We start from the raw sequence: 144179 nt of genomic DNA, 5'->3' as shown, positions 1-144179 counted from the left end.
AGAGGCCTCTTATGAGGGTTTAATGAGATCCTATCCAGAGATCTCAGTGGTTGGTGTCTAATACATGCTCTAGAAATGGACCTGTTGCTGTGATTAAGCAAAAGAGGCTATGCCTGCGTTACTCAGTCATCTTCAACATTCAGTTTGACTCAGAATATTCTGGGCACCTCCTTTAAAATCTAGGTTTCTAGACTGTACTCCCAGATATTCTAACTTGGTTGAAGTCCAGAAGATGCACTATAAACAAGCACCTGGGTGATTCTGGTACACATTCTAATAAGTAATACTACACTTTCTAACCTCCAACACACACCTAAACAAGGAAAGATAAAAGGCAGTAACTCTTGGAGGACAATTTTTTTTCATTATTCATATTACTTAAGAACTTAAAGACTGTGAATAAATAAATTTCTGGAATAACAGTAATAATTTAAAAATAAAAGTAGTAATAATAATAACCAACATGCGCTAGCACTTATTACGTACCAAGATTGGTCAATGAGCTCTCAAAACAATAGCCCTTTAATCTTCACAACAGTCTTTGAGATAGGTATTCTGGTTGTCACCATTTTACAGAAGAGGAAACCTAGGCACCATCTAGTCATCTATCTAGTAAGGGACAGAGCCAGGAGCCAGAATCTAAACCAAGAAAGTCTGGGTCAGAGCCTATGTTCTTAAACACAATCCACCCTTTATAAAAATATAGCACTATTCACGACCGAACCAAATCACAGGGACTAAACAGCTATTAGTCAAATAAGGGACCAAATTTCCTGTAGAGTTTTTCTATTTAATAGAAATCCCAGGGGAACAGGTAACTAATAGTATAGTCACAGGCCACCTTTTAATGCATTCCACCTTCCCTTGTTTGATTAAAAAAATTTTTTTTAATTGATTTAAAAAATTCTTTTGGTCTTCACTTTACAATACTTATACTTTACAATATCCCAATGTTGAATTCCCATGGTTAATAACATTCTTTAGTCTGGTGTTCATGGATAGACTTGCAACTTTATACTTGTTTGCAGTTTTAATTTTAAAAAATGAACTGTCTAATAAAACCAATACATCCTCAATAGAAGTCAAGGTTCAGAAAGACTGAAGGGATAGAAAAGTCCTAGCAACCTCTGTGAAAGGCTGGTTTTGAGGGAAACAGCTAATGTGTACCTAAAAGCCTAAAGGTTATACTTAGTTTTTACTATCTACAGTAAGAAGCATAATTTAAAGGGTAACGTCTCCCAGGCTATGTTCTCAAGAGATTCTATGGCTGACAATAAAATTCATGCCTGAGGCTCACCTTTGCAACAAATTTTAAGGAAAAACTTGCCACTTCTTCCATCCAAAATCCTGAGAGAGAAGAAAAAAGTACGTAAGAGAATGACAGGGCTCAGAACTCATAGTCATCCTTAAGGGGAAATTCGTGGAAATTAAACGGTGATTTGTTTCCTTTCTCATTTCTAATCCCTCGCACTCTGTGCATAGACTTTTGGATAAAAGAATATGTGTATAGATGGAGCATTCCTGTGTTCACAGTCTTTCACAGTCATTCATTTGATATGAGTGAAGCAAATCATTTCAGGCTGAGTCCAGTGAGGAGCTTTTTAAAGACAATATTGGCAGCCCAGGATCATAGCCATCTTGTCACTGACTTGACGTGAACTCAGAGCACCTAAGGGCAAGCCAGGACGTGCGTCTTTGCATCACAGAGAACTAGTGCAATGCCTGCCACCAAGGATGCACTTCATAAATGTTTAATTAAACGAATAAACAAAGCATCTTACCCAACCCACTCCATTTATAGATGAAAAACTCAAACCTCATAGGACTGGAAAGTTTCATGAAGCAGAAGTTAAGACATAAAGAGAGGCAAAAGAGCCAGGCATATAAAAGAGAACATCCTTCTGCCAATTATCTTCCTTTTTCCCAGCTCTACCTCTTCTCTCCGGTTCCTTGTTCACTAAATTAATTGACATTAATATGTAACTAAAATATATGGTTAATGTATTGAATTAAGAAAACTTGAAATATTTAAACAGACTTCTTAAAAATGAGCTGACCTCAGATAGGTTTGGGTTGCTGTGTACATCTCTATGATATGTACCCTCTGCATTTATTTGTCTCTCTTTGGGTTAGTAGCCCTCAGGCGTAAAGAGGTTTATCGTACCAGCAGCTTATGTTTCTAGTTAACTCATGTAGTTCCATGCTCTCATTTTATTTTCAAGGCTAAAGAGGGGAATAAACTTGTCATAATGTATATAAGTAACTCACAGAAATAATAGAATTACCACTGAGACTCCTGCCTCTTGGTCATAGAATCAAAGATGCTCAGGGATGAAGGGATCTTTGAGTTGAATCTATGACTCCAACTGTTCAATAGTTGAATCCCTTCCACAACACCCATTCCAGGCACTTGACTATTCTCTTTCCGAATATCGTTAAATAATGGAGAATTCAGCCGTGCTTGAACTGCTCTGAGTTCTGAAAACTTATCCCTGTGTGGAGGTGAACTTTCATGCCCTAAAGCTTTCACACATCATTTGTGCTTGATTGAACCCTCTGGAACCACCCAGAACAAGTCTAGTCTCTCTTCTACCTGACACTCTTCAGATATTTGAAGACAGCTTTCATGCCCACCTCCATCACCCAAGTCTTCCCTTTTCTGGAATAAACTTCTCTGGTTCATCATATAACATTGTATTGAGTAGCTTTACACTATCAAACGTTCTTACCTGAACATACTGTCATACGCTGTGTACAGGGCTGACAGGGATCAGATACATACTAACATAGATACACTGTGTATTAAAATAGTTTCCTTATAATTGATAAAAAGTCATGGTTCTAAATCTCTCCCTGAGTGTCCACCACTGCCTTTGCCCATCACCTGGCACCCTCCTGACATCGGCATGACCAATAATCAAGGGTTGTTCCTAGACCAATGTGTTGATTAGTAAATGACTAAATCATATTAGTTGCTAGATGTTCTAAATATGACCTATTCCTAACTATATTTTTCAAGGTAATGGCCAGAAATTTAAAAAAAAAAAAAACTTGAAGGAAACTTTCAACATTTACTCAGAGCTTCTTATGTGCCCAGCAATATGACAAGCGTTTTCAAACATTATTCTCATCTAACTGTCATAGAGAGACTGTGAAGTAATCATTATTATTCCTATTCTAGAAAAGAGAACACTAAGATCCTTGGAGGTCACATATTTTACCCAGTGTTTCACAACTATTAAATGTCAGAGCCAGAATTCAAAAACAGATCAATGGTCAAATAAATTTGGCAAAAGCTACAGGTTCTTTATCCTCATGGAAAATCCTGATGAACTTGAGCACATTAAAGATTCTAAAAAGCTCTTTAATAAAGAAAGTAGTTTAACCCAATGCATTTGAGGTTTTACTCTTATTTAATACCCATAAGCACTTAGCCGAACCAATGCTTTAATTACTTTGGAAGCTGATCCCCACTATTGATTCATGGCAATCTAAATGATGACTAAAGCCCCAGATCTTTTTCCTGGATGTCATTGTTAAAGATCAGCTATCCTTTCCTATCCCTGAAAAATGTGTTTTGAACTCAAGGGCAGAAACTTAAGTCTATCTCTTTTATATTACCTTTGGTTAAATTCATGTTTTTTCCAGCTTGTCAATATCACAACTCTGCCATCTTATGTAGTCACTGTTCCTTTTGTTTTCATTCATCCTCACACTGACCACATTCTCTACATCTTCACTTAGACTGGGAATTATAAATGTTAAACATAGAAGAATTGAGGACTTTCAGTTTCAGATCTAACATGTAATGAGGTCGGAAGTCATCACCTCCATCCTTATAATTAAAAATCTGGATAAACTAAAAATCACTGACCTTTCTTGGACCTATCAGAGAATTGAGGTTTCAGGGCAAAACATTACCTCCAAATCTGAAGGGTTCATCCAGACAGACACAGTTGATACCTGCTTACTTAGGGCAGAAGGTAATGGAGCCATAAACTGTTAGAAACACTCACACAATAACTTTGACAATTTGCTATAAGCTGAGGGAAGACTAGTGTGAGAGGAGAAATTCCTGGGGGTCACACTTCTCAGGGGTTCCCTCACATATTTATGGGCTTTATGTCCAGAAACCCAACCACGTTCTCATGATGAAGATCTGAGAAAGATCTTCTACTGGCTCTGGCAGAAAAAAAAGGAAGAATAATAATTGTGAAATATACCCAAGGGTCTTCTTCATAACAAAGGTCTAATTTCCCTGGGGAAAGACTTTCCCTGAGCATTAGTCCAGCTGGAGGAGGGCATTCCTCCCTCTCCAGCCCCGTCTAGTCTCCCTGTCTCACCTAAGGGAGAAATTAAAAAACTATGTTAGTGCAGAAATACTTGTGAAGGTGACAGCTCAGAGACACGGCCCCAAAAAGGACTGAGATTTAATCATAAAATTATTGAATGTTTCTGCTCCCCCTACCTTTCCACCACAGCAATGGGGCTCCAGTATAATAGTGGGTTGCCTATGAAGGAGCTTCAAGACATAGATTCTTTCTGAGGAAAAGTAAACAGGGAAGCCCAAAGGCAAGAGGAGAGACAAAATTAAGGAAGAATTTGAAATCTCTGATGCCTAACACTATAGTGAACCCTAAACACAGCTCAACTACTAGCCAGATTAACATAAATCCTCACACTGAAATCCTATTACCTATTTACCTGTCTCACCTTCAACCAAAAATTACTAGGCATGCCAAAAGGAAAAACAAAAAACAAAAAAACACACTCTAAAGAGAAAATCAGTCATCAGAACTCAGATATGCCAGATCAGTCTGGTAATTTATAATATAATAACTATGATTAATGTGTTAATAGCTTTAACAAATAAAGTAGGCAACATGCAAGAACAGATAAGTGATGCAAGCAGAGAGATGAAAACTCTAAAAAAGAATCAAAAGAAAATATTCCAAGTAAAAAACATTCATTTATGGAGAACTATATGGAGGTAACTTTAAAAAACTAAAAATAGAGCTACCATATGATCCTGCAATCCTATTCTTGGGCATATATCTGGAGAAAACAATAATTCAAAAAGTTACATGCACCCCAATGTTCATTGCAGCACTATTTTCAATAGCCAAGACATGGAAGAAACCTAAATATCCGCTGACAGATGAACAGATAAAGAAGATGTGGTATATATATACAATGGAATATTACTCAGCCATAAAAAAGAAGGAAATAATGCCATGTGCAGCAAAATGGATGGACCTACAAATTATCATAATAAGTAAAGTAAGCCAGACAGAGAAAGAAAAATGTCATATGATATCGCTTATATATAGAATCTAAAAAAAAAAAAAGACACAAATGAACTTATATACAAAACAAAAATAGGCCCACAGACATAGAAAACAAACTTATGGTTACCAAAAGGGAAAGAAGGGGGAGGGATATATTAAGTGTTTGAGATTAACATTTACATACTACTATACATAAAATAGATAACCAACAGGGTCCTACTGTGTAGCACAGGGAGCTATAGTCAATATCTTGTAATAACCTAAAAGGGAAAAGGTTGTCTTTTTCAGATTGAAAAAAACACAGATAAATAAATCAATATATATATATATACACACACACACACACACACACACACACACACACATATATATATAAAACTGAATCACTTTGCTGTACACCTGAAATTAACACAAAATGTAAATCAACTATACTTCAGTTAAAAATCAATAGGTCAATAGCGACTTCCAAAAACTGAAATGCAAAGAGAAAAATAATGAGAAAAAAATAAACAGAACATCAAAGACACATGGGGCAATTTCAAAAGATATGACATATAACTGGAATACCAGGATAAAAAAGAGAGAATGAAACAGAAGAAATATTTGAAGTATAAAGACCAAGAACTTTACAAAATTAATGTCAGACACCAAACCACAGATCCGGGAAGATCAGAGAATACCAAGCAGGTTAAATAAGAAACACAAAACAAAAAACTAACCATATCATATTCCAACTGCAGAAAACCAAACACAAAAAAGAAAAATCATGAAAGAAGCCAGAAGGAAAAAATCATTTTACCTATAGAGGACCAAGAATAAGAATCACCACAGACTTCTCATCAGAAACCATGCAAGCAAGAAGAGAGTAGAGTGAAATAGAGTGTTCAAAGAAAAAAGTCCACTCACCTAGAATTCTATATCCTGTGAAATTATCCTTCAAAAATGAAAGAGAAATACTTTTCTCAGACAAAAACTGAGGGAATTCATCACCAACAGACCTATCCTGCAAGAAATGTTAAACGTGGAAGAATCCTGGGAAGCAGCATTTAGAACTTCCTCTTTGGATAACATCATTCTGTTAAGCAGCCCTTGTTCAGACACATGTGAACCATTTCCCAACAGGATATTTATAATTGCATTAAAGCTTTCCTTCATCCTTTCTCCAGAAACTTTATGAAGGAACTTCCAATATGCCTGTGGAAGATCAAATACACTCATACGACAGGCAATATTTCTTGCTAAAAGATGAAATGAAGTTATTCTGTCATGAAGTGATCTTAGTGAGCTCTTGTTGGATTTTCTTCTCGGTTTTTCTGAATCCTCTCTTTAATAATTCATTCTGGAACCTTGCCCAATATTAATTTAAATCTCACTAATCTGGAATGTCAGAATATACTCTTTTTTGTTCCTCTTTTTAAAATGTGAATCTAAACTTGCATTATCGTATCTTCAACTTTTCCTTCTAATTTCTTTACACGTCACTGTCCTCATTTGCACCCTGGGAAACTGTACTCCTGATTTGCCACAGCAGGAAACTTGAACACATTTTTAGTAGCAGGATTATCTCTTAGACTATTTTATTCCATCTTTATCTTCCATTCTGCCTAACCAATGTTTATTCTGTACAATTTAATATAGAAGTCAGTCTATCTCAGTATGCTAACACATATATATGGAATCTAAAAATAAATGGTTGTGATGAACCTAGGGGAAGGACGGGAATAAAGACACAGAAGTAGAGAATGGACTTGAAGACAGGGAGGGGGAAGGGTAAGTGAGAGAGTGGCATGGACATATATACACTACCAAATGTAAAATAGATAACTAGTGGGAAGCAGCAGCATAGCACAGGGAGATGAGCTCGGTGCTTTGTGACCACCTAGAGGGGTGGGATAGGGAGGGTGGGAGGGAGACGCGAGAGGGAGGGGATATGGGGATATATGTATATGTATATGTATAGCTGATTCACTTTGCTATACAGCAGAAACTAACACAACATTGTAATTATACTCCAATAAAGACGTTAAAAAAAAAGAATGTATCTGTACAATATGAACTACTTGCTTTTTTCTTAAAAAAAGAATAAAATATTAATATGTTTTTGGAAAAAAAAAAGGGGTCTACTCTCTGGCGTCGGCAAGCAACTTTATATCCTAATTGTGATATACCTGCTGTCCCTGAGCCTAATCTCTTGATGATCTTATTCTTGTCCTAAATGTAACTAAGATCGTTTGGTCATCCTTGACTTTCTCATAAGTTACAAACCACTTTGTATCTTAGCCTTTCTAAAGCTGATCTTCAGATCTTTGCTTCCGCCTCTGCTGTGACTTTAAATTTTTCAGTATCAGGAGCCCTTATTTTTACTGCTCTAAACCTAAGGTCATTGAAGAGTCTCATACATTTCCTATACTGCCACTCAGGCCAAATCTCTTCCTTCTCCATACATCTATTACACTATATATGAAAGCAGACGAATGAAATTTCCTAACCAACCTAGATCCCTCTTGAAATAAATCACAAGCAGAGGCTGAATGTCAGTTAATAAAATGTCTACCCTCAGGGCATTGAAATAAGAAAAATCAGTTTCCTGTATCTTAATAAATTTTTTTTGATAATTTTTTGTTACTTACTTATTTGAGATATTTAATAATAAAAGAGCTTAGTGAAATAAGTCAGACAGAGACAACAAACACTGTATGACCTTTCTTATATGCAGAATTTTAAAAAATTGAACTCAGAAACAGAGAGTAGAATGGTGGTTACAAGGGGCTGGGGTATGGAAGAATAGAGGAGATGTTGGTCAAGGGATACAAATTCCAGTTGTAAGATGAGCAAATTCTGGGGATACAGAATAATAATGATAATCACCATACAACATGGTGATTATCGTTAATAATATTGTATTATATACCTGAAAGTTGTTAAGAGACTACCTCCTAAATGCTTTTATCACAAAAACAAAATGGTAATTTGTGTGATGTGATGTGATGCAGGTGTTAGCTAACACTATGGTGGTAATCATTTGGTAATATATGTGTATCATCAACACATTGTATACCTTAAACTTATACAGTGTTATATGTCAATTATATCTCAATAAAGCTGGGGAGAAAAAAGGAATAAAAAGAGCTTGAAATAGTCATTGTATAACGTATAACACAATAATAGTGTGAAACATAATAATATAATACAATGATTGTATAATTGGAAAGTGCTTTGTTTCTCAAAAATCTGGGCTCCTGGGGAGCAGTGGTCTTTTAACCTCCTTAGTCTTTCTTTCCTCATCTCTAAAACTGGTCTAATAAATGAACAAGCTGTTAATGCCAACCTCATAAAGTTCTTGTAAGGGTAAATGAAATAAAGTATATGATCTTGACCTTGAAAGCCTCAAGGCAGTGAATTCAAAGTATGGGACATGATGTTTTGTTTTGTTTTGTCTTGTTTTGTTTTGTTTTATGGCTGTTGGACATGTATCAATACTAAGTGACATTAAATCACATAGTAAGAATATGATTTCAATATTTTTAATTATGTAAAGAAGAAAGTCTCTTTTTGGTGCTGGTATGGTTTCACACCTTTCTAGCCCTAGTTAATCGCCTTTTTAAACAAAGGGAATGTAGGTCACAGGCCTCCCTTCAGCAGGCAACAGCATTTATCTAGAATTTAATTACATTATTTTGTTTTAATTGTACTTTTTTTTTAGAACTATACTTACTTTAATTTTTTTAAATTTTTGTTTATTTATTTATGGCTGCATGGGTCTTCATTGCTGCGCACAGTCTTCCTCTAGTTGCGGCGAGCGGGGGCTACTCTTCATTGCGGTGCGCAGGCTTCCCATTGCAGTGGCTTCTCTTGTTGTGGAGCACGGGCGCTAGGTGCATGGGCCTCAGCAGTTGCAGCACACAGGCCCTAGAGCGCAGGCTCAGTAGTTGTGGCGCACGGTCTTAGTTGCTCCGCGGCATGTGGGATCTTCCCGGACCAGGGCTCAAACCTGTGTCCCGGATTCGTAACCACTGCATCACCAGGGAAGTCCCAATTGTACTTATTTTTATAATTACTTTCTATTTAAACTATATTTGTTTCTGAATTTCCGTTTCCTTTTCAAATAAGCAAATTGAAATAAAAAGAAAATTGACTTAATAAAAAAGAAAATTGACTTTTTAAATGAGTAAAAACTAGTACAGATGGTTTAAGGTTTGGCATAAATCATGAAGTTAATATAAAAAGGACTGAGGATGTATCCTATACTGAAATGTACTCATTTTACTGTATTATACTGGTATTATCAATGAAATTATATTCTTATTATTTGTTACTAAAAACAAATAATTATTTGAAAAATTGATGTTTGGTACAATTTCCTACACCTGATTCCCAACGCTTCTTACACAGAATTTTAAAAGAATTCATCCATAAAAAATAAAAATGCAACTTGCATTTGATGTCTGACTTTTATCTCCTTTAAGTTAGGGATAATATCCTACCTCCTTTGTTTGTCCTACGGTTAACTCTCAGAGTGCTGAGTGCATAAGTGTTGCTAAGTAAATATTCAAATGTGTTAAACTGACATTTAGGAATATCAAGAAAGTTTATGTTTAAGATATCAGTGCCTCCCCAACTCTTCTCAAAGTATCACTGGATGTTAACTAGCAGGATAATTTCCTCACCTAACTCCCATTCTCAGCTATGAAGTTATAGCTAGATAACGTAGAGACCAGTCTGGCTCATAGAATCTTTAGCTGTTTAGCATAATGTCTGCCAGTACCCTTAAGCAGGCTGAGTCTAGGTCAAGGAAGTGTACTTTTCTCCATAGTTTATATATGCTATAATTATAATTACATGTCATTAAGTGTAATTATATATGTCTTCTCTAATCCTTTCCCAATTCAGTCCCTGTTCCCCATCACCATGACAATGCAAATCTTACGAAGAGAGCCTTTATCAACAGTCAAAAGGTGAGACCTTTTGACTTTTCTCTTCAGGGATCTCATCCATATCCATATTCTCTGCTTGTGGGCTCCTAACATTTTAATGTTTGAAATACCTAAATCCTTTATAACCAATAGGAAAAAACAAAACGAAACAAGCAAAAAAACACAATGTCTCTACATTCTAATCACAAAAATGGTTGTTCGAAGTCTTAAGCCAAAAAGGAATAAAAAACATTTCCAGGAACCTCATCTTGGAAGATATTTCAATATTCATGAGAAGCATTATTTACCATTAAAATATCTAAAAAGGAAAACCAAAGCCTGCAGAGGAAAGCCAGCTAAAGGCAGATTTTAAATTCTCTGCCCTTGAAGCTGGGTTAGTAGAGCTCATACCAATTGCATTTGACTAGGTTCTGCTTTAAGCCTGTGGAATCCTCTCAACTAGTACTATGCTTTTCCTTTATTTCTGACTCTTACTCTTTTTTTTTTTTTTTTTTTTTTTTTATGCCGTACGCGGGCCTCTCACTGTCGCGACCTCTCCCGTTGCAGAGCACAGGCTCCGGACGCGCAGGCTCAGTGGCCACGGCTTCCGGGCCCAGCCGCTCTGCGGCACGTGGGATCCTCGCGGACCGGGGCACGAACCCGTGTCCCCTGCATCGGCAGGCGGACTCTCAACCACTGCGCCACCAGGGAAGCCCTCTGACTCTTATTCTTAAGGTCTTTAATCAAAAAAGTGACTTGGCTGACCGCCCAAATAACATAGTTGGCTAAAATCCCAAAGCTCTGACATTTGTCTGGCATGCTAGGTTGTTCATCAGAGCCTAGATTTCTGAAACTTCTGAACGCTGGGCAGGCTGACTGCTGGCTGATAACAAGCGTCTGCCCAGTCTTCCGCCTGCCCTCAAGAAGGACTCTAGTGTAACGACTTTGTGAAAGATCAAGCTCTATTTTGCCCTTTATATGTGATATTTCCTGTCTTCCTCCCAACAACTCCATGAGAAAGTCTTGCTATGTGCATTACAGGGAGAAGGAAACCTGAGCTTAGAAAGTTGTTACTCAAGGTTATGGAACTTGTGAAGGGCAGGGCAAGTTAAAATCCAGGTCTGTCTGACTACAAAAGCCATTCTCTTTCTATTACACCAGCGAACTCCAAAACAGTGTTATAATGGTAATCTTAAGAGTGTTTTAGAATATTAAAAGAAGTATTTCACTTGACTTGCATCCAATATTAGCTTATCACTTGCCTTAAGAAGCAACTATTTCTCCCATCTGTTCAATCAGAAAATCAAATCTCAACAGATATTTAGTACCCTCTCTGGCAACTTGTGATGGTGAAACAGCTCCTCTGTTCAAATGCTGTTACACTTACTTCATGTATATGTGACCATAGTCATCCTTTCTGCAGAAAATACAGAAAATAAATGGACTACCACATCTTGCTAATGCTTATAATTAGTCTGTTGTTCAAACTCCTAAGCTTCTGTTTCAATTCTGGTTTTTTATTTACATTCTTGCTTTTTTTTTTTTTACCGCTAATAATTTCTACTGTTGCTGTTTTATCAAATTCAGGAAAGTCAGGCCTTCTGTGCCTCATTAATAGCATTTCCTGCAGACCAGCAGCACTTGTGAATCTAATAAGCCTGAGCAATCTGCAAACAATACTCCTCCCATGTATGTAGAACCAAACCTTGGGGAAATAGTCTACGACCCTTTCAGCTTTCGCGAAGAAGACATGCTTTCATCTAGAGAAAAACAAAGCTCGGGACAATTGGCTGCCTGATGAATGCTTCCATATGGAAGTCTGTGATTCCCAAATTTTCTGACTAGTAAAGCATGTTGGCATCTGCTTATTGCATCTGGAGGCAGCCTGGGGCATATGAATTTTATATCCATATATATTTCTTCATGTTCCTAAACAGTGTTTTCACTATATCTTTTGGTTAAAACTCTTCCTGTTTACTCTTTCCAAAATATTCTCTGCTTCTACGTTTTGGCCACCCCTCCCGGAATTATTCCAATAAAACGATTTTTAGAAGAGACCCCAACAGGATTCCTACACTAAGAATGCTTCTAGGAAGTTTTAGAAGCCCTTGGATCACAGTTTTCTGAAATACAAACAAAATCATAATAAGAAGAACGCCTACTCTTATTATCATTTAGTGGAACAGCTTATCACCACCACTCTTCAGTTCCATAGAGAACAGACTTCCACATCTCTCTGAAGAGTGAGCAGTGAGCTCTAAGTCATAGGCAGCCCACTATGTCGCCCACAGTGGTTTCTATTTTCCCAGTTGAGCTCTGACTGAGACAATCATATCAATTAATAAGAAATGAGATTGAGAACATAGTCTATCTTGCTGTGAGTCCCATGCTCTTTCTACAAAGAAATAAATGGCACACTTGTGGAGGTAAGGGAATTTCCACCACCTTGGATACCTATACCACCCATGGCTAACTAAAGTTTAGCTTAGTACTGAGTGGCACCTTAGAAGCCATCCTAGTCCGGTGCCCTCATTTTACAGAAGAGAAAACTGAAGTCCAGAATTATTGAGACTTGCCAGAATCACCCAGATAGAATGTGGCAGAGTGATAACATGAACACAAATCTTTTGAGTCACATACAAAAAAATTTTTTTTGATTAACCCATTAACTTTCACATTACCACAAAGGAAGAAAGAATCTGGGGACTAGATACAAGAGAGGAACAAGTTTGGTCTTGCTAAGAAAGGGAGGACAAATCTGAATGATTCTGCCCTTTATGAAGGAAATTAAGAGTGGAAGGGTGTGTTAAAGATTAATGCCATCTCTTCCAAATTGTGCCAACATAATTCACACACACACACACACACACTCACACATCAGTTATTTATCAAAACCATGTCTATTTGTGGGAATGAAATTATGGGTCTAACACAACTTCCTTCTTTAGGATTGAGGAAACAAGTCTGCTTTGAAATGGTAAAGGAAACTGTGAGGCTTGAAAAGGTGGGGATGCTGATTTCCCATCTGTGCCTGAGTAGGACCCGGATCACCTGCATCCACTACCTGGCAGGTGAAGGACTGGCAGGTGACATGCACACGTAAATTCTCCAGAGCAGTGCTATCCAGGCTGGGGACTACAGGTTCCCAAAGGAGAGGAAAGGGTGGACTCAGAATGATTTCAAGAGTTCTGTCAATACACATAGTTTCCTTTCATAGAATTTTCTGTTGACTAATATTTTTTTGCCTCCCTGCATTGGAAGCATGGAGTCTTAATCACTGGACTGCCAGGGAAGTCCCTGTGGACTAATTATTATCCCAAAGCACTCAGAAAACAAATGGTTTCTAATATTCCCAAATGATTAGGAGTTGTTATTTTAAAGCAAATGTGCTGGCTCAGCCACATCTTTTCTTCCCACTGGCTCCCTTCCCTTCACTACCTTGCCCTTTTCTGGGTCACTGCACATCACAGCTGAAAGAGGCAGCTGGGACATTCTCTGTGACAGCCCCAGACACCTAGGTGGGGAGACACGGGGGAGGTACTGCTATTTCTGCATGAAGAGAAGAACCACCAAAACAGAGAAGTTGCAAGTATGGTCCTAATCCCTGTCTCATTTTTGTGTGCTTCTTTAATTCTTTCCATTTTTACCACAGGTAAAATTTTAAAAGATGAAAAAAACCCAAAAAGAACCCTGAAAAGTCTTTGCAGGTATCAGCCAAGATCACTTTGAGATTGAGTTCTCAATTAAAATAATTACTTTATTGCAAACAGCTATTCATCTCAGTAGACAAGAGCTGAATGTCTGAATTAGAGGTTAGGTTGAGACAGTCAAAGAAAGTTTGAAAAGCCCTAAACTCAATGTGATTGCACCCTAAGAAGTGGGAAAAGGGATAGAGAGGAGGAATGAGGACTTATGATGCATGGCTAAGAAGGCCAGGGTCAACATGCTTGGCAAGAAAGCTCAGGAAACAGTGTTGAATTGAACTTAACTGAAACTAGCCAACAAAGTGGAATTTCAATGTGATATTTGAATAGAAGACTAAAATAATTCTAGAATAGAAGAATGGAGAAAGAATATAGAGGAGTCTGTTAATTCCATTGAAAAATTAAAGACAAATATAACCATTTTGGTGGACTTAGATGACTAAATATAGTAATATGTCAGGAAAAATCATAAACAGTGAACTAAAAATCTTAACAAAAGAGAACGAAAAAAAGGGAAACATTGGGCTCTTTCTCCAGGTCAAATATATCACTTCCTTTAATATTAATAATAACCTTATAAGACAAATATTATTTCTACTTTATGGATTAGGAGGCCATGATTCTGGAAGGTACATAATGTGCTTGAAGTCATAAAGATACTTTGGTTTCTGCAAGTGTCGGTAGGTATTCTACAAAAAAGAATTTCACAGTAAATAATTTTTGAAAAACAACAGCTAATGCCATTTCTCTCTTCTAGAGATTAGGCTCTGAGAGGTTGTACAGAGATAAGTATTTTTAACCTCTCTTTAACCCAGAACTTCTCAAACTTATAACATGATGGGAAATGTGTGTGTGTACGTTTGTACTCTCTTACTACCTTTGTGAGCACGTGAATGTTCTGTAGGAAGTATTTTGCAAGAGACAGCTAAAAGCTATAATAGAGCTAAACCAATAAGACTAAATTTAATAGAGAGCAATTTTAATCTGGCATTGGATATTTTTAAAGTCTGATGGTGCAAGAACAAATTCCAGGCCAAAAATGTCATTTAAAATGCCCAGAAGCAGGGCTATCATGAGTCAAAAGATGATGACAGAGCTAAAAGTTAATGAAATATTAGACTATGTTAATAGAAGTATACTGCCAATATTAAGGGAGGTTAGGGTGTATGTCTGGCCTTGGATGAAACCTTGAAATAGAATGTTTACAAATTAAAGAAGACATTGAGGGGCTTCCCTGGTGGCGCAGTGGTTGAGAGTCCGCCTGCCGATGCGGGGGACACGGGTTCGTGCCCCGGTCCGGGAAGATCCCACATGCCGCGGAGCGGCTGGGCCCGTGAGCCATGGCCGCTGAGCCTGCGCATCCGGAGCCTGTGCTCCGCAACGGGAGAGGCCACAACAGTGAGAGGCCCGAGTACCGCGGAAAAAAAAAAAGAATTCCCAGGAAATAAAAATAGAATTCGGGGGCTTCCCTGATGGCGCAGTGGTTGAGAGTCCACCTGCCGATGCAGGGGACATGGGTTCATGCCCCGGTCCGGGAAGATCCCACATGCCGCGGAGCGGCTGGGCCCGTGAGCCATGGCCGCTGAGCCTGCGCGTCCGGAGCCTGTGCTCCGCAACGGGAGAGGCCACAACAGTGAGAGGCCCGCGTACCGCAACAAACAAACAAACAAACAAGCAAAAGAAGAAGACATTGACATTAAAGTTGAAAGTTCTGGGAATTATGTCACATGACATTACTGGTTAATTTGAGAATATTTTAACTGATATAAATATTTGGTTGGAGGCTTGGGGTCGCTAAGGAGAGGTAGTTATCTTGCCATAGTTAACAGATTGTCATAAGGATAATGGTGTAGACCTTGATGTTTTTCTAGAATGCTGAACTAGGACTAACAAATTATAGTTATAAGGGATTAAATTTAGGTGTAACATAATAAAATGATTCAATAAGGTATCTAAGAAGAAAACAGGCTGATGAAAGATTAGACTTGTTAGATAGTCTCTTAGAAGTTACCAAGGAACAGAGGCATTTTCTGGTTACTTCACTTAATAAAGTTTCACTCTGAAAATTCATTAGTGAAAATGGCAGTCTCAGAAATCTCGTAGCTGTGTTTAAAGAAGAAATAGAATATTATGTACTGATGTCCAGAATTCAGACACCTTTAGTTGTCAAAGAACTGTTCTGTTGACCCAACACAGGCAACTCCAATTATTGGCTATGCTTGTGACTGAGCTTCTCCTCTTTGCTGCTCCAACTGCTTTGACCTGTCCCACAATTGACTAACTTCTTTCCATCTCATGGCTTCTCCTATTCATGACTTCTTATGCTTCAGGGCAGGAGAACCTGCCGCATGGTTTGTACTCACTAGTTTCTTTCTCTGTTGTTTGGCTTCTGACAGCTCTGTTATCTGATGATTTTCTCCATGACTTACTTTAAAACTTTGTAGGAGATCATCTTATTGTATTGGCCTGTCAACATCCAGTTTAGTGCATCACTATTAGATTTCTCTCATGAGGCTGTCTTTCTTACTATTTTCTCCAGATAGCTGCCTTGGGGAGAGCTATCCAGCATAATCCACTCAGCAGTGACCAGGATGTTGCTCCCACATGATAGCAAACATTTTGCAACCTATATGAAGGAAGTTCTTAAGCAGGGATATGAATGGCAGACACTTTCAATGACCTATCCAATATCACCATCTCTTAGGAATGTTTCAGAAGGAGCTTTTGCTCTTTATGAAGGTTAAATAAGATCTCCTCCAAAGTCTTTTCCAACAATAATATTCTATTACATTAAAGAATAACTATGAACTTATTTTACCATATTGATAAACTAGATTTTAGGTCTTCTGGAAATATTAGACTTACTGGCATCACATTTACTACAAAGCATTAATTGAACATAATATTACTTCTTCCCACAGAAGCCTCTAATCCAGACCATTAGTTAACAAGTGAGACAAAAGAGAGAAATGAGAATAAGTTATAAGTATACAGACACAAGCATATATTTTACATGTTCCATCCTGCCTTTTACTTGATGAATTTAAGCAAATCTCTTAATCTCTCTGAGACTCTGTTTCCTCATTTGAAACATGTGGAGACTATCACCTGGCTTCCAGGATGTAGGAATCAAATGATCTAAGTATAATTCTTTATAAATAACAAAAATTTCTATAATACCCTTGATCAATAATCCAGAAATGATTAAAATCACGGGGTTTTGTTTCCCTCCGTATCTCCAGTTATCAAAGTACATTCTTTCAAGCAACTGTAGAGTACCTGTTTGGTGCTCAGAAGAAAACTGAGCATTTGGAATTTCAGGCACCTTTCTAGATGACAAACTCACGGCTAGCCAATTGTTCTGCCTTGATTTTCACCATTCCCTTCTCCATATTTTTCCCATTTGATTGCCCTTAATGATTCTTATGTATACAACCACTAATTATTCTATAGTTCTTATTAGTCTTTGCAAATCACAGGGAGTTATAACTTAGACAATAAATCTTAGGGGAAAAACCCAAGAGTCTGTTATGACACATTTCTTGTTCTCTGGAATAAGCAGGGATAATAATTAAGAATCACATGAAATATCACTAAAAATAGATTTCCTCTGTTTTTTTGTCATACACACCTCTAAACTTTTTTTAATGTTTATTTTAATGCGATACATATTTAGTGTCTGAGAATCATTTCACTGAGTAGCCAGGAAGCTACAGTAAGTTCTTAGTTACTAAAATGACAAGCAGATGAATTATTTAAATATCCTTATGTGCATAACAATAGCGTGTTTGAGACCAATATTCCTGTTGTGGCTAACTCATAAAGAACTCATAATCTAAATAGGAGGTATCATGCATCTTTTTTTTTCTCAATGCATGAATCTGTTTAGATAGTCATTCCTTCAACATTTATTGAGTGTCCCAAGGCTAAGGATACTGCAGTCAACAAGACAGATGAATATACTTCTCTCATAAATTCACAATTCTATTTTAGGAAGGCAGACATTGAACAATGAAATAAATAAATAAATATATAATTCCACATGGAGATAAGTGTTATAAAAAAAGAAACTGGGTAACAGAATCAGGAAGAGCTACAGAGATGGGGACAAAGAAGAGCTTATTTCTACTGGATTCTTATGGAAGACCCTGAGAAGGACTGAGTGATGAGAAACCTGTCACTTGAACACTGGGAGGAAGGATGGTTAAAGTAGAGGGAAACACAATGGTAAGCATGACATATTAGGGAAGGGAGGCCACTGTGGCAGAAGCATGGAAATCAGAATGTGTTTGGAGATGTGGTCAGTGTGACAAATGAGAGCCAGATTCTGCAAGGACGTGGGAACCTTGATGATGAGTTTATATTTAATCTAAGTTCCATGGGAAGGAGCAATTGAAGAGTTTTTAGCAATGGACCAATAGGACCTAATTTACATTTTCAAGAGCTTACTCTGGTTATTTGGCAGATAGGAATGGAAGTAGGGAAGTCATTTAGGATTTTGAAACACTCAGTAATACAGACAAAAATAGTGATGGCTTGGACTACCATTGAAGGTGGGTGCAGAGAAGAAATGGTGACTTTGAGAGGTGGTCAGATTCAGGATGTATTTTGGAAGTAAAGCCAATGGGTTTTATGATTGATGTGACATGTGAAATTAAAATGAGGAAATGAGGCAGCAATTTTTGTACTTTATTCTTCAGTCCATTTTATACCAACCTCTGTGTTGCATGGTAGGAGTTCATAGTTGATAATAAAAATAAAGAGTATCTACATAACGGAAGGGTTTTTTTCGGTTTTTTGGTGGTACGTGGGCCTCTCACTGCCGTGGTCACTCCCGTTGCGGAGCACAGGCTCCGGACACGCAGGCCCAGCGGCCACGGCCCACGGGCCCAGCCGCTCCGCGGCACGCAGGATCCTGCCGGACCGGGGCACGAACCCGCGCCCCCCGCGTCGGCAGGCGGACCCCCAAACACTGCGCCACCAGGGAAGCCCCAGAAGGTTTGAGAATGAGGAAGGGTCTACTAGATATTAGAGAATTGCAGAACAATGCATTGTGAGACCCCCGTAGAAACAAAAGTAAGTAAATGCTGTCTCTAATTCTGTGATCATTGTAGGAAGACCAGGGCTTCTGGATTTGTGGAATTTTCCATGTCCTTCCTTTATTATAACACATTATTCTACTTCTGTCTTTATGTTTTACATTAGACTATAAATTTTTCACAATGTTTAATGAAGTGCCACAACCCTATTACATAATTTCAATAAAATTTGGCCAGCATAGATATGGACAAAGAAAAGAAAAAAACAAAATGAAAGTGAAAAAAAAATATGTAAAGACAAAGAGGATGAAAGAAACAGAGGGGGAAAGCCTGAAACATGCCTGGAAAATACAAAGCAAATTCATTTCTAAACATCAGCTCCTGTGTGCTTTTGAACTGAGGAAGTTTTGAACTGAGTGAGTTCAAAAGGTGGCCAAGACTGATAACGTGTCTCTGTTAATAGAAAAATTTAAAACAAGTCTACTTGAGGGAGGCATACTTAGAAATCCTCTAATGAATTTCTCAGTGGGAAAAAAAAAATCTGAACCTAACCTTTGGTTTAGTAAGTTAGTTCTCTTAGTGAAAGAGAAGTCTAGTGAAACAAATTTTATGAAATGCTGAAAGAAAAACTCTGCAGAGAATTGGGGCTCCAAACTACTGTATTTCAGGCCTCTCTTCTCTATTTTTTTTTCCATCCTCTTTGTTGGCTACTCTAGAAACCATGTATCAGGCTTCTAGGCAAGGCAAAAGTGACAGGCATTTGAAAAAAATCACATTATGTCTATCAAAACTTTGTATTTGTGGAGGTGAACAGTAAAAACCAAGAGAACAAGTCTGCAATCTGTATTACTATTACAAGGATAATGCCCAGAACCCTTTATACTTAGAGGAAGAATAGCATAGGATCTCAGGCTATGTCCTTGAAGTACAAATATTATTATACAAGGAAAGATCTGCCTTGAACTGCATGGCCCTTGGTATTTTGGTAAACCTAGTTTCATAACCTTATAAACGATGCAAGGAAATTTCAATAAGAATCTCATGAAAGTAGACTTGGGTTGTAGAAGATATTATAAAGCTTTACTTCTGTAAGTCTCGAGGTAATTGCGAGCATCCAGTTTTACCAGCTCATTACATGATGGTCAGCTCCTTTTAGCCATGGATAAAAGGAGCAGAAATGTAAAGATTCAAAGCTCTAAACTGTTTTAACTAACTTCTTTTGTGTGTGTGTGATACGCGGGCCTCTCCCGTTGCGGAGCACAGGCTCCGGACGCGCAGGCTCAGCGGCCATGGCTCACGGGCCCAGCCGCTCCGCGCGGCATGTGGGATCTTCCCGGACTGGGGCACGAACCTGTGTCCCCGGCATCGGCAGGCGGACTCTCAACCACTGCGCCACCAGGGAAGCCCTTAACTAACTTTTATAACAGTTACAGAAGACATTTTGTCAACATGAGTAAATAAAACAAAGTGGTACTTGAGTTAAAATTGGAATATTTCTATAGAACTTTTCATGGTAAAACGGCCAAGGTGAATTGGATAATGGGGCTGGAGGGAGGGACACATTATTTTTATATAAAATATAAAAGTAGTGATACAAAAGTAGAGAACAAGTTTTCCTTTTTATTGGTAATCAGCAAGTACCAGTGTGCCCCTCTAGAAACAATATTTTCCATCAATGGAAAAAAAATAACTAGTATATATAGATGGTTAAGGTAAACCTGGGAAAAAATGTCAAAAGGAAGATTATGCATTACAGTTTAATTCACGTGTTTAAGCTACTTTATTGGGAAGCCATGTGGTATTGCAAAAAGAGCACAAAGCATCTAGTAAGAAAGACATGTTTGCATTCATGCTCCATCACTCACCAGCCAGGTCATCTCAGGCTAATTACTTTACCTTTCTGAGCCTCAATGTCCTTAACTGTAAAATTTAGATTCAAAAATTAATCTCATGGAGTTGCTCAAAGACATAAATGAGAGATTACCTTGGAAATATTTGACCCATGGTATGTAATACCTAAAACACCTTCACATCTAATTCACAGTGTTATCACTAGCATAGGTGGCAAAACTATATCAATTTGTATTTAAAGGAAAACAGCATCTATTCAAGAAATAAGAACATTCAATGAGTTCTATAATTCTATTTTCCCTTAAAATACTGCATCCTCCTCTGTAATTACACTGAGACATTTTATTATTGACAATGAGTTAAGCATCTCTTTACACAAATACACTTCTTGTTAACTTAGAAGCTCAGGACAAAGGATAATGAGAAACACCTTTTTTACAGGCTTAGGGATAAAGGGAATAAGTGAAAGTAAGAGGCTAACAAGATAGGCAATTTCTTCTCTCTCAAAGGTGTTTTAAGAGAAAGGATCAGAGTATCTGGAGAAGAACACCGAGTGTGGATTTATTTAAGGTGAACTGAGTTGGAACGGAATGGTCTAAGTTATAAGAACTCAAGCAGGATTATCTATAAGTAAAGAGGAATTCTAGAACCAATGGAAGAATTTCCCAACTTTCACCCTTCTAAAAGAGTTGCGGAGATAAACGCCAAAGTGTGGCAGTTTTTAAACATAATTAACGTTTGTCGAATCTTTATTATGGACCAGGCACTGTACTGAGAGCTTACATTAACAATCTCATTTAATCACCCAACAACTTTATGAGATATAAAATATTTTGATCTCCATTTTAAAGATTAAAATAATAGGGCAAGATCATATAATTAGTAGACAGAAACACCAGCATCTGATTCCAAAATCCAAGCTCTCAACCCTTTCACTGTACCCTTTAACAGCACCGGTAGATCTCGTAAGCTTCTGCTCAAACATTTCCACTTATCAATAACAGCCTCCTGGTGTTTAACCATAACTTATGGGATCAAATTCTTCAAAACAAGCAGCCTGATATCGGGCACAGTCTGACAATTTGTGATCATTTTCTTATGGAGCCTATGAAAATCTCTATATTGGGTTTCTTTTTTTTTTCCAAGTAAACTTATTAAAAGAACTATTCCATTTTCTTTTCCTCTTGCAAGTATCACTAGGTATGAATTTCAGAAAACTCTGATTACCAGATTGATTTGCAGGAATTCCCTCCTCTTCTGTAACCTCTTGCTCTCAATGAAGATATGAATTATTTATATTTTATAGCTAGCATTTATTGAGTCTTAGTATGTGCCAGGCTTGGTCTTAAGCTCTATGCATAACATATTCTATTTGATCCTCACAAATCTCTATAGGTAGATGCTGCTATTATCTCCATGTTATGTCTGAGGAAACCGAGGCTCAGAGAAGTTGTGTCTTGTCCAACATTAAAAAGCTTGCTAAAAGCAGGGACAGGATTTGATTCCAGAGCTATGCGACTACAAACTCAAACTCTTAGGCATTATAAAACTGGATTAATGTCACTTTTTATTAGCTATGGGTACCTTGGGCAAGACATAAAACCTTAATGACCCACAATCTCCTCATATGAAAAATGGGAATAATAATATAACTGGCTCTCAATTATGATCAGTAAATATGAGATAATGTATGTGTAGAGTTTAAAGAGTGCTATAGCATACATAGTAAGCATTAAATAAATACTAACTAAAATTTTAATTCTACCCAACAGTATTTTTGAATAGAAATGATAAACTCTATGCAAATATGCTTGGGTGTATCTCAGGTCCTATGAACACCAAGTTGCAATAATAGCAGGACAGAGAAGCTTCCTGGAAAGACTTCTTCCTGATTATGTGCTGTTAAAATGCTACAGTTGGGGATGGTTAATTTTGCTTGGATTTGTCCTTTGGCTCAAACCCCAGTCTCCATGTGAGCTACTGTCCAAGTTCTAAGGAGAGGAGAGGCTATAAGTAAAAGTTCCCACAGTATTTTTGTGACCCAAAATATCTGTAAGACTCTGGTGGATAGAAACAGAAATGCCAGGTGTCACTCTTTATAATCGAAGTAACATGGAGGAAAGAGAGTCTCCTAAAAATGTTTTCTGGGAAGAAGTTCATAGTGTTTAAACCTTTCTCTTGCTTTGCTGTTCGAGTTGGCCTCCTGAAATGGTATCTCATATCAAACCACATCAAAGGACCATCCTGCAGGCTTGTATTGAAAAAGAAGCAGGCCTTGCATTTAGCCCCATTCTTCTAAAATTGTTTGGTTTGGAATTTCAAGAAAATATGTCAAATTAAAGTTATATCTATTCTATACTTTTCCTTGAAATCTACCAAAAGTACCAAAAAAGTTTTATATGGGGAGTAACATTACATTCATAAGTTCAGAAAAGTGCTACCATACAACCAAACAAACAAACATAATAAAGAAAAAAATCAAGGGGAATGATCAGGCAAAATCTACTGAGTTTAGTAAAATATGGGCCAAAATGAGGGAGGCAGCTATAAACTTAAGCATCTTAAAGTAAGCCAGAGAGAGGATCACTCAAAGACTCTTCTGGTGGCATTTTATATAACATAAGGAGGATTAAGGGCATGGCTTCTGCAGAAGACTCATGGTAGAGCCCTAAGAATGTCAAAGCCAACATCATGCAAATAGCACAGGAGAAACTATCACCGAGGCTGGGATATTTGACCTCAAACCACCATCTGGAGGTAACCTGAGGAGGAGGAGAATAAAAGGGAAACAAAAACCAGACTCGCAATTAAGTATGAATGTAACTGAGCAGAAGTAAATCCAGAATGATCACTTTCAAGACCATGGTAAGCCAAGATGCTCTACTGAAACCCAATATGACCTCTGACTAGGTCACCTGCTCACCCTGAAGGGAAAAGTGCTACAAGGTCAGAAAACTTTGTTGAATTGATGCAGACTTGTGAGGCAACATTCCTGAACTGAAGCTGTCCATGGCTCAGGAAGAAAATGATCTCAGGACTGTCTGAGAAACAAGAAGGAATAGTAAGAATTAATCATGATAAGGGTCATAAATATTGTCTTTATAAAATAATAGTTATTATATTTAATTTGTATAGTTAGAATTCAAATACTGGAAAATAATAGCATGCAAGTGAAAAGAAGGATGATCAGAGTTAATGAATAATATTCTTGCTTTCTTCAAAAGAGGAGGTTAAGTGTTTTTATTAACTTCAGGCCTTGCTAGGTTATTAAGTGCACAAGGTACAAGTTCAAGGGTGCCCATTAAGAGTATAGAAATAGGAGGTATAATCTCAAACCCAACCCAATAGAGGGAAAAACAAAATCCACTCATTTAAAAAAAGAGCATTTTAGGAAGCACAGAAAAAGCAAATCAATAGCACAATATAAAATACTAGGACAAAAAATTCATTTATCAAAATAAATAAAATGAAACTAAATATTCCAACTAAAAAATAGACTTTTAAGGATAAGCTTTTTTAAATTGAGCTATATTCTGTTCAAAAGAGACATTTAAAAAATAAAGATCTAAGCCCTTTGGAACTCAGGGAAGGTCTAGGAAGCTGAATGAAGCCTATTTCCTACAAACAAGAAATGAGGGACACAGGGAAGGATTTGTACTTGAGAGGGCCCCACAGGGTCCTGCTAAGTTTCATGCCTGCTTGAACTAATATGACTAAGCAAAAGCAAACAAATACAAAGGTTAAAGTAAAAGTAAAAGAAACTGACCCAGTATGGAGTCAGATTTGTTCTTCCCGATTACACATTGAGTTTCTGTGATGGACCAGGCATTGTAATACGCACTAGAGAAACAAGGATATTCCCTGTCCAGAAGGATTTCCCCTTCCAAATTGTGAGGAAATATATAAACTCCATGAAGCCAGCCATTTTTGACTGCTTTTTACTGAAATCCACAGACCTGGATTAGTTCCTGGTTCATACTGGGTGGCTGACAGGGTCTTGGTGCTCCAGCTGGGTGTCAGGCCTGTGCTTCTGAGGTGGGAGAGCCTAGTTCAGGATATTCGTCCACCAGAAACCTCCCAGCTCCATGTAATATCAAACGGCAAAAGCTCTCCATCTCAACACTAAGACCCAGCTCCACGCAACAACCAGCAGGCTACAGTACTGGACACCATATACCAAACAACTAGCAAGACAGGAACACAACCCCACCTAATAGCAGAGAAGCTGCCTAAAATCATAATAAGGTCACAGACACCTCAAAACACACCACAGGATGCAGTCCTGCCCCCCAGAAAGACAAGATCCAGCCTCATCCACCAGAACACAGGCACCAGTCCCCTCCACCAGGAAGCCTACACAACCCACTGAACCAACATTAGCAACTGGGGCAAACACCAAAAACAACGGGAACTACGAACCTGCAGCCTGCAAAAAGGAGACCCCACACACAGTAAGTTAAGCAAAATGAGAAGACAGAAAAACGCAAAGCAGATGAAGGAGCAAAGTAAAAACCCAGCAGACCAAACAAATGAATAGGAAATAGGCATTCTACCTGAAAAAGAATTCAGAGTAATGATAGTAAAGATGATCCAATATCTTGGAAATAGAATGGAGAAAATACCAGAAACGTTTTACAAGGACCTGGAATAATTAAAGACCAAACAAACAATGATGAACAACACCAAAAAAGAAATTTAAAATTCTCTAGAAGCAATCAATAGCAGAATAACTAAGGCAGAAGAACGGATAAGTAACCTGAAAGGTAAAATATTGGAAATAATTACCGTGGAGCAGAATAAAGACGAAGAATGAAAAGAATTAAGGACAGTCTCAGAGACCTCTGGGATAACATTAAACACACCATCATTTAAATTATACAGGTCCCAGAAGAAGAAGAGAAAAAGAAAGGGGCTGAGAAAATATTTGAGACGATTATAGTTGAAAATTTCTGTAACATGGGAAAGGAAATAGTCAATGAAGTCCAGGAAGCACAGAGAGTCCCATACAGGATAAATCCAAGGAGAAATATGCCAAGACACATATTAATCAAACTATCAAAAATTAAATACAAAAAAATATTAAAAGCAGCAAGGGAAAAACAACAAATAACATAAAAGGGAATTCCCCAAAAGGTTAACGGCTCATCTTTCAGCAGACACTCTGCAAGCCAGAAGGGAGTGGCAAGACATATTTAAAGTGATGAAAGGGAAAAACCTACAACCAAGATTACTCTACCCAGCAAGGATCTCATTCAGATTTGATGGAGAAATTAAAACCCTTACACACAAGCAAAAGCTAAGAGAATTCAGCACCACCAAACCAGCTTTATGACAAATGCTAAAGGAACTTCTCTAGGCAGGAAACACAAGAGAAGGAAAAGACCTACAATAACAAACCCAAAACAATTGAGAAAATGGTAATAGGAACATACATATTGATTATTACCTTAAATGTAAATGGATTAAATGCTCCAACCAAAAGACAGAGACTGGCTGAATGGATACAAAAACAAGACCCATATATGCTGTCTACAACAGACCCACTTCAGACCCAGGGACACATACAGACTGAAAGTGAGGGGATGGAAAAAGATATTCCATGCAGATGGAAATCAAAAGAAAGCTGGAGTAGCAATTCTCATATCAGACAAAATAGACTTCAAAATAAAGACTATTACAAGAGACAAGGAAGGACACTACATAATGAGCAAGGGATCGATCCAAGAAGAAGATATAACAATTGTAAATATTTATGCACCCAATATAGGAGCATCACAATACATAAGGCAAATACTAACAGCCATAAAAGGGGTAACACAATCATACTAAGGGACTTTAACACCCCACTTTCACCAATGGACAGATCATCCAAAATGAAAATAAATAAGGAAACACAACTTTAAATGATACATTAAAAAAGATGGACTTAATTAATATTTATAAGACATTCCATCCAAAAACAACAGAATACACTTTCTTCTCAAGTGCTCATGGAACATTCTCCAGGAAAGATCATATCTTGGGTCACAAATTAAGCCTTGGTAAATTTAAGAAAATTGAAATCATATCAGGTATCTTTTCCAACCACAATGTTATAAGACTAGATATCAATTACAGGAAAATATCTGTAAAAAATACAAACACATGGAGGCTAAACAACACACTACTAAATAAACAAGAGATCACTGAAGAAATCAAAGAGGAAATCAAAAAATGACTAGAAAAAAATGACAATGAAACCATGACAACCCAAAACCTATAGGATGCATCAAAAGCAGTTATAAAAGGGAAGATTATAGCAGTACAATCCTACCTCAAGAAACAAGAAAAAGCTCAAATAAACTACCTAACCTTACACCTAAAGCAATTAGAGAAAGAAGAACAAAAGAACCTCAAAGTTAGCAGCAGGAAAGAAATCATAAAGATCAGATCAGCTAAATGAAAAAGAAATGAAGGAAACAATAGCAAAGATCAATAAAACTAAAAGCTGGTTCTTTGAAAAGATAAATAAAATTGATAAACCATTAGCCAGACTCATCAAGAAAAGAAAGGAAAAGACTCAAATCAATAGAATTAGAAATGAAAAAGGAGAAGTAACAACTGACCCCGCAGAGATAAAAAGGATCGTGAGAGATTACTACCAGCAACTCCATGCCAATAAAATGGACAACCTGGAAGAAATGGACAAATTCTTAGAAAAGCACAATCTTCCGAGACTGAATCAGGAAGAAATAGAAAATATAAACAGACCAATCACAAGCACTGAAATTGAAACTGTGATTAAAAATCTTCAAACAAACCAAAGTGCAGGACCCGATGGGTTCACAGGTGAATTCTGTCAAACATTTAGAGTAGAGCTAACGCCTAACGTTCTCAAACTCTTCCAAACTGTAGCAGACGGTGGAACACAAACACATTCTACGGGGCCACCATCACCCTGATGCCAGAACCAGACAAAGATGTCACAAAAAAAGAAAACTATAGGCCAATATCACTGATGAACATAGATGCAAAAATCCTCAACAAAATACTAGGAAACAGAATCCAGCACCACATTAAAAGGATCATACATAATGACCAAGTGCGGTTTATCCCAGGAATGCAAAGATTCTTCAATGTATGCAAACCAGTCAATTGGATAAACCAGATTAACAAATTGAAGGATAAAAACCATATGATCATCTCAATAGATGCAGGAAAAGCTTTTGAAAAAATTCAACACGCATTTGTGACAAAAACTCTCCAGAAAGCAGGCACAGAGGGAACTTACTTCAACATAATAAAGGCCATATATGACAAACCCACAGCCGTTCTCAATGGTGAAAAACTGAAAACATTTCCACTAAGATCAGGAACAAAACAAGGTTGCCCACTCTCACCGCTATTATTCAACGTAGTTTTGGAAGTCCTAGCCACAGCATTCAGAGAAGAAAAAGAAACAAAAGGAATCCAAAACAGAAAAGAAGAAGTAAAGCTGTCACTTTGCAGATGACATGGTACTATACATAAAGAATCCTAAAGATGCTACCAGAAAACTACTAGAGTTAATCAATGAATGTGGTAAAGTAGCAGGATACAAAATTAATGCACAGAAATATCTTGCATTCCTATACACTAATGATGAAAAATGTGAAAGAGAAATTAAGGAAACATTCCCAGTTACCATTGCAACAAAAAGAATAAAATACCTAGGAATAAACCTACTTAAGGAGACAAAAGACCTGTATGCAGAAAATTATAAGACACTGATGAAAGAAATTAAACATGATACCAACAGATGGAGAAATATACCATGTTCTTGGATTGGAAGAGTCAACATTGTGAAAATGACTATACTACCCAAAGCAATCTACAGATTCAATGCAATCTCTGTCCAACTACCACTGGCATTTTTCACAGAACTAGAACATAAATTTCACAATTTGTATGGAAACACAAAAGACCCCAAATAGCCAAAGCAATCTTGAGAAAGAAAAACGGAGCTGGAGGAATCAGGCTCCCTGACTTCAGACTCTACTATAAAGCTACAGTAATCAAGACAATGGTACTGGCACAAAAACAAATATATAGATCAATGGAACAGGATAGAAAGCCCAGAGATAAACCCACACACATATGGTCACTTTATCTTTGATAAAGGAGGCAAGAATATACAGTGGAGAAAAGACAGCTTCTTCAATAAGTGGTGCTGGGAAAACTGGACAGCTACATGGAAAAGAATGAAATTAGAACACTCCTTAACACTATACACAAAAATAAACTCAAAATGGATTAAAGACCTAAATGTAAGGCCAGACACTATCAAACTCTTAGAGGAAAACATAGCAGAACACTCTATGACATAAATCACAGCAAGATCCTTTTTGACCCACCTCCTAGAGAAATGGAAATAAAAACAAAAATAAACAAATGGGACCTAATGAAACTTAAAAGCTTTTGCACAGCAAAGGAAACCATAAACAAGATGAAAGGCAACCCTCAGAATGGGAGAAAATATTTGTAAATGAAGCAACTGACAAAGGATTAATCTCCAAAATTTATAAGCGGCTCATGCAGCTCAATATCAAAAAAACAAACAACCCAATCCAAAAATGGGCAGAAGACCTAAACAGACATTTCTCCAAAGAAGATATGCAGACTGCCAACAAACACATGAAAGAATGCTCAACATCATTACTCATTAGAGAAATGCAAATCAAAACTACAATGAGGAATCACCTCACAGCAGTCAGAATGGGCATCATCAAAACATCTACAAACAATAAATGCTGCAGAGGGTGTGGAGAAAAGGGAACCCTCTTGCACTGTTAGTGGGAATGTAAATTGATACAGCCACTGTGGAGAACAGTATGGAGGTTCCTTAAAAATCTAAAAATAGAACTACCATACGACCCAGCAATCCCACTACGGGGCATATACCCTGAGAAAACCATAATTCAAAAAGAGTCATGTACCACAATGTTCACTGCAACACTATTTACAATAGCCAGGACATGGAAGCAACCTAAGTGTCCATTGACAGATGAATGGATAAAGAAGATGTGGCACACATATACAATGGAATATTACTCAGCCATAAAAAGAAATGGAGTTATTTGTAGTGAGGTGGATGGACCTAGAGTCTGTAATACAGAGTGAAGTAAGTCAGAAACAGAAAAACAAATACCATATGCTAACACATATACATATGGAATCTAAAAAAAAAAAAAAGGTTCTGAAGAACCTAGAAGGCAGGACAGGAATAAAGACACAGACGTAGAGAATGGACTTGAGGACACGGGGAGGGGGAAGGGTAAGCTGGAACGAAGTGAGAGAGTGGCGTGGAGATATATACACTACCAAATGTAAAACAGATAGCTATTGGGAAGCAGCCACATAGCACGGGTACATCAGCTAGGTGTTTTGTGACCACCTAGAGGGGTGGGATAGGGAGGGTGGCAGGGAGACACAAGAGGGAGGCTATATGGGGATATATGTGTATGTATAGCTGATTCACATTTTTATAAAGCAGAAACTAACACACCATTGTAAAGCAATTACACTCCAATAAAGATGTTTAAATAAATAAAGATCCAAAAACATGGAAAGCATGGAAAATGATACACCTGGCAAATCAGAACAACAATTAAAAATCCTGAAATATATATATTAATATTAGAAATATGGACTTTAATACAAAGTGTTATAGGGACCAAGACATCTCTACGAAGTGCTGAAAGTAGCCAGTCATCAGAAAGATATAATAATTCTAAACTTTTATACATGTAATAAAATAGCTTCAGAATACATAAAGCAAAATATTATTTAAACATGAGAAACTGACTAATCTAACCCGAAGTGGAAGACTTTCAAACACCTTTCTCATTGTCCATGCACAGAAAGGTGAATTATATATAATTCTACAGCCAGAAATTAGAGAATACACATCTGCTCCAATAAACGTGGAGCAAGAAAAACTTGACCATGTAAAAAGCTAAAGAAAATCTCAGCTCATGTTAAACACAATGCATGATGCAAACCATATTATTTGCATTATAATTAATTGAGAAATAAATAACGAAAAGTTAAATAAAGCATCCCATACATTTGGAAATATAAAACACAATTCTATATATCTCATTTATAAAATAAGTAATAATGCATACTTAAAATATTTAGCACCAAACAACAATAAAAAATACATATATCAAATATTTGTCAAAACCTGTGGGATGCATGCAAACTAGTCATCAGAAAGAAATCTATAACCTTCAATTATTACTTTAGAAAATACAAATCCATCATGAGAAATTAGAAATACAACAGTAGACTAAATTTGAAGAAAGTAGAAGGAAGGAGAAAATTTTAAAAAAGCAAAAGTTAATAAAATCAAAACCAAAAATACAATAAATTCAACAAAGGTAAAAGTTTATTTCTAAAGACTAATAAAATAGACAAGGCTCTGCCAAGATTGAAGAAGGAAAATGAAAAGAGACAAAAAAATTAGGATTTTTAAAAGGTAACATAACAAGAAAGTTAGTGGGGATTAAAAAGAAAATAAAATGATACTATGAAAAATATTATGCTAAAGTCTCTGAAAAGTTACACAAAATGAACAGAGTTCTAGAAATACATAAACTATTAAAATTGTCTCAAGAAGAAACAGAATTATCTTAAAATTAGCACAGAAAATCAAATCAAAATTTTAAAGTTTTTCTGCAAACTAAATAGTAGACCTAGGTGATTTTACAGTTGAGTTCTACCAAGCCTTCAAGGACCAGACCATGCCAACCTTTCAGAAACTCTCTGGGAGAATAGAAAAAGAGCAGACATTCCTCACTTCAACCCTAAGGCTAGTATTACCTTGATAGACCAAAAGGCTACAATGAGGAAAATGGTTCAGTTAAGAGTCAGGACCATAACCAGTACTAGAAAGTTTTGGGTAATCTTAAACCTCAAATAGGATAAGGAGGATGGGGTGGAAGGGGAGTGACTGGATATCTGTAACTAACATAGACAAGGAAGAAGAAAATCAGGAAATCATTAGCATAAGCAAGGGACTCATTAAGATAGTTAAAATGCTAATTAGAAGAAAACATTTCAAGGTAACATAATTAAATTTTAAAGGACTTTAGATATTAAAAAACTTGATTGTAAATTTTACAAAAATAAGAGGACTCTAATGAAATTTAAAACATCAAGTTGCTGAGCATTACATATGGTATATTTCAGTTTATAGAAGTATATTAAACGTTTTTGGCTTTTTAGATATTAAAAAGTACAATTTAATATATAAATTATATATATATATATATACATTTTTTTTTCACCACAATTTAATATATCAATGCCCAGACAAAGGCCTATAAGAAAACTCACCAAAGTTTTGACAAAAATACCTCTGAGGAAGTGAACAGGAGTTAACTGAACATGTTCAATTTGATTTAATAACAGCACAAAAATTGTTTTGTCACTGCCAGGCAACTATGCTCGTGAACATTCTCATTTGAGTACTGTCAATGATCCATGCTTGATTCCTGCTAAGCACGTTCCCTGTGCTGGCACCACGAGAGGCGATTCTGCTCTTGTAAACCTGACATTTTCAAATTCTTTTTTGTTTCCAAAATAAACCCAAAGGGCACACATATTTCTGTTGCCTTTCTAAAATGACTGCCATCGCTTCTTGGCCTTTAGGCTAAGATCAAGTGTATTATCTGTTCTTATCAGTTTAAAATGACTGCCAAATTTTTGTCTGTTCCATGCTTAGTGATGCATACACAACAGTTTTAAGTTTTTTGTTTTTAAGGCAAAAACATCAATAAATGTCTTCTGGACCATTTTGAATGTGAAATTCTTCCCCTTAAAATAGCAACAATCAAAAACCTCCAATTACACAAAAGTAAAGCATGTGGATTTACAATCTCGAATTGTAAAATTAGCATAGATACTGCAAACATGATCATGTATTAAAATCCAAAGATTTTGCTAAAAGCAGTGAACATCAACTCGTTATTGGCCTGGCTATATACCACTTGTAAGTTCAGCGTATCTTTCTACCCGGCGTTGGTTCATGTGCCAACTCCGATGACAGAAAAAGGGAAGGAACTCATTATTACTGGCCTGCAAATTCTGTGACAGATTTTAAGTCTCTTAAGTATTTAAATACAATCTTTCAAAAGAAAGAAAGAAAAGGAAGCGGAAGCGAGGGAGAGAGGAAGGAAGGAAGGAAGGAGGGAAGGAAGGAAAGAAGGAGGGTTGGAAGGAAACAAAACCTGAAAAACAATTCACTGGAGCTGAGTAGCAGCTGGCTTCCTGGCCATAACCTCCTGAGTGCCCACCTTTCCCTGTTGTCCTGACACTGAGTCTGTCTGTTACAAAATGATCCGTCTTTCCCTGGCCCACACCACTCATTTATGCATTCTCTCTAATCTCTGTAGTCATAGAGACAGAAAAGTTTGTTCATTCAATACAATTAAAATACAGGATATGTAGGAGAGACAGGGAAAGATAAGGTCAGAGGGTTAGATCAAGAGCAAGGAATTCTGGTCTGGGAAAATGGCTGAGGTATACAGCAGTGATATTTGAAGTTGTAACAGAAGATGAGGACCCCAAGGAAAAGAGTATAGAGAGGAGAGAACCTAAGGAATGGCTCCGTTTAAGTGGCTGAAAGAGGAATCAGAAAAGGAATAATCAAGAAGGCAGGAGCAGAGTATTTCATAAAGGAAAGAGTGTGATCACAGATATCAAACGTTACAAAGAGGTTGAGGAAAATAAAGTTTAATTTTAAAAAAAACATAACACTGTTCTTTAGAAGGCTGTCAATGACACTTTTCCAAGATTAGCTGTTAACAGAAGGAAAAAGATACAGCAACAGATGCAAGAAGAAATCAGTCAAGATGCATATATACAGATGTATACATATGCATGTGTGTGTGTATATATATATATATACACACACATATCATATATATATACACATATATTTAAGGCATATAAAATTACGACAAATTTCTCTAAGCCTGGAAGTGGAGACAGCAAGTTATCCTGAAGTATGATTTTGTTAATAAGGGAAGAATCACTAGAATGGCTCTTTAATTAGCTAGTTGTAACACAAGTAGCAACCTACCGTCCCAGGTGTAAAAATAAAACAGGACCTTTCATCAGCAAACAATGGCTGTCCTTGGTATATGAAGTTGGACACCATTGGAGGAGAATCGAGAAGCCAGAAAAGAAATACTGGTTCCTCTCTCTAGACTCTAAAATTAGCTACTTAAGACCTCTGATAAACTGAGATTGTCTTTAATAAGGTCCACTAACAGGAAAAGCTCACAAAGAGATTTCACCACAAGGGAAGAAGGATCAGTCCCAGCTGGTGGGTTTTGCTCCATATCTGAACCTTGCTAGGCATGAAAAGAGGGGTTGCTCCATTTTGAAAATTAGACCACAGCTCCTTCCAATTCAGCCATCCCATTACGAAAGGGGTCTTGAAGACAAAAAATGGAGCACGTGAATGAAAGCTAAAAGAACTGCCATCTTGGGAGCTCACATTCTTTTGGCTGCATTAAATACCAGATGACCTAGACTGGCTTCTTTCCAAGAAATACCAAGATCTTGAAGCCTCCGCAGAAGGAATGGTGTCAGTGCCTTGAACTCTACAGGGCAGGATTTCGGTAACAACATTTTGTGACAGCAGCAGAACAGTAACTGAACCTGGGCCCACTAGTGGCATTTAAAATTCTCCATTTCTCTTTTCAGGAAGTTTGGCAGCACCACCAATTAAGGACCCTCGCTTCTCAGGGAATTTAGGAAAGAAGGCAGAACAGGATCAATGAATGAAAATCTCCTCCTGCAAAGCTGAGCAGACTGTGGGCTCATGAAATTAAATATTGAAGAGATGTGATCTTCTTTTTACTTCATGCTGGAAAAGCAGGTCTAACTGGTTAAATTCAGAATAAGGAAAAATAGAAAACATTTATAGGCCTAATGGAAGAAATCCGTGGGTAAGTAAAACAGATGTGAGGGAAGGGAAAAACATGAATTCACTCCAGTCAGTACCTTATCTCTGAAACAGGGGCAAAGGGAAAGAGAGACAGAAGTCAATGGGGGAAGGGAATTAAGGAAACTCCTTTCAGAAGACTTCCACTGCAGTGGAGTAAGGGTTAGTGTCACTCACTGAAAATGAGGGGTAATAGAGGCTGGAAAGGGTAAAGATTTCACACAGCCCTGATGGGAAATCAAACAGGAAATTCCTAGGAGGTAGCTTTTTTCTAAAGACACTTTTAATATTTTTTAGATTTCTCATAAATTTTTCTTATACTGCTCTCTTTATCGCTCAATCTAGCCCTTTAACACAACCGGAGCTGGCAGAGAAATTGTAAGCTTCTTGTGTTTCTCAAAGTGTGGTTCCTTGGCTATCTGTATGAGAATCTCTCGGGGAGCTCGTTTAAAAGGAAGATTCCTGGACCCCGCCCAGACCTATTTGACAGACTCTTTGGGATCTGGTGCCTGGGAATCTGCATCCTAACAAGTTTCTCAGGTGATTCTTACACAGCAAGCCAGCACTGGTCTGAAGATGCTGTTTCAGAACCACTATCTTAGCTCATGTCTAGTCCAGCAAGTCCTACGCATAACTGTTTACCCACATCCTGTTTTTAATCAGTGGCTCCGTCTACAGTTTTAAAACTAAATAAAAGTGTCACACACTGTGGTGAGGAAATGACAACCGTGCCTTCAAGTGCAGCTAGCTAGGATCAGACTCATACCCATGATCATCTTCTATGGTTTCGTTATTTTTTTATATTTAAAAATAGTTTAAAAATCCACTTAGTTATTGATGGTCAAGAATGGTAGAATAACTATATTGAAGCAATGTTATAATAGTAAACTGCATTGTTTAGTCAATTAGATTTGAAGATATATCAACCTAGTTACTTAATTCTGAGCATTTGAGGACAAGACAATTACAGAATTTCACTACCAAACAGCGCAAACACATTTCCCCTCTGGTTTAACTGGTTCATTGGTATTTGGAGATTCAGGTAGGAAACAAGTGTGGCAAGAACGGAAGACGCTCTCTTCATTGGCCGTTGGGAAGGAAAGTGGGTACCATTCCACCTGCTCTGCTCTTCAGTCTGAGCACACACTTTCATCAATAATGAATTTGTGACCTGACCAGAAGGCTCTCAAGTCATAATCACCAAATTGGCACAGCTGTGAAGAAAAGGAAAGCTTACTTCAAATCCAAGTGATTTGCTTAGATCAAAAACTTTGTAGTTTCCTTTGTCATATGTCTGCTTTAATGTTATAACCAGGTGAAGTTCTTTGCACTCCTCCCCCCGAAGGGTTTGTGAAAAATAATGATCACGTTTCTAACTACAGTCTGAGTTAAGTGGCCCTTGTATAAGTTCTTAAATTATGTTACATTTCTTTACCTTAGAATTTATCATGGGGAATTCCCTGGCGGTCCAGTGGTTAGGACTTCGTAGTTCCACTGCAGGGGCCAAGGGTTCGATCCCTGGTTGGGGAACTAAGATCCCGCATGCCGCACGGTGCAGTCAAAAAAAACAAACAAAAAAAAAAAAGGGGTTTCCCTGGTGGCGCAGTGGTTGAGAGTCTGCCTGCCGATGCAGGGGACATGGGTTCGTGCCCCAGTCCGGGAAGATCCCACATGCCACGGAGCATCCGTTGAGTCATTCTTTGCCCTGAAAGTTCTGTGGATATTGACAAACACATAGTGTCATGTATCCACAGTTACTGGTACAATATCATACAGAGTAGATTGCCACTCTTGTCTTAGTCAGCTCAGGCTGCCGTAACAAAATTCCACAGACCGGATAGCTTATATGATAAAAATTTGTTTTCTCATTATTCTGGATGCTGGTTCCAGATCCAGTCCAAGATCAAGTTCTGGGAGGGTTCAGTTTTTGGTTAGAGCTGTCTCCTTGGACTGCCCCCAGAACTATGAGAAAATAAATATCTGTTGTTTCAGCCACACAATCTGTGGTATTTTATTTCAGTAGCCCACGTAGACTAAGAGAACATTATAAAACTCATGAGTACCAGCAAGCCCTCGCTGCCCTCAAGAGCAACAGCAGGGTCTCAGCCTGAAAGCCCGAGGGTGGGAGCCCCAGCAGGTGCCCCCAGAATGGGGCCCTGGGCCAAGAGGAGCTCACCTGATGGTGCAGCCCTGAGGTCACATGGCAGCCATTGGCCAGGGCCGCTCTGTCCCCTCCCCCTCCCCATCTTACTTGAATTTAACCAGGAAAAAATGTGATAGCACATGGGTAGCCTAGGCAGTGGGTAAATACCTCAGAAGTCCTCTTGCAGCAAGTGTCTGTACATGTTGTGGTCATTTTCTATCTTACATGTTCTCGAATGTTTGTATTTCAATAAACCTCTACCTCTTCACACACACACACACACACACACACACACACATACACTCATGAGTGCTCCATCGATTCAACCTTCTCCACGTACACACACCCCCCCACCACCCGCAAACCCCTGCGAACCACTGATCTCTTTACTATTGCTATAGTATTGTCTCTTCCAGAATGTCATATAAGTAGAACCATACCGTATGTAGCCCTTTCGTACTAGCTTCTTTCACTTATCAACATGCATTTAAGGTTCATCAAGTCTTTTCTTGGCTTAAGAGCTCATTTTTATGATAGTTGAATAACATTCCGTTGTTTGTTTATCCATTAACCTATTAAAGGACATTTTAGTTTCTTCCAATTTTTTTGTGATTGAGAATAAAGTTGCTACAAATATTTGTGTGTGGTTTTTTGTGTAGACATACATTTTCAAATCAATCAGGTAAATACAGGCATACCTGGGAGATATTGAAGGTTCAGTTCCAGACTACCGCAGTGAAGTGAATATCTCAATAAATAGAGTTACATGATTTTTTGGTTTCCCAGTGCATATAAAAGTTATACTTACAATATACTGTAGTCTATTGTGTGCAATAACATCATCTAAAAAAATAAAACCCCACCAATTTACACACCTGAATTTAAAAATACTTTATTGCTAAATAATGCTAACCATCATCTGTGTCTTCAGTGAGTTGTAATGTTTTTGCTGGTGGAGCATCTCGCCTTGATGTTGATGGCTGATGACTGATCAGGGTGGTGACTGCTGAAGGTAGAGATGGCTGTGGAAATTTTTAAAAATAAGACCAAAAAAAGTTTGCCACATCGATTGACTCTTTTTTACGAATGATTTCTCTATAGCATGCAATGCTGTTTGATAACATTTTACCCACAGTAGAACTTCTTTTAAAATTCGGGTCAATCCTCTCAAACCCTGTTGCTGCTTTAGCAAATAAGTTTATGAAATATTCTAAAGCCTTTGTGATCATTTCAACAGTCTTCACAGCATCGCGACCAGGAGTAGATTCCATCTCAAGAAACTATTTTCTTTGCTCACCCATAAGGAGCAACTCCTCATCAATTAAAATTTTGTCACGAGATTGCAGCAGTTCAGTCACATCTTCAGGCTCCACTTCTACTTCTGGTTTTCTTGCTATTTCCACCACATCTGCAGTTATCTCCTCCACAGAAGCTTTGAGCCCCTCAAAGTCACCCACAGGGGTTGGAATTAACTTCTTCCAAACTCCTGTTAATGTTCATATTTTGGTCTCTTCCCTTGAATCACAAATGTTCTTAATGGCATCTAGAATGATGGCTCTTTTCCTGAGTTTACTTTGCCCAGGTCCATTAGAGGAATCACTATTTATGGCAGCTACAGCCTTACAAAATGAATTTCTTAAATGATAAGGCTTAGAAGTCAAAATTACTCCTTGATCCATGACGCTGTGTTAGCAGGCATGAAAATAGCATGAATCTCATTGTACATCTCCACCAGGGCTCTTAGGTGAAGAGGTACATTGTCAATAAGTAGTAATATTTTGAAAGGAATCTTTTTTTCTGGGCAGTAGGTCTTAACAGTGAGTTTAAAATATTAAGTAAACCATGTTGTAAACAGATGTGCTGTCATGCAAGCTTTGTTGTTCCATTGATAGAGAACAGGCAGAGTAGTTTAACATAATTCTGAAGGGCTCTAGGATTTTCAGAATGGTGAATGAGCTTTGACTTCAACTTCAAGTCAGTAGCTGCATTAACCCCTAACAAGAGAGTCAGCTCTGTCCTTTGAAGATTTGAAGCCAGGCATTGACGTCTCATCTCTAGCTATGAAAGTCCTAGATGGCATCTTCTTCCAATAAAAGACTGTTCGTCTACATGGAAAATCTGTTGGTTAGTGTAATCACCTTCATTAATCATCTTAGCTAGATCTTCTGGGTAACTCGCTGCAGTTTGTACATCAGCACTTGCTACTTCACCTTGCACTTTGATGTTACAGTGATGGCTTCTTTCCTTAAACCTCATGAACCAACCTCTGTTAGCTTCAAACTTTTCTTCTATAACTTTCTCACCTCAGTCTCTATAGAATTGAAGAGAGTTAGGGCTTTTCTCCGGATTAGGCTTTGCCTTAAGGGAATGCTGTGGCTGTTTGATCTTCTATCCAGACCCCTCAAACTTTCTCCATATCAGCAATAAGGCCGTTTCACTTTCTTATCTGTGTGTTCCCTGCAGTAGCACTTTTAACTTCCTTCAAGATTTTTTCGTTTGCATTCACAATTTGGCTAACTATTTGGCACAAGAGACCTAACTTTTGACCTATCTCAACGTTTAGCATGCCCTACTCACTAAGCTGTATCATTTCTAGCTTTTGATTTAAAGTGAAAGATGTGTGACTTCTTTTTGCTTGAACACTCAGAGGCCATTGTAGAGTTATTAACTGTCCTAATTTCAATATTGTGTCTCAGAGAGGGGGAGAGATGGGGGAACATTTGGTTGGCGGAGCAGTCGGAACACACATAACATTTATTCAATTAAGTTTGCCATCTTATATGGGCACAGCTTGTGGTGCCTCAAAACAACTACAATAGGAACATCAGAGATCACTGATCACAGATCACCATAACAAATATAATGATAATGAAAAAGTTTGAAATATTGCAAGAATTATCAAAATGTGACACAGAGACCCAAAAATGAGCAAATGCAGTTGGAAAAATGGTGCTGATATTGCTTGCTTAATGTGGGGTTGCCTTCAATTTGTAAAAAAAAAGATGCTTCAATTTGTTAAAAAAAAATGCAATTATCTGTGAAGCATAATAAAATAAAGCACAATTAAACAAGGTATGCCTGCACCTAGAGGTGTAATTGCTAGATCATATGGTAAGGCTATGTTTAGCTTTGTAAAAAACTGTCAAACTGTCTTCCAAAGGGCTGTACTAGTTTGCATTCCCATCACCAATGAAGGAGCATTCCTGTTATTCCACGTCCTTGCCAGCAATTTGTATTGTTAGTTATCTGGATCTCAGTCATCCTAATAGCCATCTAGTAGTATCTTGTTACTACTTGGGATTTAATTTGTAAACCCCAAGTGACAAATGATATTGAACTCTTTTAATGCACTTATTTGTCACCTACATATTATCTTCGGAGATGTGTTCACATCTTTTGAACATGCTTTAATTGGGTTGTTTGTATTCTTATTTTTGAATTTTAAAAGTTCTTTTTATATTTTGGATGCAAGTTCTTTTTCAAATATGTGTTTTGCAAATATTTTCTCCCAGTCCATGGTTTTTCTTTTGATTCTCTTAACAGTAAATTTCCCAAAGCAGAAGTTTTTAATTTTAATAAAGTTCAATGTATCAACTTTTTCTTTCACAAATCATCCTTTTGGTGTATCTAAAAAATTTATCATGAAACCCAAGGACATCTAGATGTTTTCCTTTGTTATTGTCCAGAACTTTTATACTTTTATGTTCTACATCTAGGTCTATGATTCATTTTGAGTTAATTTCATGAAATGTGTAAAGTCTTGCATATGGATGTCCAATTGTTCAAGAACCATTTTTGAAAATACTGTCCTTTCTCCATTTAACTGCATTTACTTCTTTGTCAAAGATCAGTGACTATATTTGCGCAGGTCTATTTCTGGGAGCTCAAATCTGTTTCATTGATCTATCTATATGTCTATTCTTTTGCCAAAACCATGCTGTCTTAATTATTGTAGATTTATAGGAAATCTAGAAATTGGGTATTGTGATTCCTCCAACTTTCTTCTTCTCCTCCTCTTCCTTCTTATACTTCTTATTCTTCAGTATTACATTGGCTATTCTAGGTCTTCTACTTTTCCATGTAAATTTTAGAATTAGTTTCTCAATGATTGCAAAATATTGATTGGAATTTCAATGAATCTATAGATATTAAGTTAGGAAGAATTAATATCTTAACACTACTGAGTCTTCCAATCCATGAATACAGAATATCTATTTAGATTTTCTTGGATTTCTTTCATCAGAGTTTTAGAGTTTTCCACATATAAATTATGTACATATTTTGTCAGGTTTATACCTAAGTGGTTCTCTTTTTTTTTTTTTTTTTTTGGTATTATTGTAAACGGTATTGATTGTTGAATTTCAAATCGCAGTTGTTCATTTCTGGTATATAGGAAATCAGTTGACTTTTGTATAGTTATTTGTGTCCTGTGACCTTGCTATACTCACTTATTAGTTCCAGAATGTTTGTTGTTGTTGATTTGACGGGATTTTCCACATTGACAACCATACCATCTGAAAACAAAGTCAGTTTCATGTCTTCCTTCCTAATTTGTATACTTTTTATTTCCTTTCCTTGTCTTAGTGAACTAAGTAGGACTTTCAGTACAGTGGTAAATAGAAGCGGTGAGAGGACATCCTTAGTTTGTAACTGATCTTAGAGAAAAGGCATCCAGTTTCTCACATTATGATATTAGCTGTAGCTTTTTTGTAGATATTCTTTATCAAGTTGTGAGACTTATCCTTTATTCCTAAGATATACATTTTTTATATTCTTTCAAACTGCTTTATTTTCTCAAGTTCTAATAATTCTGCTATTTGTGGAATCACCTGACATTTGCTCATGGTTGATCATTTCCTTTTGTGCTTTGTAGTTCTGATTATGAAAGTTTTGTTTTGTTTTTCTGTGGAATTCCTGTCGTCTGCTCACAAAGATGCACCCACATAGAAGTGATAAAGTCCAGCATGTCAATCACTGAATTCACTTAAATACATTCAGATTCCCTGAGCAGAATTTGGAAGCAAGTTACTGGTTCACTCTTTAATATTCTTTTAAAATCTTCTATCATTTCATGCACTTGGGGGACAAAGTTGGGTGGTCAATAATAGACCTGGATACAGTTTCCTACTCAGCTTATCGGCTAGTTATACAATCTTGGCCAGTTTCTTTAATTTCAAAAGTCGTTAATCTGAACATTTCTCTCTATAAAAATTAAAAATGGTGACATTCACAATTTCTTTTTGCTCAATGAAGTTTAGAGAAGACTCAATATCTGAAGTTATCCATCTGTGAACTCCTTGAATAGTGTTGTGAATAGATTCTAAGGTAGCCCCTGATCCCCACCTCCTGATGTTCATGCCTTTGTGTAAGCCCTGCTTTGTGAGTGTGGGTGGTTCCTGTGAATTGTGTCTGACAAACAATATGCCACAATGGATAGGATGTCACTCCTGTGATTATGTTCTATTATATGGCAAAGGTGCCGAGATGTCAGTCTGGTTACGTTGCATTACTTAGGACTCTGTCTTGCTTGCACTATCTCTTTCTCTCTGTTGCTGGGTTTTAATAAGCAAGCTGCAATGAAACCTACGGCCATAAGGAATGCTTTTGACAACAACCCGAGGGATTGTGGTAGGAAATCCTTCCCCAATAAAGTCCGCAGATGAGAACTCAGTCCTGGGTGACACCATGATTGCTGCTTTGTGAGACACTGAGGAGACCCAGGTAAGCTTTGCCCATACTCCTGACCCACACTTTGAGATAATAAATATGTTTTAAGCCTCTATGTTTGCAGTAATTTGTCAAACAACAACAGAAAGCTAATACAAGTGCAAAGCTTCAATTAAGTAGGTAATGCCTCTTAAGAACCGCAAAGAGGTAGGTGTTAAGAGGTCACCCAGATTTTTTTTAATCTTCTTTTAAAACAACCATTTCATTTAAAGTAAGTAAGTAAAGTGAGAGAGAGCAGAAAGTTCTGACACTGAAGAATAGCATTCTTTATTTCAAAAAGGTATCAAATTTTTATTTTATTGCCCATAGTTCTGTAAGGAAATGGATATAAAGCACCAATAATTTTGTGATCTGGAGGATAGTATAGTTGTTAAGTATTATTTACTGTGCTTAGATTGCATACATCCATAGATATTTATACTTTATGATTAGTCACACAAACTGTGTCCAAGTTTGATATTCAGTTCAAACTGGGATTTTTAATACTGTTTGTATCATGCAACTAAGATATAAAAGAATTGAAAAGTAGAAAGTAATAAATAAAAGTTCCTTTCAAAAAATATGGTTCCAACCTGTTTGACACGGTGGTGTTCCTTTTAGTCACATGACAGAGTAATTTCCAATAGGCTTGATTCAAATTTGGCTTATCAATCAATGCCATACTAGAAAAATACATTTTCATAACAAATTATCAGTTAATAAGTTCACCAACGTTACATATTTGACAACTTTGGGGTTAAAAAAAAACTCTTCATTTTTCTTTTCCCAGTAAATTACAGCTAAGTGAGTCCTGTGGTCATCGTGCACCAGAAAATTAGAGAAATGAAATCTTCTAAAGCCCCACTGAGGTCAGATTCAGTCTGAAAAGCTGTGCTTTGAGAAAAGTACCCACATTTCCACTAAACAAGAGTCTTCATACAACTTGTGAACACACAAAACATGACATACGCTTACTTCCTGTACTTTGGTTAAAAAGTGCTTAACTTTTTTTCCTGAACATATCTAATTCTTGACTCTAATTCTGCTCATCACAGACTACAGCAAAACATGCCATGTGCTTCTTCCCTGTACCATTTTGGGTTTGATGTTTACTGTAAGAAAGTATTAAACTATATTTAACACTTAAAACCACAGAAAAGCAAATGACGTATTGTCTGCTTTTTCAGATGAACTGTGGTAGCTCTTGAAACATTGTTCACATTGTAGAAGACTTTAAAGTCATCTTTCCTCAAATAAATGTGATACTTCTTTCCCCTTGACTTGGCGAAATAGGACTAACAGATAATGCTGCATTCATGTAAACAGATCTTTAACATGATAATTCTAGCCTACAATGAGAAATAAGCAGTATCAATTAAATCACAATTGATTTGCAAGCCCTTGTTGAAAATAAATGTATTGCTAACCATGCAGTTATTAACGTGCTTATATCTGAAAACTTGCTCGTGGAAGCGAGAAGGAAGAGTCACCCTAAATATATGTTTGTTTTCCTATTTACCAAATAGGAATGTTTTATTTTTCCTATCTACAATATCCTTATTCATGCAATATCTACAATTGCGCATTTTAAATTTTCCTGGGATTGGGGCAGGAGGTAGTCCTGTGGTGATAATTACACAGACCCAGCAAAAGGGTAAGCAATATCTAGAGAGACTAAGCGGGTAGGCTAGAGCTGGAAAGAACTGGCTTCCAATATCAGCACTGCCGCTGACCATGGGAACTTCTCCCAATACCTGCTTCCTTATCTGCATGCCTAACATCTCCCTACAGGGTTATTTTGAGGATGACATGGAAAGCATCTACGACCTATTATGCATTCAGTAAATGACAGACAAGATCGCTATTGTTCCTGTGAAAGCTCTGCTTTTCACATGAATGATCCTCAAGCAGAGCCCACTGGATACTTCTGAATTCAGAGACTTAATAGGAAGCAGATCTCAATTAGAAATCTTTTTCTATTTTATTATTTATTTCTTACCCTACAAGCTTCCTTACCTTCACCTCTTTTTTTTTTTCTCAAAATGACTCACTCTTTACTCAGTTTATTTAAGTGTTTAAGTGTATCAGTTGCGCTGAAAGTCAACTATCTCTCTCTCTCTCACACACACACACACACACACACACACACACACACACAGTTTAAAATCAGTAAGGACTATTTATTGCATTGTCCAGATTATCTACCCTAGAATATAGGTAATGAGCAGCTTTATCACCAGAACAGAGAAATCATGGACTTTAATGGGTATTGAATAAAAATATGACTGAAAGGCTAGAAGTGATGTGATACTAACATAACTAATAGACAAAAGAGCGCTGAGGCAATAACTATTTGGAATATATAATATAAAGTGAGGAGTAATGTGGAAAAAAATCTACAGGAGGAAAATACTTTTCCTGACTAATTTTTCAAATTTTAGACATTTGTTCAAAAAAATCACAAGGCTGTAGGATCTTGAGAGAGCTAGACTTGTCATCAATGTTTAGGCAGAACAAAAGTTGAATTAGGTAAGAATGACATCCTCATCCATTTTGTTTAGGCTACCAATAAAAAAGGACTTACTATAGTCTTCCTTAGCACCCATCTTAGATAACATCTTTCCATGGATCTCATAAAGTTTAAATCCCCATATTAAATCTTATACTTCCTGATTTATTGTCATTGTGGATGTAAAAAAGGGCTGATGATCATCTTTGTTTATAATCTTTCATAGATTTGAACAGAAACATTCAAAATTGCCTATTAATAAGCCTCCCCAAAGGCTACCGAGCTTAAGCAAATATAAAGTTTTGTAACCTACCAATTTATCTACAGAAGGTATTGCAAATAATTATATTCTGTCACTTTCTTATTCATACTTGACTCCAAAAAGTTCTCAACGTTTTACATGAATAATCTAGAAAATAAATTTTACTCTTGCCTTCACAGGCAGCATTAAAATGAGCAGGCACTTGTGTTAATATGTTATATTTTCTAATTTATTACTTAATTTTCCTACTGCCTCCTTGGAACTTGAGTTGTTCTGTTTAAAAAAATGATGGAAGGAGCAAACATAATGATACAAAAATTTAAATAAAGTTCACTCTTGCCATGAAATGGGATGTCAGTTTTGCAGTCCATCTGCACTTTCCCACTAAGCTGGGTGGAGTTGGTCTAAATGAATCTGAAGACATTTATGAAATAAGCTAATACGAAAGGGCACTACAACCCATTAAAAGCGACTCTCTTCCTCTTCCACAGCGCGATGAAGGCCAGGGATGAATTTTAAGAGCTGTTTCCGGACACTTCCCCTTCTGCTTTTCCTGGGCAGAGTCCCAAACATGCTTGAGAAGTTGCCTTCCCACAAGGGAGACATGGACCCACTACTAGCAGAACTAATGCTCTGGTTCCTCCTTGAAGAATACCTCTTCAGAAAATCATCCCCATCCTTGAGGACAAAACACTCATCATCTGTGCTTGTCTGCCGGCTGAAGGCTTCCCTGCTCGAGTCTTCAGACACACATGTCTGGTACCCATCCTCACTGTCTATCGTCATGGAGCTCAGGCAGCTCTTACAGCTGCTCTCACTGGATAAGCGACTCCGGTCCAGGAGAGCTGAACCTGGCAGGGGTCCAAACAAAGCTGATTCATCTATGTCCATATTTTCCAAACTTGGGCAGTTAGCTGCATCACCTAGAAAGCAGAAAACAAAGCCTACTGGGAAATGGATCTGAGCATCACTCCTTATAAGTAAATACACCAAATTTCTCTTTGAAGGGCACAAGAAAGAATAAGGGTAAATAATACTTTTCACTAAATTTTCACTTGCATGAATAAGTAACTGTTCATGAGACCATTCAATAAACCTTATAGTATGATTTTTCAAACTATTTGTTCATGAACTAGTTTCCAGGTAAAAGGGTTCTATGGTGACAAAAATGGTAATGCTAGATTAAATAAATTGAAACAAGAGTCTTCATATGAGAACAGTTCAACTCATCTAACAGTATGTCAGTGCGACTTACGAATTTCCAAAAGAATCATTTCTTATATTGTAGTGACCAGGCCACCTTTTATTAAAATTATCATAGAAATGGGCTCCAAAGAATATACTTGGGGAAATGCCTCTTATGGCTCTTCTCTACTTTAGTTCCTCTGATTTTTAGTTACTATCTTTTTTTAATAATTGTAAAATTATTATAACATCACTTGAAGTGTATGGGAAACACAGATATAAAACCTGCCCCTGTAGGCTGATTATTAGAGAATTCAAAGATGTTTAAAACAGAAAGGATATCTTCCAGCCTCGATATGCCCAGTTGATTCTTAGAACACTTTAATACTTAAATGCTTTGAAATGGTAGTGTACCCAGAAAACATCCCTGTCCTAAAATAAGTAATAATTCATTTGAAGAAATTGAATGTTATCTGCTTAGCTGAATTTCTTCATCAACCTTTTATAACCTACATCTGGGCTCTCCAAACTCAAATTTTAATCTCACACCAACAGCCTGTTCATATCCCACTTGTTTCTGTACTATTTGAGTTGGTTAGTATGCTGCTAAAAGAAAGGAGATTATTTGTAATACTAGCATGAGAAAAACATCATTAGAAGATGACTTTGCTTCAGGAAAAGTAACAGAACCTTACACACTCAGAAATTGTTTTATTTTGTGCTGATAATCTCTAATTCTGCTCTCCTTTGTCCTTGGTTGACACTATAAAAAGAGACTGCTTATTTTTCCATTTGATCTGCAAGGTTGAGTAGGGCCAGCCCTGTGGTGACTAGTTATAATGCTTTCTTTTTTGTTAACAAAACCAATTTTATTTCATCTCCCAACAAGTTGATGAATTTCTTTTGATTGGCGAGCCGTTGGCTTGTAGAAACTCATGCCCTGGATATTTACTGTAAGTCCAGAAAAAGTAAGCTAAAGAACTCCTTCAATCTCTCAAAAAATATGTACAACAATGACCTATGAAAAGTCAAACTCCTTGATTCTGAACTAAGGATCGTGTCTATACAAGGCCACTTCCATAAAGCCATAGAACTGCCTACACTTACCAGACCAAACCCCATCTCCACTCCAGGATGCTCCGGAAGTAGAGACAAAGATATCCCAAACACCCTCAAGTCTACAGAAATCCAGGATGTGGCCAGAAATGTGTGCCTCTGTCTGGTTAGCAAACTTCAGATCGCCCCCCAACAAAACCTGCTATAGGTTTTTAAGAATACTAATTTAGAAACACAGAAAAGAGAAGTAACTCATACATGTTTCATTTTTTGGAAAAAACAGAACTTTGACACAAGCCCCTAAGCCATAAATTAGTGCCTAATTAAGAATTAAATGTATCCTTCTTCTGTAAACAGATTATCACTTTTAACAAACAGATATTCTAAGGTTATAGAGACGTTAGCTCTGTGTTATCTGAAGAAGATACAACCTATATTTCACACCCACACAGTTAGCGGTTTCAGTGAATTATTTGTATCTACAAGTTCATTCCTCAGGTTATACCAGTCACATGGCAAACGCCATGTCAACAAATTTTAAACTCAACCCTTCTTTTCAGAATGTACACAACAGCAAGAGCCATGCATTTACTGTTATAACGATCCTTCATATTTCTGTTTTGGATTTGAAGGCCATGAGGAAGGATTTCTCTGCATTACTGTAACTTACACAATTTGAGTAAATAATAGGAGCTCCACCCAAGAAGCATGTTACCATTCCCAGCTTCAAGAGTTTCTGAGAACTACCCTGCCCCTGAACCGCAGATGTTCTCAGGAATTTAATTCATCTGCTGAAGTAGTAGGAAAGTCAGGCAATCATTCATATTACTCTTCTAAAATCCCCAGGTGCCTCTTGAGAGCGAGTGCACACATGCACCTGCGTCCATGTTTTCATGTGCATGTGTTCTGTGTATGGAGGAGGGGATGTGATGATGACTTACCCCTCGTCCAAATACAGTGGTCACTCCAAAAGCCATGCCAAAGAAACACAGGCTACTATTCTCAATCCATGCTAGGCGATTTTTTTTCTTGTAATGATGATAATCTTAAAACAATTTAGAGGCAGAAATACTGAAAGAATGAAGTGTAAGTGTGGTTTCTGAACAGGAAATCACATTTACCATGAAGCAGGCGCTGTTCCTGTAACTGCAGAGATCTGAACTCCACCCATTTTCTCTTCAAGGTTTGCTGAGAAAGAAGAAAAGTGCTAATTATTTGGACACCCCAGTGAAGATAGCAATTTACTTCCAGGTGTTGAGATTTGTCATTAATTTTTTTTTCATTTCTTTCTATCACTAACAATCCCTCCCACTCATTTGAAAGATTCTTTTTCTGTATAAAAGCAGAATATTGGGAACACTAATTTCTCAAGAAATAATCTAGTATCACCAACAAGTTGAAACAATGATGTCATTTCAATAGAAACAACAGATAATAGAAACAATGATATTTATGTGTTTTTATTTAAAAATATTAGAGAAACAGATTGCTTAGGTTTGTGTCCATTTACTAGCTGTTTCAGCAAGGCTTTTACACTCTAGGCTTCTTCCATTAGCAATATGAGAACAACGACAGCACCTAAACCTGGGAATTGTCATGAGGATTAAATGCATTAGTAAATGTAAAATGGTTGGAACAGTGGGTACAGCTTAGTAAATGTTCAAAAAATACCATGATCATTTTGAATGGATACAGAAGACGTGGTATACGTATACAACGAAATATTACTCAGCCATAAAAAAAGAACGAAATAATGTCATTTGCGGCAACATGGATAGACCTAGAGATTATCATACTAAATGAAGTACGTCAGACAGGAAAGATAAATACCATATGATGTCACTTATATGTGGAATCTGAAATATGATACAAATAAACTTATTTACAAAACAGAAACAGACTCACAGACATAGAAAACAAACTTATGGTTATCAAAGTGGGAATGGGAGGAGAGATAAATTATGAGTATGGGATTAAGAGATACATGCACTATACATAAGATAGTAAACAACAAGGATTTATTGTACAGCATAGGGAACTACATTCAGTGTCTTGTAATAACAAGTAATGGAAAAAAATCTGAAAAAAAATAGATGTATAACTGAATCACTTTGCTGTACACCTGAAACGAATACAATATTATAAATCAACTATACTTCAATTAAAAAAAAAACACCATCATTCTATAAGCCTGGGGCACTAAAATAGTCTTTTCTGCTGGATATCTACTTATTTTCTATATCCAAAAGGGGAAGCTGACCAGTTCTAAAAGGCTTCCTTGGAGGGCTAAACTTAGAACACTGTAAGCACCCTGACTTCTTAACTGCTTTCTTCTTGGCTACACCGCACATGAGAGCTGTGGCCCACGGAAGGATGAAACGGCTGCTGTAATGGTCACGACTGCACGTGAGGCCTGGCCTAGCCCACAGGCTGGAATCAAAAGTCAACCAAGCAGAAGGCATCTGACAAGGCAAAAAGGCTCCTTCTCCCTCCCCCTCTTTTCTCTTTACTCCACCCCTTCCTTTGCCATTTCAGGTCCCTACAGCAAGTCCAGCAGGTAAGCACAGCTCAGATTTGCCTGGGGACACTTATCCTGAAGGACAGCCAGCCTAGTTGGAAACAAGTGGTCCTTTGTACAAATCAATCTGGAAGGGGCAGATGAAGGCTAAAAATGAAGAGGGGGAAAAAAGCACATTTGGAAGGGGAAGACTGAAGGAAAAGAAAATATTACAAGAATGTCATTAAGTGTTTAAGGGGGAACGTGGCTGGTTCCTCAGTTCAGAGATTGAACAATCACTGGGCAGGATTTTCCAAGCCTTGATAAGAGTAACATTTAGCAGCAATCATTATGATTGTCAATATAATATGCAATCAATGAGTCAAAGCCATAAAATACCCAGCTCAGTTAATTTCTTGTTCTTTCTGTACTATAATATAGTCTACCTGGCTATGAGACTGCTGGGCTACCTGAATTACAGCTCTTGTAAACCTGTGGTCATGTGAAGGTCAGAGTTAGGAAACCAGGAAGTACAGAACTAGCAGGGATCTGGCATATATACCAAGCCCTTTTTTCTTTCTTAAAGAGGTTTATCTCTTGCAAGAGAATAGAGTCTAGTTGGGGAGCATAAGGATAGACTGATGCTCAAAACTAATTATAGGGAGAAGAGGAAGTTGTATTTCTGCACTTACTATGCAGAAATACAAAGTTAGAGCTTGCCAAACAGTTTCTGTGAAAGTCAAGGTTTTTAAATGTCAAATCTGTTGATTTGTCCCAGTCATCTAAGTATGTCGTCACTTAAACCAAGAAAATACCAATGCAAAGAGCAGATGTGTCAAAGTGACTAAGAGTTTTTAGTCTATATTGAAGCTTCCTTATTTTCCTCAGAGTCAGCCTATTATTAATATCACAGTAGTGTATTTGGACAAATCTAACCTCTCACTGTTAGAAGAAAATTAAAGTACATGTGAGACGTAACCCTACTGGATCACGTCACCTCGCTGTGCCTAGCTCAGCGCCTGGTACATAGCAGATGCTCAGTAAATATTGGCTAAATGAATAAATGAAAGGATGGCTTCCTGGAACAACACTCAGCTATCACAGACTGGATATTTTGGTTGAACATATCTCCAACGTTTTCATTCTACATGAGACATATAGCTAAACATTTTCATGGCACTTTACTACTTTTATAGTGCTTTCATGGATAATATGCTGTTTAATTTTTCTAACTGTCCTAAAAAGTTCCAGATTAGAAAATAAAGGTTTAATGTAGCAAAATATTTCCCAAGGGCTACAAACGCAGTAAATATCAGAGCTGGATTAAAAAGTAGGTCCCTCAGCCCACTAGATGTACTGTTTTCATGTTAAACATTTGAATCACAGGCCATGAGAAAGGGAATCCCTGAAAACACAGCTCAGAAGGCACCATTGTTTCTAAAGAAGAGGTTATGGCCCCACAAAGAGTCTTTGAGGGACACAATGCACACGTAGGATGCACAAACTAAATGTCATTGTGTGAAGGGGAAGCCAACCTGACTCTGGTTAATAGGTCAGACCCAGACATTTCTGGCTCAAGAGATGAGCTGGAAATCTCATAATTTCAAGATTAGAAAAGGAACAGAAATGAAAGAAAGTGAGCAGAAATGAACCCAAAAGTCTTCTGGACCTGGAGAAAAAGAAAGAGGTCACAAGGAAATTGGACCCTATGGCGATAGTTTAAATGCAATTATGTGAGGCAGAGACAAAGACAAGTTTCCCGCTTGAGAGAAGAACCTTGGCTGAAGCTCCACCATTGTGAAAAGGAGCTGAGCAAAGCTGTTGAGGGCGACTAAAGCTCATGGAGAGCATGTACCCAGAGAAGCAGGAGCACATAAACGTAGCCTCATGACCTGAACTGAGCAGCACACTGGCCCTCCAGGGAAGGCATCCAAGCTGCCAGACCTGGCTTTAGACCGGAAGCCTTGAAGTGCAGAGCAGAGGCCACTGCCCAACTCTCACACTGAGTGGAAGGGAGAGGCCCAGGGAAATGGGCAATCCAGACTCTGGAGCTCCACAGAAGTTTAATGATAAGAAAGACAACAAAACTGATAATCAGTACATGGACTCTCTACAACAAAATAAAAATAGAAAAGTGTTCAAAGACTTTAAAATAAGAATATTTACAATCCTCTGAGAGAGAAATGTGATGTTCCTAAGAATAAGAAATTCGAAACAAAGGAAGAACAGATAGACACGAAAAAGAACTATTTGAAAATAAAGAATTAACTTTCAAAACTCAAGAGAAAAAACACATTCTACACAGAACACAGACAACATTACTGAAGATATTACTAAAGAATTCAAAAATAACATAACAGTGAAAAGAACTGCAAAAAAGAATATAGATATAGTAGATGTAGACACACATGTATGTATAACTCAGTCACTTCGCTGTACACCTGAAATGAACACAATATTGTAAATTGACTATACTTCAATAAAAGATAACATAACAAAAAAGATAAAGTGATACAAAATCTGAAGTGGTTAGGAAGCATGGAAAGTAAATCAAAAGACTCTGAAATATGTCTAACAGAAATTTCAGAAGATAATCCAGGGAATGATGAGGAAGGTGTATTCAAAAAGGCCAAGCTGATAATTATCCAAAACTGAAGAAAGTCCGAAGTCTTTAGACTGGAAGGACACTGCAAGTTCCAAGCAGTATAAATTTAGAAATGAATCCAGACCTAATCACCTTGTGGTGAAACTGTAAATCAGGAAAGACAAAAGAACATCTTAAAAGCAACCAGCAAAAGATGAAAAATTGCCCAAAATTGAAATACTGGGTTTTGAAAAGAGCTTAAAACTGGGAAATCCTCTAGAGAGAATTAACAAGAAAAAAAAAATAGAAAGAAGGCATAAAAAGTAGTACAAATGAAAATGGGGACACAAGCACAGCTGCGATAGAAAAGAAAAAGATGAGAACAGAATGTTTATTATCAACTTCATGCAATAAATTTGAAAATTTTAAAACTTTATTAACAAAAACATCATTCAATAAACCTGGCTCAAACAAACAAACAAAAATAGAAAGCCTGAGCAGTCTTATGGCTAATAAAGAAACTGAAACAGTTTAGAAGTATTCACATCAAAAAGAAACATAAGCCCAGATGATTCAGATAGCGTTACAAGAATTCTACCAGAGGACGAAAAGGGGAAGAGACTCCTCACCTCATGCTAAGAGTCCAGTAAATTTGATACCAAAACTAAAAAAGATAGTCTGAGAAAAGAAAATTACAAGCCATTCTACCTGTAAGATGAAGTTACCCTCAACAGTGCTAAAGAAAATGTTATCAAATCAAATCTACAAGTATATGAAAAAGATGATAAATTATGACCAGGTTGGATTTATTATAGAAATGCAAGGGTGGTTTTACATTAGAAAATTTTTAAATGTTATTCACCAAATTGACAGATTTTTAAAAATAAATAAATGAGACCACCTCAACACTTATAGAAAAAAAGTATTTGATACAACTTAATACACAAGCACTGTAAAAACTATCAGAAAACTTGGTGTAGAAGGGAACCTCCTTAACCTGAAAAGTATAACCCTAGAGACAGGAAAGAATCAAAAGAATTCCCTTTAAGGTCAAAAGCAAAGCAGGGATGCCTACTATTTTAGCTTCTATCCATCATTGTATTATAGGCCTTAACCAGTGTAGCAAAATAAGAAAAAGAGCTAAATATCATTCTCAGCAGATAGTTATTATCTTCATGAGAAACTCAAAATAATCTGTAATTTATTAGAAATTATATAGTTTAGCAGGGTGTTTGAATATAACAGCACAGAAAAATTGATTTCACACATCTACACATTAATCTCAATCAAAACATTATTTTTAATAAAGAAACTATAATAAGAACAAAAATCATTTTACAAAGGAATAAATCTAATAAAAGCTGCATAGGCTTTATCTGCATAAAATTATAGGAATTTATGGAAAGAAAATAATTAAAAATTATTTACTGAGATAGTCTGTCAGTAAGATAACTCAATACAATATGGATGTCAAGTCTCCTCAAATTGATCTACCTATATAAAGCTGTATTATCTATCAAAGCTCCAACATACATTCATAGAACTTAACAATCTGATTCTAAAATGTATACAGACAATCAAAGGGCCAAGAATAACCTGGAAAGCTTGCCCAATCAGACATCAATATTAATTACAAAGGTACAATAGCTGAGTTTGAAATAAACAAATTGATCAATGGATCAGAATTGGAAGCCTGTAAGGTCCATTCATATCTGGAACTAGCTTTAAAATAGAGGTTTTACTGCAGGTCCGTTGGGGAAAAAGAAGGCCTGTATAAGATAAATGGTACTGGGAGAACTGAGTACTCAAATAGAAAAAAATAAAACAAAATTGGAATCCTATCTCATACTACATACAAAAATTAATTCTGAATAAATTAAAGACTTGGATATTAAAAAGCTTTAAAACATTTAGAAGAAAATATAGAAAATGCAGAGTACCTTACAAAGGATAAACAATTAGGAGCTCCCTCATAAACAAAATATCAAAGGAACAAAGCGTTCAAAGTGCTAAGGAGACAAAACACCAACTTAGAATAATTCAATTACCTGTAAAACTCTCTATAGTAGCAATGAAACAGATATTTTTCAATAAAGACCCACCTACCCTCATTAAAGGAGTATAATACTACAGCAAGAAGGAAAGTGAACCCGGAGGTAAAGAACAGAATACAAGAAACAAGGGCAAGGCTGACAGTTCACAGGTTGGTAGACTTGCTTACCAGCTGTTAAGAAAAAAAGCCTGTCTTTTTCATTTTAAAAATGGATAGAATTTTCTCAAGTAAGCAATAATAAGGAAGATGGAGGCTTAAATGGACATTTAAACATGTTAAGGTCCTCATGATGTTCTGGGAGAGGATGGAGATGTTGAAAATTTTCTAGGTTAGAAAAAATAATAAAGTATGTATATTAAAAGTTCAAGAGAAAATGTTCAAAGAACAGAAAATGCTTAGAAGCATGCAAATATGTGTTGTGCAAGAGAGTTCTTTATTCCATGAAACATAAACCTATTTTTCACTTATGTTTTAAATAACATCACTAGTTTACATTCTACATTTCTTTCCTTTTTTTTTTTACAAAAGCCTGAAAAAGCCAGTTTTACTTTTTTGAAAATGATGTTCACTAAGACTCTCTCTTTTGCAGAAACAAATTAACTTTCGACAGTTTAAAAAACCTAAATATAATATGAAGAACTATTTACTCCTTACAAAAATTTAATGATAAAATGTTAGAGGCACCCCTTTTAACATGAAGAAGATGACTCACTATTTATAGCATCCTGAGGGTCCTAGCCAATATTGTAAGAGAAGAAAAAATAAACTAGTTGAATAATTGGGAGTAAAGGGGCAAAACTTTCATTATTTGCAGATGATACTATGTTTATATAAAAAAAATCCAAGGGAATCTACAAACATATTACTAGAATAAAGGGAGTTCAGCAAGACTCCTGGATTTAAAACTTTACACAAAAATCAATAGCAATAAGCAGTTGAAAATGTAAAAGACCACATTAATTATAGCAAAAAAATTAGAAGGTATATAGGAATAAATATAACCAAAGATATATAAAAATGTATGAAGAAATTACAAAATGTTTTTGAAGTACATAAAAGACCTGAATGGAAAGAGAGATCCTGTGTTTGAAGTAAGGAAAGCAAAAACCATAATAACGTCGATTGATATCATTTATTCTATAAATACGATTCAATTACTATCACAGTCTGAAGAGGACTTTTTTCCGATGAATTTTATAAATTGATTCAAAAGATCACAGGGGTAAGCAAAATGACAAGAATATAAACCCAATGTTGACAAAGAAGAAAACAGGTCTTGTTGATGAATTAAATGTGGTAGAAGGGAGGAATAAAAGATAAAGTAGGAATATACTAACTCTGCCCTCCTGAGCTCAATACCTGAGCGCATCCTGAGATGCACATGAGTGAGGGCCTACACTTCATGGTCTGCCAGAACCTCACCAGTCTAGGAAACTGAGATTTTTAAGACCCTCAAATAGCCTAGAGAATTTTCACTGAACATCCTGCATTGTACATTATCTCCTGTAAACTTTAATTTCCTCTTCAAAGTTGACATTGTATTTGCCAGTGAAAGTAGATACAAGGACAGCCACAGGAGTAGAGGGAGATGACTTTTGTAGTAAGAATGAGGCAAAACGAAAGGACGCAGAGGAGGACAACAGAGAAACAAAAATCCCAGGCCCTCCTGCACACATATATAGCACTTGGGAAAATGACAAAAAGACAGCTTCTACTTCTTTGGTTTTTTCCAAACAAAATGTAAATTGAAAGAGATCACAGGTGCATTAATGAAAAGTTCTTCAGGTGATGCGCCTTCCTGTTGCCTTTCTGAGCCTCATAGACATGCAGAAGAAGGAAGGAAGAAAGTGATTTGCCCTGGTTTGTGGAATTTAATATTCCTGCAAAGGTAATTGTATGGCTCTTGATAATTCAGCAGTTTAGTCTCATCACGACATTTCATCTTCAAGGGCTATCTCAATTCTTCAAATAGATCTTTATTCTACCACTCACATTCAAGGATGAAAAATGTGTCTCACTGTATTAAATTAAATTACCTTTAAAACTTGCAGCTTTGCCTCAAGCTCTGTTCTTTTGAGAATCATTGTTCCATTAAGAGTCTCTATCCTGTTTTAAGAAAAAAAGGAGGGGGAGGGGAATAGCATGAGTGATTCTTTCAAACAAGTACCATCCTTATGGAGTACTACACTTTGAGCACAGGCTATCCTTAAAAAGTAACGTAAATGTTACCATTCTCACGGCACTTCAAGTATCTGGATGTAAGCCAAACCTTCTGACAACATTCTAAGAAAGAATATGGAAAATAAATACTCTCTTTGAGAGGGTGACTGAAAGAGAAGACTCTGGTTTATTTGTAAACTGTAGCTCATTTTATAGAAGCCCCTATATGGCAATGACGGTTGTTCTCTGCTAGAACCTATTCTTGTGTGGTCTGGGTGAATCACCTCCTTCATTTGGTGAATATTTATTGGGCATCTACTATGTGCCAGACTCTAGACATCGTGCTAAAAGTGAGGGATACAGCAATGAAAACAGGCACTAGGGACTTTCAAACAATGGAGTCAAGAAGCTATTTCTTGAAAGAAGGGGAAATCCTTTCTTCCCTAAGATTCTAGGAAATTTTACCTCTGTAAATTGCCTTAATTTTGGAACTAGAACGAATAGAACCAGAACTACTATGAGATAATAACTTTCATATGACTCTCATCTCAAAACCTTTTAAGCGTACAAACTTTAATCTTAGAATTATCCATCTAATGGTGTTCTTTCTCCCTATACCAAATGCCCTTCTAAAAATAAAAAGACTTGCTCTATCCTGAGTGATTTGATTTGTTTTGTGGGCTCAAGTTAGATGCCATCAATCTGCATAAGATAAATATGATATGTGAGTTATACAACTAAGCATTTTTTAAATATTGGCTCAAATTCATTTTGATAAATAAGCTGTAACTCTATAAAGATGCAAGAAAATTTTCAAGACATGGTAAAATAATAGTATTAAATGCAGAGACCAGTTTCCCTCTATTTCCAACAGCATTATACCCAAGATAATGAGATGATAGCAAGAGAACACGTTGTCTGCTTTCTCATTAGCGGGTCTCGACTCTGGGCAATAGTGACAATCCCTATGAATCTATTTGGCACTTTAATGTTGACCTGACCTGCCCAAGCAATAGATGTCTGTGGGCAGAACTGCAGCCATAGATTGGCCGCTCTCTTCAGTATTTGTACAAACAGTCTCTCATCTTCCTTATCTCTGGATTTCCAATTGTCTCCACCCAATACTCTTTAATTATCCACCTGAGGTCTGCCCACTTTACCCATCTGGAATATAGGTTTCTGTTTCTAATCACCAGCATGTTCTCCTGGACTCTATATGATTCCTACCTTATAGACTCAAGTTTCTCTGGAGCTCAAGTGGCCCCAACCTTTACCCTGAACTCATAGGATTCATAGAGTTGGACTCAGTCCTCTACCACCACCAGTCATCTTTCAAAACTACTCTCACACAAATCCCAAAGAAATATTCTTTGAAGTTTTAGACTAGAATCACTAAAGAGTGTCCAGCAGATTTTTTATTGGCAGCTTACAAGGAGCAGCTGTGGTGTAGCTGGAGAATAGAGCCTGGCATCCAGAGCAGATGGTCAAATCCCAGCCCTGGCATTTACTAGATGGTTGGTCTTAACTAAACCTCATTTCAGCCTGAGTCACTTCGTTTATAAATAGGAATATAACTAACTTCTGTGAAGAATAAATGAGATGATCAGAATAAATTCTAAAACTATTAAGCCTGGCTGGTGAGGCCCATACTCTGCTCCCTGGAGAACTCTCTGTCTTCATTTCTTACTATATTCTTCCTAATTCACCAACCACCAATTACACTGGCTTCCTCTCTATCCCTTGAATATGCCAAGCCCACTTTGAGAACTCAGAGACCTCTCCCTTTATCTGAAATGTTCTCATCAGGAGTTCATCTAACCATCCCTTCTCTTCATTTCGCTCTCAGCTCAAAGCTCACCTTCTCAGAAAGGACCACTTTAAACACTTAAGCTAAAATAGCAGCCCTCTCACTCAATGTTCTATCCCATTTCTTGTTTTACCTTCTTTATAGCAGTTATCAATAATTGAAATATCAAAATTACTTATTGTTGCAGGCTCTTCTGACCTATCTCCTTCCACAATAAAGCAATAGAAGAGTCTTTATCTCTCCTGAGCCTATCACAGAGCTGGAAACATAGTATTTGCTCAATAAATATCGTTTTAGTGAATGGGTGAATTCCATCTTTTAACTAATTACTAAGGTCTTATTAGTTACTAAGGGTGGAAATGTCAGTTGAATCTCTAACTGGGGAAACAAATGTCCCATTAGTAAGTTGGGAATAGTAGCAGATGTGAGTGTGTGTGTTGCACGGCATGAGGGCCGAGCAGACTGTTCTTTCAAACAGAACACTAGGAGAGAAAAACAATTGGCTGGTGGTAGAAGAGGAAAAACTCAGTCCTTCTGACCTTTCATTTGTTCTAACCACAGGATTATATCAGCCATGGAAATTGGACCCATTCCTCTCTGTCCTAAGAGAATGTGTGCCAGTTTAATTGAATTTGAATTAAAAATAAAATTTAAAAAATGCTATCCCGCCCACTCTCAGATGTTTGGACTATTGATGTCCTCTGACTTCAGATGTTGACAACATGTTCAAGTTTGAGGAAACCTTGAGAAACAAAAGGAACTGATAAAAACGTCTGTACCCAATCCCCAAGCTATGGTGCACTGCCTCCCTTCTTGTGATCCTGAACAAAAAGCCTATTCATTCACTCAACAGGCATTATGAGACACCGTAACATTTTTGGAGCCCCACGGGAAGCAGCCAGATAGTTACATTAGCAGGTTTCCTGATGATCTGATCAGGTCAACAACTTGTTTGTGGGTAAAACCTTCTGTGCTCACACCATTGATATTTGCAAGGACATCACCTGGGAGATGCCAAGAAAAATGAGTGTTAAAACGGTTGGTTAAATAATCTTTCCTGACCCACGAATGAAATAAAACAAGCAAGACCCAAACCTTGGCAACATAAAGGAGTTAAGGAAATTCAAAGCAACAATCATGTCCTGACCTTCACTATCAAAAAAGTTATTTTTCTTGCTATTTAAATAATTCCTAACATGAGCATAGTTCTAACTTACCAGCTTGCAGGCCAGCGTGGTGTGCTGGGCTGTCCTCCTGGATTTTGCAGATCAGGGTGCACATCTCTGAGGAGCAGGTGTTCTGGTTTTGGAGCCTGTAAGTCTGTAAAATTAAAGGGATACATAATTACCAATACCAAATATAAAATAGATTACCATTACCAAAAAGCTCAAAATCTATTTGTTAAAAAAATATTAAGTGGTATCAGTTACCTTAAGCAGCATAATAGATAAGTGCAAAGAACAATTTGGGAAGCTTTTCTGAATATAAACTAAATCTAAGTACCAATCTTACACTTCTCCCACACAATCTGTAGCTGACTCCATTCATAAAAAATACATCTGGCTTAGGGAAGAAAGTAGGATAAGACTGGCTTAAGACTTTAAGACTTTCAAGCCTAAGAGACCACCTGATGCTATCATTATTGCATATTTAACAAGAAAAATTTGGTTTCTCTTTTCCCAATGGGCTAAAACAATAATGGCCAAGAGCAGAGAGAAAAATCTCTATGTGGTTCTCCCGAGCTAAAGTACTTATTACAGGAGCGTATGAAACAGTACATATCCAGCAAGGGAGATATGCCAACAACAATTATTTTAAATCAGAGTTCTGCAAATAATGACAACCTGCCCTGCATTCATTCAAAAGCACTATGATTGACTTAATTACCTTCATTCCTGAGCGCTCGGTGGTACATTTGCCCTAAATACTCATTCATTAGCCACTCGATTAAATTAGAAAAAGTTATGCTTCGCCTCTGGCCTCAATTTGGCAAAAGCAGCTTGGTTTTGTTTTTGTTTTTGTTTTCGATTTGTACCAAGAACACAGCACAAGTGTTTGGTGAACAGAGTGGCCCAAGGACCTATATTTTTCTTTTTCACATATTTAAGTTATGAGGTCTCGCTGCATTTAGAATCAAAATCAGCATTCTGGGTTGAGTAAGTCTTCTAAACATCTGTTTCCTAAAATTAAACCACATTCCAGCACTGCTTCCCTGTGGAAAAATGAATGTCCGCTGTTCATTCCTTTTGATTTTACAGACCTACAGGCTCCAGAACCAGCAGAACCAGAAGTCAGTCAAACTTCTAGAAACTTGACTTTGTTAACCTAAGAGATTTCTATGTACTCTGCAAGGCATTTAGAATCCCCATATCTTAAAGATAGAGGGGACTTTCAGAGATCGTGTAATCTACTTTCCATCTATGCCAGAGATCCCTTTAACAGCTTTTCTGCCAGGGAGTCTTCTTGCCACAGCCCGGGCCCTTCCAGAGATGGAAGGGTGGTCTGGTTCATGGAGGACATGAACCAAAGCTGTAACAGACCCTCCTTTGGGAAACCACTGTTGTAATGATTCTCATTAGCAGTGAGAATCTACCCTCCACGTCCAGGGAGCAAGGTGAGTACAGTGAAGGGGAAACATGTTAATTGATGTAGCCTGCACCTGTGTATATGTTTGCAACAGGTATAAAATTTGTGGCTTAGAGAAGGAAAGGCAGAGGTCCCCAAGTTTTGGAAAGAAATTATTAGTTGGATATTTCTCTCTCTTATCCAGTCTTCTGGCTCAATCATTTCCTAGAGACACAAAAGTACATTGCCTTTCTCACGCCTGATAGCCTTCATTCTAACAGTTGTCGTTTGCTGATCTTCTACTGGAACCAGGCACATTACTAAGTACTTTATGTGTCAGTTCACTTGAAGTGCCTAAGAACCCACTAAGGTAGCACTGAAAGAATATGAACTCAGGTGTACATGAATCTAAGGTCTATCTTCCTGCCAAATTACTACATTACTCTCTGTAGCAGCAAAAAACTAGCACCCATGGAAACCAGAGGAGGTGGACTTGTTCTCTCCCAGCATGCCCTGCACCTGGTAGACCAGGGCCCAAATACGTGTCAATGATGGGGGCACAATAAGGGTACGTGAGGTTCTATCTGGTCTTCAAAATGTTCCCAGAGCATGTCCCCTATTTGATGACTACTACAAATCTTATGAGTACTAGAGAATAGGTTATGGTGTAGAGCTGGTAACGGAAAGCATACACCATAAGGGAATTTGCAGAGGAGTGGATCCTTGCATCACTAAGATAGCACAGACATGCTGCAGTCCAGAGGTGAAGCCATTAGCTCACATGAATCCACAAAGTTTCAAGGCACTATAGCCTGCTGTCTACTAATGATAGTTTTGATTTGATTCTTGCTTCATGTAGAGTGTTTATGGTATAAGGGAGAAACATGGGGGAAGCAGTGACATGTCTGTAGAAAAATGAGAAGAGATCCTCGCTGGTTACATTAAGTGAGAGTAAGTGAATAGACTTTGCTCCTGTTTTCAGTAGCAATCACTGCACATCCTTGGGGATAATCTCATTTGAAAAGAAGTGGTCACAAAAAGCATAGTGTCTCTACAACAGAATAAGGAGTGTTTCATGTGAATGAGGAACAAGAGAGAGTATTATGCTTCTAAAACCTGATGGAAGAATTAGAGATTTCACCAAATTCAAAAGTAGAGGAGTTAAGAAAGGAGAAGGTCTCTTCTTTTCTCCTAGAGCGTTCTCCCTATTCATTGCAGCTAGAGTTCCATTTTGTTTCTTTATTCATAAAACACATCTTACATAGCAGCTTCCTGTTCCCAATCTAAAAACACACTGACTTTACAACTGTGGGGCTTATATTTAGTCACCAAAGTTTTCTGAAGGCAGCACCAAAGTTAAGATATAAAAACTGATGTGCAGTATAAGGATATGGTTATGCAAAATGCCTCTAAAAGAAATGCAAAAGTGTAATGGAAAAAGAACACAGTAGTACTTAAACTACTTCTCTTGCACTTAATTAGACTAGACTTCATTTGACCTAACTCATCACCTTAGCAAATATGGCCATGAAAAGCAGACAGCAAATAAGAAATGAAATTCTTAGGCTATTAAATAGAAATCCATAAAGAAGTCAAAATTTTCCTAAAGCATGAGACAATACGCATATAGAGCCAAATGTTCTTAAGTGTTTCAAATAATAGTTTAAAAATGTTGCCATAGTGAAAGCAATCTTGAGAAAGAAAAATGGAGCTGGAGGAATCAGGCTACCTGACTTCAGACTATACTACAAAGCTACAGTAATCAAGACAATATGGTACTGGCACAAAAACAGAAATATAGATCAATGGAACAGGATAGAAAGCCCAGAACAGGATAAACCCACACACATATGGTCACCTTATCTTTGATAAAGGAGGCAAGAATATACAATGGAGAAAAGACAGCCCCTTCAATAAGTGGTGCTAGGAAAACTGGACAGCTACATGTCAAAGAATGAAATTAGAACACTTCCTAACACCATAAGCAAAAATAAACTCAAAATGGATTAAAGACCTAAATGTAAGGCCAGACATTATAAAACTCTTAGAGGAAAACATACGCAGAACACTCTATGACATACATCACAGCATGATCCTTTTTGACCCACCTCCTAGAGAAATGGAAATAAAAACAAAAATAAACAAATGGGACCTAATGAAACTTAGCTTTTACACAGCAAAGGAAACCATAAACAAGATGAAAAGACAACCCTCAGAATGGGAGAAAATATTTGCAAATGAAGCAACTGACAAAGGATTTATCTCCAAAATATACAATCAGCTCATGTAGCTCAATATCAAAAAAACAAACAACCCAATCTGAAAATGGGCAGAAGCCCTAAATAGACATTTCTCCAAAGAAGGTATACAGATTCCCAACAAACACATGAAAGGATGCTCAACATCACTAATCATTAGAGAAATGCAAATCAAAACTATAACGAGGGGCTTCCCTGGTGGCGCAGTGGTTGAGAGTCCGCCTGCCGATGCAGGGGACACGGGTTCGTGCCCTGGTCCGGGAAGATCCCACATGCCGCGGAGTGGCTGGGCCCGAGAGCCATGGCCGCTGAGCCTGCGCGTCCGGAGCCTGTGCTCCGCAATGGGAGAGGCCACAACAGTGAGAGGCCTGTGTACCGGAAAAAAAAGAAAACAAAAAAAACCCTGCAAAATACTGTTTAAATGCTGGAGAGGGTGTGGAGAAAAGGGAACCCTCTTTCACCGTTGGTGGGAATGTAAATTGATACAGCCACTTTGGAGAACAGTATGGAGGTTCCTTAGAAAACTAAAAATAGAATTACCATATGACCCTGCAATCCCACTACTGTGCATATACCCTGAGAAAACCATAATTCCCAAAGAGTCATGTACCACAGTGTTCATTGCAGCTCTATTTACAATAGCCAGGACATGGAAGCAACCTAAGTGTCCATCAACAGACGAATGGATAAAGAAGGCGTGGCACATATACACAAGGGAATATTACTCAGCCATAAAAAGAAACGGAATTGAGTTATTTGTAGTGAGGTGGATGGACCTAGAGTCTGTCCTACAGAGTGAAGTAAGTCAAAAAGAGAAAAACAAATACGATATGCTAACACATATATATGGAATCTAAAAAAAAATGGTTCTGAAGAACCTAGGGGCAGGACAGGAATAAAGACGCAGACATAGAGAATGGACTTGAGGACACAGGGAGAGGGAGGGGTAAGTTGGGATGAAGTGAGAGAGTGGCATGGACATGTATACACTACCAAATGTAAAATAGATAGCTAGTGTGAAGCAGCCGCATAGCACAGGGAGATCAGCTCGGTGCTTTGTGACCACCTAGAGGGGTGGGATAGGGAGGGTGGGAGGGAGACGCAACAGGGAGGGGATATGGGGTTATATGTATACATATAGCTGATTCACTTTGTTATACAGCAGAAACTAACACAACATTGTAAAGCAATTATACTCCAATAAAGATGTTAAAAAAAAAACACATCACTAATGCAAATATATAAAATGCACATTATAAAGAGTACATCACTCTCTTATTTATGAGCTGGCTGATATCAAGAATTTCTGATCAGTCCCAAACCTACCAGAAGACTAAAGCGCTACAAACAAGAAGCAGACTATGTCTCAGGGTGGGTTTTTTTATCCGCTGAATGTTTTCTTTCCTAGATGGTACCCAACACACTGAAAAACTACCAAAAACATTGAAAGCAAGTCACAGCCTCCATCATTCCCTAAGCCCAACTTCATTCTTTCTCTGCAAATATCATGACATAACCAGTGCCACTTTCTTCACTAAGAGTCTGGAAAATCTGAAAACTGCCCACCTGAATTTCAAACCCAAATTTTCCTTTATCTTGTTTTTCCACGGTAACAAGCTTTCTGTAAAACAAAAAACAAAAAAATTAGGCATGAAGATCAAAGTATAACATTTGGCACACACCTATCATTAAAAATAACTGTCAGTAAAAAATAGCTGATGTTCATGTAAACTGTAGTATATAAGACTCTATGTGTGTGTGTGGTATCATCAGCCTGGAAAGCTGTGCTCCTAAATATCTTGCTGAGAAACCAAAAAATAAATTAATTTCTTTACCTTTGAGACCAGAAAAAGTCACCTGAAGAACTTGATCTCGTCAGAGCAAGCTGAAAAACACAAGCACACAGTTATTGAAAGGTCCTTAAGACACATCTGCAAAACGTTCTATATCACAAAGGACTTTGCTCTTTATCACCTTCTTTGGCCCAGCTCCTGGGAAATTGTTACGGAAAGGCTGTAATTTCCATTCTCTGGCGATAGCAAAGGAGAGCTGGAAAAGGGACCGTTCAGGCAGTCCGCTTGAAAGATTAAATGAGGCTTCCATAATAATACCCCATGGCAAAAGAGTTAATGTAATGTGGCAAAGCTCCAAAGCTTCCAAAAAGAACTTCACATCTAATCTGTATTTAAAATAGCCTCTGAAAGGTTAACCGCAGCAATTTATAATCACACTGAAATCCAAAGAAAAATAACACCCATGGAATGGCATATAAAACCCAAATAGTTGGGCTTCCCTGGTGGCGCAGTGGTTGAGAGTCCGCCTGCCGATGCAGAGGACATGGGTTCATGCCCCGGTCCGGGAAGATCCCACATGCCGCAGAGCGGCTGGGCCCGTGAGCCTGCGCGTCCGGAGCCTGTGCTCCGCAACCGGAGAGGCCACAGCAGTGAGAGGCCCGCATCCCGCCAAAAAAAAAAAAAAAAAAAAAAAAAAAAAAACCCAAATAGTTGATAGTTTGGGGAGATGCTGATGAAATGACTGTGTTTATTGTAATAGTTCAATATGTTACTGTTTTTAGCAGGACAAAATCATCTCCAAAGAACTAACTAATACCCAGAAGCACAATTCAGGTGAAATCAGAGACTCAAAACCTCAATTCTTTTTATGATTTATTTTTGCAATAGTTTTAAAAGAGTACAGTGAGATTTCCAGCCAAGAAAGGAAAGGAACCTCAGAATGATGTAAATGGTATAAATAACATCACCTTTACTCCTCTGCATGTTTTGGGAAAAGATCATATAAACATAAGCTTCCAGGATACAGTCTACCGTTATAAACAAAGTAAAAGTTAACAAAAAGTGGCATCTTGTTTTTAAGGTAATTATACTGAGTTTTTGTGTTTCTTGTTTTGTTTATTTGTTTAGGAATTAACAAATGTTAATTAGCTCTTTCTCAAGTGTTGGTCCAGGGCTCCAAAACATAAGCTCATTCTACTAGTTAACCCATGGTGTTTATTTAACTGGCAACCTATTATGCTTCTCATATGTCAAGGACTACAGAAAATATCAGGAGATCAATGCAGGAGTCCAAACAAATAAAAGTAAAATAGAGGATGAAAGCCAGGAGAAAAACACGTAGAAGAAATGAATGCACAAATTAAATCTTCATTAAGGCATTTGTTAGTGGAGAAGTTTACATCACTATAAGGAATTTGAATTACCAAGTACAAAATGTCAGCATTCTCACAAATTTTCTGGAATGGCTCAGTGTTCAGAATTTGGCCACTGGTCAGTAATGTTAACGTAATGAAGACCTACGAAGACCTCTTCCTAACAATTTGATGTAAATTAATTATATTTTCCTCTCTTGTCAGTTTTGGACTTCAAATCATTTATATCATTGTGAAGACTGCAATAGGAAGGCTCAGAACCAAAAAAAGAAAAAAGTTCTCTATATTTGCTAAAAAAATATCTATTTTCAATTTATAAGGACTAACTGTGGAAGACCTATAACAGTTTGTATGGTTTGTTTCAGCCTGATTTCGTCCTGATAAGTACCATTAACAAGGGTGGGGACCATTCAGTTATGCAGTAGGCTGCCTTCTTGAGGAAGATAGCAGTAAATTCGATATGCCCAAGCATTCTCAACCTCTGTGTTATACTGTACACACATTTTCTTAATCTACTTTCATTATTTCCATTTGCTTGGCTTTGATCCTTATTTCAGATTGTAAAGTACTTAGGTAGGTCATACCTAATTGTGCTATCTGTAAATCATAACTAGGGTTTATATTTAAAATCATTACTCTTGCTGTCAATATTCATCAGATAATGCACATATTCATTCATGTGGAGGCATAGATGTGTATTTATGTGAAGGGCAGACTGGATTAAATACCTCACTTCTGTTCATAATTCCCCGTATCCTTTGGGCCTCTTGGGGAATGTATTTGTTTTACTTTCTACCCCAGTGCCCATCACAGGGCCTGGAGTCGAGTGGAACCATAAAAACAGCTAAACAGACAAACAGAAGTAAACTACTAGACTACAATACGAGCAGGTAAGAGGTGGTGGGAGATCCAAAGTAAGAGAGCCTTCAACTCTGTCCTTCATTAAATTAAATATCCATAGGAAAAGCTCAAGGGTAGACATTTAAAAATATAAAGTAAAATTTAAAATGAAAGAAAACAAACAATGATAAAAAAACAAACACCGGAATCACAAAACAGCAAGAACCATAAAAAAAGGACTAATAGAAAACAAAGTAAGTCAGTAATGCCTTAATACACAACTGCTAAATGAATGAATGGTGGCAAAAATTAATGAGTCCTTACAATTTTGAGCCTTCCTTCACCAATTTTAAATACCCTTTTGCTAAGCAAATAATCATAGCATTGATGGGAACTTCAAGATTTCATCTCTTCCACCATTTAACCTGCCTTCTAAATCAAAAATTATTCTAGATAGATTCAAATATAAAATTGTTTAAGTCCACATGACAAATCCCAGACTTCTATAGAGAAGGAAATTTCCCCACCTCTCTCGGTCTAACCTTTCTATCTAGCTAATCGACTAGATTAAGATGGAAATATCTGTCTAGCACAAGGTGAGAGGCAGAGCAGATACTCAATTCTTGTGGACTGACTGATCCAGGTCATCAGTGACACAAAGGAAAAACTCAGACTAAATCAAATTATGAATTAGTTTCCACTCTGGATCAGCAATGAGCCTGTCATAGGCACCTAACGTTTAAATAAAAAAACAATTTAAATAAATTAAGCACCATCAAATTCTCTGACACGTTCCACATCTTGCCACAATGCTTACTTAGTTTTGATCTGGGCTGTCAGACTCAGGCGATGTGGAAAGGAATGTTCTCAGGGTTCAACCAACTACCTGCCTAAGTGACAAGAAGTACGTCTGAGGTCTTAGCAAAGGTCTTACACTTTAGAAAAAGTTTTCCCTGCAGCCCTGGAGTGAGCAGCCCTCTTCTAGAATCTGACCAGTGGAGTCTCTGCTCCCTTGACTGCCCTCGCAGCCTGAGCTTTTTCTTAGGGCTGTGGGGATGACAGCAAAATTCATGAATGAGGAACTGGTGTGCAATGAACAGCATATGCTGGCAACAGCTGTCTTTTATTACACATTATCTAATATGAGAAATCTAGGTTTAGCAGTTTGGCAGGGCTGCAAACTACACACTCAATTACATCTGCTGAGTAGACAGCTCTTTAACCCCTTGCGAGCTTCTAAAATAAAGATGCCTGGGGTAGGGCTGAGGATCCGTCTCTTCTGTTTTTAGTCAGATGACTTAAAAGATTAGACATCAATGTTAAAAATGTAATTTTTGCTGCTATGCAATGATTCACAATGTCCCTTTAGTGCGAAACCAAGACCAAATACTTCAGCTGTCAGTTTGCAAAAACTAGGAATAATCTGCCCCAGAGCCAGCCAGACAGCCCTGCAGAGGAGCTTGGAGTTCCAAACTGTAGCCACTTCTGCTGCTAAGTAACAGCCTGTTACTTCCTGTCCCCTCTGTGTACTCGTTTCCTGAAACTGTTGTGGGTCGGGGAGGGGAGGATACCTATTCACAGATGAGGTATTTTTGGTTTTGTTGTTTGTTTCAAAAGTCCCAAAATTATGTGCTCTGCTCCCTTTCCAGTCCCCAGCCTCATTCTTCCCAATTCTTCCATGAACACAGGTTTTTTTTTTTTTTTTTTTTTCTTTTTAAGTCAGGAGCTTTAGGATAGCAGGGCTCCACAGAAATATTCTAAGATTAGCAAAATAATAGAGCTGAACTCAAGTTTTTAACTTTAAGGGCCCTTTAGGAACCCCAAAAGAATGTTGTGGCTTCTCAGGAAAGTCTCATTGTGGGCCCATGAACCTCTTTTTCAAGAAAAAATTTTTGGATATTGTCTCTAAGCATACCACAGTATGGATTAGAGAATACTTTTCAAATTCTTTTGTAGTGAAATTAACAGTTTTCTACTAAACGTATACATTAAATGATCAAAATATCTTGCAGTCAGGAACACTTGGGAGTTTTGGTAATGGATGGGTGTGTAGCCAGAAATAACGTAAAAGCTCCTGAAGGGCCGAACCCATCCCAGAAATACATGCATTACCGGGTTTACCACATTATTCTGTACCTGAACTTACAAGTGAAATAACCCTTCCAGAAGTTGTCTATTTAGTAATAATTTGATAACCAAAAGAAAACCAGGTAAAGAGAGTCTGTCTATGGTCCCACTAATGCACATTCAGCCTTCTCCTCTGTTTGTCAGGTTTTCACTATAGCATTCAGTGAAAACTACTCTCCAACGACAACCTACTACCCTTGGGAGAGTGGGTGTAAGGTCCAGTGGTACTCCTTTAGCATTGCCACATTCATCAAGATGACGTTACTTCATCCTGTCTCCTTCCTACAGCGTTTTCTATTGTAGAGATTGTTTTTTTTTCTAAAACCATGTTCAGAAGTAGGAGCCATACTGGGAGTGTGTCACCTCCTACAAATAAAGGTATTGAGATCATATAAACACACAGAAATCTGTTTTTAAATAATGTTGAGTATAAACACCCTGGCTAACCAGATAGACCTTTGCAGAAAGCAAAGCCAATGATAACAAGAAGTATGAATTGTTGACATCAGCCCTGAAAGGGTTGAAAATAACAGTGGGCAGAGAAACACCTGCTTGTGGGATTGCCTCAAAGGGATCTTGTTGCCTGCAGTTCGGTCAGTGCCAAATAGGTGATTATTCTCTAAAAAACCAGTTAAGGGAAATGAACATCCATTTGGAAAATTCTGAACTGTTGGGATAAACTTGCATCAAGACTCACTGATGATAATTGTATAGAATCAGAAGTATCGTATACAAGATGTTTTGTTTTGCCTTTTTTTTTTTCTTAAGTAAATCTCACAACAGTAAGAAAAAACTGTTTGAATAGGAAAAGTCTTACCATGGGAAAGAATATGAGAAAAGGGAAAAGAGAAGAACTAAAAAAGATGAGAACATATGAATAAAATAACTGGTGTGGAAATGTGTGTGTATGTGTAGATATTATACAGATTATACACACACACACACACACACACACACACACTCAGGTACATATGCCTACATCCCTCTCATTATCTTCTGCCAATAGCCTTCTACTGATTCCTCTTTTTAGTTCATGCTACCTTCACTCAGGCTTAAAACCAGATGTGTCTCCTCCTTCTTCACTGCCTTCACAGCCAAGCCTCTGAGCCTCTTCTCCATTCCTTCGAATCTTCTTTCTCCAACTACAAAAGTTGCTCCCTCACTGCTAGTCTCTACCCACTTACCGACAAGCATGTTGGCCGACTAAGGTTCCTAAAACCTTCTACTCAATCATGCTCAGTTGTTTCCCTGTGCTGGTCAAATGACTACTTCCTCAGGGAAAGTGTCCAAGTGTTGTGTAAAGCAGCCCAGCTCTGAGGTCTCCCCTCCACTCCCACACAGACTCTCATCAGGTCCACCTAACACAATAATGTGTTGTTACTTAAACTGCCCTAAGAGCCCCAAGATCTGTGCTGCGGCATTTAAATTATTCCTTTTCTCTGGAATACCCTTCAATATCTGGAATATCTATCCTTCAAGGTTGTATTCAAAGACATGTACTTGGATTGGAGCAGGTATATTATTTTACGTTGTATAATGCCTATTGGTTCTGCCTACTCAATTGTAAACCCTGTAAGACCAGGAAAAAGTGCCCTTCTCATCTTTGTACACCCTACACTGCTGTACACATGAAAAGTGAATAGAGATTTTGGTACTTCCCACAGTTGCTTTAGTTTCAGACAGTAAATTGATAAGAATATTCATTATTATGTTAAACAATGTCATAAAGGCACTTTTGGATTGAAAAGGGTCAATCATCCAAACCATGACAATTATTCCCTTATCTTCATTGTGAAAAATACCAAGGAATCAGCTATGTACATCACTGGAAAAAGATCACGACTCTCCCACTATGCTGTAACTCTCTAATCCTGAAATTAGAAGGCTTAAGAGTAACGTATGATGTGCATACAAGATTTAAGGGCAAAAATTCATGCTTTAAGGCAATTCTTAATATTTTCTGTATTCAGATATGTACGTGGGGCATTATAGCAAGTTATTTAACCAAAATCTGAAGAGGTGTTTTGGTTTAAATTTTTTTTTACTAGCTGGAAATTGAAAAATGAAAAAAAACCGCACAATAAATCCAGTTGTACATGGATTTTTTCCAAATGAGTTTTCCTCTCTAGGGAAATACTTTTCAATAAAAATTAAAATAGTAGCATAATTATTGAGCACATACTACATGTCAGTCACTCTGTTAAGCACTGTACATTTCCTCACTTAAGCCACAGAAGAGCCTCACTGGATGGTTCTATTATTATCTTCATTTTAGAAAAAACAAAACTGAATCTTAGAGAAGAAAGTGACTCTACTCAAGATTCCACAGCTAGTAAGTGGTGGATCTTGCACTCATTTATCCCATTAAGAGTCTTAATTCCCAATAGTGTGAGGTATGTGCCAGTGCCCCAGAACTGAAGATAATTTAGTCAATAAAATTTGCCCTAAAAAAAGTATTCTCATTGGATTATGAACTGAAATGACTATCAACGACTGGGAGAGAGGCTGGGAGGGAAGGAATCAATGGGAGACACTGGAAAAGGGAAAAAGGAACAATAACTCTCAAGCTGGTTGTGTCTACATACACCTTCAAGTTGATGCGCTCAATGATTTTTATTTTACCTGAACACCTCTTCCAGTGAGAAAAACAATCTTCTTTTAACTTTTGCCCTAAAAATGTTGTCTTATAGTCTTAAATCTTCAAGATTTAAGGATTAGTGCAGGAGCTCTCTGGGATCCTCACCTCCTTCCTCACCCATACTCTGAGCCACTAATTCCAAAACAGGTAAAATAACATTTTTAATATGCAGTCAGACAAACATATCACTCTGCTCTCAAGAGAACATGAACACTCTAAAAGGTACAAAATAGCAATCATACCTGCTTTCTTCCCCGAGGCAAAGTAGCCACAGTATCTGCCAGCATTTGAAGCCTTCTATTATCATCCATGGGAAAGCTGCCTGTGAGTGTGGGGTAAGAGCTATACGCTGGACCAGCGCAGTACTCCACGAAATTGCCATTGCTGCTCTGTTGCATGGGCCTTTGTAAAGACATGGTGAATAAAGATTACTCCAGCTAGCACATGGTTGAGTGGCCTTGCAGGCTGGGGGAAGCTAAAAGCGTAACCCTCTGACAAGTAATCAAAAGTAGCAAAGCAGAGAGAGCCCATGTGACTCCTGTGGTTTGAGGTACTTGTTACACAAAACTTATCTTGCAGTTCACTCCCATTTCTCAGTGCTCTTTTCTTTAAGCCCCTGAGAAAACCTAAAGCTAGTTTATACCATTAAAATAAGTCGACTTATTTTTTTTTCTCCTTCAAACAGCCAGAACTCTTATGCTTTCATGTTCTATGGCAAGTTGTGTTCAAAACACCATCTGCCTTTTTTTTTTTCAAAGGAAAAAGAAAAACTTCCCCAAATTCTGCCATTTGTTTGCCATCCACTAGGCTACTTAATATGGTCAGTGCAATGTAAAAGTCAGGAGGTGCGGACATTGAGTTCTTGTGAATATAAGCAAGACTTACAGGATCCAGTCATAACATCCTCTCACGAAGTCCTTGGAATGTACTTTCCCCAAAGTACATCTTAGCTCATTAATGGTCATCAAAAAGACATTATATCTGCCACGTGGTCTGTGACCATTCAGCATTCTTCTGATTGCCCTTCCACTACTTTGTCCTCACTAAAATTATCCATTATCTTTACAAAGAACAATGGGAGGGGAAGACCAGCCCATTTACAGCACAAAGTTGCCCATATCTTAGACTGGAATTTGTCACAGCATCAGCAAGTGGTCCCAGGGGAGGAATGAGGAGGCCATGAAAGTAATAGGCAGACCAAGGTGGCACAAGAATGTTGCCAGTTGGTCCCTGCTTATGCATATGGGCCAAGGGTACCATCATGAATTACTCAAGATCACAGATGCTTTTATTGGCTGGGGGGTGGGGGGACTGGGGACATGCAGTTTTAAGAGACTTGATTTTAGAGAAGGAGCAGTGTATATAAGTAGAAGGAAGATTCAAGACAAAAATAAAAATGAGAAGTTTTGCATAGTATAAAAAGTCAATTGTCATTTTCAAAATCATTTGGAAGGTCAATAGTAGAATTTTAGAGACAGAAAGTCTTTGAACTAAAATGGAAGTCAATGTGAATTCAGCTCAAGCAGAACCTGCCAAATGTAAATTGTAAAATCTTCTGAGTTAACAGTGCTTCAAGAGATGGAGCCACCTGAAAAAATTTTAAAACCCTATCACAGCATGACTCATTACCATTGGAATTGGATAATGACATGAACAAAATGATGTCTCCAAAGACATAAAAAGATCTAAATCAGGGATTACAAACACATATGCCATCTGGGTTCAGGTAGGTAAAATAATATAACATATATGTGTAAAACAAAAGGGAGTGGTAGAGACTTTGGCAACTAAAAATATGGTCAATTATAAAGACATTTATGTAATGTGTGTGTGTGTGTGTGTGTGTGTGTGTGTGTGTGTGTGTGAGAGAGAGACAGAGAGACAGGGAGAGAAAGAGAGAGAGACAGAGAGAGAGAGATTGATTTTAAAAACATCTCCAGGCTGCTATAAGGTACATGACTTAAATCAACACTGTTACTTGAGGACAGCAGTCTACCTGTCCTCTGGGAATTTTATAAAATTAGGGAAATATTTTAATATTTCAAAATACCAAATGGAAATTACATATTTGCCTGATATAAGGCCACTAGGCCAACCAACAACCAAGTTTCACAGATGGATGCTAAAATTGTATCAATTTAGTTGTGTGATACTAATCTTAAGCTAATATAAATTATAGAAATCTATTATTAAATTAAGAAATTGGAAAATAAATTATCTTTTTACTTAATTTATGAAATGTGTTTAACAAGTAGAATATTTCAAATCATGAGATCCATGGCTGTAAAGTTGGAGTCAAAGGCAAGTTTGACATTCAGCCAGTACATACTGGTATGGTCACACTTGTTAATTACATATTTATGACTTGGTCTATTTTGATTGGTCAGTTCCCTGTTCTGATTGTCAGGACCTGTGTCATACTAGTTATTAAATATTTTTAATAACAACCCTGATCAAAAGTATCCTTTGTGACAAAATGTGGGGAAAAACTAATCTTTCCATACAAATGTGACTTCAACCCTCAAACCTTGATTTACAAAGGTGTTCTACTATTTACAACTTCTCTTTTCTATAGAATTTACCTTAAGACAAATATAATAGCCTGAAGCTGTCTTCCCCTTCATCATCCCCTTTATTTTATAATAAAATGAAAGCAGATCAAGCTATCTACCTGCTCAAAAGATTTCACGAGTCCCTCATTGTCCATAAAATAAAATTAAAATTAAATTAAAGAATTTCAAGTTCTTACCTAACTTCATCTCTGAAATGTCATATCACTCTTTTTAGAGACATCAATGGTTTAATGGATGGGGGATCTTACACATCTGAAGCAAGGTCCTGGAGCAATACCCCACTGTGTGCTGCAGACGGAGGGCAGGACATGGTATCTGCCTTCGCTCTCATATCACTTTTTTCAGATCATTCTTTTAAGACTTAATATTTCATTGTTAGACTACAGTTAATTGTACACAAGTCTGTTTCTACACTGTCTAATTTCCTCTAATTACCTTGAGCACAAGGCCCATCTCTTATCTTTAAATTTACACTAATGTCCTATATCTATAGGTGTTCAGTAAATGTTTGTTAAGAAAAAGAAAAGGGTAGAGCAGTAGATATTTAACAAAATGAATTCAACAATATTGTTCTAAAACATCAAAGAAGAAAAACTAAACTGGCAGAAAATTTTTGTGCTATTAACCCATATTCCAAAGTGCTATAGTCTTCTATAAGAGTGATCTGAAAGATGTGGACAGAACCTTTTACAGTAGTCAAAGTAGTCAAAAAATCATGAGATTAGACCCAGGTTACTTTATCAGTGCTATACCAAATTTTCAAGATAAATACAAATCTTATATTAATAGTCCCAGAGCATAAAACAAGATGCATTCTCTAAAGCTAATTAATCTGATCCTAAACTATATATAGAGGGAAAAAAGGAAGGAAGGAAGGAAGGAAGGAAAGGAGGGAGGAAATTAAGCTAATTAAGCTAATCTCACTTATTAATTCTGATACAATTAAAATATGAAATTAAGTCCAATAGTGTATTAAAAATAATACCTCTCAACGAAGTAGGATGTACCCCAGGAATACAAGGATACTTCAACTTTAGGATATAAAATACTAACAGACGTCACTAAATCTGTGGATGAAAGAAGAAATTCAATGCAATAGACACCGACAGTATAGTGATTCATCTTTGCTTTGAAAAATCCTAAATAAATGAGGAATAGAAGGAAAACTTTCTTAGCATAATGAAAGGTATCTACCAGAAACACCCACAAAATATCATCTTCAATGTTGAAATGTGTTTCCATTACAGTGAGAAGGAAAGCAGAGATGACAATAGCCCTCACCACTGATCACTGTTGTAGTTCATATCACAGATAGGAGGTATAGAATTTGTAAAGAAAGAGACTAAACTATAAGGTTTGTTGGTGCTGTGGTTGCATAACTAGAATATCCAAGACAATCCACTGAAGAACAGACTTAATAAGATAGTTTTCCTAGATGTAAGATTCTAAGGGTAACATATAAAAAGAAAGAAATTTCTCATACAGCAGCAGTGGATGATATGAACTGGTAATATCAGAGGAAAGAAATACTATCAAAACAGCCCAAAATTCATAAAACAGGGATGAACTTAGCAAGCATTTTTAAGATTTTATGAAGAACGTTCCAGAGTAAGGGAAAAAAATACCATGTTCCCATATGAGAAGAGTCCTTCTTGTAAAGATGTCTATTATCCCCAAATTTTCTAAAATATTCAATGTACTGAATTCAAAATCACACAGGTTTTGTTTGTTTGCTTGTTTATAAAAGTTGACATACATTCTTACACTCATCCAAAAGAGAAAGTGCACAAGACGAGCTAAGAAAAATTTGAAAATAATAATGGTAGGGGATAGAGGTAAGGATGAGCATTGAGAAAATCACCCTACTTGGGTATCAGAAAATATTACAAGAGTTAGGACTGTATGGTCAAATAGAATAGGTCAATGAAAAGAATAATGACAAATCAAATATTGTCAATGAATAGAGAATCCCAAAACATATCCATGAATATTCAGAAATTTACTATATCATTAACTTATTTTAATTCATTAGGAAAAGAATAACCCCTTCAATAAATGGGTTGGTACCCGTGTGGAAACAATTAAGTTATAGTCTTTTATTACATTATAGTAATAAATTCCAGGTGGCTTAAGGAGTTAAGTATAAAAATAATTTTAAATATTTAAAATAATAGCAAAAAAATAAAGTATTTTAGTAAGATTAGATTGGGAATGGTTTTCCTAACAATACAGAGAAGTCCAGAGAGCATTAGTAACATAAATAACTTCCATTCAAAGAAAAACAACTTCTGTTCAATGGAAGCTATAATACACATAGGTTAAAGCTAAATGACAACAAGAAATTATTTGTGATACATAATTGATTAAAGGCCATAATACATAAGGAATACTTTATTCTTTGAAGAAAAGTAGTTTTAGATGATTAAAGGCTCTGAACAGATAATTTACAGAGAAAGCTCAAATCATCAATATACTTATTAAAGGATGTTCAAACTTACTAGTAATCAGGAAAGTAAAACTTGAAACAACAGTTAGATACTAACTGTTGCCTACCAAAAAATGAACCAAAAATAAAAATTGGCAATATCCAGTATTGGTCAAGTTACAAGTAAATGGGCTTTTAGCACTTTGTAGGAATATAAATCAATAAAACTTTATTAGTGGGGTAATTTGACAGTATTGAAATTTTAAAATGCACTCCAGGAATTCTACTTTTAAGAATTTATCCGACAGAAGTACCCTTACATGTGCAGAAAACAAGTATGTTTCTTGTGACGTTTGAAATTTTGAAAAATTGAAGTTTTAAATGTATATCAGTTGAGAAGTAGCTACATAACTTACGATAATTTAATTCAATGGAATGCTCGGCACCCACTGGAAAGTATAAAATAAACAATTACGTGCATAAATATTTTTAAGACAGATAAAGTAGGGGAAAAGATAGAACAATGTGCCCGATATGTTTCCATTTATTCTTTTTTCTTAAAGAAAGAGCATGTATCTATATGTACAGTGACACATACAGACATAAAAAAGACTACATAATATGGATGGTTCCCCACATAAGATGGTCTGACTTAGGATTTTTCAAATTTACCTTGGTGTGAAAGTGGCATTCAGTAGAAACCATACTTTGAATTATGAATCTTGATCTTTTATCAGGCTAGCAACATGGGGCAAGATACGCATGATGCTGGGCAGGGCAGCAAGCCGTCGCTCCCAGTCAACCACCTGATCACGAGGGTAAACAAACGATAGACTTTACAACCATTCTGTTTTTCAGTACAGTATTCAATATATTACATGAGATATTCAGCATTTTATTATAAAACAGACTTAGTGTTAAGTGATTTTGTCCAACTATGTAGCCTAATGTAACTGTTCTGAGCTCATTTAAGGTAGGCTGGGCTCAGCTATGATGCCCGGTAGGCTAGATGTATCAAATGCATTTTCAACTTACAATATTTTCAGTCTATCTGGATGTAAACCCATTGTAAGTCGAGGAAGATCTGTATATACTAATCTGTTAACAGTGGTTACCTCTGGAGAACGAGTTGAGGGAGAAAGTGGGAAGGTTTGTGAAGGAAGACTTCCAAATTTTGTTCTATTATATATATGGTTTGAACCTTTTTTTAATAAGTATGCATTCTTATATTAGTTGGTCAACTTTTAAAATATTAATAACTCACAGAGAATTTTTAAAAGCCAATCACATTTTGCTGAGAATACCTTATGATTTTCTAGGTCCTCATACCGTTTATGCTTACTGATAAGAATTACTGGTCTATCTACTGAATGTTTGCCATTTGTTTATAGGCTAAAATTTTATTTTGCTTAATGGGATTTTTTAGGTAATTCTTTCATATTTCTTTATCATGTTCTTCCAACCAAGCAAAATTCCTCCTCAGAAAGGACTGCTGAAGTCTCCACGAAATAGTACAGTAAAGGAGAGTAGTGCAATCACGCCGCTAATTCTTATGGAAGCAAAGGGCATTAGTTTGTCCTGTTGAAATCTACGGTTTTCAAATGGCAGTTATCAACTGCCTAAGAGTTCTCATTAGTCATTATTACCTCCACCTTCCCCCACCGCATACACACTGTTCCATTTCAAAATCGAAATCTTTCATCAAAATTCAAGGTAAACAGGTGACAGTGTTCCTTCCTCTTCCTTTAACTAACACCCTGTGTCACACTCAGGGTTCAGCTTTTACATAACTTGCTCAATGCGGGTGGGCACAGCCACCCCACAGAACTGAGAAGGGCTTTAGTGCTTTAGAAAGTAGCTTCTTAGAAAGCAAGAAACCTGTTTGGGACTGGAATTTTGTGTAATACTTGGAACAACAAAATACTTACTTGAGATGTAGGTAAATTCCCCCTGGCCTTTGAATAAAATCCAAACTTTTTAGCCGGTCATTTAAGGTCATGTTTGTTCTAGTAGATCCTATGGCGTCATATCAGACCACATCCTGGTCACACTGGCCTTCCTTCTAACCCTCCAACAGAAGCAGTTTCTCCTCAGGGCTTTCGTACTGACTCTTCCTTCTTCCCGGATCACTGCTCTCCCCACCAGTCTTCATTTGTCTTGTTTTCTCTCTCTCTTTCTGTCTCTCTCTTCAAATCTCAGCTCAAATGCTATCTACTAGAGAGGCCCCAAATATTCTTAACTGAATGGATAAAGGTGTTAAACAGGCTGCATCCAAACGGAACAGCTCCAAAGAGAGCTTTCACCTTGGAGTTCTCTAAGTAGACACACCCCTCCAATCTGCTCACCTCCCAGAGCTGCCTGGATTGGCCACCTGGTGGAGACTTGCCTTTGACAATAGCAAGAGAATCAGCAGAGAAGGGCCAGCAGGAAGCAGCTTAATGGACTGATCCTCACCTTCCCCGTCTTTGTTTTCAGAGTCTAGAAAGGTGGCAGGGGCAGGTAGTGGGAAATGTGTGTGCACCAGAAGGAAGTACAGAAGAGCAATAAGGTAACGTCTTAGAACATCAGAATCCCCTATTTTCTTTCTATCCCTGTCTAATTACAATTTCAGAAAACGATATGCAATCTCAACTTCTTTGATATTCAAATGTAACACAGGGAAGAATAGTATAGTAGTCATTTCTATGTATAATCTAACACAGAGACTAACAGTGGGCATCAGTAAATATTTTTTAACTTTACTGAGTTAAAATAATAAAGCCAAACAAATAAGCACAAGGTGGTAAGGACAGGAGATAAACCACTAACAATACATCTTCCTTTGGTAATCACAGTGCTTGTTAGAATAGAATCAACTATATATAGAACTGAAACTATATATATATTCTTGAAGTCATCAGAAGATACCAGCTGAACTTACAGAATGTTAGACTGGAAGGAACCTCAGAGCCATGTCATCTAACTCCCTTAATTTTCAGATTAAAAAAAATAATGCCTAGAAAATGTAAGTCTTGCCAAAGAGACACAGTAATTTAATGGCAGGACTATGGCTGGACTACTTGGTCTCCTTCAACTCAATTCTACAAAAATGTATTGAGACTATAGTCATTGTAACAGCTAGGCAATGTGCTAAAGAGTTTAATCCCATAAAGCAATGAGAACAGAATTATATTTCTCATGCTTTTCCAGATGAGGATACTGAGGCTAAAACACCTGCCCAACATTACACAGCTGATACCTAGCATAGCTGGGATTAGAATCCACATCATCCATTTCCAACGACAAGGTTAACCACTATGCAAAACTGCCTTCCCCAAATTGTGCTAACACTGCGTATGAGCCAGGTATGACTCCTGCCCTCATGGAGATCAGAATCTGGTAGGAAAGATAGAGAAAAAAATGTCTCAGTGTGACAGCAATTAAAACAGTGATTCGAACAACCACTATGAACTTACCAAAGAACAAAACAGTACTCCTCTACTATAGTTCGACTCATACCCCTAAGAATTTTACAATCTAGATAAAATGTTATTATCTGTATAGAATTAACCATAATAAAAAGGAAAAGTGCCAATTGTTGCTTTTTTTTTTTTTTTTTTTTTTTTTTGCGGTACACGGGCCTCACACTGTTGTGGTCTCTCCCTTGCTGAGAACAGGCTCCGGATGCGCAGGCTCAGCGGCCATGGCTCACGGGCCCAGCCGCTCTGCGGCATGTGGGATCTTCCCAGACCAGGGCACGAACCCGTGTCCCCTGCATCGGCAGGCAGACTCTCAACCACTGCGCCACCAGGGAAGCCCTATTGCTTACTATCTTATAAGTTAAATTCTATCTCCCCAAGTGATGTTGAAGTCCTAACCCTTGGTATCTGTGAGTGTGATACATTTTAGAAACAGGGTCTTTGCAGATGTCATCAGGTTAAGATGAGGTCTTAGGGTGGCCCTAATCTGATATGACTGGTGTCCTTATAAGAAGAGAAAAATGCCATGTTAAAAAGAGACACACAGGAAGAACACAACGTGATGTCAGAGGCAGAGTTTGGATCGTAGGCTTTACAGTTGTAAACTAAGGAACACCCAGTATCAACGTCCAGCACCAGAAACCGGAAGAGGCAAGGAAGTATTCTACCCAGAGTCTTAGATGGAACATGGCCCTATGACAGCCTGATTTCAGACTTCTAGCCTCTGCAACTGTGAGGGAAAAAATTCTGTTGTTTTAAGGCACTAAATTTGTGATAATTTGTCATGGTAACTAGGAAATTCATACGCTAGGAAGCACATACACTCTCTATTCTTGCTTACATTTAGAGATATTATGACAATATTAGAAGTGCAATGTGCTGTCAATCTCAAGAACAGATAGGTGATTGTTCAGCACCTCATTGGCCAGGATATTAACCCAAAACACAGTGGAAGTTCTTTGAAATAACCAGTATTGAAATTTAATATACAAATATATGACAAAGAATTGTGCTGAATTCAGAAATAGTGACACCTTCTCTTTAGCCAAGCACTGTGGACATTCTATTTCACTAATAAGCTGCAGAGTGGGGGTCAGAAAGGTTGTGAAATGAATGATTTAACCTAAGATAGTGGGACAGCTGGCCTAGTTCCCAAAAGAGAAGTCTGCGAAATTTTCCATGAAATCCTGACACTGTTTTAAGAGGCAGCAGCTAGGACAACTCCCTCCTCATCAGTGGAAAAGTACAGAAGTCTCCTGACCAAGCACCTGACTGTGTGGTCCTGACTGTGTCAGCCAGAAACTGGTCCATTTTTCTCGTTGGGCAAGGATACTATCTTCTACTTAGGAGTACTTATTTCCAGTGTTGAGCAAACCCACCAATTACAGCATGTAGACCCATTTACACCTCTGAATGTAAAGAGGGGACCGTTGATGTAAAACCAGTAAAAGGAAAAGAGGTCTGAGGAAAAAGCAGTAGCAATGATTTAAGCTCCAGAAGATCTTGCTTCCTTCTCTAGCTCCACCATCTATCAGCCCTGGGGCTTGCTTAGCCAAAGTTAGTACCAATGTAGGGTATGTTTTCCCATATACCCAATGCAGGGAGAAATGCCACATCAATCTGTGGATCAAAATAAATGACATAGGAAGTGAAAAAGATCTTTGAGAATGTAAAGTCCTATAACAATTTAAGGGTTTAAAATGTTCCCTGGAGGCTGCTAGAATTTGACACACAACCTACCCTCCTCTGGTACCGTATTTCTAAAGACCATTACACACACTGATTCTATTACACATACCAAAAGGGGGGTGGCAGAGTGTTCCAAATCCAGAGAATGCCATAACATTAGCTACAGAGTCAACTTCAGACTCCATCACATAGTTTGCAGCACCTTCCCTAACCCATGTCCAGCATTCTTTCACAGCTGTATATTCCTGTGTGTGCCCTTACAAGCACACTGCTTATGAAAGGAATAAGGCCAACTGGTTCAGCTTGAGCTCTCAGACCCCTGGGCAAGTTAATTAACTGACCTGGTCTCACTGTCCTCACCTATAAAATGGGATCAATCATTCTACATATCGCCAAATAAAGTGTAACAGGACCTAGCACATAGTAACTGCTCAATAAATGTTTCCTGTAATCATTGTTATTACTATTATTCACACTTTTCCCTGCAACTACCCTGGACTGCTGTGCTCCCTGAATACGCATGGTTCTTTCCAACTTAACCTTTGTTCATAACACACGGTTCACCTGGATTCACTTACTTCACCTCTATCTGTAGAAATCCTACCCATTCTCCCAGGCCAAGTTTAAATGCTACATCCTTCATGAAGCCTTGCCTGATATCCCCAAGCAGATATGAGCATCACCTCCCCAGAGCATCCAAAGTACATCTAAAGGACCTCTCTTATGATAAATCGCACTTTGCCCTGTGAAAATTATGTGCACCTGTCTTTCTTCTGTAATAACTTGTAAGCCCCCAGTCCTACCCCAAGACAGAGATTCTTTCTCATTCATCTTTGTATCCCTCCTGCCCTTAGAAGAGTGACTTTCTCATAAGAGCTGCTTGGTACGCATTTGATGAATACATCCATAATCTCCCCAAAGCTCTGGCAGCTGATTTATTCTCCTAGTGATTCTTTTCTTTGGGCAATGTAGGTATTTGATGAATAATATTTACTGTGTGCTTAATACCTAATGTAAATTATATTTACTGGGTAGTTTGGCTTAATTATAATGAGAATGAAATAATTTGGCAGTTTAAAATGAAAATGCAATACAGTAATAATATATATTTTAAACTTTATTTCTATTATGATAAGTTGCCATCAATTGCAGTATTCACCATTGATTTACTAACAACCTTTCAAGGAAAACTTTCACATTAAATGTGCCCATAGATGGTAAGAAGCATCTTAATCTCAGAAATGTAAAGGGTCAAGTAGAGGTGCAACAACATGAAGAAGTGCAGTCAGGGCTCTTTTCTCCCAATACATATTCCCCTCCATACCCCAAGATGTACACACATTAAACTAGACTCACCCAGTCAGTCCTGTAGAGCAGAACACAGCCTAGCATCTCATTTATCTCAGACTTCTCTTTTTCTATTGATTGGACCTCACGTTTTGTCACTTCTGCCTCTAGAATGTCTAACATCTGTCTCCTCCTTTCCATGACCACCTGCTGCTTCCAAGCTGAGGCCCTGGGTTCAGTCCTCAACACATACAATAGCAGGCAACGGGTCTCCCAATACAGAGTCTCCCAAACCTAACTATTACTATCTAATCATGTCCTACCCCATGCCTACTGAATTAAGTTTAGACTTCTTAGCCTTGCATTAAATGTTACCCACCGTCTAATTCTTACCTAATGTTCCAGTCTTAAGTTTTAATCTAAATAAATTGACTTAGAGGTGCCAAGATATAATAGCCTTCCTCCTGAGAACATACCTAGCATTGTCATACCTCTGCATCTTTTTTAAAACTATTCCCTCTTCCTAAAACTCCCTTCTATTCATTGAAATCCCCTCTGCTATTAAGAGCTGAGTTCAAATTCCACCTCCCCTGTGAAGTATTCCCTTTTGACAGCAGCCAAAATATCTCATTACCACTACTGAACTCCCATAAAATTTAGTATCTGCCCCACTCACATAACCCTTGGTACATCACCATATAACCCAGTTATTTATTTGCATGGCCATTCTCCTATTAGGACAGGAACCCCAATTTATATCTATTTGTGACCCTCGTAGATTTGAACATCTTGGTTTAGTAAAAACTGGATTAACATATGTCAAATAAGTAAGATTTTTGAAACAGGTAATTTCGTTGATTAGGTGTCACATAGCGGTTTCTGAGATGGCGCGGAGGGAGTCAGACCGAATAAAAATTACTGAAATTAAGAATTTTATTTCAAGCTATTTCGCACGCTCACACGGGACACTCAGAAGCGTGGTAGAGGAACACACCAGACATGTTTAGAATGCACTAAAAGGTGAAATAGCCATTGTCCCAACCAATTTTTGTTTTTTAGACCAGGCAGAACAAGTGCAAAGTGGAAATTATAAAACGTTAGTTTCAGAGTCAGAGAGGGGGCAAACCAGGGTGTAAGTAATCTACAAAATATCTGTATTTTGCATTAGCGGTGTCAGGAAAAATGTATCATCACCATTTTACAGGAAAGAGAGAAGCAAGGAAAAATAATGCCATTTTGCAGGAAGAGAAAAGGAAGCACTTTATGTCTTTCTCGCCTAGTGGTATGAATTCAGCAGATAAGCTCTGTAACACAGAGAATTTCAGCACCACCCTTCTCCATAAGACTGGAGAGGAATAAAAATGAAGTCTGTGTAAGAGATGCATCTGGAGAGAGACAGTAATTACTGGCCAGGACTGTTTAAAATTCTCAGTAGGACCTCAAAGAAACACACTGAACATGGCTGAGCAACGGAAGGAAAGCATAGCAACTGCTTGGAGGGAGGAACAAAGAGAGGAAAATATAACCCTGGCTTCCAGCTACAAGCTAAAAACTGAATGAAGGAAAAGCCAGATTGTATCGATCTGTCACTCCTATCCATGATGTGATATTCAACTCCACCATAGGTGTATAAGATGTACTTCCCCTCCCTGGTGAGAATATTGTTAACATTTCCTAGTCTTTCCCATGCTGCTGCATTTCCTCTCCCTAAATAATACCTATCATAAGGGCCAAGTGTGTTTGTGTCACATATTTTGTCTTACACACCTGGCAAAAATTCTCTACATATTACATACCGATACAGAACCAAAGAGGGAATGTTTCCTTCCCTCTTGACTCCAGAAAACAGACCCAAGATTTCACTCCCAGAACCAAGGGTTGTAAGGTGTTTTTTTGCCAGGCTACTGACTCCCATCTTTCCCTGGCTTTGAGAGTCAATTTACTAACTAGATTTTAAAGTAGATTTTTCAAAACAGATGTTTTTGAAATATTCTTTCTAAAATGCAGGGATAGGGACTTCCTTCATGCTTCAGTGGTTAAGAATCCGCCTGCCAATGAAGGGGACACGGGTTCGAGTCCTGGTCCAGGAAGATCCCACGTGCCGTGGAGCAACTAAGCCCGTGTGCCACAACTACTGAGCCTGCGTTCTAGAGTTCACAAGACACAACTACTGAGCCCACGCGCCACAACTACTGAAGCCCAGGCGCCTAGAGCCCGTGCTCCACAACAAGAGAAGCCACCACAATGAGAAGCCCGTGCACTGCGACGAAGAGTAGCCCCCGCTCGTCGCAACTAGAGAAAGCCTGCGAGCAGCAATGAAGACCCAATGCAGCCCAAAATAAAAATAAAATAAATTTTTTTAATTAAAAAAGAATTAGCCAGGAACCTTTAAAAAGATAAAATAAAATGCAGGGATAACATGAGCAATGGTGTTCACTACGATTTGTTTTCCAATTACTGCTAACCGATGACTTCATTTTTCAAAGGGTAGAAATTCCCTAAAATAGTAAAGAGTTCACAAGTGCATAGCAATATTGATTTGTCACTCTCCACTGGACCCGTTGCTTGCTGTTTGCTATCCTTTGCTTAATGGTTTGGCTTTTGAAACATGGCTCACTCTTTCAAGCAACTGGAAAACAAAAACCCCCTAAATTAGTGAACTCCCCAGGAAAAAGAGTATACTTATCCGCAATGCTGGGTAGGGGGGTTGGGTAGGGACACACCAGGAAGTAAAACAGCCTTTGTCATTTTCAAGTGAACTGCCTTGCCCTAGTGTGACTTCCCCTTTCCTCCACTTTTGGAATGCGATTTCCCTAGAGGCAGGAATCATGTCATGGAAACTTTAGACTGCATGGGACTTTGAAGATTGTCTAGTCCTTGCTCAACAAACCCTGAACCCCTCTTTGTCATTCTCCAAGGGAGGAGTAGTTAGTTATTTACTCGATTCCATGGGCTTGTGAAGGTTTTAGGTGTGGAGAGGAATACAGTTCCGCTATTTTGCTTTTAAGTACTGAAAGTCTGTTAGTTTTATTTAATTTTGTGATTGCCTTTCTTTTTATTTCCTTTTTTAGCCCCACTTTTTTTTTTTTTTTTTTTGCCAAAACTCTAACACAGTTTGCAAAGACACACACAAAACTGGCATGCAAACCCCGTTTGAAAAAAAGTAGGGCAGGCTGGAAGGAAACAAGTAGACTCCCCAGAAGAAATTGTACTTGGCATTAATTTTTCTATTTACATTTTTTTTTCTTTTTTACAGCTGGTATTTGAACTGCTAAGAATAAGCAAGACACAATGGGCTTTACAAAGGGAAGGAAAGAAGATAAACATTGAACCCAAATGCCAACATCATAGATTCAATAAAATTTCCCCCAATTCTATGAATGTTTCATCCCTAGCTTTAAAAATGCAGTATTTTTTTTTCCTACCAAGGTTAACACCATACACTCTGTACACTTCTTCTTGTTCCACATTTCTGGTAGATGAGAAGCCATTATAAAGTTTGAGCTGGAGAGACCTTAAAAATTAACCAATGCTCTCACTGACTAATATGGACAATTCGATACAAAGAGGTAAACCGACTTAGGTCATTGGCAGCAGCTGTAGAACAAGGCAAAGGTCTCCTACCTCACAGAGCAATGCTCTTCCTGCCAAACCATACTACCTTTTACTGGAAGATCATCATGAGAACCCACTTTGCCGTTTTCTCACCTTTCTTCATAAATCCAAATTTTCAATCATTTTTTATGGTCTTTCAACTAATCTGTAAAATTTCAACATGGCACAAGTAATCTTTCAATAAAATACAAAATAATCAGTTCATTTTGTTGTAATGGTATCAAAAGTTCCAGCTCTCTAAACTTACTATGTTTCTATTCCTCCTAGTAAAAATAATTCTTTGCTGCTATTTTCTGACTTTAGACCAAATTCTCATACATATTTCTGTTTTTGCTCTTTTCCTACTCTTTTTCATGTGCTCCAGATCAGATTGCTAAGATTTCTGAAGCCTGACACAAGAATCGTTTAGTACTCAATCCTGCTGCCTACTGCCTGTCATCCATCCATCAATTCAAAAATGAATATGTAGGAATGTATTTCACAGTCTTGGCAGGACAAATTTTTTAAAGACTCTTACTGATTTACAACATTATACTAAATTGCTAGAAATATACTCTGACAAAAAATAACTCTCAATACTAAAACATAATTATAGGAAAGCAAAAAAAAAAAAAAAAAAAACCTGGAAAAAAGTCTGAGATAAAACGACTCTAAATGAAACTGCTTTTCTTATTACTTATTCTTCTAAATTAAATAAATCTAAGACTTTTTTTTGTCCTTGATTATTTAAGGTAGAAAGGAAAGGAGGTAGAATACAGATTCAATCATGGTAACTGGAATTTCATTAGAAAATAAAATTAATATGTTAAAGCAAAAAACTCCGTTGTACTAAAATATGCACCCTGAATTAGCATGACCTTTTTTCATGGGAAGGGAAAATATCATGGATATAAGGAATCTCACTCTCTAATAAATATTCTATCCACTGAGCCCTTTCTGTCTCAGGTGGAAAGCTAAGGAGATGCAAAGTTAATTTAATATACACATAATAAAGTTTTTAAAACACACGTGGACATTGTCACAGACTTTTTGTTCAATATCAGTCTACGTAAGAATAAGAATTTGGGGTAGTCATTGCAAAAGCATCCTGAGTGTGCTGCCTAGAAAAAGTATGCCTGTTTTCCTCTGGAAGAATAAAATGGGAAGAAAGAAGAAGAAAGAAGAGCATAGGGGAAGGAGGAGGAAATAAAAAGGAGAAGAAGAAAGAAAATCAGCAGGGGAAGTAGAAGGTTGAAGACTCTTCCTGAGTTACGGTGAAGACTCTCTCAGCAGGAGAAAGATGATCCTATTTGACTCCCAAACTCTTTTGTAACTTCAAAATTCATGTCTTTTTGTCCAACTGTCCCTTCACATCACCTTTCTATCTACAATGAAGTTCACCTACAATCTCAAAATCAACAAGTATGACTGGAGTATGAAACATCCTTGGCATAATCCCGTTCCTCTGCTTCATTTATAGACAAAGAAACTTAGGTAGAAACAGGGTATTCAGTTTGCCCAAGAACACATAGAAACTTATTCTAAATAAGTTAGAAGAAATAAATTAATTCCAAAACAGAACTACTCTGGGCAGGAGGTGGTGGGATGGTCCTTTAGATCAGTTTACCAAAAACTTATAACTGAATATTTAGAAAAGATATATTGTCTGTCCTCAAGTGTTCAATGCCATGTATATAAAGACACTAAGTTGAAGGACTCAGAATGACCTTTTACTAAAAGTTTTCACAGGAGTATATCTTCCTGGTCCTTGAGGTTCTTAACCAGAAGAGTTGGAGCTGAACTAGTTGGTGAAAAAGCAAACTTCTTTCACTGAGTTTATTTCATGTAGAAGAAACTTCAATATGGAAAATAACTTTAGAATGAAGAAAGCCCCAATTTTAGTCTTTCATAGGTTGTGGATATCTGGGAGGTGATTCAGAGAAGAAATCAGGAAGAAGCTAAGACCCTAATGACAGGGTTTGGATAAAGCAACGATAGATAGAAAACTTGGTATCAGTCTTCCGATTATCTAAAAGAGGACATGACTGATGTCCTCAGATATCCCGATAAGAACAACCTGGTTATTACTCTTCAGATGATTACTTGAGGTGGTACTTTCCAGAAAAGAAAACCATTTGACATTAGCATGTATTGTCAAGGGAATTTGTGAAGTATCTTTTTCCTAAGTGCTACAAAGTTAAGCAAGACATCTGGGGAAGAAGGTTGGATGAAACCCAGTGACTACATATAAGAACAACTGAGCATGTGGGACTTCCCTCGTGGTCCAGCGGTTATGATTCGGTGCTTTCACTGCCGTGGCCCAGGTTCAGTCCCTGGTCGGGAAACTAAGATCCTGCATGCTGTGTGGCACAGCTGTAAAAAAAACAGAACTGAGCATGTAAGGAGTGAGTATCATCAAGCACCCATCTAGCCCTAAGAAATCAAGCAAATGACCAAGAATGTGAAGAAAAGAAAATATATCCTATGCTCTAAAACAAAAACAAAAAACCATAAAACGACAACAAAAAGCAAACAAAAACACGAGGTAAAAAGGAAATTGCCTGAGTCTGTCTCCTAGCATTTGCAGAAGAGAACACGCTGTTTGCAGCTACAAGGACTGAAAGATACTATCAAAAATTATCAGTTTATGGGGTCACATTTCCTGCCAGACTAACCTCATTGTCTTTAACTCACTTTTCATCTGAGTGGGTGTGGTGAGAACGGCTGATGCTGCTTAACAGCACTTGGTGTTAAATATAGAAAATTCACAAAAAGATTCTTATCTACAGAAGAATGGAAAACTTTGTTACACATGATGAAAGAGTCAGAGAGAAAGGAAGTTGGGAAACATCCCCCATCCTCCACACATTTCATCTATGAACAAAGCTCTGACTGGCCTCAAAGGAAGTTCTGTGCCCAAAAGAGATAGTTGAATATGTAGGGGACTGAAAATCAGATCCATTATGAATAACATTACCAAAATATATAGGTATGTATTACCTGAAGGTATGATGGAAAAATGACACACTTCAAAACTGAAAACAGGATAACTAAATATTGCTGAGGTGCAAAGAGAATCGATTCTGAACATTATAACATTTAATATAATAGAAAAAAGATTTGAAACAAAAAAATCACAAGAAAGAGCATTTCTTTAAAAATGGCAGTTTTAAGACTTTAATATGCAATTTTCTGTGACCCTAATTCTCATACTAGCCTACACATCAGTTGGCTCTTGTTAGTATAGTTGAAGATGGAAAGACACGTTGGAGGTTCTCTCTTCTCATAAACCTACCACATGACAGAGCTCACCTCTAAAAACAGATGAAGAAAACAAAGGCATAAGGCATATATAGCAAAGTATTTAAAGACTTCCCGTGTCAGCATATTGGGTTACTTATAATTGGAGTTACTGTCTACGAGAGTTGTTAGAGTTGATAAGCTTTAACACATAAGAATGACCACTGTACATCCAATTTTTGAGGAAACAATCCTATTGTCCTTGGGCAATTAGATCTCTGTGATATCCTTTAATAAATCACACTTAAAATTTTTGGCTTAGCAAATATAATCATGGTAATTAGGCACCAAAACCAATCATACAATTTCTTTACATACCCCCTTGCTTTACACTCTTTACATACAGAAAAACTGGAGTTAATGGTCTGAATTAGATGTAACTTTTACCCAGAGAGAATCTGTGAAAATTCGATTCAAAACAACAAATTTTAGCAAAGGTCTACTACCTACCTGGCTCTAAGCTAAGGGAAAGCGATGCTGAAGTTATTAAAACCTCATCTCAGCCCTGCATGAGCCTACAGTCTGGTAAGAAATCAACACGCCCACTTCCATAGCTTACAAGACAGAAAACGATACAAAGCACTTCAAGAAGACAGAAGAGAAAGAGTAATTTCTTCTTGAGGTGGCGTAGGAGTTGCCATTGAAGGACAAAGAGAAATTTAAAGAATCAGTGTAATTCCAATAGTAAGATGTGGTGGCCAGGAAAGAATCAATATTTCCCATGTGAAATGAGCTTATTAAGGAGAGCCATTAAGAGAGAACACAGAGAGAGAACTGATCAGAGATTGGTAATGAGACCGGTGTTTCAGGACTGTGGGATGCTTAGTAAGGGATAACTACCATGCACTTTATTAGGGCTGGATGGGTAAGGCCCCTTGTCTATTATATCAAATAATTTGAACTTGATTCAACAATCAAAGGGGAAGAAATAGAGTTATAGATGTAGAAAACAAACTTATGGTTACCAGGGGATGGGGCGGGGGGAAGGACAAATTGGGAAATTGGGATTGACATATACACACTGCTATATATAAAATAGATAACTAATAAGGACCTACTGTAGAGCACAGGGAACTCTACTCAATACTCTGTAATGGCCTATATGGGAAAATAATCTAAAAAAGAGTAGATATATGTATATGCATAAATGATTCACTTTGCTGTACACCTGAAACTAACACAACATTATAAACCAACTATACTCAGATAAAAATTTTTTTAAAAAATCAAAGGGGAATCACTTTTTTTTTTTGGCCTCTCCACATGGCTTGTGGGATCTTAGTTCTCCGACCAGGGATTGAACCCTGGGCCACAGCAATGAAAGCGCCGAGTCTTAACCACTGGGCCGCCAGGGAACGCCGAAGGGAATCACTCATTTTTTGAGGAGAGGCGTAAGTGAACTAAATAGGAATTTTAGGAAAATTGACTTGGCATTGGATTATAAGAGAATTGAAGGGAGAAAGCTAAAGACCAGTTCAGGTAATGCCATAATCTTAGAAACAGGCAATAAAGGCTTGAACTAGATCAGTGCCAGTGGGGGGAAACGGGAAAGAGTAGAAGCCAGAAGCACTGGAGAGGAACAAGCAATAGGATTTTGTGCCTCCTGGATATGAGGAGCAATAGAGGGAGATGATGACTGAACCACCCTGGAGAACAGGAAGGATGATGGACAGTGATGACAAGGAGCCTAATGATTTTGCTCCATCTTTCGATCCGAATTTCACTGCCACCACTCCGGTCAAGATCCAGCAAACTGCGCTCAAACCCTGAGGTCCGAAAATTAAAATCACCCTGGGAAATCTAATTCTCTCTTTATCCCACACTACAGAAGCCATTTTCAATGGCAAGTCAACAAGTGTCAAGATTCTGTAGCTTTCCAAAAACAGTAATTCTGAAAGCCACACTAAATGTACACCTTGAACTCGACGAAATAATTGTGTCTGACCATCCCTTTAGACCGATGTCCAATCAGAGAATCTGACTTGAGTATCAAGAGGCTGTCATGAAATTCATGTTTCAGTTGCTTTCTCTTCCTATATCAGGCAACCCCCAATGGTTACTAAGAGGTTATACTCTACCAAAGAATTTTATCAGTAGGGGAAGAACTTGGTCAGTGATAGGTAGAGAGAACTAATATGTCAATTTCCAGTGAGCAGGGGAGGCTGAGAGCTGAGTGAGGAAACCAAGTGTGAGGCGATGAAGGGTAGTTCAGAGGAGATGACGGAGAAACAAAGAAGACAAAATGACACGTAACAGGAATGGGTTCTGAAACAAATTCTGTGAACAAGGGCATCCATCCTATCTCCACCTCTCTCTTTTGCACAGCTTACTTTGCTTGGCTTGGTCAAGAAACGTGTTCTTCAAAACCAGACCTCAGCTGGTGTTACAGACTAGTTTCAGTACCAGAAGGCCAACATAGATACTGCCAGTGCTCTGATGGGCACCTATAATATTTATCCCCGCCAAGGCTAAGACTAAATAAGACACAGCCTTCACACTTGGCTCTCATCTTTCCTACCCAGAGTTTCACCTTCATACTAATTTAACCACTGCCAAACATGCAAAACTTTTGAGCAGTGCAGGTGAGCTTCACTAGAAAGGGGCAGGGCTTTATGCGCTGACCGTGGTTCCTAGAGGATGCACAGTTTCAGTGCACCTGCTCACATGAAACTGAGCCTAGCACTGGCCCCTCTTTCCCCTTCACAATCAAAAGGGCACTTCTCAGAAACCTCCTGGACAAAGAAGACAGCTCAAAGGCATCTACTAGTTACCTCAAGGGAATCATTTCATAAGCACCTTTTCTACTAACCCCTAGCAATTGTCCCTTGTGAGATTTTATACCCTTTTGAGATAATGGACAGCATAGTCACAAGCATGAGCCACCATCTCCCCTCCCTTGTTAGCCCAGAGCAGTGCAAAGAGCTGCCTCCTCCCAATCTGGAGTCAACAATTCTATCTCCTAGATGTTAATTGAGCATCTACTGTATACAAATATAGGAAATAAATGTCTGTACAATAGTGATGGATCTAAAATAAAAAGATACTTGTAACAAGTTGTATTTTCCAAAGATGGCCTCATCCATATAGCTTATCCCACACAATCTACTTACAATGTGATTTTTGAGAGGCAGGGTATACATTCTTTCCCCTTGAATCTGGGTAAGTCCAAGGCTACTGCAACAGTGATGTTATGTGGCATCCAAGGGTAAGTTATAAAAGAAAATACAGCTTCTTCATAGTTCTCTTGGGATGCTTGGAACCCAACCACCACACTCGGGGAAGCCAAGCAGCTACATGGAAAAGCCATATGTAGGTGTCCCAGCCGCCACCTCATCTGAGGTCTCACTGACAGCCAGCATCAAACACCACACATGTGAACAACTGAGACTTCAGGTAATTCAGGCCTCCAGTCTCAGCCCCCCAGCTGATGCTGAGTGCAGCAAAGGTGAGATTTTCCCAGTGAGCCCTGCCCAAATGGCAGATCTGTGAGCAAAATAAATGTTGTCTTTAGTTTAAGTCACTAAATCTTCGGATTATTTGTTACTTAACAATAGATAACCAGGACAGCACACACAGCATGACCTCAGAGAGCTTACAGTCAATTCAGGGAAGTAAATATGTTCACAGATAACTATAATATGTCAAGGTATGACACAAGTACCTTAAGAGATCCAAAAACTAAAATGAATATGTATGCATATGTGTGTATATCTTGATTTATGCATAGACAATTTTGAAATACATAAAAAATTAATAATATTTACCTCTATGGAGTAGTCCTTAGGTGTAAGGGTGGAAGTCTTCCTTTTGTTTCCCTATCTCTTTGTATGTTTTAGTCCTTACCTTATACATGCACTTACTTTTGTAGCTTCAAAAACAGTTTAATTTGTAAAATAAAGATGAAATAAAGAGGAAAAGAGCTAAACAAGTGCTGCTGGTACCCCATGAGGACTGTACTAGGGACCCCATGAGGACAGGAGGCAAACAAGCTGCTGGGAATCACTGCATTTTCTCTCTGTGTCCCAGTTTTCACATCTATATAAAAACAGTACCAACCTCATATGGTTTTTGTGAAAGTTAAAGTGCTGCAGAAGTACCTGACACAGTAGCAATCACTCAATAAATATTAATAAAAATAAGATATCCTGAGTGGCTGAGCACTGGCACGGCATGTGGACACAGGGTCCCAAGTGGCAAAATCAGACAGTTGCTTTAGGAAGAAAGACATTCTCTCTCCTCCGTAAAGGATAAAAAGGGACCAGCATTCTTAGGTGCAATTACAAAAGAGAATAAAAGATGACAATGTTAGAACTTCTGCAAATGCCACATTGACTTACATTTTCCAACATGTTAAAAGACCACTAAATTAAAACTTTCCATCCCACTTCCCCATTCTGCTTCCCCTTCATGGTTTTCATTGGGTGTGACAAGCTGTCTGTATATTACAGATGACTGCCTTCCATAGGAGGCCAAGGAGATGAGGTGTTTACAACAATTTTGCATCTAACGTTTAGCTTCTCCCTGGATTTTTGAGAAACCAGTTATTATCTCAACTATGTCAAAGGAACACCAATCTTTCCATTTGTTCTCATATATAGTTTTCCCATTCAAATTACCAATACATAGTATGGAGTAGGTCACCCAAAAGACGGAGTGTTGTAAGTCATCTTCTTCCTCCCCAAAATGTCCCATGTTCTAAAAAGTTTGTGAAAATATGATCTAGTTCTGAAGGGCTGGAGTTGTCTAAAGGAAATGGAGAAGGTGAAGTTTTCCATGAGATTACATGGTGTGAGAGCATAACCATAGTATTTCATAATCGACAATGAGTTGTCTTAAGTTTTGTAGATTTCAGGGTAGTGGCATCATCTCTCTGCTTGCTAAGTCACATGAGTAATGAGCAGTTCCTCTCTGACTCAAGGACTTCTGTTGCTTCCTGTTTGGTTTAACTTATCTAAGTATCTTAGAAACAGATAAAATATTATTTCAGCTCCTTAAAGATGGCTGGACTTAATGTTTTTTCTTATGAACTAGGTGCTTTACCTCATTCAAATTTCTGGCATTTCAGAAAAATTTTTTTATCTCAATTTTCCTTTCGTTAACTTAAAGATGATTCCAGCTTCTCAACTGCAAGAAAATCCTCTATACTCACAATGAAGTAACCCTCTCCCCAAAAAAGTAAAACTTTCCAAAGAAAAGAGAAACCATGCTAAATGTCAAGAGCCAACTGGTTGCATTTTACTAAAATTTAACCATTTAAATCCCTTTTGATATAAACAGGGATGAGATTAAATAAACCACGAGATTGGCTAAATAACAAACAAAATCTGGCTGATTCCATCACTGTGTAGTGCATATGAACAAATGTGTGTATGTGAATTGTAATGAATATGGAGTGTAGACCGGAGTGTAGTTTTGAATACTCAAAACTCTTGCTGATACATTGGGTAGAATTGTATAGGGGCATGAAGCATCCCTAATTAGCTCTATGTGAAGTTCTTGAAGGGGGAAAATTTACCTATAAAGATTTTGTGACGACACTTAGCTGGGACTTCTGAAAGCTGGTCCAAGCCAAGAACAAAAAAAAATGTAAACAAGATTTATGTGATACAACAGTCAGCCACAGCCCTTTTCTAGGCAATTTCCCCTTCCATTTCATGTCTCTGTCTATGGCAACATTCTGCAAAAAGAAGCAGAAGTGATTCTCTTTGATATCTTCTAAGTACCCTTTTATCACAAGCCTTTAGCACTAGTGGTTCTTCAACTCAGTATAAGATGAATAAGGTCTGAGTATCTAATGTATAACATTGAGACTATAGTTGATAACACTGTATTGTACAATTGAAATTTGCAAGAGTGTAGAACTTAAATGTTCTCACACACACACAAAAAAGGTAAACTTGTGGGGTGATGGATGTGTTAATTAACTCAATGTGGGGAATCCTTTCATGATGTATACATATAACAAATCATCACATTTTACAATTTCAATATCTTACAGCTTTGTCAATTATACTTCAGTAAAGCTGGAGGAAAAAAAAGAAGTCTATTGAGGTTGACCGTACTTCAAAACAAGAAATAGAGCCCCATTAATCCATGGCCTATAGCTAAATACACCTTCTATTCTTAGCTTCCCAGGCCATACCTCTTCCTCCATCACTGAAAGTGCCTCTTCAGCGACCTGGTTAGAACCAATTTGACACTTGCTCTAACTTCACCCCCTTGAAGTAAGGAATCTCTATAATCTTTTTTATCTATCCACATAGCACAGAGAGTAAAAATTAAAATTTGTTTTTGTGTTCTTTCTTATTTTATGTATCCTTACAATAAGTAGAAAATTATTTTCATAAAAACGTGGTTTTTTTTACTAATAAAACTTTTATAGCAGCACCAAAGCATCAGTATATTTGCAGAGTTACATAGGAACTGCTGATGTAAATGGTGTTGATCTGATAATCAAAGCACCTGTCTCCCTGTCCCCAACCAGGGTGGTTTCAACTACAATACTTCAGATCATTTTTTCTGGCCAAGAATTAACAACTCTAAGCCCATAACAACCAACACTCAGTAAACAGTACAAACGAAAACAAAAAATAAAACAAAACAAAACAGAAAAGTAATGCCTAATGACACCTCTGCCCCAGGATGGAGTATTCAGGCCTCCCCACTGATTGCTGATTCTGGAGTCTGACATTGTTTCTCCACCAATGGGGCCCACTTGGCCTCAAGAAGACCCTTTGCTTGCCTTGTGTTATGGACTGTATGTTTGTGTCCCCTCCAAATTCACATATTGAAACCCTAATACCCAATGAGATGTTATCTGAAGATGAGGTAATTAGGCAATGGTAGGTGCTCTCTCTATATTTGCTAAAAGAATGATTGAATGCTAGAGGTAGAAGCAATGGTGGAAGGGTTTACATCAGAGGTTAATAGCAACAAGAATTCCAAGAGGGAACAGAGGGACTTACGTGATATGGAGTAAAACCGCAGGCTAATGCAGCTCCACACTTCTAGAGACTTAGTGACTCGAGAGGCATCTGAGCTTACCTATAGACATTCCGACTTTAAATTAGCATTTTACAATTGTTTGCAACTTTTATATTTACAAAGCAGCAGCCAAAATCATAGCTGAACTACCAGTAGGTGTGTACCCACTGAAAGATGAACTGGCTCAAGCGATGAGATGTTCCTGTAAATAGGCACACCACCACTTGCGTTTAAAAATTTGGCAGTTGGGGTACAGTATTTGGAGGCAGGCAAAACTGCCTACAGAGAGAAAGAGGAGATAGGAGATGAAAGAAAGTGAGGGTGGAGGAGTATGAATTCACAGGCATCATCTCCTTGGCTCAGCAGAGCAAAGCAGCAAAACATTACATATGCTCTGATGATTAATGCCCTGGGACTCGGTGACATCACTCTTTGGAGATCCACCAACCAGAATGTCACATCCTGGGTTGATGGAGAACCCCGTGGAATCTTACTGAGTCTGAGGGGAAAGAAAATTCTCCTCTCTACATAATATAGTTCAATGATGACTCAATGGAAAACACAACTCTAAATACACTTTGTTTCTAGTCAAGTTCTTTAGACATAAATAATTATGTTCATGCTTTAACCAAAGAAACATTGATACCTCTTAAAAAGGAATTAAAAAAAAAACACATTCCTTTCTATCATGCCTACCTAAATGGTCACTCACTGTTGGAATATGGGGTTAGGTGGTGGTGGGCAGGCTACTTAGTGCAAGAGAGGACAGGATGAGATCCCAGAGTAATCTGAGGAGACAGAAGCTGAACTTACAAACTTGAGTGTGTGGATCGGGTATCCAATATGCTGACAGCAAGCACATAAGAGCCTGACTCTGGAAGGGTTTGATTAGAACCAAGAGGTCCAGTTGAGAACTGAGAATGCAGGGAAGTAGATTCCCTTGGCCATGGTGCAGAGCCTACAGCCAAGATATAAACACATCCAACTTCAGAAGAGAAAAGCATTTAAGAAAATACTTAGACTTTCAAATGCCTCCAAGACAGAGGAGGCCAATTGATGTGAGCAAAGGAAAAGCTGGAAACTTCTGTATTTTTAGACTATAGAGAAATAAAAGCAACAGTTAATAGACAAATTATATCTACATTTGCTGCTGCTTCCTGAACCCCTCAAAATTTATAATATAGCATGAATTGGAAAGCATGTTCCTGGACTTAAACAAAATATAGAGAAAATGCTAGAGACTGAATTCCAAGACTCATTTCTTTGAAAACATCTTAACCAGACATTTTAGAGGTAAATTTGAAAACCTACATGACACCTGTAAAAACATGAGCTTGGGCAGAAAACTAGTTTGTTTTAAGAAAACACTTTCGGGGGACCTTGAAGATGGCGGAAGAGTAAGACGCGGAGATCGCCTTCCTCCCCACGGATACACCAGAAATACATCCACACGTGGAACAACTCCTACAGAACTCCTACTGAAGGCTGGCAGAAGACCTCAGACCTCCCAAAAGGCAAGAAACTCCCCACGTAACTGGGTAGGGCAAAAGAAAAAACAGAGACAAAAGAATAAGGACGGCACCTGCACCAGTGGGAGGGAGCTGTGAAGGAGGAAAAGTTTCCACACACTAGGAAGCCCCTCCGCGGGCGGAGACTGCGGGAGGCAGAGGGGGGAGCTTCGGGACCGCGGAGTAGTGCACAGCGACGGGTGCGGAGGGCAAAGCGGGGAGATTCCTGCACAGACGATCGGTGCTGACCGGCACTCACCAGCCCGAGTGGCTTGTCTGCTCACCCGCCGGGGCGGGCGGGGCTGCGAGCTGAGGCTCGGGTTTTGGTTTTGGACGGAGCTCAGGGAGAGGACTGGGGTTGGCGGCTTGAACATAGCCTGAAGGGGTTAGTGCACCACGACTAGCCGGGAGGGAGTTCGGGGAAAAGCCTGCACCGGCCGAAGAGGCAAGAGACTTTTTCTTCCCTCTTTGTTTCCTGGTGCGCGAGGAGAGGGGTTTAAGAGCGCTGCTTAAAGGAACTCCAGAGACGGGCGCGAGCCGCGGCTAAAAGCGCGAACCCCAGAGACGGGCGCGAGCCGCGGCTGAGGGCGCGAGCCCCCAAGACGGGCGCGAGCCGCGGCTAAAACCGCGGACCCCAGAGACGGGCGGGAGACGCTAAGGCTGCTGCTGCCGCCACCAAGGGGCCTGTGTGCGAGCACAGGTCACTCTCCACACCCCTCTTCCGCGGAGCCTGTGCAGCCCGCCACTGCCAGGTTCCCGGGATCCAGGGACAACTTCCCCGGGAGTACTCACGGCGGGTCTCAGGCTGGTGCAACATCACGCCGGCCTCTGCCGCAACGTCACGCTGCCTCTGCAGCCGCAGGCCCGCCCCGCACGTAGTGCCCCTCCTACCCCCATCCCCCAACCCCCGGCCTGAGTGAGCCGGAGGCCCCGAATCAGCGGCTCCTTTAACCCCGTCCTGTCTGAGCGAAAAAACAGACGCCCTCCAGCGACCTACACGCAGAGGCAGGGCCAAATCCAAAGCTGAGCTCCTGTGAGCTGTGAGAACAAAGAAGAGAAAGGGAAATCTCTCCCAGCAGCCACAGAAGCAGCGGATTAAAGCTCCACAATCAACTTGATATACCCTGCATCTGTGGAATACCTGAATAGACAAGGAATGATCCCAAATTGAAGAGGTGGAATTTAGGAGCGAGATCTATGATTTTTTTTCCCTTTTCCTCTTTTTGTGAATGTGTACGTGTATGCTTCTGTGTGAGATCCTGTCTGTATACTCTTGCTTCCACCATTTGTCCTAGGGCTCTATCCGTCCATGACTTTTTTTTAAAAATTCTTTTTCTTAATAATTAAGTTTAATTGTGATAACTTTATTATACTTTACCTTCGTTCTTTCTTTCTTTCCTTCCTTCCTTCCCTCCTTTAGACAACGAATCACCCCAAATTGAGGAGGTGGTCTCAGGGAGCAGGATTTATGATTTTTCCCCCTTTACCTCTTTTTGTGAAGGTGTATGTGTATGCTTCTGTGTAAGATTTTCTCTGTATAGCTTTGCTTCCAACATTTGTCCTAAGGTTCTATCCGTCCCTTTTTTTGTTTTTTTTTCTAAATATTTTTTAATTCAATAACTATATTATACTTTATTTTATTTTTACTGTATCATCTTTCTTTCTGTCTTTTTTCCTTCTTTCCCTCCTTCCTTCCTTCCTCCCTCCCTCCCTCCCTCCCTCCTTTCTTTCCTTCTTTGCTTCTTTCTTCCTTCCTTCCTTTCCTCCTTTCCTTCTTTCTTTACTCATACTTCTACTAATTCTCCCTACTTTTTCTCCCTTTTATTCTGAGCTGTGTGGATGAAAGGCTCTTGGTGCTCCAGCCAGGGGTCAGGGCTCTGCCTCTGAGGTAGGAGAGCCAACTTCAGGACACTGGTCAACAAGAGACCTCCCAGCTCCACATAATATTAAACGGTGGAAATATCCCAGAGACCTCCATCTTAACACCAGCACCCAGCTTCACTCAACGACCAGCAAGCCACAGTGCTGGACAACCTATGCCAAACAACTAGCAAAACAGGAACACAACCCCACCCATTAGCAGAGAGGCTGCCTAAAATCATAATAAGGCCACAGACACCCCAAAACACACCACCAGACGTGAACCTGCCCACTAGAGAGACAAGATCCAGCCTCATCCAGCACAACACAGGCACTAGTCCCCTCCACCAGGAAGCCTACACAACCCACTGAAACAACCTTAGCCACTGGAGACAGACATCAAAAACAACGGGAACTACGAAAGTGCAGCCTGCAAAAAGGAGACCCCAAACACAGTAAGATAAGCAAAATGAGAAGACAGAAAAACACACAGCAGATGAAGGAGCAAGATAAAAACCCACCAGACCTAACAAATGAAGAGGAAATAGGCAATCTACCTGAAAAAGAATTCAGAATAATGATAGTAAGGATGATCCGAAATCTTGGAAGTAGAATGGACAAAATGCAAGAAACAGTTAACAAGGACTTGCAAGAACTAAAGATGAAACAAGCAACGATGAACAATGCAATAAATGAAATTAAAATCACTCTAGATAGGATCAATAGCAGAATAACTGAGGCAGAAGAACGGATAAGTGACCTGGAAGATAAAGTAGTGGAAATAACTACTGCAGAGCAGAATAAAGAAAAAAGAATGAAAAGAACTGAGGACAGTCTCAGAGACCTCTGGGACAACATGAAACGCACCAACATTCGAATTATAGGGGTTCCAGAAGAAGAAGAAAGAAAGAAAGGGACTGAGAAAATATTTGAAGAGATTATAGTTGAAAACTTCCCTAATATGGGAAAGGAAATAGTTAATCAAGTCCAGGAAGCACAGAGGGTCCCATACAGGATAAATACAAGGAGAAACACGCCAAGACACATATTAATCAAACTGTCAAAAATTAAATACAAAGAAAGCATATTAAAAGCAGCAAGGGAAAAACAACAAATAACACACAAGGGAATCCCCATAAGGTTAACAGCTGATCTCTCAGCAGAAACCCTACAAGCCAGAAGGGAGTGGCAGGACATACTGAAAGTGATGAAGGAGAATAGCCTGCAACCAAGACTACTCTACCCAGCAAGGATCTCATTCACATTTGATGGAGAAATTAAAACCTTTACAGACAAGCAAAAGCAGAGAGAGTTCAGCACCACCAAACCAGCTTTACAACAAATGCTAAAGGAACTTCTCTAGACACGAAACACAAGAGAAGGAAATGACCTATAGTAGCGAACCCAAAACAATATATAAAATGGAAATAGGAACATACATATCGATAATTACCTTAAATGTAAATGGACTAAATGCTCCCACCAAAAGACACAGATTGGCTGAATGGATACAAAAACAAGACCCTTATATATGCTGTCTACAAGAGACCCACTTCAGAACTAGAGACACATACAGACTGAAAGTAAGGGGATGGAAAAAGATATTCCATGCAAATGGAAACCAAAAGAAAGCTGGAGTAGCAATTCTCATATCAGACAAAATAGACTTTAAAATAAGGACTATTAAAAGGGACAAAGAAGGACACTACGTAATGATCAAGGGATCGATCCAAGAAGAAGATATAACAATTGTAAATATTTATGCACCCAACATAGGAGCACCTCAATACATAAGGCAAATACTAACAACCATAAAAGGGGAGATCAACAGTAACACATTCATAGTAGGGGACTTTAACACCCCACTTTCACCCATGGACAGATCATCCAAAATGAAAATAAATAAGGAAACACAAGCTTTAAATGATACATTAAACAAGATGGACTTAATTGATATTTATAGGACACTCCATCCAAAAACAACAGAATACACATTTTTCTCAAGTGCTCATGGAACATTCTCCAGGATAGATCATATCTTGGGTCACAAATCAAGCCTTGGTAAATTTAAGAAAACTGAAATTGTATCAAGTATCTTTTCCGACCACAACGCCATGAGACTAGATATCAATTACAGGAAAAGATCTTTAAAAAATACAAACACATGGAGGCTAAACAATACACTACTTAATAATGAAGTGATCACTGAAGAAATCAAAGAGGAAATTAAAAAATACCTAGAAACAAATGACAATGGAGACACAACGACCCAAAACCTATGGGATGCAGCAAAAGCAGTTCTAAGGGGGAAGTTTATAGCAATACAAGCCCACCTTAAGAAGCAGGAAACATCTCGAATAAACAACCTAACCTTGCACCTCAAGCAATTAGAGAAAGAAGAACAAAAAAACCCCAAAGCTAGCAGAAGGAAAGAAATCATAAAAATCAGATCAGAAATAAATGAAAAAGAAATGAAGGAAACAATAGCAAAGATCAATAAAACTAAAAGCTGGTTCTTTGAGAAGATAAACAAAATAGATAAACCACTAGCCAGACTCATCAAGAAAAAAAGGGAGAAGACTCAAATCAATAGAATTAGAAATGAAAAAGGAGAAGTAACAACTGACACTGCAGAAATAAAAAAAATCATGAGAGATTACTACAAGCAACTCTATGCCAATAAAATGGACAATCTGGAAGAAATGGACAAATTCTTAGAAATGCACAACCTGCCAAGACTGAATCAGGAAGAAATAGAAAATATGAACAGACCAATCACAAGCACTGAAATTGAAACTGTGATTAAAAACCTTCCAACAAACAAAAGCCCAGGACCAGATGGCTTCACAGGTGAATTCTATCAAACGTTTAGAGAAGAGCTAACACCTATCCTTCTCAAACTCTTCCAAAATATAGCAGAGGGAGGAACACTCCCAAATTCCTTCTACGAAGCCACCATCACCTTGATACCAAAACCAGACAAGGATGTCACAAAGAAAGAAAACTACAGGCCAATATCACTGATGAACATAGATGCAAAAATCCTCAACAAAATACTAGCAAACAGAATCCAACAGCACATTAAAAGGATCATACACCATGATCAAGTGGGGTTTATTCCAGGAATGCAAGGATTCTTCAATATACGCAAATCTATCAATGTGATAAACCATATTAACAAATTGAAGGAGAAAAACCATATGATCATCTCAATAGATGCAGAGAAAGCTTTCGACAAAATTCAACACCCATTTATGATAAAAACCCTCCAGAAAGTAGGCATAGAGGGAACTTTCCTAAACATAATAAAAGCCATATATGACAAGCCCACAGCAAACATCGTCCTCAATGGTGAAAAACTGAAAGCATTTCCACTAAGATCAGGAACAAGACAAGGTTGCCCACTCTCACCACTCTTATTCAACATAGTTTTGGAAGTTTTAGCCACAGCAATCAGAGAAGAAAAGGAAATAAAAGGAATCCAAATCGGAAAAGAAGAAGTAAAGCTGTCACTGTTTGCAGATGACATGATACTATACATAGAGAATCCTAAAGATGCTACCAGAAAACTACTAGAGCTAATCAATGAATTTGGTAAAGTAGCAGGATACAAAATTAATGCACAGAAATCTCTGGCATTCCTATATACTAATGATGAAAAATCTGAAAGTGAAATCAAGAAAACACTCCCATTTACCATTGCAACAAAAAGAATAAAATATCTAGGAATAAACCTACCTAAGGATACGAAAGACCTGTATGCAGAAAATTATAAGACACTGATGAAAGAAATTAAAGATGATACAAATAGATGGAGAGATATACCATGTTCTTGGATGGGAAGAATCAACATTGTGAAAATGACTCTACTACCCAAAGCAATCTACAGATTCAATGCAATCCCTATCAAACTACCACTGGCATTTTTCACAGAACTAGAACAAAAAATTTCGCAATTTGTATGGAAACACAAAAGACCCCGAACAGCCAAAGCAATCTTGAGAACGAAAAAAGGAGCTGGAGGAATAAGGCTCCCTGACTTCAGACTATATTACAAAGCAACAGTAATCAAGACAGTATGGTACTGGCACAAAAACAGAAAGATAGATCAGTGGAACAGGATAGAAAGCCCAGAGATAAACCCACGCACATATGGACACCTTATCTTTGATAAAGGAGGCAGGAATGTACAGTGGAGAAAGGACAGCCTCTTCAATAAATGGTGCTGGGAAAACTGGACAGGTACAGGTAAAAGTATGAGATTAGATCACTCCCTAACACCATACACAAAAATAAGCTCAAAATGGATTAAAGACCTAAATGTAAGGCCAGAAACTATCAAACTCTTAGAAGAAAACATAGGAAGAACACTCTATGACATAAATCACAGCAAGATCCTTTCTGACCCACCTCCTAGAGTAATGGAAATAAAAACAAAAATAAACAAATGGGACCTAATGAAACTTCAAAGCTTTTGCACAGCAAAGGAAACCATAACCAAGACCAAAAGACAACCCTCAGAATGGGAGAAAACATTTGCAAATGAAGCAACTGACAAAGGATTAATCTCCAAAATTTACAAGCAGCTCATGCAGCTCAATAACAAAAAAACAAACAACCCCATCCAAAAATGGGCAGAAGACCTAAATAGACATTTCTCCAAAGAAGATATACAGAATGCCAACAAACACATGAAAGAATGCTCAACATCATTAATCATTAGAGAAATGCAAATCAAAACTACAATGAGATATCATCTCACACGAGTCAGAATGGCCATCATCAAAAAATCTAGAAACAATAAATGCTGGAGAGGGTGTGGAGAAAAGGGGACACTCTTGCACTGCTGGTGGGAATGTGAATTGGTTCAGCCACTGTGGAGAACAGTATGGAGGTTCCTTAAAAAACTACAAATAGAATTACCATATGACCCAGCAATCCCACTACTTGGCATATACCCTGAGAAAACCAAAATTCAAAGAGAGTCATGTACCAAAATGTTCATTGCAGCTCTATTTACAATAGCCAGGACATGGAAACAACCTAAGCGCCCATCATCGGATGAATGGATAAAGAAGATGTGGCACATATACACAATGGAATATTACTCAGCCTTAAAAAGAAATGAAATTGAGCTATTTGTAATGAGATGGATAGACCTAGAGTCTGTCATACAGAGTGAAGTAAGTCAGAAAGAAAAAGACAAATACCGTATGCTAACACATATATATGGAATTTAAGGGAAAAAAAATGTCATGAAGAACCTAGGGGTAAGATAGGAATAAAGACGCAGACCTACTGGAGAACGGACTTGAGGGTATGGGGAGGGGGAGGGGTGAGTTTTGACAGGGCGAGAGAGAGTCATGGACATATACACACTAACAAACGTAGTAAGGTAGATAGCTGGGGGGAAGCAGCCGCAAGGCACAGGGATATTAGCTCGGTGCTTTGTGACAGCCTGGAAGGGTGGGATGGGGAGAGTGGGAGGGAGGGAGACGCAAGAGGGAAGACATATGGGAACATATGTATATGTATAGCTGATTCACTTTGTTATAAAGCAGAAACTAACACACCATTGTAAAGCAATTATACCCCAATAAAGATGTTTAAAAAAAGAAAACACTTTCATCGACATATCCCAGAGGATGGATTGCCTTTCCAATGGTTGAGCGAGAAGCAGATGTCTGTCCTTGCAGTTGTTATATTGACTCTGGCACTCTGAAGGAGCTGGCCAAAAGCATTAATTGTTCCAATATATTTATTTGCTCTCTGCTCCATTCCAGCTCTGCCAGGATATCAGATCTGAGATAATATCCATGTGCCTTTCACCATTTTCAACGATCTGCCCTTTTTTCCTTTGTCTCTGTATTGCACCCTGTATTTCTTTTTCCTTTCTTAAAATAATTTTCCCCATTATTATGTCTGTTTGTTTTAGGCAGCTTGTAAAATATAAAAATCCTTTCTGGGGCTTCCCTGGTGGCTCAGCGGTTAAGAATCCGCCTGCCAATGCAGGGGACACAGGTTCGAGCCCTGGTCTGGGAAGATCCCACATGCCACAGAGCAACTAAGCCCTTGTGCCACAACTAGTAAGCCTGTGCTCTACAGTCCGCAAGCCACAACTACTGAAGCCCGTGCACCTAGAGCCCGTGCTCCGCAACAAGAGAAGCCACCGCAATGAGAAGCCTGCGCACCGCAAGGAAGAGTAGCCCCCGTTCGCCACCACTAGAGAAAGCACACGCGCAGCAACGAAGACCCAACACAGCCAAAAAGTAAAATAAAATAAATTTTAAAAAAAATCCTTTCTGTCACCAATTATCATCATGGACATTTATCATGACTTTTCTATTCCTTTTTTTTATTGTTATTAATTTTAACTAGATGAGACAATTATGCATAAATAATTACATATCCTCTTTTATTACACAAAGCATTATCTAATAACTGTTTTCTTTTCTCACTAAGAACTGCTCACAACATGATTTTATTTGTGGTGTGATGGTCCATCCTATAGCTGCACCACAGTTTCCACTTATTACCAACAAATTCAATTTTATTAAACATTGTTTCTAATATTGCACTATTAGAAATTAATGATGTTATAAAAATTTGAACATAAATCTTTGTCCACATAACCATTTTCTTAGGACAAATCCTTATATGAAAAAATATTAGTTTGAAAAATATGGCTGCCTTTAAGGCTCTTGCCAGAAGTTGCTAAATTATTGTCAGAAAGCTTTAACATGAAATCGTCCATCCATCCTGTAGAACTCCTGACAACCTGATTATTATCGGTTAAAAATCTTTGGTAAAATGTGCTCTGTGAAAACTGCTACCTAATTTTTGTTTTAATTTGAATTTCTGAAAAATTTGCCTTTCTTATAGTACAAAAGAAGGTATTTTTCATATTTTGTTAACAATTTCTGTTTCCTCTTTTGTGATTTTCTTATAGATGTGTATGAAAAACCACAATTTCTTTAATGCGTTAGTTGTTGTTTATCTTTTCATTTTGTTTATAACATACAGAAACTTTTTTATTTTATCCATCAATCTTTTCCTCTGTGATTTCCTTAATTGCTTTTAAGTTTAGAAAATCCTTTTCCATCTAAAGATCAGGTAAATATTAAAGTATATTTCTTCTAAGTTATTTTTGGTTTAGCTATTTAGACTTAACTTTTTAAACTATTTAGAATAAAATGGGTTATTATTTTTAGGGGGATTTGCTAAACTGAATTTATTTAATCTAAATAATCATTTCCCCAAAATAGCATTTTAAATTACCCATCCCCTGTCTCACTGATATATGGTGCTTCATTCATCCTGTTAAGCTTTTCTTTTATTCTATCTTATTTATCTTTATTACATTAGTAGCTCAGATCTTTAGCTGGTACTGGTGCTTGTTCTCAGATTTCAGCTCTACCCCTTACTAGCTATCTAACAATAGACTAGTTATGGCCTCTCTGTGACTCAGTTTCCTTATCCGTAAAATAGGCATACCAATATTACTTCCATCATGAGACTGTCATGAAGAGTAAATTGATTAATAAAGAACTTAGAACAGTGCTTGGCACGTAGAAAGTCCACAGAAGTATTGGCTATTATTGTTGTCAGTGTTCTGTGTTAGCAGTGCAAGTCCTTGTAACCCTCATCTTTCAAAATTGTCGTACCTCCTTTATCTGTTTTTCTTTTAGATAACCTTTATTTTCAAATGAAAATAGATTTTTTCTGATAATAAAAAATGCATGTCTATTATAAGAACACTTTTCAGAAAATGCATAAATATAATTTTAAATCACCTTTCATACCACCACCAAGAAATACACGCTCTTAACACCTAGCTAGAAGATTTCCAAATATTAACTCTTTATTAGTTGGGCATGACCTCTTATTTTGATAGAAGGTAGTCTGAGATACTGAGGCACAGAATGGGTGTCTATAGCTAAATGTGAAAAAGTAACATAATAGGCAAATGCGAGGTTTGCCCAAGGGGCTACATTTCTCAGAGCTGCTATACTATGTCAAGTTTGCCAGCTTCAACTTTGTCTTTCTCTGCTTCTTTTAACCTGGTTCAAAGATCAACTGAAATTGTGAACACAGAAATGAATGTTCTAGGAAAACAGAATCCCAAATTTGAGGGACTGCTGGTTTTTTTAGGTAATAATGAGTCACTGTAGAGTTACATCATTCAGAACAGTAAGTGTCATACAGTTTTCTGTGGCCTTGAAATTAGCTGCGCTATCAAAGAGAAGGCTTCCAGGAAGAGGCGTCTCTACTCACCCACCTGTGCTGCTGCCTAGTCATTTCAGGATCAGTATCGATGACCATAAAATACAGAGGAGGCAGAAGAGTTAATGCATCTATCATTTGCTAGACATTCACTGTCCAAGGGAAGGAGTCATATAACAAAACATCACTCAGTCCCACACAAAAGTGGGAACCTCTGTGTGGTTACGAAGCACTGAACTGATCTCCCTGTGCTATGCCGCTGCTTCCCACTAGCTGTCTATTTTACATTTGGTAGTGTATGTATGCCCATGCCACTCTCTCACTTCGTCCCAGCTTAACCTTCCCCCTCCCCGTGTCCTCAAGTCCATTCTCTATGTCTGCGTCTTTCTGAATAAAAATTAGGAAACTCTGAATCAAGGAGAAACTATACAGGATTATTATGAATGCACTCAGTACAGCAGATTTATGGTATATTAAAGGAGTAGAAACATGGGTTTTGGAATTAGAAAGACCTAGATTCAAATCCGGACTCTGCTATTTGCTGGCTCTATGACGTCTCAGAATTCTCATGGAAGATGGCCACAATAACGCCAACTTAACAAGGTTAGTATAAGGACGAAAGATGAAATGTGATGAGCACAATAACCGGCAGATGATACGTGTTCAAAATATAGTGGCTTCTGTTATTTTTTTCTTCACTATTTATCATTACTCTGTATTATCATAGTTATTTATCCAGAGAACTAACAGCATTGGTAAAAACATATAAGGTGAAATTTGGATTTATGGGGGAAAAAACACTAAAAAATTCATAGTTCAGGGTAAACAAAATTCCTCAAAATAGCTAGCATTTGGTGATAACTTAGGTACCTTAGTTAGGGACTACTTTCCAGGTGTGAAAAACGTAAAATAAAATGTTTAAAGTGTTGGGATCTGACCCACCATCTATGCCTTATCACAGTGTATCAGGCCTAGAAGGGCACTTAGAGAGGAAAATAAGGCCCAAAGAGCTAAAATATTTGCCTACAGACAGTCTGATCCTACCTCACCCCCACCTGTCCATATCCCTCATCTACTAACTTGTTGGCTGGTTCAGCCATAGCATACATTCAAGTGCTGATAAATTTCATCTTTGTCTTTTAAGAAAGGTATCAGTCCCATTTCCTCTATTCTTCATGCGTCATCTTGGGAGAGTACCTGGCAGCAGCCACATGCAAGCAAGCCAGCCAGTTCAGTACCACCTGACATACCAATGAATTACCAGAAAAGGATTTCATTTAATGACAGTCTATTTGATTTGCGGTCCCTGTTCCCTTCCTCCCTTTGACGATTTTTCTCTTCATTCATTAATCCTTCTATGTAGGGTGGGCGGCAGAGATGAACAAATCACTGAATTTGATGCATTTCATTCTGTTCCCTTTTAGACGTTCTTATAATGGTTTTCCCGAGGACAATCAATTAAACTATTGACTTAAATACTTTTTGGGGATCAATTATAATTCCAATTAACTGTGCCATCTGGGTTGTTCATTACCATTCTTGGGAAACATTAGTAATGGTGAGAAATTTTGTCTCCCAAGCTCATGTTTATTCATCTTCCAGTCTAGGATCTCATCTATCTTTAGAACTAGCCTCCTGGTTGGTCCTGCCTTGCTCTGTCTGCTGCACACCATTTTCCTGGCCTCAGAGGACTTATTGACATCTCCTTCTCTCCCCACCACAAGAAGTAACGTTTACTGATTGCTTTGTTATGTGCCAGTCACTCTGCTAAGTGCTTTTTTGCATTATTTCTTTAAATCCATGAGGTAGACAATAGGGTTCTCGTCTTTCTAAAAGGAGGAACCTGAATTTCAGAGAAGGAAAACACTTTGCGCAAAGCCACAGGGGATTCAAACCCTGGTCTGCGGGGCACAGGCATGAATTACTTCTTCATCCAAGCTGCTCAGTCCCGCTCAGAGCCGGGCAGCTGGTGCGTTCTGAACCAACAGTCCTGCGATGAGATCAACAAGCTAGAGAAGCCTGACACTTTTTTCTCAAAAGTGACGTCCTCCAACACCTACATCTTTTACAAAGTAAAGATTCCCAGGGATATCTGTCCCACTCCAACTGATGACTTCCTGAATCTGAATCACTAGAAGTGACAACCCGGAACTAGTCCTTGAACACTTTTCATTTTTAAAAGTTTGAGATCCACTGCCCTGTGTCTTTCTTCTTTGACACCAAAAGTGTCCTTTAACAAAGCTTTCTTGGAGACAATGTCCTGACCTGTGGTGGTCTAACCTAAAAGCGTGACCACCCTGACGGGGATTTGAGGGAATACTGTGTGATCTGCTGCTCACAGCTCGCCTTTTGGCTGCAACTTATTTGATTAAGTTCCAGCTTCCTCTGCCTGAGCTCTGATTACCTTCTTCAGCCCTGTCTCACAGAAAGCACATAAAAGCAACTAGTTTGTGGACCTTTTTTTTGTAGCAGCTACAAAAAGAAATACCTTTTGTGATCAATAAATGTTTTTTAATTGTCATTCTTTGCAGATTGTACAGAGCTAAGAACAGAGTCCCTCTCCTCAGAAAGGCTAGTGTGGATATAGATAAGAAAATAAGCAAGTCTTCTCTCTCTGTCTCTTACACACACACACACACACACACACACACACACCGTAAATTTCCATTAGCTGCCTTACCCTGTCTTCATCATTAGAATATTGTGTTTGAGCTCTAGCATTCAGCCAATTTAAACCTGGCTTCTTACCAATTCCCTCTTTTCTTTTCTCTTAATAAGAACCTTCAACTTTCTAAATGAGCCTCTTCTATTTTTCCCTTCTTGCAGTAACGTCACACTCCTGTTTTTATTGGACCTTTCTAACTATTACCAAAAGTTGTCTGGATATTACAAATTCAACCTTTGCCTTGATAGAAGACATCCCTGTCATCAAATCTGCTGACCATATGCTATCAGAAAAAGTAGCAGAGACATAGTAACGAGAATATCAACAAAAACGAGAGATCTAGTAAAAACAAGAAGTCCAAAATATTTAGGAAATAAACCAGAAAGAGCCAACCAGCTTACTCATTAAACACTTGAATAAGGAATTCCCAATAATAATTCCGTCAATATTTTATTTATCTTATTAAAAAACACTTCATTAAAACTCGTTTGCTTCCTCCCCTTCCCCATATCAAAGACAAGAACATAATGAGAATCAACTGCATATTTCAAAGTCAAACTTACCATAGAAGTTGAGTTGGCAAATCTCAGTCAGAGATCCCTCCTGGTCTCAACACCAGAGCATATGAGGTGTCCTCTAGTCGGCTGCAGATGAATTTACAGCCCGCTGCAATGCAGCAAGACACTGACATTCTGAAAAGGAAATTTGATCTCACCCTAACTCATGCTAACCTCCTCATCTTTCCTGAAGGGGGTTCCCATCTATTTTTTCCAGGACATGGACAAACTGCTTAGTATCAAATACCTTACAAAGACAGAGGGAGCGTTCCGGGAAGATGGCAGAAGAGTAAGACGCGGAGATCACCTTCCTCCCCACAGATACACCAGAAATACATCTACACGTGGAACAACTCCTACAGAACACCTACTGAACGCTGGCAGAAGACCTCAGGCCTCCCAAAAGGCAAGAAACCCCCCACGTACGTGGGTAGACCAAAAGAAAAAAGAATAAACAGAGACAAAAGGATAGGGACGTGACCTGCACCAGTGGGAGGGAGCTGTGAAGGAGGAAAGGTAGGAAGCCCCTTCGCGGGCGGAGACTGCGGGGGGCGGAGGGGGAAAGCTTCGGAGCCACGGAGGACAGCACAGCAACGGGGGTGCAGAGAGCAAAGCAGGGAGATTCCCGCACAGAGGATCAGGGCCGACCGGCACTCAGCAGCCCGAGAGGCTTGTCTGCTCACCCGCCGGGGCGGGCGGGGCTGGGAGTTAAGGCTTGGGATTCGGTTGGAGCGCAGGGAGAGGACTGGGGTTGGCTGTGTGAACACAGCCTGCAGGGGGTTAGTTCGCCACGGCTAGCCGGAAGGGAGTCCGGGGAAAAGTCTGGACTTGCCGAAGGGGCAAGAGACTTTTTCTTCCCTCTTTGTTTCCTGGTGCGCGAGGAGAGGGGATTAAGAGCGCTGCTTAAAGGAGCTCCAGAGACGGGCGCGAGCCGCGGCTAAAAGCGTGGACCCCAGAAACGGGAATGAGACGCTAAGGCAGCTACTACCGCCCCCAAGAAGCCTGTGTGCGAGCACAGATCACTATCCACACCCCTTCCGGCGAGCCTGTGCAGCCCGACACTGCCAGGGTACCGGGATCCAGGAACAACTTCCCCGGGAGAACGCACGGCGCGCCTCAGGCTGCTGCAACGTCACAGGCCTCTGCCGCCGCAGGCCCGCCCCGCACTCCGTGCCCCTCCCTCCCCGCGGCCTGAGTGAGCCAGAGCCCCCGAATCAGCGGCTCCTTTAACCCCGTCCTGTCTGAGCGAAGAACACACGCCCTCCGGCGACCTACATGCAGAGGCGGGGCCAAATCCAAAGCTGAGCCTCTGGGAACTGTGCGAACAAAGAAGAGAAAGGGAAATCTCTCCCAGCAGCCTCAGAAGCAGCGGACTAAAGCTCCACAACCAACTTGATGTACCCTGCATCTGTGGAATACATGAATAGACAACGAGTCATCCCAAATTGAGGAGGTGGACTTTGAGAGCAAGATTTATGATTTCTTTCCCCTTTTCCTCTTTTTGTGAGTGTGTATGTGTATGCTTCTGTGTGAGATTTTGTCTGTATAGCTTTGCTTCCACCATTTGTCCTAGGGTTCTATCCGTCCGTTTTTAGTTTTTTTTTTTAATTTTTTTCTAAATAATTACTTTTTTATTTTAATAACTTTATTATATTTTATCTTTATTTTATTTTACTTTATCTTTTTTCTTCCTTCCCTCCTTCCGCCCTCCCTCCCTTCTTTCTTTCCTTCTTTCTTTCTTTCTTTCTTTCTTTCTTTCTTTCTTTATACTTCTACTAATTCTTTCTTTCTACTTTTTCTCCCTTTTATTCTGAGCTGTGTGGATGAAAGGCTCTTGGTGCTGCAGCCAGGAGTCAGTGCTGTGCCTCTGAGGTGGGAGAGCCAACTTCAGGACACTGGTCTACAAGAGACCTCTCAGCTCCACATAATATCAAACGGTGAAAATCTCCCAGAGATCTCCATCTCCACACCAGCACCCAGCTTCATTCAACGACCAGCAAGCTACAGTGCTGTACACCCTATGCCAAACAACTAGCAAGACAGGAACACAACAACACCCATTAGCAGAGAGGCTGCCTAAAATCATAGTAAGTCCACAGACACCCCAAAACACACCACCAGACATGGACTTGCCCACCAGAAAGACAAGATCCAGCCTCATCCACCAGAACACAGGCACTAGTCCCCTCCACCAGGAAGCCTACACAACCCACTGAACCAACCTTAGCCACTGGGGACAGACACCAAACACAATGGGAACTATGAACCTGCAGCCTGCAAAAAGGAGACCCCAAACACAGTAAGATAAGCAAAATGAGAAGACAGAAAAACACACAGCAGATGAAGGAGCAAGGTAAGAACCCACTGGACCTAACAAATGAAGAGGAAATAGGGAGTCTACCTGAAAAAGAATTCAGAATAATGATAGTAATGATGATCCAAAATCTTGGGAATAGAATAGACAAAATGCAAGAAACATTTAACAAGGTCCTAGAAGAACTAAAGATGAAACAAACAATGATGAACAACACAATAAATGAAATTAAAAATACTCTAGATGGGATCAATAGCAGAATAACTGAGGCAGAAGAACGGATAAGTGACCTGGAAGATAAAATAGTGGAAATAACTACTGCAGAGCAGAATAAAGAAAAAAGAATGAAAAGAACCGAGAACAGTCTCAGAGACAGTCTCAGAGACCTCTGGGACAACATTAAATGCACCAACATTCGAATTATAGGGTTTCCAGAAGAAGAAGAGAAAAAGAAAGGGACTGAGAAAATATTTGAAGAGATTATAGTTGAAAACTTCCCTAATATGGGAAAGGAAATAGTTAATCAAGTCCAGGAAGCACAGAGTCCCATACAGGATAAATCCAAGGATAAATACGCCAAGACACATAATAATCAAACTGTCAAAAATTAAATACAAAGAAAACATATTAAAAGCAGCAAGGGAAAAACAACAACTAACACACAAGGAAATCCCCATAAGGTTAACAGCTGATCTTTCAGCAGAAACTCTGCAAGCCAGAAAGGACTGGCAGGACATACTTAAAGTGATGAAGGAGAAAAACCTGCAACCAAGATTACTCTACACAGCAAGGATCTCATTCAGATTTGATGGAGAAATTAAAACCTTTACAGACAAGCAAAAGCTGAGAGAGTTCAGCACCACCAAACCAGCTTTACAACAACTGCTAAAGGAACTTCTCTAGGCAAGAAACACAAGAGAAGGAAAAGACCTACAATATAGAACCCAAAACAATTAAGAAAATGGGAATAGGAACATACATATCGATAATTACCTTAAATGTAAATGGACTAAATGCTCCCACCAAAAGACACAGATTGGCTGAATGGATACAAAAACAAGACCCATATATTTGCTGTCTACAAGAGACCCACTTCAGACCTAGAAACACATACAGAATGAAAGTAAGGGGATGGAAAAAGATATTTCATGCAAATGGAAACCAAAAGGAAGCTGGAGTAGCAATTCTCATATCAGACAAAATAGACTTTAAAATAAAGACTATTAGAAGAGACAAAGAAGGACACTACATAATGATCAAGGGATCGATCCAAGAAGAAGTTAAAACAATTGTAAATATTTATGCACCCAACATAGGAGCACCTCAATACGTAAGGCAAATACTAACAGCCATAAAAGGGGAAATCGACAGTAACACATTCATAGTAGGGGACTTTAACACCCCACTTTCACCAATGGACAGATCATCCAAAATGAAAATAAATAAGGAAACACAAGCCTTAAATGATGCATTATACAAGTTAGACTTAATTGATATTTATAGGACATTCCATCCAAAAACAACAGAATACACATTTTTCTCAAGTGCTCATTGAACATTCTCCAGGATAGATCATATCTTGGGTCACAAAACAAGCCTTGGTAAATTTAAGAAAATTGAAATTGCTTCAAGTATCTTTTCCGACCACAACGCTATGAGACTAGATATCAATTACAGGAAAAGATCTGTAAAAAATACAGGGCTTCCCTGGTGGCGCAGTGGTTGAGGGTCCGCCTGCCGATGCGGGGGACGCGGGTTCGTGCCCCGGTCTGGGGGGATCCCGCGTGCCGCGGAGCGGCTGGGCCCGTGGGCCATGGCCGCTGGGCCTGCGCGTCCGGAGCCTGTCCTCCGCAACGGGAGAGGCCACAACAGTGAGAGGCCCGCGTAACGCATTAAAAAAAAAAAAAAAAAAATACAAACACATGGAGGCTAAACAATACACTACTTAATAATGAAGTGATCACTGAAGAAATCAAAGAGGAAATAAAAAAAAATACCTAGAAACAAATGACAATGGAGACACGACAACCCAAAATCTATGGGATGCAGCAAAAGCAGTTCTAAGAGGGAAGTTTATGGCAATACAATCCTACCTTAAGAAACAGGAAACATCTCGAATAAACAACCTAACCTTGCACCTAAAGCAATTAGAGAAAGAAGAACAAAAATACCTCAAAGTTAGCAGAAGGAAAGAAATCATAAAAATCAAATCAGAAATAAATGAAAAAGAAATGAAGGAAACGATAGCAAAGATCAATAAAACTAAAAGCTGGTTCTTTGAGAAGATAAACAAAATTGATAAACTATTAGCCAGACTCATCAAGAAAAAAAGGGAGAAGACTCAATTCAATAGACCTAGAAATGAAAAAGGGGAAGTAACAACTGACATTGCAGAAATACAAAAGATCATGAGAGATTACTACAAGCAACTCTATGCCAATAAAATGGGCAACCTGAAAGAAATGGACAAATTCTTAGAAATGCACAACCTGCCAAGACTCAACCAGGAAGAAATAGAAAATATGAACAGACCAATCACAAGCACTGAAATTGAAATTGTGATTAAAAATCCTCCAACGAACAAAAGCCCAGGACCAGACGGCTTCACAGACGAATTCTGTCAAACATTTAGAGAACAGCTAACACCTATCCTTCTCAAACTCTTCCAAAATATAGCAGAGGGAGGAACACTCCCAAACTCATTCTATGAGGCCACCATCAGCTTGATACCAAGACCAGACAAGGATGTCACATAGAAAGAAAACTACAGGCCAATATCACTGATGAACATAGATGCAAAAATCCTCAACAAAATACTAGCAAACAAGGCTTCCCTGGTGGCGCAGTGGTTGAGAGTCCGCCTGCCGATGCAGGGGACACAGGTTCATGCCCCAGTCCGGGAAGATCCCACATGCCACAGAGCAGCTGGGCCCGTGAGCCATGGGCGCTGAACCTGTGCTTCCGGAGCGTGTGCTCCTCAATGGGAGAGGCCACAACAGTGAGAGGCCCGCGTACCGCAAAAAAAAAAAAAAAAAAAAAAAAACTAGCAAACAGAATCCAACAGCATATTAAATGGATCATACACCATGATCAAGTGGGGTTTATTCCAGAAATGCAAGGATTCTTCAATATACGCAAAACAATCAATGTGATAAACCATATTAACAAATTGAAGGAGAAAAACCATATGATCATCTCAATAGATGCAGAGAAAGCTTTTGACAAAATTCAACACCAATTCATGATAATAACCCTGCAGAAAGTAGGCATAGAGGGAACTTTCCTCAACATAATAAAGGCCATATATGACAAACCCACAGCCAACATTGTCCTCAATGGTGAAAAACTGAAAGCATTTCCACTAAGATCAGGAACAAGACAAGCTTGCCCACTCTCACCACTCTTATTCAACATAGTTTTGGAAGTTTTAGCCACAGCAATCAGAGAAGAAAAGGAAATAAAAGGAATCCAAATCGGAAAAGAAGAAGTAAAGCTGTCACTGTTTGCAGATGACATGATACTATACATAGAGAATCCTAAAGATGCTACCAGAAAACTGCTAGAGCTAATCAATGAATTTGGTAAAGTAGCAGGATACAAAATTAATGCACAGAAATCTCTGGCATTCCTATACACTAATGATGAAAAATCTGAAAGTGAAATCAAGAAAACACTCCCATTTACCATTGCAACAAAAAGAACAAAATATCTAGGAATAAACTTACCTAAGGAGACAAAAGACCTGTAGGCAGAAAATTATAAGACACTGATGAAAGAAATTAAAGATGATACAAATAGATGGAGAGATATACCATGTTCTTGGATTGGAAGAATCAACATTGTGAAAGTGACTCTACAACCCAAAGCAATCTACAGATTCAATGCAATCCCTATCAAACTACCATTGGTATTTTTCACAGAACTAGAACAAAAAATTTCACAATTTCTATGGAAACACAAAAGACCCCGAATAGCCAAAGCAATGTTGAGAATGAAAAATGGAGCTGGAGGAATCAGGCTCCCTGACTTCAGACTATACCACAAAGCTACAGTAATCAAGACATTATGGTACTGGCACAAAAACAGAAAGATAGATCAATGGAACAGGATAGAAAGCCCAGAGATAAACCCACGCACATATGGTCACCTTATCTTTGACAAAGTAGGCAGGAATGTAGAGTGGAGAAAGGCCAGCCTCTTCAATAAGTGGTGCTGGGAAAACTGGACAGCTACATGTAAAAGTATGAGATTAGATCACTCCCTAACACCATACACAAAAATAAGTTCAAAATGGATTAAAGACCTAAATGTAAGGCCAGAAACGGTCAAACTCTTAGAGGAAAACATAGGCAGAACACTCTATGACATAAATCACAGCAAGATCCTTTTTGACCCACCTCCTAGAGAAATGGAAATAAAAACAAAAATAAACCAATGGGACCTAATGAAACTTCAAAACTTTTGCACAGCAAAGGAAACCATAAACAAACGAAAAGACAACCCTCAGAATGGGAGAAAATATTTGCAAATGAAGCAACTGACAAAGGATTAATCTCCAAAATTTATAAGCAGCTCATGCAGCTCAATAACCAAAAAACAAACAACCCAATCCAAAAATGGGCAGAAGACCTAAATAGACATTTCTCCAAAGAAGATATACAGACTGCCAACAAACACATGAAAGAATGCTCAACTTCATTAATCATTAGAGAAATGCAAATCAAAACTACAATGAGATATCATCTCACACGAGTCAGAATGGCCATCATCAAAAAATCTAGAAACAATAAATGCTGGAGAGAGTGTGGAGAAAAGGGAATCCTCTTGCACTGTTGGTGGGAATATAAATTGAAACAGCCACTGTGGAGAACAGTATAGAGGTTCCTTGAAAAACTACAAATAGAATTACCATATGACCCAGCAATCCCACTACTGGGCATATGCCCTGAGAAAACCATAATTCAAAAAGAGTCATGTACCAAAATGTTCATTGCAGCTCTATTTACAATAGCCCGGAGATGGAAACAACCTAAGTGTCCATCATCAGATGAATGGATAAAGATGTGGAACATATATACAATGGAATATTACTCAGCCATAAAAAGAAACGAAATTGAGCTATTTGTAATGAGGTGGATAGACCTAGAGTCTGTCATACAGAGTGAAGTAAGTCAGAAAGAGAAAGACAAATACTGTTATGCTAACACATATATGGAATTTAAGAAAAGAAAATGTCATGAAGAACCTAGGGGTATGACAGGAATAAAGACACAGACCTCCTAGAGAATGGACTTGAGGATATGGGGAGGGGGAAGGGTAAACTGTGACAAAGCAAGAGAGAGGCATGGACATATATACACTACCAAACGTAAGGTAAATAGCTAGTGGGAAGCAGCCGCATAGCACAGGGAGATCAGCTTGGTGCTTTGTGACCACCTAGAGGGGTGGGATAGGGAGGGTGGGAGGGAGGGAGACGCAAGAGGGAAGAGATATGGGAACATATGTATATGTATAACTGATTCACTTTGTTATAAAGCAGAAAGTAACACACCATTGTAAAGCAATTATACTCCAATAAAGATTAAAAAAAAAAAGACAGAGGGAAACAACAAAAATTCAGTAATGCCTATGTGATCCTTTAGCCCTGTACAAATGGAAAATCAGGGTTCTTCATTCTATAATGAATTAAGTGGAGAAAGAAAACATTTCTTATCTGGAGTCACTCCCATCTCAATGTTTCACATGTGGCTTTTATGGGGATGCTAAACTTTCAGAGTTTCAAATACTACTTACTGTAAACTAACTACAAATTTTATTCCCCTTGCTTTTGTTTTCAGATTAATAATGATCGCAATCTAATTGGAAGGTACTTCCATAATTTATTCTGAACAAAATTTGAGACTTTTGGTTGACTTCATGCTGTTCAACTAAACCATGCTTACCTGAGTTTCCCCTTTAAAGCAAAGCAGGCATCATTTACACGGTCTATCTTTTCAATAGAAAACCATGTTAGCTTTTATCCCCATAACATTCATTTCCAGTCCCTAGAAACAATTTCTAGAGAGAGCAAATTTTCATGCATACAGCAGCTAACATATAAATATGCATCATGGAAAATTTTCCACACACAGAGAAAACATCATGATTTGGTTTGGAAAACAAGTCATTTTAAAGTTGTGGAAAATAGGATCTGTTCCTGCCTTTAAGGCAAGATCTGCCCCTGATATCGTCATTCTAGTTATTCTGCACCTGTAACCGGCTTTCCCGGAATTACCATGAGATATGCCTTGTGTGTGATCAGTTGAAAGTTCATATATTGTAACCTGAAAAAAAAAAGAACTCTTCTTCTAGAATTTCTTCATAAAGGACAACCGTTCTTAATAGAAAACAGCTTTTGTTTCCCAAATCACATTTGAACTGTTTAATTATTGAGTTTCTAAAAATCAAGGCAATTTTTATAGCAATAAACACATTGGAAAACATTGCAGCCTATGATTATCTATTGTGAGATAGAATCTCTTTTTTTATCCTCAAATTTTTTTTAAATTATAGGGAAAGTAATCATAACAATTGAAATTTTTACCCATGTAAAAGAAACACATCTTGTCTTATTGAGTCCCTTTTAAAACAACTCTAGTACTTTCTGCCAGTTACTAGTCAAGGTTCTGTATTGTGTGTCTAAAATCATATACACTTTAGAAACCAGCTGCTTTGACACATGCTCCCAGTTGCCTCTCTGACACCCTCTATCTCCCCTTCAGGATCTAGTTTGATGTATCCTCACAGATCAACCTGCCTGTCCCAATAGCTTCTTCCATGGCCGACCAAGAATCTGCATCCCTCTATACACCAGTTGCTCTAAGTGTTATTAAAATCAACCCAAATTCCATACTTCCAGAGTCTCTTGCAAGGTCTTAAAGAAATCTTTCTGGCATTTGCTCTGTCCCTACCTGTCCTGCAGGGCTGGAGGTAACAGCTGCGAGAAGGCAGTGAGAGCGGTGTGGCTGCCTTCTGGGAGATCCTGGTGCAGCACAGAGCTGGGGGAGGGCACAGTGAGGGCAGCTGGAGGAAGAGGAGGAGGAATAATTTGTGTGCCATTGCAAACATGAAATGGTGCCAAAAAAAACACCATTCTTCTTCCCAGGAAGTTCAAAGTGCTTTGCAAACATTAACTCATAAGACCAAGTAATCATGCAGGAATTACTACTTTATTATGCCCTTAAGGTAACCACTGCAAGCAAGGTCATGAGGAAAGAGAGTCTATTCATTGTTTTATTAGACCACAGATATTTAATGAGTACCTACTGTGTGCAGGGCACTGGCCGTAGAGAAACAAGCAAGACAGCCAACATCTGTGCTCCTCCAGGCTCTTATGCTAGTCTATGGCCTCTTGTTTGCACGATGAGGGCACTAAGAACCTGGCTACACTTCTTATCACACTTATTTACACTTTATTTTTGCCCAAATTGTTTAATGGAACATGCTCCATCCTTCAGAATGCCTATAATGTGCTAAGTGCTGAGCAAACACACATAAGAAAAATTTCTTAACTTAAATGTAAATCTCATTATGATGATAGGGATCGGGGAATATCAGTTCAAAGTGCTTTCTTTTAAGATGCCATAAACAAAGCTTTATTGTGAGCAACGTGTCTCTTGCAATGTTTGTGGAATTACTATAGGCAGACAAGAAAGTTTAATATCAGTAATATCATTCCAAGCAGCTTATATAAATAATTTGACTTTTAAAAATGATTAATCAGATGAGCGAGCATATTTGGTGAAGTGGAGAGCCTTTATCCATGGGTCTTTTTCCGATCTCTTTTTTATTTTATGTGACAAAACGGCAGGTCAGACATAGAAAGTGACTTATGACATTTGTAAATACTTCTCCTTAGGCAATGGACTCTAGATATTTTAAGGTATATGATTATCTAAGACTAATTGGACCACAGAGGCTGCTTTTTAAAAATGTGTGACTTTCTGATGATTCAAAAGGGATTTAAGCTGTTGTGTTTTAAAGATCCAATATAAGGATTCTAGTCTGTTCTGAGACTCACTCACTAACCCAACTTAGAGGTTGTTGCAGTCCTCATTCAGCAACTTACACGTAGTTTGAAAGGCAGAGGGAATTATAACACTACTTAAAACCCAACTTCAAACCCAACCCTCCCTAATAAACACTTCCCTGACTAAACAGAATATCACAGGGGTATAATATTAATTCGTCACTCAAGTGTATTAGTTTACACACATACCCAGTGAAATTCAAACTCTATATCTTATTAGTTTAATAGCCTCTGCATTGGGCCCCAAACTACCAGTCCAGCCTCAGCCTCATCTCCCCATTATTTGCACAGATTTTCATAATTTTCACTATATCTTACTTACCTGGAACTCTCTCTCGAAGGCTGCTCTTCACCCACTCTAACACATGCATATATTCACTCTGCCCACCTGGAAAATTGTTCAATTTTAAGATCCAGTGATATCTTCTAGTTATTTCTTCCCCATTTTCCACACCACTAGCTTATCACGTATTTAGTTATATAAGTATGTAACTAAAGCCTGCATATCTCATGAATATCTCATATATAGAGATATTTCTGCATATGTTCAGCAACTAGTACTAAATCGTTGTTGAAGTAGAATTTCCTACAAAACATCAAAATAGCACTTACTGAGGCTGGCAAGGTGATCAATTAAATTTGGGCTTACTCTTCAAGTGAAAGCACAAATGGGATGTTTAAAAACCCTTTATCATGCAGAGCTGCTAATAAAGAGAATAACATCAATTAAATAAAAAATCAATTTTTTTAAATTAAAAAGCTACTACAGGGCTTCCCTGGTGGTGCAGTGGTTGAGAGTCCGCCTGCCGATACAGGGGACCCGGGTTCGTGCCCCGGTCCAGGAAGATCCCACATGCCTCGGAGCGGCTGGGCCCGTGAGCCATGGCCGCTGAGCCTGCGCGTCCGGAGCCTGTGCTCCGCAACGGGAGAGGCCACAACAGTGAGAGGCCCGCATACCGCAAAAAAAAAAAAAAAAAAAAAGCTACTACAGTAACATCAACACCATTGTCATTCAGCTTTTTACCCTTTAAATGAGCCAGGACCATACTCTACTCCAATTATAATCATAACACTGAAGAGAAAACGACATACTTAAGGAATTTCTACAGGGGATGAGAAATAGCTAACCATTGACAGCAGTGACAATACTAGCTGAAGCTACTTATTTCTGGTTTCAAATCAAACAAATGGAAGAGAAGGATAGGGAAGGGCCCAAGAAAAAAGAGGAAAGGAGAAAAGGGAGGGATTATATTTCTGTAAAAGATTATTCTTCAAATTCATTTTTGCCATTTTTGTCTTTATGAAAGTGAGAAAAGCAGATGTTCTTATAGGTTGTACAGAACATAGTGGTAGGCAGTTGAAGATAAACACTACTTAGTAAAAAAGTTCTGTCTCTAGAGCTTTTTATAAAAATTATTTGCAGGGCATCCTGCTTTCTTTTCATTCTCTGGATCTGAAATATCTATGATCTGTTTTCTAGTTTTACCCAAATATATTTCAGGAAGTCAATAATTGAACAATGTTGGTTTGTACGTTTGTGTGAACTCTTGTGTGTTCTGTTTTATGTAAACTTAGTTGATAAAGCGGTTGGCAGGGTTTGAGAGGATTGACTCTAATTTTGAAATAAGTTCTACTGTGGGTAAAATGTTATTAAACAGCATTGCAGGCTACAGAGAAATCGTTCATGGAAGGAAGAATCAACCGAGGAAGCAAACCTCATTGTTGTCCTATTTTAAGAAATTGACACAGTCACCACAACCTTCAGCCACCACCCTCATCAGTCAGCAGCCATCAACATCAAGGCAAGACCCCCCACCAGCAAAAAGATTATGACTCGCTGAAGGCTCAGACAATGGTTAGCATTTTTTAGCAATAGTTTATAATTTAGGTATGTACATTTCTTTGGACATAATGCTATTGCATAGTTAATAGACTACAGTATAAACATAACTTTTATATGCACTGGGAAACCAAAAAGTCTGTGTGACTCAACTTATTGTGATATTTGCTTTATTGCAGTGGTCTGGAACCAACCCTGCAATATCACTGCGGTGTGCTTCTACTTTGTGTGTGTGTGTGTGTGTGTGTGTGTGTGTGTACTCTTGTGTGAACCTGTGCATAGCACGTATATTTAAGACCTCATACTTTCAGTGGGCACAGCGAAGTGCTTTGTCATTCCTTGTTAGCTCATCTGATCCTCACAGCAACGTTTTAAGGTGGATATGTACCTTACAGAAGAAGAAATTGAGTCTCAGATAGATTTAGTAACTTGCAGAATTAATATATAAATCCAGGCAGTCTGACGGTTCTCCCAAAGTTCTTCCTGTCATATACCATGTGAATACTTTAAAAATTATTAGAGATGCAGCTTTGATTCTTTACATTTCTTTAAAAATGCCAACATTGTACCCCTATTTACTGAGCAAGATGTATACATATGATACACAAAGATTTATTTTTTTTCCTGGATACCTGGAAGTCTTCTAAGAAAGCCACATGTCATCCAGGGGATGCACTCCTTGATTAATTAGACCTCATCAACATGCAAGCAAATATTTATTTTTAGATAAAACCCCAAACTTTCAACCTTCATTAATTCTTTAGCAGGCAATGCAAATTCATTTTTCCTGCCAAATCCAGCAGAGGGCAGGATGCTCCCACCAACAGCCAGCTAGCTGGTGCCAACAGCCAAACCAGAGCAACTGCTTCGTAGAGAGTGTTCTACCTTGAGAGCAATCATCATTTTCTCACCTGGATCTGATAAAGGGTGTAGGCTTGAGCTGCGAATAGCGGCTGTGGGATGTGGCCTCAGAAACGTCAGGAAAAGTTTTGCTTTGGAGGTTGCCCATGTTTTGTTTGGGACTTGAAATTAAGATACCTGGAAACCAGCCAATTCCAATTATCTTCCTGAAATATCTTTCTGAAGAGGCTACACTAGGGAATTAATTTAAAATGTGGCATGATAATTTCTGTTTCAGGTTTTAGGCTGTCTGAGGTCACAGCTGGGCTATTACACTCACATGTCCTGTCTCAGGTCGCCCACCTCAGCCCACCCTGCACCTGCCAGCTCTCTCTTTCAAAACTTCTCGTGACTTCCAACTGCTTGCCCTCCTCTGCCTGTCATTACTGCACAGTACCCAATGATAGGGGCTAATGACCTCCTGCTTGCTAATTCAAATCCTCTCTCTCTCCCCAGGCCCAACTCAGGATCACCTCCTCTAAGAAGTTTCTGGAGATCCCAGCCCCATCGATCATCATCAAGAAATTTTCACCAAATGAAATACTAGGTGAAGGATTTATACTAGGTCTTGGATCTAAAAATATATTGCCCGTTCCTCCTCGTGCAGGTAGTAGCATGGTCAATGCCAAATGGAAGGGAGCAAGGATAAAAACCACAGCTCACAGTAGGGATAAACCAGGGCTTCTGAAGGTGGTAGAAAAATTGTAACAATCTGCTAGAGTTTTCAAACTATGGACTGGAAGTTTGTCATTGGTACCTCAAAGGTTTCCAGAGTTGGGTGGTGGCTGGGGAAGGGATGTTGTTTGGGCAGGCTTTCCATCACTCTACCACACACTCCTCTCTCCACATGTCCCCTGATGGAGCAATTCCTTTTTTCCTTGTATTATTTATGTACACCTCTGGACACTACATACAGATTTCCTTTAAAGAAAAGGGGCCTTAGAAAATAAGCAAATAAACAATCCCTTCGTCAATAATCACAACAGCAAAACAAATGTTTACAAGTTTGAAAATCATTGCTTAAAAATCCAAAGACCTGGGCTTCCCTGGTGGCGCAGTGGTTGAGAGTCCGCTTGCCGATGCAGGGGACGGGGGTTCATGCCCCGGTCTGGGAAGATCCCACATACCGCGCGGAGCGGCTGGGCCCGTGAGCCATGGCCGCTGAGCCTGCGCGTCCGGAGCCTGTGCTCCGCAACGGGAGAGGCCACAGCAGTGAGAGGCCCGCGTACTGAAAAAAAAAAAAAAAAAAAAAAAAATCCAAAGACCTTTCTTTACTCTTGAAGTAACCAAGCCTGGAGAGGGGGAAAGACTGAGGTGGGTTTCTGGCTGGAGGGTGAGAGAAATAAGATCTGAATCCTTATATTTAGTCTCTAAAGCCCAAGATGGGGACTTCCCTGGCTGTCCAGTGGTTAAAACTCCACGTTTCCAGTACAGGGGGGTGTATGTTTGATCTCTGGTCAGGGAACTAAGATCCCACATTTTAAATAAATAAATTATAAAGCCCAAGATGCTCTCCACTAAAAGATGGGGCTTGCATTGAGCCTGAAGGAAGAGGAAGCATTAAATAAAGGAATGAAGCCCTCAGCCACCAGTGGATACAGCATTCCAACCAGTGCAGCTACTCGGAGCAAAGTGAAAGACAAAATGTGTTTGCATGGGCTTGACCAGCAAAAGAAGATTAAGGTTACACTTTTCAGCACACTTATTGAACACTGACTATGTGTAAGGCAATGTGTGGGACAGAGCGGTGAATGAGATAGAGGTGGCACCTCTCTGTGTGCATAGAGCTTACATTCTAACAGGGGAGACAGACAGGATTGTAACTTGATAAATGCTGCATTGGAGAAGTTCAGGGTGCTACAAGAGCATTCTTAAACTCTGACCAGCACCACTTCCTGGATTACTCATTTGACCCCATCTCTTTAATTATGCAAGAAATCACCTATATTCTAATAGCATAAAATCCTACCTGGCTCTCCAGAGAACTTCCCCACCCCCAAGACAGGCTCTAATCCCACCCAGTCTCCTCCAATCTGGGACTGTTCCTCAGCCTTATATTTTCTTTGTCTTTCATGACCTTGACACTTTTGAAGAATACTGGTCAGTACAGAACAGTTCATAAAATGTTCTTCAATTTGGGTTTGTCTGATGTTTCCTCATAATTACATGAAAGTTATGTGGTTTTGGAAAAACACCAAGAAATGATGTTGTGCAGTTTTCAGTACCTCCTATCAGGAAATCCATGATGTCAGCGTATCACATTATTGGTGATGTTAACTTTGGTCACTTACATTGGTGTCTGCCAAGTTTCTCCATTGTAGAGATACTACTTTATCTTTGTAATTAGTATCTTGTAGAGAGATATTCTGAGATTATGCAAATATCTTGTTTCTAATTATGTTTCTGCCTACTGATTTTAGCATCCATTGAGTCTTCCTTATGACAACTATTACTGGGCATTTGCGAAATGGTGATTTTACATTTCCACCATTCCTTCTACATTTACTGATTGGAATTTTACTGTAATGAAGAGCAGTCTTTTCTGCTGTATTTATTTATGTAGTCAGTCATCTGTATTAATCAACAGACGCACAGATATTTATTTTATTCAGTGTGTTATAATCCAATATTGTCATTATTTATTTTGTTACCCAAATTATCCCAGCTTTGGCAACTGAGCTACTTCAGGTTGGTGTCCAAGCTTTTCAATATGCTCCCATCATTTATTGAACACTTACTTTCTGGTACCACAAGATGATCAAGGATTACCGTATGCTTTCTGCACCCAGCCCTGGATTCAGTCATTTTATTGAAAAATGGCACTTAAAAACCAAGTTCTGGGTACTAGGTATACTCATTACTGCTGAGGTGTCATTGCTTCTAGGTTTTCTAAGTGAACAGAGCAAGGAAGTACATACATGTATACACATACAATTACATGTACATCTGTATCTATTTTTATATCTCCCTTTTTCTCTCTCTCTCCCCCTATATATATTATATATACATAATTATTATAGAAAATTATTATAAATAAATATATCTATATTACATAATATATTATGTATATATATATATATATATATATATATATATATAAAACTAGTAGTGAAACTGATACCTACGATGCTAATACCTGAAGTTCACTCTAGTCTTCTCCCTTTCCTCAGTTGTAACCCCTTTCTCTGACAGTGATAATTCGGCTCTCATTCTACAAAATTTATTTACTTACTTACTCACTTTCAGAATACACATAGTTTCAGAATTACTGATATATATACCTCTGTGAAAAACAAATTTACTAAAAAGAGTACAGTATTTGTGTGCAGCGCTTTTGACTTTGGCCTTGTAGAATATATTCAAAATACTGTTTTTCAATATTACTTAGGTTTGTTATTTTCTTTTTTATCCCATTTGTTATGGTTGTGGTATTCCTTTCTAGTACATTTATTAGTAATCATTTGTATTCTGTTTGGATTCTCACACATCCTGGTTAATATTAATCATCTGTTTGTTAATATGTGAGCCACTACTTGGTTCTCAGAGTCAGAACTGTACAAGAAGGTGTGTTTACAGAAGTGTCCCCTTCTACCCATTCCCTCTTCCGCATTCTTCCTGCTCCATTCCCAGTCACCTCTGTAGGTAACCAATCACATTAAAGTTTTTTGGTTTTTTTGTTTGTTTGTTTTGCGGTACGCGGGCCTCTCACTGTTGTGGCCTCTCCCGTTGCGGAGCACAGGCTCTGGACGCGCAGGCTCCGCGGCCATGGCTCACGGGCCCAGCCGCTCCGCGGAACGTGGGATCCTCCCGGACCAGGGCACGAACCCGCATTCCCTGAATCGGCAGGCGGACTCTCAACCACTGCGCCACCAGGGAAGCCCTAAAGTTTTTAATTTATCCTTGCCATATTCCTTTTTGCACAAATGAGCAGATATATGTATAATTTCTTCTGTCTCCTTCATGTTTACTTGAAGGGTATCATACTCTAGATATATTTTGGCACTTTGCTTTTTTTCATATGAAAGCATATCCTGGATATCACTACATGTTGGTTCGAAGTGGTATTCCTCATTCTTTTTTTATAGCTGCATAATGCTCTCTATTGTGTGTGTGGATGTATCGTAGTACATTTAGATGGTTTCCCATATTTTGACTTTATACACAATGCTCAAATGAATAATATTGTGAATTGTATTGCTAGAGATAGGTCTCCAAAATAAATTCCTAGCAACAGAACTGAGTCAAAAAGTAAAAGCATATGTACCTTTGTTAAAGATTGCTAAATTTTCCTGGGGAGTTTTAATACCTAATAATGTCCAAGCCCTACCCACAGAGGTTCTTGTATAATTGAAGAGTGCAGCCAAGCAACAGTATCATTTTTTAATACTTTCTACCACTTTTTCAAGGCATAATTTACACTATAAATCCACATACTCTAAGTGCACAATTAAATAATTTTTAAAGTAAATTTATAGATTTGTTCAAACATCACTACTGTTGGTATCTTTTCAAAGCTTCCTAATGATTCTAATGACAATCAAGAATTTAAGACCACTAAACAGGCCCACTACTGTTGGTGCTTTTTGCTACCACAGAGTGTCGCTATTAAAGACCCATCTGTTACTTGGAGGCACCAGGCTTTTCCTACACTACAGTGTCCCTGCTAGTTTAGATCCAATGGAACCTGTTTCACATTGAACAAACTGCAGCTCAAAATCCGTTTTCCTTCTTCAAAGTGGAATCAAAATCCCTAAGCTACAAAGGCTGCATTTGAGGGAGTTTCCAGCAAAAGTTACACACCTGTCCAAACCAGTTCTCCACTAGACTCATATGCCGAAACCACGTCATTAAACCAGACTTCATTTGTGACTTCTTTAAGGATATTCTCTTTTTCACGTCAATCTGTTCCTTCTATCTCAGCAACTAGCTGAGTACAACCCTAACAAAGGAGAAGCCAACATAAATTTTAAATGTCTCCCATATGAGATACTCCTTTGAACGTCTCCCTTAAGAAGCACTCATACTGTTCCTTATATAAAGGGTGTAGCTACAGACTCAGTCTGGCAGATGTTGAAATGGTTTCCTTAGGTAGGTGATATTTGAACAGAGCTTTAACTGAAGACTGCTAATTAACCTGGTGAAACACAGGGAGGTGAAGGAGGACACACCCCAGGCAAAGCAAGATGCATATATATGCAAAGACCCTGCAGGAGGATAGAACAGGAAGGCTAGTGTGACTGGTGCACAGAGAGATGATGGGGGAATATGTTGCTAGATAAGACTAGACAAATAGACCTGAAGCCAGATCATCTGGGCTCATTAGAAACCCGAAAGAATTTGCTCCTAATCTTAAAAGCAGTGGAGTCCCACTGAAAAATATATACGTGCTGGATTAGAGGAAGATAGGGGGGAATTGCATGACATGACAATATTTACTAAGAAAAGTTCACTGATTGCAGCAAAGAAAACAGACTGGCCAAAGTAGCTTGTGGAGCCTCATTTAGAAAACTAATGCTTTGAAACAGGGAGAAATGATTTTTTTAAAAACCCAGTGGGTGACTAGAGTGGTGCTAATATTGAGAAAAGCAATAGACTGACAGGATTTAATGACTGGTTGACTCTGGGGGCTGAGAGAAAAGCATTGAGGATGACTCAGGCTAACAGACTATACCACCCACTTCTCCTTATTGCAATCATCTCTGGTCCTCATCATTCTTTTTAAACTTTTAGCTCCTAGCTCTCTGTCGTTTTCTCCATCCTGTGATAATTCTTGATTATTTCAATATATGTGCAGAAAATCCTTCCATTTTCCTGGTGGCTTAGTTCCTTGATTTCCTCTCCTTCAATCATTTTGTATTCTGTTACCTTAGCCACAGATTTCCATAGACATATACCTGACCTTTCACCACTATTAACTGAAATCCCTCCATAGTCTCATTAGCAAAAACTCCTCGTAGTACTACAACTCCAGTAATTTTTTTACCCTACATGGTCCCGTATTCCACTGATTCTACCATAGTTGCACTGTCCCTCATCCCATCGTATGCTCACTTTCATTACTAAAAAGATTAAATTCCAGAATCAATTGTTGCAATTACTCTCTTTCATATCCTCTCAACTCACTCAGATGTCTCTCAATCTGTAGAACCTCTTGGCCAAGCCACCATTATGATAATTAAATGATGCCCTTTGAAGTTGTGTAAAAATAAGCCATATGCCAGGTATCTTCTGTTTTTCCCTTAAGATTTAATCTCTTTCCTTCTCCTCCCCCTCGATCCCCTGGGAAGCTGACCTGTAAGTACTATATCTACAGTGTTCTCATGCCCTCTGCTTTCAGATGTACAACCAATGGAAAGTCCTAGCAGGAAATAGAAGGGATAGAGGATAATAGAGTTCTGATTATTTATTTCACTGGTTCCATCCCTGCAATTCACCAAAGTTTGTCCTTGTCCCTAACTGAAGTCAGTTCACTGGCCTGTTGTAGGGAATTCACTCTTCTTCTGAATTTTGGAAATCTCTGCTTTCACCCAGGCCTTCCATCTAGAGATGTTAGTAGCTCCACTGCTAGTAGACCTGTGTTCCAGCATATCCCTGTAGTTTGACTGCATCCCACTCACAAGTTCTGTTTTACATTTATTATTAAAATATAAGTGAGACACAGTGAAATGTACATGAGCCAATCAACTTTGACAAATGTATACACCTAAAAATCCCACATTCGAATTAAAACATAGAACATTTCCATCACATCAGAACGTTTTCTCATGACCCTTTCCAGTCGGTACATTCTCTGCCACAGCAGACACTGTTCTGATTTCTGTCACCATATATTTTGAACTTCTGTAAATTAAATTTTTAATTTTTATTCTTGCTTTTTGCTCTCAACGTCACGTCTATGAGACTCATCACATAGTTTTATCTGTGGTATGTCTCCTTTTACTGCGAATGTTATTCCATTGTATAAATATACTATTAATGATCTCTTCTTCTAGTCATAGACATTTACGTGGTTTCTAATTATTGGTTTTTATACATAAAGATGTTATGAGTATTCCTCTACAGTATTTTTGTGGGCATATGTTTTCATTTTTCTTAGATAATTAAAGAGGAGTGGAAGTGATGAGTCATAAGGAAAACCTGTTTACCTTTATAAGAAATTGCCAAAGTTTTTCAAAGTGATTGAACAATTTTATATCCATAAGTAATGCATGATGGCTCCAGTTGCTCCATGTTTTCATAACATTTGGGGTTTTCTATTGTTTTTATGTTTTTAGGCATTTTACTCAGTGTGCGGTAGTCTCTCATTGTGGTTTTAACTTGCGTTCTAATACTGAGCGCCTGCTCATGTGCTTTTTGACCATTTGTCAGTCTTCTTTTGGGAGGTCCCAGCCTTTGTCCCAGTGGGGAAGGGAGCATTTATCTTTTTATAATTGAATTATAAGAGTTCTTTTTATATTCTCAAGGTAAGACTTTTTCATATACATATATTTTGAAAAATGTTCTTTCATTTGTGCCTTGCTTAATCCACATTTTCTGTAGATCAGATAATAATAGTGTATCAATGTTAACTTCCTATTTTGATCATTATACTACTGTGGTTATCTAAGAGAATGCCCTTGTGTTTAGGAGATACATACTGAAGCAGGTAGAGGTAAAGAAGCATCATGTCTGCTATATATATATGGATGAAAGAGAGACAGAAAATGTTATAGCAAATATAGTAAAATGTTAACACGGAGAATCTGAGTGAAGGGTAATAAGGAAGTGTTTATACTAGCAACTTTTGTGAAAGTCTGAAATTATTTCAACATAAAATTTAAGAAAGAATTTATGATATGAAAGAAATCATAGGAAGAAAGTCTTTTAGTAAGAAGGAAGGTGTTATGGACTGAATGTTTTTTGGCCATGCCACATGACTTGCAAGGTCTTAGTTCCCTGACCAAGAATCAAACCTAGGGCCATGACAGTGAAAGCACTGAGTCCTAACCACTGGACCACCAGGGAATTCCTGGACTGAATCTTTTTATGTTCCCAAAATTCATATGTTGAAGCCCTAACACCCAATGTGATGGTCTTAGGAGGTGGGGCCTTTGGGAAGGTTTAGATAAGGTCATGAGAGTAGAGCTCCAATGATGGGATCAGCACCATTATAAGAAGAGGAGGGGAAACCAGAGCTCCCTTCTCTGCCATGTGAGGATACAGCAAGAAGTCAGCCACCTACAAACAAGGAAGAGTGATCCCGCCAGACACTGAATCTGCCAGCACCTTGATATTAGACTCCCCAGCATCCAGAACTGTGAAAAATACATATTTGTTTTTTAAGAAGCTACTCACTCTATGGTATTGTATTATAGGAGTCTAAACTAAGACAGAAAGATTCATCAGACATGTACTGGTGGGAAGTCAAGTCAGATAAGGACTGAAGTACATTGCAAAGGTATGTAGAAGCTAAATTATAGCAGTTTTCAAGGCCACCCTAAAGATAATTGATTATATTCCTGAGGGATACATTAACAATTATTGAACATTGGGACAATATGTGTGATGCACTATTTTAGGAAGATTAATCTGGCAAAGGCATTCTTGGGGAGACAAGAGACTAGTTGGAGGCAACAATTCATAAATAATTGCAACAACCCAGCAAATGAAGATTTGGACTTGGGTGGTAATGAGAATGAAAAAGAAGGAACAGATATGAAAAGCATTATGATGCAGTAACTCTGGATGGGCCCTAGAAATCTATAATTTTCAAAACTCCTCAGGAAAGTCTGATACAGAGCCAGCCTTTGAGACGAGAAGAGATACCAGCACCATATAGTGGCATTAATGGAGCAAGAGCCCTGGACAGAGGAATTCATGATCAAAGGGAACAAGATTGATGCTAAAGAAAGTGGAAGGTTATCATAATAAAATTGTGGGTTTAATTATTATAAGACAGAGCACTTGAACAAAATGAAACCTCAAAGTAATAAATCCAAAGGGAATATAATGAAGTGGACAACTTTACACTGACTAGAAATGAAGCTAGAGATTTTGATGGGGGCTGTTCAATACTGTTTAGGACAGATTTTTTTATATCTTGATTAAATTATAATGAATTACAAGTTTTATTTTATGTATATTGGGGAGAGTATGAATTGATAAAAATATGTATGATATAATACAAGCTCTATCTACTCTTATTCTCTTTCTTCATCTCCCTCATTGGCCTGAACTGTAAAAACCTCTCTTGCATATTTCCTAAAGAATGAACCAAATGCCTGTTCCAAAGAACTTCTAGTTATACACTCTGTTCTGTGTAATGTCTACCTCATGAGCCTCTACAGCATCGCATACAGTAGTGCTTTGTGCTCAGTGTCAAACAAAATGGAGTGAAGTCACCTTTCCAGAGTCATAGGAACAACATAAATCTCCCTTTCTCCTGCCCCCCCCATAGGATTCAAATAATCACTAATAATGAACATATTTTTAAGGAAATAAGGTTTGGCTAATCCAGACAGTAAATACACAAGCAAACAATGGAATAAACTGAAAGCTACATCAAGTACTTCAAGGCGGTCAATAAATGGTAGCCTCCTCCCCCAACCAACTCCATCCACTATGTGAGGAGGGTGAAAGGTAGTAAAGAAATTGTAATTTTAAAATAAAGTTCATTTGTGTTCTTACTGCCAACCTCAATTCCCTCCTCAGGCAACAGATTTATTTCTCTTGGGCCCTGTTGGCAACAAATTCATTTCTATTGGGCCCTGTTGGGATATAAAGTGCTTTACAAAAGGAGTGCAGAGAGGTTACAAAGTAACTTTCAGGAATATTTTTTGCTTATTGTGGGAGGAAAGAGAGAGTAGGCCAAGAGCTCTGGGAACAAAAATTGTCTCTCCCACTAATTCTACCAAGTAGAGACTCATAGTAGTTAATGAGCTGTTCTTTTAAAGTGCAAAGGTCTTATAGGGTTAAGCCTCACTTGCACCTGAATGTCATTAAATAAATAATCTATTTTAGCTAAAATTCAAGGCAGAAAAGTTTGTGGTAGGGGAAGGAGATATGAAGAAACTTTCTGAGGATTAGGGGAAGTGGCAGACTTCTGATAGCCAGAGCCCCAGAAGGCAGTGAGTATCTGAAACTAGGGAAAGAGATGGCAGTGTTTCCAAAGAGAAAGGGACAATGGCCAGGTTCAGTGTGGACATTTTGATCAAAGGTCAATGAGCAGTGGATGTATGACACTCATATTCCCACAGGACTTTCAGATGACTACAGTAAGATAATCAGACTGATAATAATAGTTTCTCTTATTTTCATATAAAAATAATAATTCTTACAACAATTTTACAAGACAGATATTATATCATCGTTTCCTGATTGAGGAAACTTGCACACAGGGAAGTTATATAGCATGTTTGCGGTCACACAAAAACTCATAAATGTAAGAACAGAATTTGACTATAATTTTTTTGACAGCAAAATGTATCCTGTCTTCAAGGAAGGCTTCTACATTTAGCAGGCTACAAATCTCATCTTCCTTCCGCTGGGCTCAATCTTCTCAGTCTAGAGCTCAATCTAGTTCAACTCAATGTCTTTCTGGTCAACCTATGCCCTTTTACAGAAAGGTTTCAAAGAGTGGAAGGAACTCAAACTGTGGATTTAGGCACCCTGGGTTCCACAACTCAGCTCTTCCATTTATGTGCTATGTGGCTGTCAGCGTATATCCTTGTCTGTAAAAATTGATGATCATACCTAGTTTACAGTATTCTTGGTGGTTATTTGAGTTACCTATTGCTGCATAACAAACCACCTCACAATTTAGTGGCTTAAAAATGACTCACAACGTGGGGTTCCAAAGATAAGCATTCCAAGAGAAAGAGCTGTTAGGTGGAAGCTCTGTTTCTTTTTGTGCTCTAGCCTCAGAAGCCACACAGCATCACTTTTTATAGCAATCTATTCTTTGAGGTAGCCACTAAGGTCTGCCAGGTTTTAGGGAATGGGATATACAGTCCATTAATGGGGGAGTGGCAATGTTCTGGAAGATCACTTGGGGCCAAAAATAGAGTAGAGGCTGCTCTTGAAAACTAAAATATGCCATGATTAACTTTCAGGCCATACCAATTCACATCTCTTCCACAAGCAAAATACACTCACTTTCTTCCCCAAGACCACTCTCCCAAGCTCATCAAGCTTAGACTTGAGGTTTAGGATCTTGTCATCTAAATTTGATCAAGTGTTTTGGGTGTGGTTCCTTGGGTTAAGCACCTTGAGTGCCATTCCTCTTGATCTGCAGATCTGTGAACTAAACACATGATTCATCAACTCCACATACACCTGAGATACAATGATGTGTTAGACAGAGGAAAACCATTAAATGTACTCATAGTCAAAAAAGGTAAAAGAGATGAAACACAGTAGTCACTGGTTCATAACAATTCTGAAATACAGCCAGGTACATGTTACCAGTTCCCTGATTAGTGCTCAGTCCTACTACCAGGAATTCTCCATGACTCTTTGCTCTGCTTTTTGGGCTCTTTCCAAACACTGACTCATCTTTCTATACCCTAAAATATAGGTTACCTTTACAGTTGAGTGGTTTTTTTAATCTGTTTCCTGTCCATAGATTTTGAGGGGTCCAAATATATCTTTTCATGTTGTACTATCTCCATCATTTTCAGTACAAGGAGATAAAATTCCTTTAAACACTCTGTGGGTTTCTTATGAATCAATTTATAATCCACCCCATTAGAGAATAGAAATATGTCCAAATCTCACTGGGATAAGCCTTTTTCTGACTTGAGCTCTCTTTAAGGCCACCTCCTTTAAGATTCTTAAAAAGCTTATTGTTTTTATAGAATGAATCTGTGAAGCACCTACCAAGATCCCTAGAGGGCCTTTTGTCTGTTTGAAATGGTCTATAAGGCACTATCTAAAACCTTTATGAGGCTTTAACAAAAGGTTTTATATTTAGACCACATTTTCCTGACAGCACCCTGGATTTGATCTCTGCTCAGAAGCCACATCTTAATTTTAGCATCATTTGCCATCTGGAGAGGCTGGGAATGAGAAACAGTTTTCTTTTCCAACCCAGCAAGTCCTAGAGACTTTATATATAACAGTTCTTTCTTTAGCTCATCTTCCTTCCTTGCATTTTACTGCAGGCAGCTAGAAGCAGACAAGAGGCAAAGTACATTCAACCCTCTTTCAGCAATTCTTCTTAGCTAGAAAATAGGTATACTTCTTATTTTCCACCTTATTGCAGGAGACATTGTTGCTAAACTTTCTTTCACTACATAACAAGAGTATCTTTTCCTCCAGCTTCCAGCATTTTCCTCTTCCTTTAAGTCTTCACTGAAAGCCTTTTTAAGATCCATGAGGCTTCCTTTACTCATTTCCTTGACCCCTTTAAGATTACACTAACACTGTCTTAAAGATGCTTCTCATTTCTGCCTGAGTCCTAGTCCTAAAGCTATTTCCACACATATTTGCTTTAGTTTTGGCTGTATGTTACTTCCTGAAACCCAAATGTGTTCCAACTGTTTACTCCTGCCTGTAAAACCACCCTAAAACTCAATGACCTACAAGAATGACATTTATTTTGCTCAGGAATCTGCAATTAGAGAAAAACTCTGTGGGGATTGCTCATCTCTGCTCAACTCGGCCTTAGCAGGGACAGCTTAAAGGCTGATGACTAAATTCACATTTTATCTCTGCTCCATGATGTTTGGGACGTCAGCTGGTAGACTAAAATCTTGCAAATGATTTGTAGGCTGGGGCCTGGAATAACCTTAAGGCTTGTTAACTCACATGCCTGCTGGTTGATATTGACTGTTGGCTTAAATCTTTACTGGGGCTGTTAGCCAGAACACCTACATGTAATCTTTCCATGTGTCCTGAGCTTCATTACAACAAGGTGGTTGGATTGCAAGAGTGAACATTTTTAGAGAAATAGTGAGCCAATAAGAAGATGTATTACCTTGTATGACACAGATGGATGTCATGGATGTCACTTCTGCTGCATTCTTTTCATTGAGACAGTCACACAGGCCCCATAAGTTCAAGTGGAAGAGAAATAGCTTCCATAGAAGGGACAGTAGCAATGTTCTGGAAGGGTACGTGAGACCAAAAAAATATTATTGCCATTTTCGGAAAATACCGTCTGCCTCAAAGGAGATAAATGAAATAATTTACATTAAAAAAGTAAATGTTCAACACATATCAATTCTCTGTCTCAAGCAAAACATACATTTCTCTTCTACCTTCATGCAGAATACTGCCTTAACATGGGATATATATTCATGGTCTTTAAAGACACCTTGGATTGAATGCACAATCTTGTGAGTGTTTGTGTGTGTAAAAATTTTTATATGGGGAGAACACATCACATTCTTAAATTATCATTGACCAGAAACAAATACAATTAAGAACTATTGCTATGATCTGTATTATAGAGTACAATATTTTAAAATTGCATTTTTGGAAAAGGGACCTATTTCCTATAATGCTGAAGTCAGTTTTACAGGTGTTTCATTCAGAGAAATTAACAGAAGGAAAAAGGAGCATTGGTACAAAAAAGTTAAATTTCCTATCATTTTTTTAATCTAAATGATATGTATTATATAGTCTTAAGCAAATACATATTATCTCTTTATGTGTTAAATAAGCTCTCTCAACTGAAACCAGAATCAATTTGCAGTAATTCAGCATTACTATTTCTTTAGAGTGGGCATCGAAGAACATACATTATGATAGTACTGAAAGTCACTGGGGACTGTGTCAACCTGCCCCTAGAGTTGTTTGTTCTCAGATTTCGATAACAAGCTCTGGTTTCATGAATCTAGCCTCAAAAGACATTAAGTTAGATTCACATGGGTCATGATTCAAAGGTGACCAAGCCATGTGAAGGAGGAAGTAATTAAGCAAAATTCTTTTCCCCTTCTAAACCAGTCCTCACCACTATAATTCCTATTATCTACTGCTTCTTGAGTAACTAGAGTGGGAAATGGAAAAATACACATAATCAGAAAGGAAAAGAAGAAAAAATGGTAGTAAGAAAGAGGAATATAAGTGTTATATTAGGAAGGATGTCAGGCACTTGCCACTCCAACCCCCAATTCCAGAGAAGAAAAACTTGTAACTGTCAGAAATAAGATGGAAGTGTCAAAAGTATATATAATTACCTACATTCGTTTAGAATAATAATCAATGGTTTTGTTCTAGCGTTCTGTAAAAACTGCAAATTTCATAGCGATCTAAAACTAAAGATCCAAGTAACATAGGCATGCTAGAAAATATTATTTTCAAGCTATTTCTACAACGAAATTGAACATTGCAGAGACAGTTTTGGAAATGCTTGCCTGCTTACAAGTAGTCTGTACCTCAAAGTTATTATTTGCCACCTCCCACCATCTGTCTATACTAACTCCTCAATATGAACAAATGATTGTGACGCCTTTGTGATCTCCCTCTCTCTCTCATTCCCTGTTCCTGCCCCCTTTAGTACAAACACGGCTTAATGAATTGTACCTGCCCAAAATTTTATTGTAGTTACTCTACTTGATTCAGTTTCAAAAGACCTAGTCCACAGAATAGACAAGCTTCTTGATAAGTAATTTGAAAAACACATTTAATACATCAAAAACTTAAAAAATAAAAGTAGATGCTTCTGCTTCCATCCATGACAGACCATCTGGTGCTATAATTGCCATAAAGAGTTAAAAATCTGAAATGAATGAAATATATGCACAATATATATGTGAAATAGATATGCAAATATACTTGTGTAATATACAGTTGACCCTTGAACAACACTGGTTTGAACTGTGTGGCTTCATTAGATGAGGATTTTTTTCACTAGTAAATATTACAGGACTACACCATCTGTGGTTGTTGGAATCCCTGAATGCCAAACAGCAGATAGGGAGGAACTGCATATATGAAGGACTGATTATAAGTTATATGCGGATTTTCAACTGCATGAAAAGTTGGCACCCCTAACCCCAACATTGCTCAAGGGTCAACTATACATGCAGTATTATATATTTTATATTATATATAATATATTTACATATATATATTTCAGACATCCAACAATAGGAAGCACAGGATTATAATTGCTAAAATGAGGGAAACACATGAAACAGGCAGCCCCACCATTGCCCAGGATATTTTCCTAGAGGCACTTCCCGGAGGATTGTGAGGAGAGAGGAGGAGCCAAGCTCATTAAATTGAGGAGATGGAGTTTGGAGTTTGAGAAGGCTAAGATAACTCATACTGGCAGAACAGGAGGGAGCTTCACAGAGAAATAGCTTCAAATGTCTGCAGTGAGGTACCCTTGAGTCTTTTGCCAAATATAGTACAGTGCATGCTTAGGTGAATCTTAATGAGAAAAGTCAAAGAACAATTATCGAGAAGTTGTAAACTGAACAATTCCCAGAGCTCACACAGGACTGGGAAATGTTTGAGTACTGACCAGGCAGTGTATAGAGAGCTTACTGAAATCTGGGGCATTCAGTTGAAACCCCAGGAGGGTCACACCTTTGTTAATAGTGTTAAACTAGCCCTAGAGTTAGGCTACTTTAACAAAAGTAGCTAGATTAACAAAACAATCTTGAAAACAAGATTTGAAAGGATAAAACTATTCTCCAAGCCCCTTAAATGCCTTCTAAATCAAACTTCAACTCTCCTAAAAGGATGAGAGTAAAATCCAGACACTCACTAAATGTAGCCTTTACAATGTTCAGCTTCTAATAAAAAATTACTAGACATGCAAAGAGGAAGAAAAACATAATCTACAAACAAGAGAAAAAGCAGTTAAAAGAAATAGACCCAAAGGAAGACAAAGATTTTAAAACAGCTACTATAAATATGCTCAAGGACACATAAAAGTACACATGAAAATAGTGAGAAAAGAAAAGGTGTATAAAAAATCCAAACAATACTTCTAGAGCTGAAACAAGCATAATATCAGAAATAAAAATTTCACTAGAAAGGTATATAAGCAGATTGGAAAATGCAAAAGAAAGAGACAATAAACTTTAACTCATAAGCAATAGAAATGAATCAAACTGAAGCACAGAAAAGCAGCAGCAGAGAAAAGATGATTAGAACCTCAGCTACCAATGGAACAACATGAGGTTGTCTAACATAAACATACTTGAAGCCTCCTATTTGAAGAAGAAAGCAAAAAAAGATCATAATACAGAAGAAGACAAGAATTACCACTGACCTTTGTATCAGAAATAATGCAAACTAGAAGATAACACAACAACATCTTTAAAGTGCTGACAAACAAAACAAAGCAATTTAGATTTCTATGTCCAGTGAAAATATTCTTCAAAAATGAAAGGTATTTTCAGATTAACAAAAGCTGAGAGAACTTGGTGCTATATAAGAAATGTTAAAGGAAAACCTTCTGACTGAAGAAAATAACCTCAGATTAAAACTCAAATCTACACAAAGAAATCAAGAGCATCAGATATAGTAAATATGATGAAAAAATAGTGCTCATTTAAGGATTTTTCATTTATTTAAAACAAAACCGACCATTTAAAGTGAAAATTAAGTCAATATATTGTGAAATTATAACATACAGAGGAGTAAATTGTACAACAGTAAAAACACAAAGGAGGAAGAAAATGGATATATATTTTGTAAAATTCTTACATTATATGTAAACTGATATGACAGTATTTGAAGGAAGATTAGGATAAATTAATTAAAGTTGCATATTGTAAAACCTAAGTGATCCCTTTAAAAAAAAGAGATGTCGCTAAGTTATAGAGGAAATAAATTAGAACAGTAAAAGTAGTGAACTAGTTCAAAATAAAATAAGAAGAATAAAAGTAAAATTTAAAAAAGATGAGAAAACTACAAAAAAATAGCAAGGTAATAAATTAAATATATTGATAATTATATTAAATATAAATGGTCTACACACTCCAATTTTGTAAAGTCAGAGGTTATCAGACTGGCTAAAAATGTAAGACCCAACTATATGCTGTCTACAAGAAATCCACTTTAAATACAATCTACAGGAAAGCTGCATTGGCTATATTAATATTATACAAAGCATATTTCAGAATAAGAATATTATGAGATTTTAAAAGAGATATCTCATAATAATAAAGGGATTCATTAACAAGAAGACATAAAACTAAATGTGAATGCACCTAAAACCAGCTTCAAGATACATAAACAAAAACCGACTGAGTGAAAGCAGAAACCAACAAATCCACAATTATATTTGGAGTTTTCAACATCTTTCTTTCAGTAACTGATAGAAAATAGAAATCAGATAGTTTAAAAAGACTTGAAAACTCTATCAAATAATGTGTCTTTGTTTACTATTATAGAACGCTATACACAAAACTACAGAATTCATATTGTTTTCAAGTGCACACAGAGTACTCACCAAGATAATCCATATTCCAGACCATAAAACTATACATTGAATAATAAGTTAAAAAGGATAGAAACCATTTGGAGTATGGACAACTCAGGACAAAACTATCAGTAAACTAGATTTGGGCTCAGAAGACTGATTCCACTAGCAAGGACAACATGCCATCTGCAAAGGGGGAATACTGCCAACTTCTGGAAAGATGTTCTTTTTTCCAAGAATCTGTTGGTCAAAGTATATAGAACATGCTTATTCCTATTTGATAAGTAGAAAGAAGGAGAATGAGATTTTGCCCCCTATTTTTTATGACTTAGAGCCATCATACTTATGTTTTAGAACTATTGCTAATGTTATCTGAAAAGGAAGAAACATAAAGAGTAGAAATGAGCTAAAACAGTAGTGGCATAAAGATGAAGAGGAGGAATAGTCACACTAAGGAACTAGAAACAATAGGACTTGGTTACTGGGTGAAACAAGAGAATCATAGTCAAGAGCACAGGTTTGTCATGAAGCAAATGAGTTCATTTTGACAAAATATTTGTATCTAGTCTATATAAAGAACATTCACAACTCAACAATAAGAAAACAAACAACCGATTTTAAAATGGGCAAACTATTTTAACATACCTCCCAATATAGGAGTTAATACTCACAAGAAATGAAGCTAAATATCATTAGCCATCACAAAATTGCAATTTAAAATAACAAAGAGGGCTTCCCTCGTGGTGCAGTGGTTAAAAATCCACTTGCCAATGCAGGGGTTACGGGTTCAAGCTCTGGCCGGGGAAGATCCCACATGCTGCAGAACAACTAAGCCCGTGTGCCACAACTACTGAAGCCCGTGCGCATAGAGCCCGTGCTCCGCAACAAGACAAGCCACTGCAATGAGAAGCCCGCGCACCGCAACGAAGAGTAGCCCCCGCTCACCACAACTAGAGAAAGCCCGTGCCCAGCAACGAAGACCCAATGCAGCCAAAAATAAAATAATTAAATTTTTAAAAATAACAAGGAGATACTACTGCATTGTCACTAGAAAGGCTAAAATGAAAAAGTTGGGAGCAACTATTACCTCATACATTGACAGTGAGAGTATAAAATGGTACAAATACTTTGGACAATGGTTTTCACTTATCATTTGATCCAGAAATTACACTCCTAGGTATTTACCCAAGAGAAATGAAAATACATATCCACAATAAAACTTTTGCATGAATGTTCATAGCAGACT

The 144179-nt window shown here is 38.1% G+C and overlaps 1 protein-coding gene and 1 pseudogene across 4 annotated transcripts; one reads left to right on the top strand and one right to left on the bottom strand.

Moving 5' to 3' along the window:
* Window positions 1-32449: 32449 nt before the first annotated feature.
* Window positions 32450-32659, top strand: LOC116757214 (annotated as a pseudogene).
* Window positions 32660-44656: 11997 nt separating this feature from the next.
* CYTIP (cytohesin 1 interacting protein) lies at window positions 44657-121793 on the bottom strand. Of its 4 annotated transcripts, none has more exons than XM_032636761.1 (8): window positions 121714-121793; window positions 65391-65440; window positions 65122-65176; window positions 59950-60052; window positions 59643-59736; window positions 56802-56871; window positions 48753-48819; window positions 44657-46313 (listed from the first exon to the last, which is right to left on the bottom strand). In XM_032636761.1, the coding sequence occupies exons 4-8, from the start codon at window positions 60011-60013 to the stop codon at window positions 45853-45855; spliced, it is 756 nt and encodes a 251-aa protein (XP_032492652.1). In that variant the 5' UTR covers window positions 60014-60052; window positions 65122-65176; window positions 65391-65440; window positions 121714-121793; the 3' UTR covers window positions 44657-45852. The 4 variants fall into 4 exon arrangements, with proteins under 4 accessions (XP_032492652.1, XP_032492651.1, XP_032492649.1 ...); XM_032636760.1 differs by lacking the exon at window positions 121714-121793 and adding an exon at window positions 112456-112545 and having other exon boundaries at window positions 44657-46334; XM_032636758.1 differs by lacking the exon at window positions 121714-121793 and adding an exon at window positions 72569-72836 and having other exon boundaries at window positions 44657-46334.
* Between the last annotated feature and the right edge of the window lie 22386 nt (window positions 121794-144179).

The sequence above is a fragment of the Phocoena sinus genome, chromosome 7 (genome assembly GCF_008692025.1).
Source record: "Phocoena sinus isolate mPhoSin1 chromosome 7, mPhoSin1.pri, whole genome shotgun sequence".
NCBI classification, from domain to species: Eukaryota; Metazoa; Chordata; class Mammalia; order Artiodactyla; family Phocoenidae; genus Phocoena; species Phocoena sinus.
This window is presented reverse-complemented; position numbering and strand designations above follow the sequence as displayed.

Bases quoted from the DNA above. Each gene is read 5' to 3' on its own strand.
- CYTIP (XM_032636758.1), bottom strand. From the start codon at position 72,742: ATGTCTTTACAAAGGCCCATGCAACAGAGCAGCAATGGCAATTTCGTG. The intron at 65,441-72,568 runs GTATGATTGCTA...TGTGTTTTTCAG, and splicing joins TGCCTCGGGGAAGAAAGCAG to CTTGCTCTGACGAGATCAAG. The intron at 59,737-59,949 runs GTAAGTTAGAAC...GGCATCTCCCAG, and splicing joins CCACGCTGGCCTGCAAGCTG to GTGATGTCCTTGCAAATATC.